The sequence below is a fragment of the Callithrix jacchus genome, chromosome 9, assembly GCF_049354715.1.
Source record: "Callithrix jacchus isolate 240 chromosome 9, calJac240_pri, whole genome shotgun sequence".
Classification (NCBI taxonomy): Eukaryota; Metazoa; Chordata; class Mammalia; order Primates; family Cebidae; genus Callithrix; species Callithrix jacchus.
The window spans coordinates 21,183,771-21,321,595 of NC_133510.1; the positions used below are offsets into that span (position 1 = coordinate 21,183,771).

The 137,825-nt window shown below is 48.2% G+C and overlaps 7 protein-coding genes, 1 long non-coding RNA gene, 2 other non-coding genes and 2 pseudogenes across 23 annotated transcripts in view; 9 read left to right on the forward strand and 3 right to left on the reverse strand.

Annotated features, from left to right (window-relative positions):
• Window positions 1–6,082, forward strand: part of ENO2 (enolase 2) — an 8,687-nt gene extending 2,605 nt beyond the window's left edge. For both annotated transcript variants that reach the window (XM_009003497.5, XM_009003496.5), the window contains exons 6-12: window positions 297–430; window positions 657–879; window positions 1,704–1,901; window positions 4,016–4,217; window positions 4,488–4,596; window positions 4,774–4,832; window positions 5,146–6,082. In XM_009003497.5, coding sequence (XP_009001745.1) covers window positions 297–430; window positions 657–879; window positions 1,704–1,901; window positions 4,016–4,217; window positions 4,488–4,596; window positions 4,774–4,832; window positions 5,146–5,215 — 995 coding nt within the window. In that variant the 3' untranslated portion in view covers window positions 5,216–6,082. The remainder of the gene's footprint in view (window positions 1–296; window positions 431–656; window positions 880–1,703; window positions 1,902–4,015; window positions 4,218–4,487; window positions 4,597–4,773; window positions 4,833–5,145) is intronic.
• Window positions 6,083–8,625: 2,543 nt separating this feature from the next.
• Window positions 8,626–55,053, reverse strand: PHB2 (prohibitin 2). 3 transcript variants are annotated; one of them, XR_008473741.2, is made up of 10 exons: window positions 54,802–55,053; window positions 54,572–54,656; window positions 53,875–53,954; window positions 53,047–53,231; window positions 52,360–52,489; window positions 52,145–52,248; window positions 51,644–51,721; window positions 50,580–50,656; window positions 50,068–50,322; window positions 49,513–49,867 (listed from the first exon to the last, which is right to left on the reverse strand). XR_008473741.2 is itself a non-coding variant. In XM_054238076.2 (9 exons), the coding sequence occupies exons 1-9, from the start codon at window positions 54,926–54,928 to the stop codon at window positions 8,641–8,643; spliced, it is 1,005 nt and encodes a 334-aa protein (XP_054094051.1). In that variant the 5' UTR covers window positions 54,929–55,053; the 3' UTR covers window positions 8,626–8,640. The 3 variants fall into 3 exon arrangements, 2 of the variants coding, with proteins under 2 accessions (XP_054094051.1, XP_078194850.1); XM_054238076.2 differs by lacking the exons at window positions 49,513–49,867; window positions 50,068–50,322 and adding an exon at window positions 8,626–8,779; XM_078338724.1 differs by lacking the exon at window positions 50,068–50,322.
• ATN1 (atrophin 1) lies at window positions 10,739–23,827 on the forward strand. Of its 2 annotated transcripts, none has more exons than XM_035255578.3 (10): window positions 10,739–10,850; window positions 15,665–15,847; window positions 15,994–16,131; window positions 16,281–16,394; window positions 17,377–19,370; window positions 19,615–19,837; window positions 20,246–20,942; window positions 22,353–22,496; window positions 22,848–23,028; window positions 23,222–23,827. In XM_035255578.3, exons 2-10 carry the CDS (start codon window positions 15,821–15,823, stop codon window positions 23,253–23,255), a joined length of 3,552 nt encoding a protein of 1,183 aa, XP_035111469.1. In that variant the 5' UTR covers window positions 10,739–10,850; window positions 15,665–15,820; the 3' UTR covers window positions 23,256–23,827. The 2 variants fall into 2 exon arrangements, with proteins under 2 accessions (XP_035111469.1, XP_078194846.1); XM_078338720.1 differs by having other exon boundaries at window positions 17,380–19,370.
• On the forward strand, window positions 25,028–25,089 carry LOC118144656 (U7 small nuclear RNA). The gene has a single exon (XR_004729409.2). It is a non-coding gene; the product is annotated as a U7 small nuclear RNA (small nuclear RNA).
• Window positions 25,245–27,587, forward strand: C9H12orf57 (chromosome 9 C12orf57 homolog). Its single transcript, XM_002752270.6, has 3 exons — window positions 25,245–25,394; window positions 25,671–25,847; window positions 27,356–27,587. Exons 1-3 carry the CDS (start codon window positions 25,343–25,345, stop codon window positions 27,505–27,507), a joined length of 381 nt encoding a protein of 126 aa, XP_002752316.1. The 5' UTR covers window positions 25,245–25,342; the 3' UTR covers window positions 27,508–27,587.
• LOC118144603 (U6 spliceosomal RNA) lies at window positions 26,319–26,412 on the forward strand (annotated as a pseudogene).
• Window positions 28,405–45,568, forward strand: PTPN6 (protein tyrosine phosphatase non-receptor type 6). 6 transcript variants are annotated; one of them, XM_078338723.1, is made up of 16 exons: window positions 28,405–28,578; window positions 35,712–35,834; window positions 35,999–36,264; window positions 38,826–39,015; window positions 39,171–39,287; window positions 39,391–39,504; window positions 39,680–39,776; window positions 40,170–40,249; window positions 40,450–40,599; window positions 41,635–41,766; window positions 41,907–42,061; window positions 44,198–44,265; window positions 44,356–44,507; window positions 44,604–44,695; window positions 45,058–45,168; window positions 45,378–45,568. In XM_078338723.1, the coding sequence occupies exons 4-16, from the start codon at window positions 38,842–38,844 to the stop codon at window positions 45,460–45,462; spliced, it is 1,527 nt and encodes a 508-aa protein (XP_078194849.1). In that variant the 5' UTR covers window positions 28,405–28,578; window positions 35,712–35,834; window positions 35,999–36,264; window positions 38,826–38,841; the 3' UTR covers window positions 45,463–45,568. The 6 variants fall into 6 exon arrangements, with proteins under 6 accessions (XP_078194849.1, XP_035111473.1, XP_017831399.1 ...); XM_035255582.3 differs by having other exon boundaries at window positions 36,070–36,264; window positions 45,058–45,189; XM_017975910.4 differs by having other exon boundaries at window positions 36,070–36,264.
• Window positions 51,810–52,075, reverse strand: LOC118144728 (small nucleolar RNA U89). The gene has a single exon (XR_004729467.1). It is a non-coding gene; the product is annotated as a small nucleolar RNA U89 (small nucleolar RNA).
• EMG1 (EMG1 N1-specific pseudouridine methyltransferase) lies at window positions 54,564–59,982 on the forward strand. Of its 4 annotated transcripts, none has more exons than XM_054238077.2 (6): window positions 54,564–54,699; window positions 57,023–57,124; window positions 57,217–57,358; window positions 58,057–58,115; window positions 58,194–58,343; window positions 58,658–59,982. In XM_054238077.2, the coding sequence occupies exons 3-6, from the start codon at window positions 57,226–57,228 to the stop codon at window positions 58,769–58,771; spliced, it is 456 nt and encodes a 151-aa protein (XP_054094052.1). In that variant the 5' UTR covers window positions 54,564–54,699; window positions 57,023–57,124; window positions 57,217–57,225; the 3' UTR covers window positions 58,772–59,982. The 4 variants fall into 4 exon arrangements, with proteins under 4 accessions (XP_054094052.1, XP_009001751.1, XP_002752320.1 ...); XM_009003503.5 differs by lacking the exon at window positions 54,564–54,699 and adding an exon at window positions 55,295–55,537; XM_002752274.7 differs by lacking the exon at window positions 54,564–54,699 and adding an exon at window positions 55,295–55,476.
• On the reverse strand, window positions 59,162–104,442 carry LPCAT3 (lysophosphatidylcholine acyltransferase 3). 2 transcript variants are annotated; one of them, XM_017975911.4, is made up of 14 exons: window positions 104,208–104,442; window positions 98,859–98,940; window positions 66,920–67,027; window positions 66,155–66,261; window positions 64,998–65,091; window positions 64,793–64,830; window positions 64,192–64,370; window positions 62,395–62,503; window positions 61,549–61,635; window positions 61,287–61,453; window positions 60,566–60,713; window positions 60,335–60,493; window positions 60,104–60,232; window positions 59,162–59,871 (listed from the first exon to the last, which is right to left on the reverse strand). In XM_017975911.4, the coding sequence occupies exons 2-13, from the start codon at window positions 98,863–98,865 to the stop codon at window positions 60,116–60,118; spliced, it is 1,320 nt and encodes a 439-aa protein (XP_017831400.1). In that variant the 5' UTR covers window positions 98,866–98,940; window positions 104,208–104,442; the 3' UTR covers window positions 59,162–59,871; window positions 60,104–60,115. The 2 variants fall into 2 exon arrangements, with proteins under 2 accessions (XP_017831400.1, XP_009001752.1); XM_009003504.5 differs by lacking the exon at window positions 98,859–98,940.
• On the forward strand, window positions 69,547–72,476 carry LOC144577865 (uncharacterized). Its single transcript, XR_013522642.1, has 3 exons — window positions 69,547–69,681; window positions 71,141–71,197; window positions 72,353–72,476. It is a non-coding gene; the product is annotated as an uncharacterized LOC144577865 (long non-coding RNA).
• Window positions 104,443–109,017: 4,575 nt separating the features above from the next.
• Window positions 109,018–109,445, forward strand: LOC144577864 (ATP synthase F(0) complex subunit f, mitochondrial pseudogene; annotated as a pseudogene).
• Window positions 109,446–137,825: the final 28,380 nt, after the last annotated feature.

The following is a 137,825-nucleotide window of genomic DNA, read 5'->3' on the forward strand; positions in this document are numbered from 1 at the left end:
AGTTTAGCTGCAGAGGAGAGACCCACATTAGGCAGAAGGAAGACCTCTCTAGCATACAGAGGAGGGGGCTGGCCTGAGAGAGTCTGTGGTCTCAGGGATGTTTCCGATCTCCTCCTCCCCACCCATTCTTCTCCCCTGCTGTTTTCCGGAGAGCATGGATGAGGTGTTGCTGGGGCAGGGGTGGGGAGGGAGGAGGGGGTCTCCTTTACTGGCTCCTTTTGGAGACTACAGATGGAGGCAGGAGCTAGAAGGAGAAGGGGACGTTGTGCTCAGTGCCTTCCTCTATAATCTCCCAGCCAAGTTTGGGGCCAATGCCATCCTGGGTGTGTCTCTGGCCGTGTGTAAGGCAGGGGCAGCCGAGCGGGAGCTGCCCCTATATCGCCACATTGCTCAGCTAGCCGGGAACTCAGACCTCATCCTCCCTGTGCCGGTGAGCACTGAGCCATGCCTGTGACTCTCCCAGGGGTGGGTGAGGGAGGGAGCATGCAACTCATGAGGAATCATGGGAGGAAGGTGAATTGGGGCAGGTAAAGAGGAAGGATGGGGATGTGAGACTTAGTCCAGGAAGCTGGGGAAAGTTTGGGATCTTGAGTTAACACTCCTAGGGCGGGCAGGGAGGAGCTCTTTGACCCTTCTGTCTTTCTGTGGTTCCCCAGGCCTTCAACGTGATCAATGGTGGCTCTCATGCTGGGAACAAACTGGCCATGCAGGAGTTCATGATCCTCCCAGTGGGAGCCGAGAGCTTTCGGGATGCCATGAGACTGGGTGCAGAGGTCTACCATACACTCAAGGGAGTCATCAAGGACAAATATGGCAAGGATGCCACCAACGTGGGAGATGAAGGTGGCTTTGCCCCCAATATCCTGGAGAACAGTGAAGGTGAGGCCAAGAGTTCCACTCCCAGCTCTAAGCTACAATAGGGTAAGCTACCACACACTTCACCAAGTCCTGAGGAGGCGTGGAGGGTCCTCAGACTCTGCAAACTCCAGAAGGTACCAGTTCTTAGAGTGGCTTGCAGAGGGCCTGCCAAATTCACATGTGGACCTAGGGGGACAGTCTTTTACTTGCATTTCCACATGTGTTAGCATCTGTTGTCACTGGAGCCCCTGGGAATACTGGGAGATGGTCTGGGTGACCTGTTGGACTCATCCCATCATTCAACCCTGTAGGCATCTCAGTTTGATGAGAAACCATAGTCCAGGGAATCCATTAGAAATCTATTCTGTCCCCACCCCAACCTCCTAGGCCTCTAGAATCCTTAATTTTTTTGTGCCTTGGGAGAAACTGTGTAAGAAATGGAAACAGTATACATAGTGTTTAAGAGTTAAGGTTCTGGGGCCAAATTACCTGGATTTATTTGAACCTTGTCTTGTAGAGTTATTAGCTGGCGATCTTTCTTACTTAATTTATCTCTGGGAACAATGACAATCTAGCTAATCAGCGTGTGGATTAAATGAGATCATATGTGTAAAATGCTTAGGTGACATGATGCCAACGAAAAGATAATAAATCTTAGTAACAGAATTCCACCCTGTGTTCCTACTAGATGGCCTCTCCTCCCAGACCTGGGGATAACCCCAACAGCAGCCCCCGACACACTTTTCTCAGGAACGGCTCCAACTCTGCCCTCACTGTCTTGTCTTACCCTCCTCCTCGCCCATCCCTCCTGCTTGTACAATAATCTTACTGTATTCCGTCCCCAGCCTTGGAGCTGGTGAAGGAAGCCATCGACAAGGCTGGCTACACAGAAAAGATCGTCATTGGCATGGATGTTGCTGCCTCAGAGTTCTATCGTGATGGCAAATATGACTTGGACTTCAAGTCTCCGGCTGATCCTTCCCGATACATCACTGGGGACCAGCTGGGGGCACTCTACCAGGACTTTGTCAGGGACTATCCTGGTGAGAGGAAGCGGTATGAGGGGGAGGTCTGGGGGCAGGCAGGGACTTGTCCCAGCAACTCTGACCATTATGGTGTGCTGACTCAGGCTCCAGGTGGAGGTGTCCTAAGAAGAAACTGAGAACCAGGGAGAGGGTGCAGGAGCCACCTGCAAAGACTGGGCTTTGTATGTAGGGTGAAAGTGCAGGTACCTGGGGCTAACCTGTTCTGCCTCAGATCCTGAGGCACCATTGTCATGGGTTCTGAAAGCTACTGGGGTTATGGGGTAGGCTCTGGAAGGAAGGAGGGATGGTGAGAGGGTGACTGGATCTAGAACATTTCCGTATCTTTGACTGATGAAATTGTGGATGCTGAATGGAGCTGGGACTGACGTATGAGTAGAAAGAAGGCTGAAGGGGAACTGAAATGTTTTCTGCAAGTCTTCCCAGGGCCTTTAGCCCAGGATGGAGGCAGTTGGTCTCCATCTTCCTGAAACAGAGCGAAAGAAAATAAACATAATTGCAGAATGAAGGATTTGGATTAGCACTGAGGAAGGGCTTCCTGGCAGTGAGAACAGGAAAATGCAAAAGCTAGGTTGTGAAGAAGTTTGTGAACCCTTGTTACTACTGGAAGGTTTGTTGGTTTGTTTTTAATTTTTTTTATTTTTGTAGAGGTGGGGTTTAGCCATGTTGCTCATGGCTGGTCTTGAATTCCTGAGCTCAAGTGATCCACGTGCATCAGCCTCCCAGAGTGCTGGGATTACAGGAGTGAGCTGTACCCAGCTCATGGAAGTGGTGTAATTCCTGCTCGCTGCAACCTCCACCTCCCAGGTTCAGGGGATTCTCTCAGCCTCCTAAGTAGCTGGAATTACAGGTGTGCACCACAACGCCTGGCTAATTTTTGTATTATTAGTAGAGATGGGGTTTCGCCATGTTGTCCAGGCTGGTCTCAAATCCTGACCTCAGGTGATCTGCTTGCTTCGGCCTTCCAAAGTGCTGGGATTTCAGGTGTGAGCCTGGCCTGTTTTTATCTTTTTTCAGACAGTCTCGCTCTGTCGCCCAGGCTGGTGTGCAGTGGTGCAGTCTGTGCTTCCCAGATTCAAGTGATTCTCCTGCCTCAGCCTCCCCAGTGGCTGGGATTACAGGTGTGCACCACCATGCCAAGCTTATTTTTGTATTTTTAGTGGAGATGGGGTTTTACTATGTTGGCCAGGGAACTACTGTCCTCAAGTAATCTGTCCACCTCAGTCTCCCGAAGTGCTGGGATTACAGGCATGAGCCACCATGCCTGGCCTCTCCATGTAAGGTTTTGTGAAGTAAGAATCAGGGCCAGACGCGGTAGCTCACGCCTGTAATCCCAACACTTTGGGAGGCCAAGGCAGGTGGATCACAAAGTCAGGATTTTGAGACCAGGCTGGCCAACATGGAGAAACCCCGTCTCTACTAAAAATACAAAAATTAGCCAGGCACAGTGGCAGGCGCCTGTAATCTCAGTTCTTGGGAGGCTGGGCAGGAGAATTGCTTAAACCCGGGAGGCAGAGGTTGCAGTGAGCCAAGATCACGCCACTGTACTCTATCTAGCCTGGGTGACAGAGCAAGACTCCTCCATCTCAAAAAATAAAATAAAATTAAATTAAAAAATCAGGAGCCAGGCGTGGTGGCCCATGCCTGTAATCCCATCACTTTGGGAAGCAGAAGCAGGAGGACTGCTTGAACCCAGGAGTTTGGGACCAGCCTGAGCAATACAGTGAGACTTCATCTCTATAATAATTTTAAAAAATAGTTATCGTGCCACACAGCTATAGTTCCAGCTACTCAGGAGGTTGAGGTGGCAGGATCACTTGAGTGGGGGAGGTAGAGGTTACAGTGAGCCAAGATTGTGCCACTGCACTCCAGCCTGGATGACAGGGTGAGACTCTGTATCAAAAACAAACAATAAAAAAACAACTTAAGAATCAGATCAGTAAGTAAGTAGAATGTAAGCCTACTGGGCAGGCTTATATTCAGGGGATTTGTCTCAGCAAGGATGAACAGGTGTAGTTAACCAAGGGCCTGTTCATTTCAGGGGGTAAAGGGGTGTGTTCCTGACTGATGTAGAGACCAAGGGAGGATGAACACCCCCTCTGTGCTCTCTGCAGTGGTCTCCATTGAGGACCCATTTGACCAGGATGATTGGGCTGCCTGGTCCAAGTTCACAGCCAATGTAGGGATCCAGATTGTGGGTGATGACCTGACAGTGACCAACCCAAAGCGTATCGAGCGGGCAGTGGAAGAAAAGGCCTGCAACTGTCTGCTGCTCAAGGTCAACCAGATCGGCTCAGTCACTGAAGCCATCCAAGCGTGAGTGACTTCTGGCCTTCTGAGTGGGCCCCATTTCTATAAGACTCCTCTTGCAAGTGCTCCAGCCTAATTCTACCCAGGGATGCCAAAGAGAACAGGGAACTGGGAATCATCATCACAGTTCTCTTACCTCTGCCCCTCTATACCTGAGTCTCTGCTCCCCTCCCACATAGCTTTCCCCGAGATGTTTCTTGACATAGACCAAGGCTGGGGCTGGGAAGAGAGTGCCCAGTGCGAGGGCTGCAGAATCAGTGCTGTGTGTGGATACAGGTGCAAGCTGGCCCAGGAGAATGGCTGGGGGGTCATGGTGAGTCATCGCTCAGGAGAGACTGAGGACACATTCATTGCCGACCTGGTGGTGGGGCTGTGCACAGGCCAGGTGAGTGGGGCAGCCTGGGGAGTGAAGGGAACTCTGTGGGACTGGTGGTTCTAGCTCACCCACCTGGTCTCTCCTTCCAGGTATTTGAGGGTATCAGGGGAGTTTCAGGAGAGCAGAAGTCTCCTTTCAGGGGTGAGAGGGCAGCCACTGAGCTGCAAATCCTTTTAAATGTTTCAGATCAAGACTGGTGCCCCGTGCCGTTCTGAACGTCTGGCTAAGTACAACCAGCTCATGAGGTGAGAGTCCCTGGGGAATGGGAACTCCTGGCCCAGAGGGCTAAAGGCCCCATTTACCTGCTGGACCATCTCTAGCACCCAGGGCCTGGATAACAGTCCATTTCCAGTTAATATTGGTTTTTGCTTTCTGGGTTTACTGATGGCCTGATTCACGGATCCCAGAGATCACATGGGAAAGCCAGGGAATGCTCATCCTTGGGGCAGGACACAAAAGCAGGTGGTGGGGGGTGACTGGAGTCTGGGGCACCCCTAGAGAGAGAAGTAGGATCCTCCTGCATCCCTGACCACTTCCTTTGTGGTTCATCTCTCTCAGAATTGAGGAAGAGCTGGGGGATGAAGCTCGTTTTGCCGGACATAACTTCCGTAATCCCAGTGTGCTGTGATTCTTCTGCTTGCCTGGAGACGTGGAACCTGTCTCATTCTCCTGGAACCTTGCTGTCCTGATCTGTGATAGTTCACCCTCTGAGATCCCCTGAGCCCCAGGGGGTCCAGAACTTCCCTGATTGACCTGCTCCAGCTGCTCCTTGGCTTACCCGACCTCTTGCTGTCTCTGCTCGCCCTCCTTTCTGGGCCCTACTCACTGGGGTTCCGCACTTTCCACTTTCTCTCTTCCCTCAAAAATGAGAAATGTGAATGAGGATTCTAAAGGGGGTCCATGGAAGAATGCTTAGCGTCTGCGATGGGAGCATCAGGGTTGCTGTCTTGAGGTGTTAGTGAGGGACCACGTGTCCCTCGTGCTTTGCTTTTGTCCCATGTGTTTTCCATGTTGCATATGAGCCATGAACTGTGTGCAGTGCTGGGGTGGAGGGGGGTGCTGGATGTGATCATGCCTGGCTAAGGCTTTCATGTATTTATTTATTGTATTTATTTTTCGTTCATCCCATTAATTCATCATTTCCCCATAACTCTATGGCCTAAAATTGGCTTGACTTGAGGGAACGATGTGTCTGTATTTCATGTGGCTGTAGATCCCAAGATGACTGGGGTGGGAGGTCTTGCTAGAATGGGAAGGGTCATAGAAAGGGCCTGGACATCAGTTCCTTTGTGTGTACTCACCGAAGCCTGCGTTGGTCCAGAGCGGAGGCTGTGCCTGGGGGAGTTTTCCTCTATACATCTCTCCCAACCCCGGTTTCCCTGTTCTTCCTCCAGCTGCACCAGAGCAACCTCTCACTCCCCATGCCACGTTCCACAGTTGCCACCATCTCTGTGGCATTGAAATGAACACCACCATTAAAGTCTGAATCCGTGCACTGTTGTGTCTGAGGAGTCTTACTGTAGGCCATATGAGGGGAGAGGAGATGGAAACTGGTAAAACTGGATAGCAGAGCTGGGGAGGACACAAAAAGAGGAAGACAAGCTGAACAAATAGGGCCAAGATGATGGCACTGCCTACCCTATTCTGGCTAGGTGGGGTACATGTGGCCCCTGCTTTCTTAGCAGTAGGCTTGGCTCCGAGGGCCAGGTGAATTAAGGGGTTCAGGAGCCCCTAAAAGCATAAAATAGTATGTGTGCATGTGCATATGCGTGTGTGTGCATGTGTGTGTGTGCGTGCGTGTGTGTGTGTGCACGCGCATTTTGGGGGAAAGGGGGTCTGAGGTGTTTTCATATCCAACGGGCCTGTGGACTGGACCAGCTCCTGTACTGGGCCTCTGCCAACAAAATCCTGGCTGGTTGGGGAATGGAACAGGACTTCATGGCCATTGACCACTGCAAGACGGGAAAATGGGAGGGAAGAATGATTCTGGAGGTACCATAGAGAAGGACCTGAGGAAACAGAGTCCTCCAATAAACTGAAGATTCAGGAACAAAAGTGCTTCACAGACCCGTGACTAGGCCAGACTAATAGTGGGGTTCCAGTATGGGGCTCGAGACATATTACTCCTTAGCCATAACTCGTTAACTCTTGTGAGGCCTCAGCGTTGAGATGCTCAGCCTAGGTACCAGCTATGGGAACAAATCCCTTCCTAGTGGCTTGGATGCAAGGTTGCATCCCACAGGTAGGGTCTGCACATGGGAGATCTGGCCACTAGAGGGAGCGAGAGTTTTGCAGGACGCCATACTGGATGCTAAGCAGGAGGAATTTCAAGGCTGTCTCCTGTGGGCCTCCCACTCTGCTTCTGCTATGGTTTGGTCCTGGCTCCCTCTGCCATCCTGCGCAGCTCGAGGGCTAAAAGAGGATTCTAGTTCTGTATGGACAGGGCCCACTTCTTGCCCTTCTTGCTGGGTCCCTGATACCTCAGCCATTTTCAGTTCAAAGAGCTTCATGCCCCCTTTCCGTTTCTGTGCCTTTTAATTTCAGTGTGAGCATCTCATCTTTCCCTTTTCTCCTATCTCCTGGTGTCCCTTTCTGCCTCCCTTGGGGGTTCCTGTACTTTTGTCTGTGCCTTTCAGTTTTCTCTGGGGTCCATGATAACCCATCCTACCTAAGTAACTCCTGGACTGACCAGGACTACTCCAGTTTGAGGCTAGTTCTTAACCTCTGTCCTTACGTTCCTCCCTCCTCCCCAGCTTGGTTCTCCGACAGTCTGGGCCCCCACCCCCAAAGTACTGGGGTTGGGTTACAGCTAGCTCTGCCTGGGCCTCCCAGGCCCTTCTCTCCACTCTCCCTTTGTGCCGTTGCCTGGAGACCAGTGGGTTGTGGGGGGCTGAGCCAGAGAGAGAGCTGGGGTGAGGGATGGCAGGGGGTGTGCCTGTGTGATGTTTCCTGCAGCCGGCCGACAGGTAGGGGAGGAATGGGAGACAGTAGACACTGGTTTCTTTTGTGACTCTCACCATGGCCTATCCCCACACATCCCTAAATTTTTCTTTGAGTCTCCATCGTAGCCCATTCCTTAGTGATTAAAAAACAAGGGAGAAGAGCTCAGCCTGGAAGGGATTTGGAAAGGGCTTGGGCCAAGGCCCAGTGGGAGACTGAACTGAGCAGTGCAGAAAGGAAATGAAATGGGGAGAGAATGTGAGGGGAAGGGGGAGTCCTGGAACAAAGCCGAGGGTGGGAAAAGGAATGGGAGCTATCCTAGAGCAAGAGGAAAGGAGTTGGGGCACCCAGGGAGACCAGGAGCTGGCCTAGTCTCAGGGAGGCCCTGGGAGGGGCAGGGAAGGTGTGCACGGAGTGGTAAAGTGAGTGCCAACCAATTCAAGGCGCTTCAGAGTGATGACTCATTCCCAGGCCAAGGAAGTGTTCCCGCTCCTGTGCCCAGTTCCCCAGTGCTCTGGAATCTGTTTAGAGCTTTTGAGTATTCCCAGAACTTAGTTGAATCTGGCCCAAGGAATTGTGAGACAAAGCCTCCTGAGCTGCTCCAGAGCCAACCTCCTTCCTTCCCTGAAGGCAGGTGGGATCTTGTCAGTTCAGGGCCCACCCTTAGCCTTCAGCAAGACTGGCCCCACAAGTACCTGACCCCCACCCCAAATCTGGAGCGCTACTGAGGGCTCCGAATCCACACTCCAGCTCCAGCTCTTCCTGTTTGCCAGTCTGCCTCCCTCCCATTCTCTGGCCTTCCCAATTTCTGCTGCCAAAAATCACCCTGTGTCCTTTGTCCTGGGAGATGTTGCTGCTTGGTGTAGGGCCAGGAGGGAGCCCAGGAGAAGGAACTGGTGGTGGACTGGCAGAGGTGCTGGCGGCAGACTGACTGCCAGAGGCTACCTGGAGAGCAGGGGAGGGAGAGGGAAGGGTTGGGAGGAGCCTGCAGTCTATAGTGGGGACTGTCTCCACCTTAGAACAAGCGGGATTGAGGAACAAGGACACCTGGGGATTTGGGTCCATATTAAGCCCAGTCCTCACCTGACTGCTTCCCTGTGACCCAGGGGATCTTCAGTGATGACTTTCAACAGATTTGAGAAGGAAAATGGAGGTGCCACTAGATGGACGGCCTGAGGATGGCGTCTCCTCCAAGCTGTGTCCCTTACCTACCCATGGGCTTGTCAGCGCTCCCCGCCTTCTGTCACTTCCTTCAACTGCCCTCCTTTCCCATCTCCATTTTCTTGTTGTTTTGAGATGGAGTCTTGCTATGTCATGCAGGCTGGAGTGCAGTGACAAGATCTCTGCTCACTGAAACCTCTGCCTCCCAGGTTCAAGGATTCTCCTGCCTCAGCCTCCCGAGTAGCTGGGATTAGAGGCATGTGCTACCACACCCGGCTAATTTTGTATTTTTAGTAGAGACTAGGTTTCACCATGTTGGCCAGGCTGGTCTCGAACTCCTGACAAGTGATCTGCCCACCTCAGCCTCCCAGAGTGCTGGGATTACAGGTGTCAGCCACTGCATCTGGCCCTATCTCTATTTTCTTTTCCAATCCAGGATCTTTCCTCTTCCACATTGTGCCACCAAAGGCCTTGTTCAGCTACCATTTCCATCCAATCTTCTTATCCCTGCTCTCCCATTCCGTCTGCCCAAGGAAACCCTCCTCACCCCACCTCCAGAATCCAGCTAGCCCCATGTCTCCCACCCTCCTTTCCTGTCCAGAGCCCTCCTTTCTAACCCAGAACCCATTTCCCCTAGAATTGGCACGTGGGCCAACTCCTTCATGCCTTTTTAAGGTTCCTCGAGTTTCTTCCTCTCTCCTCACTGACATTTCCTCTGGACTTCTCTCTCTCCAGCTTTCTTTCAGGCTCCCACCCCCAATTCTTACATTTCTGATTCTTTTCCCAACATGAACTGCCCCCAAACGCCTTACTGTCTTCCAGAAGCCCCATCTTCCATATATGTCTTCATCTTTGCAATTTTGCTCCCTCTTTATGACTCCAAACTTCCATCTCATTCTCTCTGGTAACAGGCCCCAAACCCATCTGGCTCCATCTCTGCCAGAAACCCCTTCACCCCAAGCTTCTCTCACTTCTCGCCAGGCACCCACAAAGCCCCCAGGCAGCTCCATCTTTCCAATCCAATCCCATTATCCCAATCTCTACCCCAGGATCCCCCAAACTCCTCCCACTTCACCTCTGCCACAGACCCGGTCGCCCCCAAACTTCAGCCTCCCCTCATCTGCCCTCACCACCCACAGCCCCTCCTACCTAGCCCTCTCCCGCGCCCGGCCCGCGGGCTCCCCACATTCCGCCGCGGCGAGCCCTCCCCGCGCCCCGGCCCCCTCGGCCTCGGCCTCGGCCAACTCGCGCGGCGCCTCCCCTCTCCGGCTCCCCCTCCCCCCACTCGCGGCTTGCCTCGCGCTCCCTCCCTCGCGTCTCCCTCCTGGCCCCTCTCTCCTCCGTTCCTCCGCGCTCCCTCCTTCTCCCTCTTCCTCGCTTCTCCCATCCCCCTCTCCCAGGCTCCCTCCCTTCGCCGTCCGCTTTCCTGTGCTAGTCGCCGGACGCGTCGCCCAGCCCGTCTGCAGCCCCGGGCCGGGCCGGGGCCTCCGGCCGGGCCATTTCGGAGAGACCGCGGCCTCGGGGAGGGGCCAGAGGGGGGCGAGGGGGCCGGCCGCCCGGGAAGGGGCGGGGGCCGCGGGCGAGGCGGCCGAGGGGCCCGGGATCGCGCGGGTGCGGGCTGCGCGCGGCGGGCGGGGGCGGGCGGGGGCGGGCGGCGCGGCCCGGGGCATTCCGGGCGGCCGGGGGGAGGAGGCAGCCCGGGGAGGTGGGGAGCAGAGCGGGGATCCGGGTTTGCTCCGGGGGCCGGGCGAGGGAAAGGGGGGATGGGGGCCGCCCTCCGGGGGTGTCGAGGCCGCAGCCGTCGTCTTCGCGGCTGCGACTGAAGCCCAGGAGAGGAGAGGGGGGCGGGGGAGTCGCCGCCGCCGCCCCCCGGAGGCGCCGGAGCCCGGAATCCCGCTCGCAGCCCGCCAGCCGTCCCGAGCTAGCAGCAGGTAAGGTCTGCGGCCGCCTGGGCCCCGGGCCCGCGGGTTCTGTCCCGCTCGGGCTCGGGCCTGCGGCTCCCCACCCCCACCCCTCCCAGTTCCCCCTCCCGCCGCCGCCGCCTCCGTTTGTTATTTTCCCAATCCCGTCCCCCCACTGCGGGCTCTGCCTGGCCCAACGCTGGGGGCTCAGGGGGTGGGGCCCGCCGAGGAGGGACCGGGGCCAGGGCTTCGGAAGGATCGGTAAGGTGGGAAGGCGGGAGGGTCTCTGGAGGAGGGCTGTGGGGGCACAGGGTAGCCGGGACCTGCGGACCCAAAAGAGGAGGAACATCTAGGAGGGGGTTGGCGGAGGAAAACGGGGGATGCTGTGAGTGGGGTTTGGGGCGAAGGCAGAATGGATAGGAGAGATGGCAGCGAGGTGGGGCATTGAAGGCTCCAGGAAAAAGCTCCAAAGGCCCAGAACACGGGTTCTGGAGCCCGGGGTTGGGGGTGTTAGAATAGACGGTAAGTGGGAAACGGGAAAGGGGTGTGGTAGGTGGAAAGAGAGGGATTGTGGCTGATAAACCTGGGGAAACGGAGGCTTGGGCAAAGAGAGGTCCATCTTTGGGAAGAGCCGGAGGTTTTCCAGCGTGGAAGTGGAAAGGCCATGTCTTTGTGACTCAGTTTTCATTCCCCTACTCCATGTCACCTCTGACCCTGTTTTCCCGATCAGACATAGTTACTTCTTGGAGAGGGGCACGGGGGCCCAGTAGTGTGGGTTATCCCAAAACTAACGAGAGGGAAAACAGGAACACAGAAGGGGGAGTTGGTAAGAAAGGGTTTCTGGGAGGATGGAAACGAGAGAATTGAGCAACCTTATAGGCACTCCAAGCAAGTTGCAACCTCCACCTTCAAATTGCCTAGCATCTGTGGCCCCTGGAACTGTCATCTGTATAGGGAGGCCTTGGTTACTGCTTTGAGCTCAAAGATCTCCTTTTGTGCTTGAGCTTATTTCGACTAGGGCAGGTACCCTTAGGCTCCCCCGGAGGTGCTATAGGAGGATAGGAGTTGCATTGGCAACTGGGAGGGGTGGCTGCCAGATGGACCCCTGGAATGGTCTCTTGAGGGGCACCTTTTGCCACTGTGTTGCTATGGCAGTGATCCAGTGGGATGTCCAGTTTGTGGGGTGGGGGTGGGGCTTCAGAATGTTGATTGGACCTCAGCTTGTGGCTATGTCCTTGGGACTCTGGGCTGGGTTCTGTAAGATGTTTCTGGATCTGTTGGTGAATGGGAGTTTCTCCACGGTGTGCACCCTTTCATGTTGCAGTCTGTTGGAACAGGTAGATATGTTCCTTGCAGATCACAGGTGTTTCTCGGAGTTTGTCCACCTAGGCATGGTGGGAGGATGAAATGCTCCTGTTCAAATTACACCATCTTTTGGCAGTTGGTTGTGACCTCTCCCTCCCTTACATTATTTTTTGTAGAGTTGTATTTTTGCGTCTTTGCACTTTTCTTTCATTTTCTAAAACTTGAATTCCACTTTGAGCCTCCCTTCTTGAGTAAACCCTTTTCTTCCTTCCCTCAACTAACCTTTGGCCTTGTAGAAATGGCTGAGCTCTCAGGCCCATCCCAGGTGAGGGTGGCCCAGGGCAGAGCACTGTGAAACAGCCCATGCAGGGGAAATACTATAGAACAGGAGCCAGGAGACCTGGGTCTAGACTTGACTGTCTCTCTGTGACCTTGGGCAAGTCACTTCTCTTTGAATGTTGGGGCTTCATTTTTAAGAGGAAGGGGTTATAGATGAGAAGATCTCTGAGGCCCCTCTGAAGGTCCTGGATCCTCAGAAGGCTTAGGCCAGTGCATTGTTATCTGGTGGTCTGGGCTTCATTGTTATCTAGGAGTTAACTTCGGACTGTTTTGTGAGTCTGGCAGGTCCGGAATGATGATGGGGGCTGGGCCAATAATCCTGAAATATAGCCTGCGAGCCCTTCCCAGAGAGCTTGTGACTCCACTGTATTCCTTCTGACATCCTTCCCATATTTCTCTCTTAATTTCTTTTCCTGTTCTTACTTAGGGGCTCTTTTTCTACTTCTCATTTCCCCCCCAACCCAGTCTGGTCTTAATCATTTTCTTTTTGAAGGTAATGAAGGTGAAGGTGCCTAGTGTGTGGTCAGGTACAGAGTAGGTGCTCTGTAATATTAGTTACAAGGATTGCTTGCTAGGAGTGTAGACTGGTGCTAAAACATGACCCAGGTCTAGAAACACACACCGTCCAACCCTAACTCCTTCCCTCCTCTGCCACTCCTTGTCCCCAGGATTACTTGCTCTTTTATGACTGCTTTTCTCCTTCAAAGCTACTCATTGCTAGTTTTATCAGATTTCAGATGATTAAAAAAGAAGGGCATACTATGATTGCTGTGTTCCACAGGTACATTCTGTGTTTCTCTGACCTTTTGGATCCCCTAGCCTAACTGACTTGGTGAACAGGTTCTGTGATGGGGAAGGGAGAGCCTCAGCCTTCTCTGGGAAGGCTGGCAAAGATACACCAAGTCATCTTTTTTATGCTTTTTAAGATTGTTTTCCTCTTTTGCTATGGTGGGTGTTGTTCTTTTGAAATTTTTTTTTTTTTTGGTTGATTGTATTTTAAAACCAGTCTATACAACAACTAAAAAATGTGGGAAAATAGCTGTAGTTGAAGAAAAAAAAAAGGCTGTGCTGGTGGCTGACGCCTATAATCCCAGCACTTTTAGGAGGTAGAGGTGGGTGGATCATCTGAGGTCAAGAGTTCCAGACCAACCTTGCCAACAAGGTGAAACACTGTCTCTACTAATAATACAAAAATTGGCCGGGCGCGGTGGTTTATGCCTGTAATCCCAGCACTTTGGGAGGCGGAGGTAGGTGGGTCAGGAGATAGAGATCATCCTGGCTAACACGGTGAAACCCCATCTCTCCTAAAAATACAAAAAATTAGCCGGGCATGGTGGCATGCATCTGTAATCCCAGCACTTTGGGAGGCTGAGGCTGGCAGATTATCTGAGGTCAGGAGTTTGAGACCAGCCTAGCCAACATGGTGAAACCCTGTCTCTACTAAAAATACAAAAAGTTAGCTGGGGGTGGTGGCGTATGCCTGTAATCCCAGTAACTCGGGAGGCTGAGGCAGGAGAATTGCTTGAACCCGGGAGGCGGAGGTTGCAGTGAACTGAGATCGAACTCCAGCCTGGGCAACAAGAGTGAAACTCTTGTCTCAAAAAAAAAAAAAAAAAAAAATACTAATCTTTTGGGTAGAACATCAGTTGAAAGTTCAGAAGACATACTCTGTCCCAGCAATTTTGTGATTCTAAGTAAATTGTGACGTTTCCTGGAAAGATTAGACTCACCCCTTACTGCCTGCAGCAGTATGGTTTCTGTGGAGGTGAGTGAGAATTACTGTGTTCCTTGGGAAAATATACTATATAATGCGGACGTGCTGTTTACCCAGCAGGCTTCCAACTCAGAATAGAATAGATGGGTAAGCTTAGTCTGTTCCCACTGGAGCTGGCAGCACTTAATTCAGGAAGAAAGCCCTACTGAAGTTAGTGGGTTTAAAGGTCATTCACAAGAAAAGCACACGCATATACATACATGACATCAGCGGAACGGAAGAAAACAGTAAAAAAACTATTTTTGCTCTCAAAAGATCTTACAGTCAGTAATTTGGAGGGACTTGACAAACATGTAAATGAAAAGAGCTGGCTGTAGGGATATGGATAAAGAGATACCTGCCTACCTGCTGATAAATATGGATGGATTGACTGTGAGGAGCTGTGTAACCCTGTCTAGACCAAGTAGGAGGACAGACTTCAGAACTGGTAAATCTGTATTGTGTGCTCATGGATATTTTCAGTCTTTAATCGTTCCTGTCAAAGCCCTGACTTTTCCTCTAGCCTTAGGGATTTCAAGTACTAGAAAATGGGTCCTTTATGGGGCTCTAAAAAATGAAGTTCTACAATTTGGGGCTACCTAGGTTTAGTCTTGGGATTGGTAGGGCTGTATTCCTTTGTATTATAGAATGGGACATTCTTCTTCTACCTACTCTGATGTGAGAAAAGATTCTTTTCATATCCCTGTGACTGATCCAGGCCCTCTGAGAATTCTCCCTACCAACTTCTGAGGAGAATATAGCAAAGTGTAGAAGAAAGAGCATGGGCTTTGAAGTCACAGACATGGGTTTGATTCTCGTTGTCACTGGTTCCTCACTGTGTGAGGTTGGACTAGTCACAATCACAATCTTTGAGCCTCAGTTCCCTCATTTATATAATGAGGGTAATAATGTTTACCTTTCAGGGTTGGTTGTAAATATTAAATGAAATCATGTATGTGAAGGGCTTGATATAAAGTACTCAGTAAATTAATACTTCAATGTCTTTTTTTTTTTTTTTGAGACGGAGTCTCACTGTTTCCCAGACTGGAGTGCAATGGCATGATCTTGGCTCACTGCAACCTCTGTCTCCCAGGTTCAAGTGATTTGCTTGCCTCAGCCTCCTGAGTAGCTGGCATTAACAGGCATATGGCACCATGCCTGGCTGGGTTTCACCATGTTGGCTTCACTGCTCTTTAACTTCTGACCTCAAGTGATCTGGCCACCTGGGCCTCCCAAAGCTCTGGGATTACAGGTGTGAGCCACTGCGCCTGGCTTCATTTCTTTATGTTCCTGAGTCGCTGGGATTATAGGCATACGCCCCCATGCCCAGCTAATTTTTATATTTTTGTAAGGCTCCGTGGAATGTGTATGTTCACAAATATCCTTTAGGGATCATGAAAGGTGAAACAGTGTGATCTCCTGGATTGAGGCTTGTAGGTACATCTGAATTGTCTGCCCTCTACAGAGATGAAAGAGATTTTACTTCGAGCAGAATCTCCCTCCCTCTTAGGGAGCTAAGGTAGCCCATGGGGTAGGCCAGCAATGTCTTGTGGTATCTGTACCTCTTGGCCTAAAGGCTTAGCGCTGGGCCACTTGCTCAGTTCTCTGACAAGCACAATAGTATTCCCTTGTCACTCTGTTCTCCCAGTTGGAGACTGTGATGGTTTCCTTCTAACAGGTTTCAGCGAAGACAGATCCTGTTCCAGGTGCCTACACTGGAAACTTGGAGATCCTGCTTCCCAGACCACAGCTGTGGGGAACTTGGGGCAGAGCAGAGAAGTTTCTGTATTCAGCTGCCCAGGCAGAGGAGAATGGGGTCTCCACAGCCTGAAGAATGAAGACACGACAGAATAAAGACTCGGTAAGAGCTAAAATGAGAGACGGGAAAGATGAGGGGCGGGGCAGGCAAGCTAGTAGGAAGGGTCTAGAGAAGAACAAATAATGTGCACCATACAGTTAGGTGCAATGTAAAGAACAGTGTTACCTGCCTCCTTCCTCCTCCCGCAGATGTCAATGAGGAGTGGACGGAAGAAAGAGGCCCCTGGGCCCCGGGAAGAACTGAGATCGAGGGGCCGGGCCTCCCCTGGAGGGGTCAGCACATCCAGCAGTGATGGCAAAGCTGAGAAGTCCAGGCAGACAGCCAAGGTATTCTGTCCTCAGATCTTCCCACAGGATGCCCAGGCACTGGGGCTAAGGGTGTGTGTGCTGTAGGGAAAACTTCCTGTTTGGCAGAGGGTAATGGTGGAGCTTGGGAGGTAGAGAAGAGACAGGAATTTTCTCTTTCTCTCTCACAGAAGGCCCGAGTAGAGGAAGCCTCCACCCCAAAGGTCAACAAGCAGGGCCGGAGTGAGGAGATCTCAGAGAGTGAAAGTGAGGAGACCAGCGCACCAAAAAAGACCAAAACTGAGGTGGGAGACCCTTGCAGCCATTCTCACTCATCTTGTGACCATTCTTTTCTCAGACCTCCTTATCTTCACTATTCCTACCTTGATCTCTCCTGGGGTAGAAGAGAAAGGCCAGACCCTAGTGCTTGTTAGAGCAGTTCTATCTATAATATGCCAGACAGATCCTTAGAGCTTTTACAGACCACCAGATGACCAGGCAGGGCCAAAGGGGACCAGAAGAGTTGGGAGATTCTAGCCTCTGGGTGAGAAGTCTCAGTGGGAGGAACAAATAAATCTTAAGGAAAATGCAGAAGTGATCTTTCTTTTTTGTTGTTGTTTTTTTTTGTTTGTTTGTTTGTTTTTGAGACAGAGTTTTGCTCTGTTGCCCAGGGTGGAGTACAGTGGCACAGTCTCAGCTCACTGCAACCTCTACCTCCCCGGTTCAAGCAATTGTTGTGCCTCAGCCTCCTGAATAGTGGGGATTATAGGCATAAGCCACCATGCCCAGCTAATTTTTATATTTTTAGTAGAGACAGGTTTTGCCATGTTGGCCAGGCTGGTCTGGAACTCGTGGCCTCAGGTGATCTGCCTGCCTTGGCCTCCCGAAGTGCTGGGATTACAGGTGTGAACCTCTGCCTGACCAGAAGTGGTCTTTCTAAGAACCAAGGGCTTAGGGGATGGAGGATGTTTGGTTAAAGAGGTGGTTATGAGATAGTGGAAGACATATTTGGAGTCCGACGTGGGTAGAGACAAGGTGCTTAAGATGGACCCTAGAGGAAGGAATAGGGTTTTACAGGAAGGAAACAAGACTGGCTGCTAGGGAGCAGTCAAGAATGTGGGGAGAGTGGGAAATCCCCAGGTGGCAAGAGGTGGGCTTGAGCAAGAGTACTCACCACATCACAGTACAACAGTGTGCTGTGAGGGGAAGTGATTTTATGCAAGAAAGGCCCCAAATCTCAGGGATGCAGGAAAGGGAAAGAAAAATGAGCTCCCCCCTTTTCTGCAGCAGGAGCTTCCTCGGCCACAGTCTCCCTCTGATCTGGATAGCTTGGATGGGCGGAGCCTCAATGATGATGGCAGCAGTGACCCTAGGGATATTGACCAGGACAACCGAAGCACATCCCCCAGCATCTACAGCCCTGGAAGTGTGGAGAATGACTCCGACTCATCTTCTGGCCTGTCCCAGGGCCCAGCCCGCCCCTACCACCCACCTCCACTCTTTCCTCCTTCCCCTCCACCGCCAGACAGCACCCCTCGACAGCCAGAGGCTGGCTTTGAACCCCATCCTTCTGTGACACCCACGGGATATCATGCTCCCATGGAGCCCCCCACATCTCGAATGTTCCAGGCTCCTCCTGGGGCCCCTCCCCCTCACCCACAGCTCTATCCTGGGGGCACTGGTGGAGGAGTTTTGTCTGGACCCCCAATGGGTCCCAAGGGGGGTGGTACTGCTTCATCAGTGGGGGGCCCTAATGGGGGTAAGCAGCACCCCCCACCCACTACTCCCATTTCAGTATCAAGCTCTGGGGCTAGTGGTGCTCCCCCAACAAAGCCACCTAACACTCCAGTGGGTGGTGGGAACCTGCCTTCTGCTCCACCACCAGCCAGCTTCCCCCATGTGACACCAAACCTGCCTCCCCCACCTGCCCTGAGACCCCTCAACAATGCATCAGCCTCTCCCCCTGGCCTGGGAGCCCAACCACTACCTGGGCATCTGCCCTCTCCCCATGCCATGGGGCAGGGTATGGGTGGACTTCCTCCTGGCCCGGAGAAGGGCCCAACTCTGGCTCCTTCACCCCATTCTCTGCCCCCTGCTTCCTCTTCTTCTGCCCCAGCACCCCCTATGAGGTTTCCTTATTCGTCCTCTAGTAGTAGCTCTGCAGCAGCCTCCTCTTCCAGTTCTTCCTCCTCTTCCTCTGCCTCCCCATACCCAGCTTCCCAGGCATTGCCCAGTTACCCCCACTCTTTTCCTCCCCCAACAAGCCTCTCTGTCTCCAATCAGCCCCCCAAGTATACTCAGCCTTCTCTCCCATCCCAGGCTGTGTGGAGCCAGGGTCCCCCACCCCCTCCTCCCTATGGCCGTCTCTTAGCCAACAGCAGTGCCCATCCAGGCCCCTTCCCTCCCTCTACTGGGGCCCAGTCCACTGCCCACCCACCAGCCTCAACCCATCACCATCACCACCAGCAGCAACAGCAGCAGCAACAGCAGCACCATCATGGAAGCTCTGGGCCCCCTCCACCTGGAGCATTTCCCCACCCGCTGGAGGGCGGTAGCTCCCATCACGCGCACCCTTATGCCATGTCTCCCTCCCTGGGATCTCTGAGGCCCTACCCACCAGGGCCAGCACACCTGCCCCCACCTCACAGCCAGGTGTCCTACAGCCAAGCAGGCCCCAATGGCCCTCCAGTCTCTTCCTCTTCCAACTCTTCCTCTTCCACTTCTCAAGGGTCCTACCCATGTTCCCACCCCTCCCCTTCCCAGGGCCCTCAAGGGGCGCCCTACCCCTTCCCACCGGTGCCTACGGTCACCACCTCTTCGGCTACCCTTTCCACGGTCATTGCCACCGTGGCTTCCTCGCCAGCAGGCTATAAAACAGCCTCCCCACCCGGGCCCCCACCGTACGGAAAGAGAGCCCCTTCCCCGGGGACCTACAAGACAAACACCCCACCGGGATACAAGCCTGGGTCGCCTCCCTCCTTCCGAACGGGGACCCCACCGGGCTATCGAGGCACCTCGCCACCTGCAGGCCCAGGGACCTTCAAGCCGGGCTCGCCCACCGTGGGACCTGGGGCCCTGCCACCGGCGGGGCCCTCAGGCGTGCCATCTCTGCCACCACCACCTGCGGCCCCTGCCTCTGGGCCGCCCCTGAGCGCCACACAGATCAAACAGGAGCCGGCTGAAGAGTATGAGACACCCGATAGCCCGGTGCCCCCAGCCCGCAGCCCCTCGCCCCCTCCCAAGGTGGTAGATGTGCCCAGCCATGCCAGTCAGTCTGCCAGGTGAGCGGCCAGCTGGGGCGGAGGTGGGCCTGGAAAGGGGACGACAATGCAGTGATGGAGTAGCAGGGAGGGGCCTTGCGCTGGTGTAGTGTTTTACAAAACGCGGCTTGTGAGGCCGGCGACAGCTCAGTCTGCCGGGGTGATTTTGAGGCGGGGGCTGCAAGCGCTTGCTGGGTCCGGGGCGCCGCGGGCTCAACTGAGCATCTCGCACCGGCTGAGCGCGCGCTGCTTCCACGCCCGGCAGGTTCAACAAACACCTGGATCGCGGCTTCAACTCGTGCGCGCGCAGCGACCTGTACTTCGTGCCGCTGGAGGGCTCCAAGCTGGCCAAGAAACGGGCAGACCTGGTGGAGAAGGTGCGGCGCGAGGCCGAGCAGCGCGCGCGCGAAGAAAAGGAGCGCGAGCGCGAGCGGGAACGCGAGAAGGAGCGCGAGCGCGAGAAGGAGCGCGAGCTTGAACGCAGCGTGGTGAGTACGTCGCGGCCTGCGCCACCGCCTTCTTTCCCTCCGCTGCGCAGCGGGGCTGGGGCTGGGGCTGGGGCTGGGGCTGGGGCTGGGGCTGGGTGGGTGGCCAGTTGTGTCGCCACCTGTCGGAGGGGAGGTACCACTGCAGCCAGGGAAATGGAGCCTCAAAGGATTTCAGCGAGAGCACTCCACATTCCTGGGATGCGGGGGAGGCATGCACAGGTGGGACTACCTGTGAGTCCCAAGAAGGGCAAATGTCCGGGAGGAGGGTCGCAGTTAAGTTCCAGGTAGGCAGAGATTTAGTGAGGTGAGGCATTTTGGCATTCAGCTGTCAGACAAATGAGCAGCTTGAAACCAGACACTTCTTTCCTTAACTGCGGCTTTGACTCCACTTTTCCCTCTACCCCACAGAAATTGGCTCAGGAGGGCCGTGCTCCGGTGGAATGCCCATCTCTGGGCCCAGTGCCCCATCGCCCTCCATTTGAACCGGGCAGTGCAGTGGCTACAGTGCCCCCCTACCTGGGTCCAGACACTCCAGCCCTGCGCACTCTCAGTGAATATGCCCGGCCTCATGTCATGTCTCCTGGCAATCGCAACCATCCATTCTACGTGCCCCTGGGGGCAGTGGACCCGGGGCTACTGGGTTACAACGTCCCGGCCCTGTACAGCAGTGATCCAGCTGCCAGGGAGAGGGAACGGGAAGCCCGTGAACGAGACCTCCGCGACCGTCTCAAGCCTGGCTTCGAGGTGAAGCCTAGTGAGCTGGAACCCCTACACGGGGTCCCTGGGCCAGGCTTGGATCCCTTTCCCCGACATGGGGGCCTAGCTCTGCAGCCTGGCCCACCCGGCCTGCACCCTTTCCCTTTTCATCCAAGCCTGGGGCCCCTGGAGCGAGAGCGTCTAGCTCTGGCAGCTGGGCCAGCCCTGCGGCCTGACATGTCCTATGCTGAGCGGCTGGCAGCTGAGAGGCAGCATGCAGAAAGGGTGGCGGCCCTGGGCAATGACCCACTGGCCCGACTGCAGATGCTCAATGTGACTCCCCATCACCACCAGCACTCCCACATCCACTCGCACCTGCACCTGCACCAGCAAGATGCTATCCATGCAGGTGAGACCCCTCATTCCTTGCCCTGCCCTGTGGGGCCACCTTCCATGCTGTCATGACTGGGCTCTTCTGTTCTTCTGGCCAAGACTTCCCTCCTCTATCCTGACATGAATCTTTCCTGAGATCGCTGCACTGATACTTGCCTTCCTGACATTCTCTCAGCCTTCTCTCCTGGTGGCATCACCTGGCCACAGAGTCTGTATTCCCCATGCCCCAGTCTTCTCCGTAGTCTAATATCCTACCTGTGACAGGCCCAGGTGTGGGAGCCTTTGAAGGACACACCTTTCTGTCCTCACAGCCCCATTACCCCAAGCCCTTCACAAACTTACTTTTTTTGAGACATGATCTCACTCTGGCTGGAGTGCAATGGCACAATCACAGCTCACTGCAGCCTCGACTTGCAGGCTAAAGTGATCCTCCTACCTCAGCCTCTGGAGTAGCTGGGACCACAGGCGCGTGCCACCAAGCCTGGCTAGTTTTTGTATATTTATTTATTTATTTTTGTTTTATTTTTTTTAGAGACAGGGTTTCACCATGTTGACCAGACTGGTCTCGAACTTTGGACCTCAGGTGATCCGCCCGCCTCGGCCTCCCAAAGTGCTGGGATTACAGGCGTGAGCCACCGCCCCCAGCCTAGTTTTTGTATTTTTGGTAGAGATGGGGTTTTGTCATCTCGGCCAGGCTGGTCTCAAATTCTTGAGCTCAAAGTGATCTACCCACATCAGTCTCCCAAAGTCCTAGGATTACAGACGTGAGCCACCGCGCCAGACCCACAGACCTATTTTCTCATTTCTCTGGATTCAATTTTTTTTTTTTTTTGAGACGGAGTTTTGCACTAGTTACCCAGGCTGGAGTGCAATGGTGTGATCTCAGCTCATGGCAATCTCCGCCTCCTGGGTTCAGGCAATTCTCCTGCCTCAGCCTCCCGAGTAGCTGGGATTACAGGCACGTGCCACCGTGCCCAGCTAATTTTTTGTATTTTTAGTAGAGACGGGGTTTCACCATGTTGGCCAGGCTGGTCTCGAACTCCTGACCTCAGGGGATCCACCTGCCTCAACCTCCCAAAGTGCTGGGATTACAGGCCTGAGCCACTGCACCTGGCTTCTTCCTGTCTTATTTCCTAAAATTCTATCATCTTCCACCTCCTTTAAGCAGTCTGTCTCTCCCTTTCTCTCTCCTCATACTCTTCTAGTGACTGTAATCTCCTGTCCTCTGTCATCCATATGCCCTTACTCCAGTAGGACTCATCCTGTCCTCCCCCCAGGCCTCTAGTTCTTCCACTCTGCCTTTGTTCCACTTTGGAGCTCCTTGTGTTTGTCCGTCTCACTTCCCAGGCTTGGATCCCTTCACCCAAATGCATGGTTTTCCCTAAACCTGCCTTCTGGTGACACCTTCCTTTTCTCTGCCCTCCAGCCTCTGCCTCGGTGCACCCTCTCATTGACCCCCTGGCCTCAGGGTCTCACCTTACCCGGATCCCCTATCCAGCTGGGACTCTCCCTAACCCCCTTCTTCCTCACCCTCTGCACGAGAACGAAGTTCTTCGTCACCAGCTTTTTGGTAAGGATGGAGGTTTGGGTAGGGAAGCTCTAATGAGAAAAGGATAGAAAGGAGGTCTTTGGGTAGGGGGATGGGCCTAGTTGGGCTTGGGGAAGGGTGAGGAGGTGCCTAGAGGAGCTGGGCATGAGACTAGGAAAGCTGAAGCACTGCCCAAGAGAAGCGCAAGTTTTAGTGTCAGGCTAAGAGGTTCGAATCCCAGTTCTACTCTGCCACTGGCAACTTACAGAACTGGTTGTGTTACCTAACTTCTTAGTTCATTACCTTTGTATGTAAAGGGGCTGGCTATCCCCTGGTCCAGAGCAGGTACTTGGTATCCAACGGTCATGTGCCCCTTGCCCTTCCTGCTCACAGCTGCCCCTTACCGGGACCTGCCGGCCTCCCTTTCTGCCCCGATGTCAGCAGCTCATCAGCTGCAGGCCATGCACGCACAGTCCGCTGAGCTGCAGCGCTTGGCGCTGGAACAGCAGCAGTGGCTGCATGCCCATCACCCACTGCACAGTGTGCCGCTGCCTGCCCAGGAAGACTACTACAGGTAATCCAGGGTGCCCCAGCCCAGGGGACATGAGCTCAGTGAGCCTGGGAGGGGCTGTGGGCATGGTGCAGCTGGGCACTGTGCTCCTGCGGGGAGGGAACCCCTCCTCTCCCAACCCCTTGGGTAAGAGGGGGCAAGGTCAGGGTTGGTCTCAAGTCTCTTACCTCTCTGCTGTGCACCGCCCCTTCTCTAGTCACCTGAAGAAGGAAAGCGACAAGCCACTGTAGAAGCTGCGATCAAGAGAGCACCATGGCTCCTACATCGAACCTTGGAGCACTTCCCACCCTCCCCCCCACCCCGCCCTTGGCCTGCCACCAAGAGCCAAGAGGGTGCTGCTCAGTTGCTGGACAGAGGGAGGGAGGGACGGAGGGACGGACAGACAGACAGAAGGCCAAGGCCAGGCCTGGTGTGGTGGGTGTGGTGTGCAGAGGTGGAGAGGTGGTGAAGGTGGGGACAGAAAGTGCACAGAATCTTGGACCAGGTCTCTCTTCCTTGTCCCCCCTGCTTTTCTCCTCCCCCACGCCCAACCCCCACCCCCACCCCCCCCCCCCCGTGGCCGCCACCCCTCCCCCGCCCCGTTGGTGTGATGATTTCATCTGTTAGATGTGGCTGTTTTGCGTAGCATCGTGTGCCACCCGTGCCCCTCCCCAATCCCTGTGTGCGCGCCCCCTCTGCAATGTATGCCCCTTGCCCTTTCCCCACATTAATAATTTATATATATAAATATCTATATGACGCTCTTAAAAAAACATCCCAACCAAAACCAACCAAACAAAACATCCTCACAACGCCCCAGGAACATGGCTGTGACTGGTTCTTTGCGGGATGTGGGGGTGAGGCTGGATTTCAGTGCAGTGGTACCTAAAGAGAACTGTGTAGCCGGGATCTGGCAGGAAAGTGGGAAGGGACCAGACCTCCTTAGGGAACTTGGTGTGGGGGCCGGAAAGAATTGGAGAGAGGATCCCTGAAGAGCCCAGAGCCTTGACTCAGCTGGAGGTGGTACACCACGGGTGCTCGTGCTCCCTCCTGCCCCAAGGCTGGGAAGTCAAGATACTGGAGGCCTCAGCCGGGACTGTGGTTCATGCCTGTGATCCCAGCACGTTGGGAGGCTGAGGCCGGTGGATTGCTTGACCCCAGGAGTTGGAAACCAGTTTGGGCAACATAGAGAACCCCCATCTTAAAAAAAACAAGTCAGCCAGGTGTTGTGGCGCCCATGTGGTCCCAGCTACCCAGGAGACTGAGGTGGGAGCATCACCTGCCGGTCGAGGCTGCAGTGAATCATGGTCGCACCACAGTACTCCAGCCTGGGCGATAGAGCAAGGCCCTATCTCAAAAGAAACCCCAACCAGCCAAACCCTGGAGGCCGGAGACAGGCCCACCTCTAACGTGGTCAGGTCTGGGAATTTATTCAGACGTTCCCGTTACGGGTCTTACTGCTAGGAGCCACCGGACTCCTCTGGAACAAAGGTTTCAGAGTCCTGAATCCTTTCCGTGGAATACTTTACGAAACGGCTATAAAGCGCGGTGTGGGGTTGGCTGGTTTTAATAGGTCCAGGCGATTAGTACCTGGCAACCTTAACCGCCCTACAGTTTGAGAGGGGAGTGGGTGATAATCTCAAAAGCCTGGAAGAGGGGAAATCGGGCCGGGCGTTATGCTCTGTCGCCCGTCAGTAGGCAAGGCCATTTTGGGAAAGCGCGAGAACGCCTTTTGCTCTGGGCTTTTGCAGCCGAATCCAAGTCTCCGGCTTTAAAAACGAAGGGGCTGTGACTGCCTCTTCTCAACCAATCAGCATTGACTTCATTTGCATAGGCGGCTAGCAAATGTTCGGGAATCTAGATAATTTAAGTAAGTTCCTTAGAATATTACTTTTTCCTACTGAAAGTTACAACATGCATCATTGTTTATACAGTCCAGGAACAAGAAAAACGCCACCTGAGCTCACCCTCACCAATTGTGGAGTTCTTGCATATCCCATCTTCTCTCCCGGCGCATGCCTACCAGTGTTACAGCTCTTTTGGAATTTGTCTAGCAGGCTTTCCGGTTTTCGCCGGAAAGCCCCTCTCCCCAAGTTCGTTTTTAACAATAGAGTGTGTTGTGTATGATAAAATTGTCATTGCGTTTCAACGCTCATAGTTATGCCCGGCCCGAAAGCTTGTTGTAGTTTTTGAGTGCGGGGGTTCGGGCTGCCTTGAGGCTTCCGGCTGCTCCTGATGCTGCTTCCTTTCCGCTCTTACTCGCCTTGGGGACTGCTAGGACGTGGCTCCTTCCTGAGCTTTCCATTACTTCCGCTGCACTTGCAGCTTCTGCCGCCCTATGGCGTCCGCCTCGGCCCAGCCTGCGGCCCTGAGCGCTGAGCAGGCGAAGGGTGAGGAACAGCCTAGTCGAGGCGTGGGCTGCAGGTCCGGGGAGGAAGCGGGCGGAGGATGTGGGGCGACAAACCTGGCCATATTCGCCGGGGAGACGGGGTAGGGGACGCCGGGTACCGTTCCTCTCTTCTAAGTGGGGCGCCTGCCCCCAACTCGGGATCTTACTAGGTTACCTATAGCCTCAATCCACTAATTCCCTGCGTTCTCCGCTGGGCCCGCTGCCGGTGCTCCCATGCATACCCGGGACGCCTCCCTGGGATGCTTCTGGCGCGCAGTGGTCCTGGCGGAGGTGATCCAGGCGTTCTCCGCCCCGGAGAATGCAGTGCGTATGGACGAGGCTCGGGATAACGCATGCAACGACATGGGTAAGATGCTGCAATTCGTGCTGCCAGTGGCCACGCAGATCCAGCAGGAGGTTATCAAAGCCTATGGCTTCAGCTGCGACGGGGAAGGTGGGTCAGACGCGGGCAGGAGGTAGGTTGGGTCGGGAGAGGGCGCCGGATCTGTGGACCCCTGAGCGGTTTTCCCCTTTGTCGCCACACGGCGGCAGCCATAATCTGACTAACCGTGTTGGCATTCAGAGCCCGGGCTCTACCCTGAGGTCGTGCCTCCGAGTTGCATTTTGTACTGTAGAAGTTCCGTATCCCTTATCCGAAATGCTGGGGACCAGAAGTGTTTCGGGTTTTTTCAGATTTCTGATATTTACATATACATGAGCTGTCTTGGGGGATGGGACCCATATCTGGACACGAAATTGTTTTGTTTCATATACACACACCTTAAGCACATAGCCTGTAGGTAATTTTATGTAATAGTCTGAATAGTGGCTCACGCCTGTAATCCCAACACTTTGGGAGGCCCAGGTGGGCGGATCACCTGAGGTCGGGAGTTCAAGACCGGCTCTACTAAAGTTACGGTCTTGGGTGCTCGCTTCGGCAGCACATATACTAAAATTGGAACGATACAGAGAAGATTAGCATGGCCCCTGCGCAAATTCGTGAAGCGTTCTATATTAAAAAAAAAAAAAATACAGTCTTGGAGAAACCCCGTCTCTACTAAAAATGCATAAATTAGCCGGCTATGGTGGCTCATGCCTGTAATCCCAGCTACTCGGGGGCCTAAGGCAGGAGAATCACTTGAACCCGGGAGGCAGAGGTTGCAGTGAACCAAGATCGTGCCATTGCCCTCCCGCCTGGGCAGCAAGAGGGAAACTCCGTCTCAAAAAAAAAAAAAAAAAGTCTGAATAATTTTGTTCATGAAACAAAGTTTTGACCGCGTTTTACTACAGTCAACTCCACCCCCACCATGAAGTCAGGTGTGTAATTTTCCATTTGTGGCACTCAAATGATTTCAGACTTTGGATTTTCTAATTAAGGATCATCAACCTGTGCTATTAATCACATCATCATTCCATTTTGTGATGAGGGGGCAAACTCCAATGGTGCAGACTCTAGTAGTAGCAGAGCTGGACTTAGATGCTGTTATGCCACCTTTTAGTGAGATGTCTGCATGACAGGAGTAGCTGCAGTCCCTCCAGGGTGTTTCAGGTAACTTCTGTTTAGGGGTTAGTGGTTAAATTTTTGGTGAGATCCTTGTGTTCCCCAAAGGTGTTGACAGGCAGCTCTGCTGCCCCATAGCACTCCTGCATTCCAGCTACAGACCTGGGGTCTTGTGGGTGTTCACACTTGGGGTTCTTGTGACTAAACTGCTAAAATGGTTCACTTGAGGGCAAGAAGCGCACTGCTTTGGGACATCTTCATTCATGCACCCCATCCAGTTGTGCCCAACGTAGAATAAGAAGTTGATCCAAACTGCATGGGGCAGAGTCCTGCATGTGCTGTTCTGCCAACAGCTGCCCTGCCAGTGGGGGAACAGCTCAAGCTCAGACTACCACCCCCTCCACCTGTCTTAGGCACGCTGGTCCTTAGGAGAAGCATTGACCCTCCACTCCCTCTTGCAGGTGTCCTCAAGTTTGCCCGCTTGGTCAAATCCTACGAAGCCCAGGATCCCGAGATTGCCAGCCTGTCAGGCAAGCTGAAGGCACTGTTCCTGCCACCCATGACGCTGCCACCTCATGGACCTGCTGCTGGTGGCAGCGTGGCTGCTTCCTGAGAGTTAGCCCTCCCTTGTGCCACTAACAGGGGAGGAAAGGCCTTGATGTTCCAGTCAATAATAAATGTGTCTGCGACTTAGCCTTCTTGTCAGTTTTCTTGTCACTCTGCCACCCAGGCTGGAGTGCAATGGCGTGATCTCAGCTCACTGCAACCTCCGCCTCCCAGGTTCAAGTGATTCTCCTGCCTCAGCCTCCTGAGTAGCTGGGACTACAGGCGCATACCACCGCGTCCAGCTAATTTTTGTATTTTTAGTAGGGACGGGGTGTCAACATCTTGGCCAGGCTGGTCTCGAACTCCTGACCTTGTGATCCACCCACCTTGGGTTACAGGTGTGAGCCACCGTGCCCCGTGTCAGTCTTTGTGGACCTGACAACCTCCCTCTCTCCTCCCCAGATTCTCTCTTCCTTTCCAGGCCGCATCCTCCTGAATAGCTCTTTCCTATACTCCTGGCTGGGCCTAACCCTGCTCCAGTGAGGGCTGAGGCTCCTCCCCTTTCCCCAGGGCAGGGTAAGAGGTTGGACTGGGCTCCTCAGCGCCCTGGGTGGGTGGGCGTGCACAGGGCGCACCTCCTTCTCTGAGGAATTGGGCTGTTAGGGCTTTTCCTTAGGCCCTTTGGTTTGCGCCTACTGAGAGATTTCCCCCATTGGTTGCTCTTCCCTCAGCCAGGGTTACTTCCTGGTCTTTGCCCCTACCCAACCTCCCGCCGCTCTGTCAGCTTGAGCTCCAGGTGGAGCTCCAGGTGGCTCCTCCTCTCCCGAGGGAAGGCAGCCCTGGACCGGCGGGAGGGCCTGCTGGACTCCCGCACTGGGGCTGCAGGGAAGCTGGCTGCTGTGGGCGGTCTCAGGCCAGCCCCGCCCCACCTGTCCTTTTCCTGGAGACTATTAGTCCAGGGTTTGTCCCTGCGGGGCCATTGGCCTGGCAGGCTGGATTGAGGAGGAAGTGACTGATTTCTGAGAGGTTCGTCCTCACCTGGCTTGGGCCACGGTGCACAGCTGTGCCACTGGCTCAGCCCCGCCCCCTGAGGCCCTCTGCCGTGACTTCATCCCTCCAGAGAGATGCTGTCCCGTGGGTAAGTTCGTGCACCACCTGGGTCCCAGTCTCCTGTTAGTTTTGGAGGGAGGGAGGCCTTGTTCATGCTCACTGCAACATGTGTGTGAGCCTGAGTGCGATCTGCCGCTGCCCTGCCCTGCGCCTGCTTCCTGTCCCTATGAACCTTCCCTTCCCGCAAGGTGTGAGGACCCCCGGGCTCATTCATGCCCCTCTGGCCCCTCTTTAACATTTTCCCCTGACAAGTGTATATCTCTTCTCTCCATTGCATTTCTACCTCCAGCCTCTGGGCTCCTGCTTCTGCCTCCTGCTTGGGACCTGTCCCTTGGGTAGTTCACATCACCTCAAACATAGCAGCAGTTAGAGGCCACCCGTGAAGGCCTCTCCTGCCCAGCCAACTTCCCTGCTCTTCCCATTATCTGACTTTGGTCCCATCTTCTTTCCGGTTCCTTTCACTTCCCTTTCCCTTGCATCATTCATTCATCAGATACGTGCTGAGCATCTATTGCACACAGGGTGCTGTTTAAGATGCTGGTAATACTGGAGTGAACAAGACAGACATGGTCCCTGCTTTCACGGAGCTTATGTTCCCATGGGAGGTCACAGACTGAACAAACAACCCAATAAATTGGATCATTGCAGATTCTCAAAAGTGTTATGCAGAAAATGAAACAGCCTCGGCTGGGCATGGTGGTCCACACCTGTGATCCCAGCACTTTGGGAGGCTGAAGCGAGAGGATTGCTTGAGCCCAGGAATTTGAGACCAGCCTGGCCAATATAGTGAGACCCTGTCTATACAAAAAATAAGCTGGGTATGGTGGCACACATCTGTGGTTCCAGCTATGGAGAGGCTGAGGTGTGAGGCTTGAGCCCAGGAGGTCAAGGCCACAGGGAGTGGTGATTGCACCACTGCACACCAGCCTGGGCAACAGAGTGAGACCCTGTCTCGAAAAAAGAAAATGAACCAGCTTCATGTGCTAGCAAGTGACTGGGTGTGCAGGTGACATTACTAGCTGGAGGGATCAGGGAGGGCTTCCTGAGGAGGTGACATTTGAGCTGAGACCTGGATGAGGAGGAAGAGGAGTTAGGCGTGGTGGAGAAAGAAAGAAAGAGAGAGAGGGAGGGAGAAAGGAAGGAAGGAAACAGAGAAAAAGAAGGAAGGAAGAAGATAAAAAAGAAAAGAATGATGTGGTGATCAAGAGTCAAGCATCCTTAGGCCGGGTGTGGTGGCTCACGCCTGTAATCCAAGCACTTTGGAGGCCAGGGCAAGCGGATCACCTGAGGTCGGGAGTTCAAGACCAGCCTGACCAACATGGTGAAACCCCGTCTTTATTAAAAAAAAAAAAGAGTCAAGCATCCCTGGGCAGAGGAGATGGAGCGCACAAAGCTCTAACGTGGGAACAAACAAAAAAAGGACAGTCTGCCTGTGATGCAGTGACAGAGGACCCTAGAGGAGCGGAGGCAGGGCCAGGGCAGGTTAGACTCTGTTGGACCTGGGATGGTGAAAGTGAAAACCTGGCCGGCCGAGGTAGCACACACATGTGATCCCAATTTGGGAGGCTGAGGTGGGAGGATCGTTGGAGCTCAGGAGTTTGAAACCAGCCTGGGCAACATAGCAGTTTGGGAGGTGGGAGGATCACTTGAGCTCAGGAGTTTAAGAGCACTCTGGGAAGCACAGGGAGACCTCATTACTACTGCTACTACTAATAATAAATAGCTGGGCATGGTGGCACACACCTGTGGTCTCAGCTCCTTGGGAGGGTGAGGCAGGAGGATCACCGGAGCCCAGGAGGTCAAGGCTGAAGTGAGCTGTGATTGTGACACTGCACTCCAGCCTGGATGACAGAGCAAAATTCTGTCTCAAAAAAAGAGAGAGAGAATGGAGAGAAAGGAAAAAGAAAGGAAAAAAGAAGAAAGAAAGAAAAAGAAAGAAAAGAAAAGAAGGAAGGAAGAAGGGAAGAAAGGAAGGGAGGGAGGGAGGGGCCAGGCGCAGTGGCTCAAGCCTGTAATTCCAGCACTTTGGGAGGCCGAGGCAGGTGGATCACTAGGTCAAGAGATCGAGACCATCCTGGTCAACATGGTGAAACCCCGTCTCTACTAAAAATACAAAAAATTAGCTGGGCGTGGTGGCACGTGCCTGTAGTCCCAGCTACTCTGGAGGCTGAGGCAGGAGAATTGCTTGAACCAGGGAGGCAGAGGTTTTGGTGAGCCAAGATTGCACCACTGCACTCCAGCCTGGTGACAGAGCGAGACTGTCTCAAAAGAAAAAAAAGAAAAAGAAAAAGTGACAACCTGCTTACAGAGTACTGGCGAGTTTGTGGGTGTGTGGCTCCCCAGCCCTACTGATTCTTGCTTCTCACACTCATCTCTGCTCCTGCCCCAGTGCTCACCTCATCACTGTCTGCCCCACCGACGGGGTTCCTACTGAGTCTTCTAGTCCTGAATCCCTTCCACGGCCATTTTCCTCCCAGGTAGCTTGGCCAGGCCTCCCCTTGTGCAGATTCCATCCTCAGTTTCTCAGCCTGGCCTTGAATGACCCTCTGCAGCAGGGTCCCAACCTCTCAGAGCAACTTTGCTCCAGCCACATAGCTCTGCTCACAGCCAGGCACTGCGCACATGAACTCTGTGCATGCCACCTCTTTGCCTTGACACATGCTGTCTCTGGGGGAGCACTTCTCCCTCCACCTTCCATCATGGGCTGTGGCAGTGCCCATCCCATCTGCCCCCTGATGCCGTCTGCAGCGGTGTAGTTGGTGGTGAAAAGGGCACCAGGCTCTGGCATCTCACAGCCTTGTTTTACCCACCTTCCCACTCACTAGCTTGTGACCTTGGCCAGTTACTTAACATCTCTGAGTCTTAGTTTCTGTTTCTAAAATTGGGTAAATAACACTTACCAAGTAGGGTTGGCCTGAGGATTAATAGTATAATGTAAAAGCTGGTGGCACTGAAACCATGCCACTTACAAGGTTTTCACGTGAATGGGTATTTGGGAAATACCATTAAGCTCATTTGTCAGGCAGGGATACTGAGGCTCAGAGAAGTTCAAAAACTTTCTATAGATTATTTTGCCTTGTTTGCTCTTCCAGATCACATATCTTCTTTTTATTTTTATTTATTTATTTATTTATTTTTGAGGCAGAGTTTTGCTCTTGTTACCCAGGCTGGAGCGCAATGGTGCGATCTCGGCTCACCACAACCTCCGCCTCCTGGGTTCAGGCAATTATCCTGCCTCAGTCTCCTGAGTAGCCGGGATTACAGGCACGCGCCACCATGCCCAGCTAATTTTTTGTATTTTTAGTAGAGATGGGGTTTCACCATGTTGACCAGGATGGTCTCGATCTCTTGACCTCGTGATCCACCCGCCTCCGCCTCCCAAAGTACTGGGATTACAGGCTTGAGCCACCACGCCTGGCCCTTCTTTTTATTTTTTATTTTATTTTATTTAAAACAATGCTTTTTTTAAAAAAACGGAGTTTCGCCATGTTGGTCAGGCTGGTCTTGAACTCCCGACCTCAGGTGATCCGCCCTCCTTGACCCAAAGTGCTTGGATTACAGGCGTGAGCCACCACACCCGGCCCCACATATCTTCTTATATCATGGTTGATCTTGATCTTTATGATTCTTTTTTTTTTTTTTTTTTTACAGATGGGGTTTCATTATGTTAGCTAGGCTGGTCTTGAACTCCTGACTTCAGGTGATCCCACCCACCTTAGCCTCCCAAAGTGCTGGGATTATAGGCATGAGCCACCGTGCCCAGCCCAATCTCTACGATTCTTAATTTTAAAAAAATATTTAATTAATCTATTGTTATTATTATATTTTGAGAAGTCTTTCTCTGTTGCCCAGGTTGGAGTGCAGCAGTAAAATCTCAGCTTACTGCAACTTCTCCTGCCTCTGCCTCCCGAGTAGCTAGGATTACAGGCACCCACCACCACGCCTGGCTAATTTTGTTTTTTGTTTTTTTTTCAAAATGGAATTTCACTCTTGTTATCAAGGCTAGAGTGCAATGGTGTGATCTCGGCTCACTGCAACCTTTGCCTCCTGGATTCTCCTGCCTCAGCCTCCTGAGTAGCTGGGACTACAGGCCTGTGCCACCATGCTTGGCTAACTTTTTGTATTTTTAGTAGAGATGGAGTTTCACCGTGCTGGCCAGGCTGGTTTCGAACTCCTGACCTTGTGATTCGCCTGCCTTAGCCTCCCAAAGTGCTGTGATTACAGGCGTGAGCCACTGAGCCCAGCCAGCCTAGTTAGTTTCTTCTGGGTGCTTAGTTAGTTCCTTCCCACTGAGTGGGTTTAAACCCTGGAAGGAGATTGTCTTGGGGCCAGGGTGCAGTGGGCATTTGGTGCTGAGCATGGACCTGAAACTTCATGTGTGGTTAAAACTGCGTGTCCATGCATGGGGATGTGCACCAGACCAGGTAGGTGTGTCGGTGGACACGGATGAAGTGCGTGTGGTGTGACTGTGTGTGCATAAGTGGTATGCCTGTGTGTGTGCACCCTGGCCTGTGTATCACAAGCAGGCTGTGTATGTAGGACCAGGAAGCTGTACTGTGCCCATGTATGTGCCTGTGGACTGACGAGTTTGTTTGTTGGACACTGCTCAGTGCCGGGCATCATGCTGGACTCTGAACACTCAGAGATGAGCGAGAGCACCAGCGGGTGCCCCCGCTGTAGACGGCTTTGCATGTGCTCTTCCTGCTGCTTGGCATGGGGTGGGGGTTCAGTGGAGTTCTAGGTCTCCAGGGGTAGTCAAAGCAGGACCAGGTAATAAACCCACCAGGCAGATTCCCCAGGGCAGCAGTGAGAGAAGAAAACCAGAAACTAACAGAACAACCACCAAAAAAAAAAAAAAAAAAAAGAAGAAGAAGAAAAAGTGGCAATGCCTCTTATTGGGGAAAAAATTGCATGTTTTATGTTTCTAAAAATGAAGTAGTTATGGGAAAATCAGACTTTTGTTGGGACCTAAAATTTTGTTTATTAATTTTTTTAGACAGAGTCTAACTCTGTCGCCCAGGCTGGAGTGCAGTGGCGTGATCTCGGCTCACTGCAACCTCTGCCTCCTGGGTACAAGCGATTCTCCTACCTCAGCCTCTTGAGTAACTGGGATAACAGACGCTCTCCACCATGCCCGGCTAATTTTTGCATTTTTAGTAGAGATGGGGTTTCACCATGTTGGCCAGGCTGGTCTTGAACTCCTGACCTCATGTGATCTGCCCACCTCAGGCTCCCAAAGTGCTGGGATTACAGGTTGAGCCACCGTGCCTGGCTATTTTTTCTTCTTTTAACTGAAGCATAATATGCATAATGTTCATAAATATTAAGCATACAACCCGACTGACTTCATGTTTATACACAGCCATGCAAAAGCATCCAGGTGGAGACAAAGAGCCCTCCCTGCACCCTAAAATTTCCTCAGAAATTGCTCCCAGTTAGCATATTTATTTTTATAAAGGTAATGCATGCCCATCATATAACATTGAAAAAGATGGCCAGGCGTGGTGGCTCATGCCTGTAATCCCAGCACTTTGGGAGGCCGAGGCAGTCAGATCACGAGATCAGGAGTTTGAGATCATCCTGGCCAACATGGTGAAACCCCATCTCTACTAACAATACAAAAATTAGCTGGGCGTGGTGGTGCGTGCCTGTAGTCCCAGCTACTCAGGAGGCTGAGGCAGGAGAATAGCTTGAACTCAGGAGATGGAGGTTGCAGTGAGCTTAGATCGTACCACTGCACTCCAGCCTGGTGACAGAGTGAGACTTGAAAGAAAGAAAGAGAGAGAGAAGAAAGAAAAAGAAAGAGAAAGAAAAAGAAAGAGAAAGAAAGAAAGAGAAGGAAGGAAGGAAGGAAAGAGAAAGAAGAAAGAAAGGAAAAGAAAGAAAGAAAGAAAAAAGAAGGAAAGTTTTATTTGGAATTACAGGCAGGGAGCATCATATGCCTTAGTGTTTAGGGCCTCTCAGGTCAGCCAGCCCTGAGAAAATCAGCCATGGCGAGGACCTTGGCACCCAGCCCCCAGTCCCCAGCCCCTAGGAGACAGGCCCCCTGGTCAGACTCCCGGGGCAGGGCAGAGGCCTAGGGACAAGATTTAGAAAGGACCCAAGTTTGACAAGGCTGCTCAGGGTCATTTTGCCCATGCCTCTGCCACAGTGGCATGGACAAACCGCTTATGTTGCTTAGAGGAGGGCACCCTTCTCTCTTGCAAGTGTTGACAAGGTCTTAACTATCAATCTCCTGCTCTCATGGCAGCCCCTTTGGACAAGGAGGCTCTTAATCTCTGTTCTTTGAAGCCCTAAGGACTGGTGTATAGGAGTTAAAAGCATCGGCTTTGGAACCAGACTGTCTGGGTTTGAATCCTGGCGCTGCAGCTGACTCACTGATGGACTTGGGCAATGCCTTGAACTCCCTGGGCCTCAGGTTTCTTGTCTGTCAAATGAGGATAAACAGACCCCCTGTTTCATAGGGCTGTGGTGAGAAACTATTCAGACGAGGCATATGAGCACCATTATAGCACAGCGCCTGGCATCCAGCAGGACTCACTCGATGACAGCTGTCACTGCCATCATTGTTATTAGTGTGGGCCAGGGAGGACTGTGTAAAAGCAGCAGGTGGAGGAGGAAGAGGTGCCGTGTGACCGTGTAGGTTCACATACGTGAAGTATGAGCTGGGCTTTTAGTGTGCAAGGCACATATGTGTCCTTACTGCATGTGGTGTCACATACGTGCATGGCCATGCTCCTGAGCCTTTGATTGCAGACATGTGGGAAGTGGGCCCCGTCCCCACCCCCAGTGCCACCATACTCTGCTTCTCTTCCCTTGCTCTACTCTAAAATGAGAAGTACAAGTGAGTTCCCCCAAGGGGTCGGCCGCGCCTCTTCCTGTCCCCGCCCTGCCGGCTGCCCTAGGCCAGTGGAGTGGCAGCTCCAGAACTGGGACCACCGGGGCTGGTGAGGCAGCTTGGCACTGGGAGCCACGTTTGAGGCTTAGTCCACGAGTTCTCTGCCTGCCCAGACTAGCTGCGTCGCCTCATTCCCTGCGCCCCCTCCCTCTCCGGAAGCCCCCAGGATGGTGAGGTAAGAGCCTGCCATCCTCAGTAGGCAGGAGGCAAGGGTGCCCAGTGCCCACAGGACCCCTCCTCACTGCCCTGCTTGGGCCACTCAGGTGGTTTCACCGAGACCTCAGTGGGCTGGATGCAGAGACCCTGCTCAAGGGCCGAGGTGTCCATGGCAGCTTCCTGGCTCGGCCCAGTCGCAAGAACCAGGGTGACTTCTCGCTCTCTGTCAGGTTGGTGGCCCTCCCTAGCATTTGGCCGCTCTCGTGCCGTCCAGGCCCTGAACCACACATTCCTGGTTCTCCGCGGCAATGCCAACTCCCCAGCCCCCACGCCTGGTCTGTGTCCTCATCCCCCAACCCCCGTGCTCCCCATCCCTGTCTGTGCCCCCACCCAGGACCTCTGCCGATCCCTGCCCTCCTGCCTCTACTCCTGCACCTACTGGCCTCACCACCTGGTGCCCTGCAGGGTGGGGGATCAGGTGACCCATATTCGGATCCAGAACTCAGGGGATTTCTACGACCTGTATGGAGGGGAGAAGTTCGCCACGCTGACGGAGCTGGTGGAGTACTACACTCAGCAGCAGGGCGTCCTGCAGGATCGTGACGGCACCATCATCCACCTCAAGTACCCGCTGAACTGCTCCGACCCCACTAGTGAGAGGTGAGGGTTCCGCACCCTGCCTCTCCCAAGCTGGGGCAAGCCGGCTCCCAACCCCAATGGCCCGGGAGGCAGGGAGCCTGGCACCCAGCACTGCCTGCCCTCCCTCCCCTTCCCTTCCTGCACCAGCTGGGGCTCTCAGCGTCCTTCCTCCTGCAGCCTGGTGTCTCAGAGCTTAACCTACCACCCTTTCCACCTAACCCCGAGGAAGCCAGAGAAGGCTGCCTTGCCCTACTCCAGGGGCCCTGGCCACTGCAACCCAGGTCCCACTAGAGACAGGGAGGCTACCGCTGGCGGCTGGCATGTCATGTGGGCCAGCTCTGTTGTTAGAAAGTTCTTCCTCCTGTGGAAGTGAGAGTGCCCTCCTCCGTCTTCCCCTCACCCATGGCCAGCACGCGTTAGGAGTTGACACTAGGAATGAGGATGGGGACGAACGCTTGCCAGGACACTTGACGCCTTATCTCAGCCACCCAGCAGCCGTGGAGTGTTCACATGTGGAAAGGGGCTCACACTGTCCTGAGCACAAACACTCCAGGCATTTCCTTCCTGTCCCCTCTGCTCAAAGGTGTGGTCCCCAGAGCTGGGCTGGCCACTGTCCCTGTGGGCTCCCAAAGGCATGGGCAGGGGCCAGGGGGCTCTGAAATCTCCTCAGGACACCCTGGCTCCTTTCAGTGCCAGATCCTCTTAGAGTAAAGGGCAGTGGAATAACACAAGGGGTTTTCACATGGACCCCTGGGGCCAAGCCCACCTGCCCTTGCCCTGTGCTGGAGGATGGGTTGTTAAAGCGCCAGCTTGCAGCCTTTCTGGGGTTCTGGCCTCCAAACTGCCATCAGTATTTTTGGTGAAGTCACTGACTGAATCTTAGAGCTGAATGAGGTTGCAGAATTGCTCTGTGGCCTGCCTGGGAGACCTCTTTCCCTGGTCAGCTTCCTTCACGGCCTTCTTCCTCTCCATGAGCCTCATGTGGCTGGCTCCGTGTCTGCCCCCTGCCCTTCCTCTTCCCCACCGTGACACTTGGGGGGCCTCTGAAGCTCATGTCCTTTCTCCTTGCCTCAGGCCAGGAGGAAGAGGATGGGCTGACCAGTGCCTAGAGGGGACGAGAGGAGCAGGGCCCCAGGAGGCCCCTGCAGAGGAGGCTGAGACCCGCTTTCAAAGAGAAGAGAGAAGAGAGACAAGGAAGGGAGGGCAGTGCTGGGGTGGGAAGTTAAGAGGTTAAGACCAGGGAAGCCATACTGGAGGCCTTTTCAGGTAACCCATCCCAGGAGCCAGTGTCACCCCTGAGCCTGGAGTGTGAGAGGTTCTTTCTCTGAGGTTCTGCCTTGTCCCTGCCTTGTCCCCTGCTGTGTCTGTGCTGCCTCCTTCTCTGTGGGAATTTGCATCTATCCCTCGGTGGCTCTGTGCTTCCTGTGGTCAGCCTGACATTTGCATGGAGACTTCCTCATCCTGGGGCCTAAGGAAAGGGGCTCAGCCTCCTACCCGCTGCCTGGGGTCCTAGCCTGTCCCCAAGTGGTGGGCTGAAGCAGCCCAGTAAGATCTGGAGGTTCTGCGGGGGGTGGGGGGGTGTCTGTTGGCTGGAGTCACCTCTGGGCAGGGATAAGATGGGTTGGGACAGACTGGTCCTCCCCTCCTTCCCCCGATCCCTGCGGTTGGAAAATTTGCCCCTCCGCCACCCCTGGGCTGAGGAAACCTCACAACCTCACTTCTCACTCTCTCCCCAGAAGGAGTTTTGTGTTTTTTCCATCACGTGGTTTCCTGTGGGGCTGGGCATTGTGGGGCTACAGTTTCCTCCTGGGAAAGGGGTGCGCTTCAGGGAAAGGGCTCAGTTCTGCTTTCTGCCCCGACAGCCCCTTTGCATCCCTTTGAACCCCTTTGAACCCTGGGCTCCCCTTCAGTGACATCATCCAGGGCACCCCCAGAGCCCCCACACCACTTTTTCCCCAGTGGGGTCGTTTTTCCCTGCCTCCCTGGCGGCGTGCACCCCATCCGCCTTCCTTGTGACTTGGGTCTCTCTGTCCGTCTCCCGCCTGAGATGTGGCCTCGATCTGCGTTTCTTTGTCTCAGGTCTCTGCCTGGCACAGCCCTAAGCATCACGGAGACTCTTCCTTAGTTTCTCTCCTTTAAATATTTTTGTATTGACAAAACATTTAAAGTATTGACAGCCTTTCTGCCTTTCAGAGGTGGGCTCTGGGTTCAAAGCCTGGTTAGAACTCTGGAGGCGAGGACAGCTTAAGCCTGGGAGGTCAGGGCTGCAGGGAGCTGTGACTGTACCACTGCATTCTGGCCTGGGCAACAGAGCTCTGGAGTCAGTCAAGGGCCCTAGGCCAGTGCGCAACAGCTCAGCATGAGTTTCCTCCTTTATAAAAGGGTGATAATATCATCTCCCAAACCTCTCAGCTTGTTTGGGAGAGAGTAATGGACCTAAATATGGTGGTGGATTTGGAAGCATCTAGGACAGTGCCTTGCTCCCAGTAGGTGCTGGATTTCCTGCCTCCTCTGTGAATGTCTCTGCTCAGCACCTTCCCCTGTGGCCCGGGTCTCACCTGCCCTGCCACTGCCTTCTCTAGGTGGTACCATGGCCACATGTCTGGAGGACAGGCAGAGACACTGCTTCAGGCCAAGGGCGAGCCTTGGACGTTTCTTGTGCGTGAGAGTCTCAGCCAGCCTGGAGACTTTGTGCTGTCCGTGCTCAGTGACCAGCCCAAGGCTGGCCCAGGCTCCCCACTCAGGGTCACCCACATCAAGGTCATGTGTGAGGTAAGGCAGCCAGGCGGTGTGGGAGCCTCTGTGGAGGCTGCTGTTTGTGCCCACAGTGTGGGTGGTGGGGAGGATCTGCCTGGGCTTGAATTCAAGGCTGGGGCCCAGGGAGGGAGACTTGGGCCCTGTGAGTGGCCTTATTTGGCACCCCCCAGGGTGGACGCTACACGGTGGGTGGTTCAGAGACCTTTGATAGCCTCACGGACCTGGTGGAGCATTTCAAGAAGACGGGGATTGAGGAGGCCTCAGGCGCCTTCGTCTACCTGCGGCAGGTGAGGGGTGGGCCCAGCTGCTTCCTCCCTTCCCCTGAGCCACCCCTAGACATGAGCTTCTTGGATCTCTGAGTTGCTGACTTCTCTCCATCCCCCACCCCAGCCGTACTACGCCACGAGGGTGAATGCGGCCGACATTGAGAACCGAGTCTTGGAACTGAACAAGAAGCAGGAGTCCGAGGACACAGCCAAGGCTGGCTTCTGGGAGGAGTTTGAGGTGCTCGGTGGGGACCCGCAGGACTGGGGCAGTTGAGGCCGTGACAGGAGGCATGGGGCCCCAAGCGGATACTTTCCCCTCCTAGTTCACCTCTGCTCCTGACCCACCTCACGTGAGCTCCCCTGATGGATGCCATCTCCGGAAGCTGATGCTCATTTCCCCGCCCATATTTCAGAGTCTGCAGAAGCAGGAGGTGAAGAACTTGCACCAGCGCCTGGAAGGGCAGCGGCCAGAGAACAAGGGCAAGAATCGCTACAAGAACATTCTTCCCTGTGAGCACCCAGGCTGCCCCCTTCACCCAGGAGACCGCCCCTGCCCCAGCTGCCTCCCCTCATCTCACAGGTCTCCACCCTCCACTCTAGGGGAGCCCTTTTCCCCACACCTCCCAACAGAGCCTCCCCCTTCTCAAAAGGCCTCTACTCCTCGCAGAGGGGCCTCCCGCCACCAGCAGGCAGGTTCCCCTGCTCCCAACCTCCTTCTCACGAACCCCCTCCCTCCCTCCATACAGATGATCCCCCAGCCCTGCTGTCCGCAGTCCCCCACAGGCCTCCCCAACAAGCCTCTGAGACCAGAACGGCCTGTTAGCTCAGGAGGGTGGTCTGACCCAGGCGTGGGGAGTCCCTGGCTGACCCAGGCCGTCTCACCTCCTCTCCACCCACTCCCAGTTGACCACAGCCGAGTGATCCTGCAGGGACGTGACAGTAGCATCCCTGGGTCTGACTACATCAATGCAAACTACATCAAGGTCAGTGGTGTGGGTCACGTGGGAGGAGAGGCCGGGCCCTGGGAATTCCCTGTCTTGTGAGGACCCCAAATGCAGAGACACCTGGGCAAAGCCGGAGCTGGCTTCCTGGATGGATGGAGGCAGCAGGGATTCAGGGCTCGTGCCGGGCTGGGCCAAGGAGCTCACTCTCTTGGGGTGCATCTCTTCACGCTTGCGTCCAGAACCAGCTGCTAGGACCTGATGAGAACACTAAGACCTATATCGCCAGCCAGGGCTGTCTGGAGGCCACGGTCAATGACTTCTGGCAGATGGTGTGGCAGGAGAACACCCGCGTCATCGTCATGACCACCCGAGAGGTGGAGAAAGGCCGGGTAGGGCACCCCGCCCCGCCCCCACATCCCTCCCCAGTGCATGTGGTCACACCATTAAGTCAAGGAACTGTCAGATACCAGGGCGCAAAGGGGTCTTGGGGCTGAGGGTCCAGCCCTTTCTGGGACACCGAGGCGTAGTGACAAAGTCTCGACTGCACAGTGCGACCCCTGGATCCCTGCATCTATCCCTGGGTTCTCCTGAGCTCCAGACCCAGGTTTTAGGCTGTCCTCCTTCCTCCTGCCCCTTCCTCACCTGTCTGCATCCAGGCCCCTCCTGTCATCCTTGCCCCTTACCCTGCGGGATCCTCTGCACAGCACCCTCTGCGCTGCCGTTGAAGTGATCCCATTGGTGACACAAACTGAGTCAAGTTCCTTCCTCTCTGAAATCCCTTCCATGGCTCCTGGTCACCTTTGGATAAAGTCGCACTGTAAGGCCTGGTGTTGAAGGCCTGCTGGCTTCCCTCTGACCCCCACGATTCCCTTTAAGGCTCACCGCCCCAGCAGCCCCGGCTCTTTCGGGTTCCCAGCCTTTCTCTGCACAAGCTCCTTTTCTGCTGGGAAATGACTCTCTCCACACTGTCTCTGCCGGGCAGGTGCCTTGTTCTGAAGACACAGCCCGAGTGCTACCTGCCCCCTCTGGGAATCCATGTCTCATTTCCTCCATGGCCAAGAGGGAGAATTAGCCTCTTTCACAGCCACGCTCCTCAGTGCGTCTCACCCGGTCACCTGTCTCTGAGCTGCTCAAGGCACAGGGCACAGAGGGCGCCTTATATGTGTCTGTGACTGCAGCCTGGTTTGCACAGCTTCAGGAACCACGCCTGCCCCGGTGACGTTTGTTGAATGTCAAATGGATGTCCCGGTAAAGTGCTGGCCAGGCCTCATCACCTGTTGGTGGCTGCTCCGAGAGGAGAGCACAGGTCTCCTGCCTCTCAGCCAGCTCATCTGTCCATCTGACGAACGTTTGGGCTGGTGCCAGGCACTAGAGCAGGGCCTGGGATGGGTCACGGTCATCCCCACCCAACGGTCTCTTTCCAGAACAAATGTGTCCCATACTGGCCCGAGGTGGGCACTCAGCGCGTTTATGGGCCCTACTCTGTGACCAACTGCAGGGAGCACGACACGCCCGAATACAAACTCCGCAGCTTGCAGGTCTCCCCACTGGACAATGTGAGCATCCCCCACTCCCTGCCCTGCTGTGGGAGTCCCCCACTGGACCTGTTCTCCTGTCTGGTTGAGTGGTTGGGTGGGGTGAGGCAGGTGGGGTGTTCCGAGGGAGCAGGGGGAATTGACCCTATGTCCTTGGTCAGGGGGACCTGGTTCGGGAGATCTGGCACTACCAGTACCTGAGCTGGCCTGACCATGGGGTCCCCAGTGAGCCCGGGGGCGTCCTCAGCTTCCTGGACCAGATCAACCAGCGGCAGGAAAGTCTGCCTCGCGCAGGCCCCATCATCGTGCACTGCAGGTGAGAATGAGAGTCCTCATGGTAGCAGTGACTGCTGAGGAGTAAATATTGCTAAGCGCCATGAGCTGTTATAAGCAACATACATGTTAGTGCACACGTCTATTGCCTTCCGCTCACCCCCGGCTTCTTCTGGGTTCCCTCATGGCTCCAGAGCCTGGGGTGGAACATGGCTGGACCTGGTCCCACTTTGGCCCCCTGCCTGTGGGTGTCTTCCTCAGAGCCTTCCCCAGATGTACCATCTCGCCCAACCCAAATACAGAGGAGGAACCCAGGACTCAGCTGCTGGCCAGGCCCCAGCTAGTCAGGGCGAGGCCGGGCTGGCACCCACAGTAGGCCTGAGTCCCGGCTGCCCTGCTGTCTCTCAAGGTCCCACTCTGCTGGTTTCTTCTGGCCTCCCAGGAATATCCATCGTGCCTGTGCTCCCCATTCCTCCTCTTTTTCCATCTGTAGCCCCAGGGTTTAGGCTTCTTCCTGACTCCGCCGTCTCTCCCCCTTTCCCTGGCAGTTCCCCATCCTGGCCCCCAGGGTTGTATGGGGATGGGCGATGCCTTTCTGGGGGGTACACATAGCTCCTCTATCTACCCTCGTGTTTGTGATCAGGAGACCCCTGTAGGGTGCAGAGGTGGGGCTGCGAGGAGCAGGGGTCCCACTGAAGAGCCCACCATGCCGGCCTGGCCTAAATGGAAGAGAGGCAGCGGGTGGAGGGCCCCTCTGCTCACCAGCTGTGTGATCTTGGACAAATTGCTTAACTTTTCTGACCCTCAGCTTCCTCATCTGTAAAACCAGGATCTCAGGGTTGTCGTGAGACCCTATTGCTGTGGCTGGAATTCCATCAGCCCTCAAACACTGGCAGTTACTGGTTTAGTACTCATGCCAGACAGAGAATGGGGGAAACAGGGACCTGCCTTGCCCGGTCCCTTCACACTCCCTCTGTGGACCCCAGGTCTTTGATGGCCTCTGGCCTCCTCCTCTTCCCCCCAGCAGCTGTTTGTCCATGGGACAGGGCCAGTTGGCTGAATCTAGAGGTGCCCCGATGGGCTGTCTTGGGGCCGCAGCTCTGTCCTCTGCTCTCTCAGGGACAGGTCTATCCCTGAGAGCCACCCTCCTGCTCACCCACCGCACGTATAGTCACACACTTCTTGAAAGCCCCATGGCCTTTATTTAGACGTTACAGGAAGGAAGTGGGTGAAGGGGGGTTATTTTTGACAATCTGTGTTTGAAATTAGACAGTGCGACTCAGGGCACCAGCCTGATGGGCCCAGCTGAGGGTGGGCCTGGGGTCTCCCTAGGGTCTGCTTGCCCAGGGGTGGGAAGGAGAGAAACTTCCTATTGCACTGCTCCCCCGAGTCCCTGACCCGGCACCCCTGAACCCTGTTGTCTCTGGGCTGTCCTTTCCCAGCTGTCAGGGTTTGAAGAAAAAGGGAAATAAACCTCTGCAGAGAGAAGCTCCATGAATTTTTTTTTTTTTTGAGACAGTCTCACTCTTGTTGCCCAGGCTGGAGTGCAGTGGCGTGATCTCAGCTCACTGCAACCTCTGCCTCCCAGGTTCAAGTGATTCTCCTGCCTCAGCCTCCTGAGTAGCTGGGATTACAGGTGCACGCCACTACGCCCAGCTAAGTTTTGTATTTTCAGGAGAGACGGGGGTTTCACCATGTTGGTCAGGCTGGTATTTGAACTCCTGACCTCTTGATCTATCTGCCTCAGCCTCCCAAAGTGCTGGGATTACAGGTGTGAGCCACTGCACCCAGCTGGAGCTCCCTAACTCTTGGAGAGGTGGGAAGGGTTCAGGGTGCCTAGGAACCAGCAGGACAGTAGTGGGATTTGGGGGTCCCATGTCTTTCGGGGTGGGGACAGCTGCTCTCCAGGAGTGAGGATTCGGTGCAGGGAGTGGAGTAGGGAAGGATGGTGGCATCTGGGAAGCTGGCATCAGCACCACAGAGCCAGAAGTGGAGTGCTCCCATGCAGAGTCGGGCAAATTGTCATTGTCACTTGCCCAATGATGCTGGGTACATTCCCTTCTATTACTGGAGGCTCAGGCTGCTCCTGCAGTGCCTGGGGGTGGAGCTGAGCACTGGTCAACCCCCCTTCCCAGGAAGGGCTTGACTGGCCTCTGACGGCATCCCCGTCTCTCCTCAGCGCGGGCATTGGCCGCACAGGTACCATCATTGTCATCGACATGCTCATGGAGAACATCTCCACCAAGGGTGAGGGGCACCTGGGGGCTTGGGGGCGGGGTGAGCAACCCCTTGGTGTCTACCTGTGCCTAGGCCTGAGGTTTGACTGCCCCCACCCAGGCCTGGACTGTGACATTGACATCCAGAAGACTATCCAGATGGTGCGGGCGCAGCGCTCGGGCATGGTGCAGACGGAGGCGCAGTACAAGTTCATCTACGTGGCCATTGCCCAGTACATTGAAACCACCAAGAAGAAGCTGGAGGTCCTGCAGGTGCGTGCAGAGCAGGGCCTAGGGGGCTGCAGCGGGGGATGGGTGCCACCTGGCCCTGCTGGGACCACCACCCTCCTGCTATCCCTCTGCCCACAGTCGCAGAAGGGCCAGGAGTCGGAGTATGGGAACATCACCTACCCCCCAGCCATGAAGAACGCCCATGCCAAGGCCTCCCGCACCTCATCCAAGTGAGTGGCCCTGACTGCCACCTCCCGGCATCCACCCCTTTGTCCTGACCAGCCCGATCCTTGATTTCTGGAGAGGACAAGTGTTGCTTCAAGTTCAAGCTTGGTTCTCACGCCTTCTGTTAATAAGCATTTCCAGAGTGCCCCCCCACCGCCGCCACGTGTGGGCCTGTGCTAGGTAGCAGCAGTGCACTTGTGTATGAGATGTTGCCTCTAACCTCAAAGAACTTGGAGTTTAGTGCAGGGACAGTGGCTGGGCCACCTGTGAGATGGGGCAGCCAGAGAGGGTTGCCACTGCTGGGTCCCCCGTGCTGTCTCCTGACCTGTGCCTCCGGCCTGTGTTTGCCCCCTGCACCCTGCTGCAGACACAAGGAGGATGTGTATGAGAACCTGCACAGTAAGAACAAGCGGGAGGAGAAAGTGAAGAAGCAGCGGTCAGCAGACAAGGAGAAGAGCAAGGGTTCCCTCAAGAGGAAGTGAGCGGGCGCTGTGCTCAGGTGGCGGTGCTACAACTCTTCTGCCTGGCTGTCCTCCCTGTCCTGCCCTGTGTCCTTGGCTCCACTGCCTTCCCTGGGTGGATGGGGTGGTTGCAGCCTCACTCTGCCCTTCCCAGCTGCCCCAGACCTCCTTGTTCGCCCTCCAGGTTCCAGCCACCCTCTCACTCCCTAACTCCTTCTCTTGGCAGCCTCAGCCCAGACCCTGCGGAAGCCTCCCACAGTGGACAGACCCACAACCTGAACCTAGGAGTGCCCCATTCTATTGTAATTTAAATGGCTCCATCCCTCATACCTCTCCCTGATCCTGTATATAGCCCAGCCAGGCCCCAGTCAGGGCCAGCCCTTCTCCTCTTGTAAATAAAGGCCTGGGATTACTGTGTGTCGCCTCTAACTGAGCACTTTGCTTGCCCAGTGAGTGGGCTCCGCCTCCCGTCAGACCGCTGTGGGTCTGGACTCCGCCTCACACGTGGGAGGGTGACTGTGGGCGAAGCTCCCCAGTCTCCTCCTTTAAAATGGAGAGCGATCATAACAGGGCGGTTGTGAAAAGCACACGATGACGGCTGGTGATAAGACGGGCACAGTGACTCACCACACGCTTGCCCTGTGCCCAGGCACTGAGAGGCTACACATGTTACATCAGTCTAGGCACTTTTGTTATTCTCATTTTACAGTGCAGGAAACTGAGGCACAGAGAGACTAAGTAACTTGGTCACTTGCCCAAGGTCACAGGACTATGGAGCAGTGGAGCTGGGATTTGAACCCAGGCCTTCTGAGCCCAGAGCCCAGACTCCTTACCCTGGAGTTGCAGCTGCCGCCCTTGGGGCAGTTAGAGTCACACTCCCCTGATGCTGACTTCCAGATCCGAACTAAGAAGAGTAGTTAACCCGAGGCCAGCCCCACTCATCCCCTCAGGCAGGAACGGGGACTGGGGACTGGCTCTTAGTGCACCCGGGAGCACCCAGCTTCTCCCCTCACCCAGGCTGCGGCTGCCCGTGTCCTCCGGGGCAGAGTTTGAAGAGCTGGCAGACTTGAAGATTGCTTTGTTTTTGGTCCCCTCTTCCTCCCCCCGTGTTGTGTCGGGAGTGGGGTTTCTTCTTCATTTGTAACTCGTCTCCTGGGGAGTGGAGCCGGTGCAGGTCATCCCTCAGGAAGGGCTGGCATCCACTCTTGGAAAGGCTGAGGCCGCACAGGCCCGGAAGCCCAGAGGCTGGGCAAGCATTATTCAGCAAATCCTTCTTAGAGAGCCCCTGGCACCACCGCCATTCACAGTCACCTGGCCTCCTGGAACTTAGGGGGCTGGTCAGGGAGACAGACTGACAAACCCATCACCTGCATCAAATAATTGCAGGCCAGTATTAAGAAGGAAGCAAACAAAGACCAGGAGAGAGAAGAGCTAGGGACCCAGCAACACAATAGCTCCCTGGGGCTGTGGCCCTCAGGGGCGTGGGTGGGGCAATCACCTGTCGGGCTCAGGGCCCCTCTCCCAGCAACGCCCTTTCCAACCCGGCGCACAAAGGCAAGTCCCACCTCCTCTAACCGCCCTTGGGCTACCTGCCCTTGGGGTGGGACTTGGACTCCAGTTTGGCTGTGCCGTGAGGTGGGTCAGGGAGCAGTTTGGTCGGGAGAGGAGCGAGATCTTTCCCTCTGCAGGCCTCCACTGAGGGGCAGGGCTGAGGCTCCTGGACGGCTGGGGTTTCTGGATAGCGGTGGGTACCTCCACACTAGGGGCACCCTGCTGGGACCCACCTGCCCTTCACAGGCCTGGCAGGGCCTCCTCCCTCCCCTGTCCCTCAGGGGATCCTAGCACAGGCTGGGCATTGGGGCAGCACAGGCCAACTCCTGCCCGGCTGACCCCTCGCTGACCCCTCGCTGACCCCAGGGATCTCTCCGGCCTTCCAGCTCCACTGTGGGCAGGGTCTGAGGTCGCAGAGGAGGGGGCTAGGCCTGAAGGCAGCAGCTGCTGTGGGGAGGGGACCTGAGGACAGCCCCTCCTTTTGTTCCTCTGGAGACAGGGGTGAGAATAGGCAGGTAGGAAAAAAGAGGCTCTGGGAGAGGGTGGGAGGCCTATCGGGATGGCGAGGCCTTAGAGGAGGTGCCTGTGACTGATGCTGGGAGGGAAGGGGTTAAGGCGGTGGGGGGGCAGCCTATGGCAGGAGGACACACCTGTGCGCAGGGCGGCGGGCGGGGCCCAGGTAAGGAGCCTGCGCTGCCGGGCAGGCGGAGAAGGAAGGAGGAAGAGTGGAGGCCGGGGCGGGCTCTAGGCCGTTGAATCTGGGGCTTCAAAGCCCCTTCGTCTCCCTGGCACCCACTCTCTGGGGGCAGGCGGGCCCGGTGACAGGTAAAGGCCACCAGGGGAGGGGTCCTGGGCTGAGCTAGGGACTGCAGAGGGTGGATGAGGGTGGGTGAGTCGGTGTGTGTTGCGGGCAGGGGCAGGCTTCGGAGGTGGAGGAAGGTGGCTCGGGGCGGGGAGTGCCGATGGTTGAGGGGCTGCAGAAGGCCTGCTTGGGCCGCAGCCTGGGCCTAGCGACGAGCGACCCAGGGTGGGGCTGGTGGCAGGCAGCAGGCTCACCCGGAAGTGTCCCCAGGGACTCGGGTGGTGGTGGGGGGATGGGAGTCAGGGATCTGCAGCTTCTCCGCAGGGCACCTGGGCCTGAAGCTTCCTGACCCAAGGTGGGCAGGCTGGGTGGGGGCCCTCGTCTTACCCAGCAGTGTTTGGGTGCGGTTGGGAGTCTCTAATACTGCCGGGTAATGATGGAGGCCCCTGCCCCTGTGTCAGCGACATCCATGGAGTCAGGTCCCCAAGACTTAGCTGGCTGCAGCCCTCTCCCCACTTCCCACGCCCCTCAGAAGCCCTAGTCTTGAGCTGAGAGTGCGGCACCAGGGGTGGCTCTCGTTGGCTGGCTGCCACTCAGGGACACAATGGGCCCCGGCCCCTCCTCCCACCCAGTGCGGTTTGTCACCTAGTGGATCCAGAACCCACAGTCGACCTTGAGCTTGGGATCGGCTCGCCCCGTCAGGAGACCTCACCTGGCCTGTGGCCAGGGTCCCTGTAGCAGCTGGAGCGTTCTCGCCGTAGCTCTCCATTGGCCCGCCCTGGGTCCATCTTCCAGTACAGTGTTGGATGGTCTAATTGTGAAGCTCCTAACACTGTCTGGTAAAGATGGCCCCCGGGTCGGTTCTTTCGGCTGTAACTTTCAGGGAGCCCTGAAGACCATGGAGGCCTACTGACCAACGACCTCTGATCTTTACCCCTCCGGATGGGGGACGGATCACTAGGCAAAGGGGAACAATGGGAAGGAGACAAAATGGCTGCCTCTACAGCTGCAGCAAGATTTGGAAACACTGGTTCCCCAGGCACCTCCATTGTCTTCCCCTTGGAAACATGAAATAAATAAAGTGTGACTAGGAACATGAGGAAGATTGATCCAGGTCACTTGACCTGTCTTTTGTCCCACTGTTGATCTCATCTTAGCTGCACGGTAACTCGGGATTGGGGCTGCGGTATCTGCTTCGTCTTTCATGATACTCAACCCTAAGCAGAGAAAAACATCCTAAAAATCGAAGCAGATTAACTCAGTCCCTCTGTTCAGATCCACTGCTGCCCTATCTGCATTTGGTAGTTCCTGCACATACTTTATCCCCAGGTTTCGCCTTAGAGTTCTAAACTTTCCTTGTCTCCCTGTAGGGATGGGAAATGGGCCGTAGTGGGAGATTCAGGTATAAACGGTGACTTGGTTTCTCTGTTGCTTGAGATTCAGGAAGGGCTGTCTTGGGAAGAAGTGTCAGCTTATCTGTGGACTCAACAGGCACCTGTTCTGTTGGCCCCAGAGCTGAGGGAGTGACAAGCCCACCTTCACAGAGAGCCCTGCTAGTGAGTAGCTCCTCACGCCTGGTGACTGAGAAATGGAATCTGGTGGCCCACATCAGGCCATGGGATCCACTGGGCTTCTAGGCACAGAAGCCCCTCCACAGGCACAGGCAGGCTCCCCAGAACCACATGGAACTCTGCTACCAAGAAAGCAGCTCCTGTTGGGGTCATCAGATTTTTAATCTGGCTCAGCAAAGCCACAGCTGCTCCAGCTCTAAAAAAAAAGGGTGATGTGGGAGAAATGGAGGGTGGGGTGAAGAGTGCAGCTGGGCCTCTAGACCCCAGGGCCAGCCTTTCCAGCTTAGGTCGTTTTGGAGCCCAGGCCCTGCTTCCCCTTAGCTGCCCCAGTCAGAGTCTTTTGCGCCCTCTGCTGGCAGACACAAAGACGGCCCCAGGAGTGCCTATGTGACTGCGCATGCGTGCTGCTCATGACCATGTGAAGCACTGACTTCAGCTTAGGTAATAAAAATTTATTGAGAATTCCTGGGTTGGTGGTTATCTCCTCCCAGCCTTGAGGGAGGGAACAACACTGTAGGAAATCACTGAGAAATCACACACTGTCCCAACATCCCCGGCCGACACAGGGAGGAGGAAAGTAATTCCCCAGAAAAGGGGCTGGTCTTCAGTCTTCCTTAATCCAAGAGGGGTTCGGGGAACGGGTACAGGGGACCATCGCATGATACTGGGGTGGGGGTAGGGCTGTGCTGGACCCCAGGCTGGCTCCTCAAAAACAGGAGAAGCAGATCCACTTCCTCTGGGGATGGAGTTCTCGGTGACTAGGCTCACTTCTTACCCTTGATGAGGCTGTCACTGTAGGAAAGACAGATGATGACATTATTAGGGGACATAAATGTGACAGGCAAGACACTAGGCCATTCCCTCAACGACCCTCCTGCCCCATTGAGGGTTTGTCTGTGGGGAGGTAGGAAAAGGCAGTGGGGTAGAAGGCAGGTATTGGGAGAAGGTGGCCTGCAGGACCCCACAGGAACAAGGATGCAGCAACAACTTACCTTCCTCTGTGGTGCCAGATCACCAGATGAACAGGAAACAGAGAAGAGAAATGCACATGTTAACTGACAGCTTCAGGCCCCACTCAGCTTTGAACCCTCCTTTGCTCCCAGGACAACAGAGGAACAGGGCCGGCAGCCAGGAATCTCAGGCCCATGAGAGGAGGCGGCGTTTCTCATGGCCACTGCTATCTCTGGTCTCCTTCCCTAGCATCCTTCCATGCACCTGAGCAGTTCTAGGGCTCCTGAGTAAGGAAACTGAGTACCATCTTTCATCACTTCGCGGTTAGATAAAGACTTTACAATTAAAGTGCTTTTTATGTGAATAATCCTATTGATCTCATAAAATCAATCCTATGAGATGCAGGATAAAAACTGCCAACCACTCCCTTTTCTAATTTTGGTTCAGTGTCTCTCTGAGCCATATGAACAGCTGTAGCAGGCTCCAGAGCCCAAGCAACCAGACTCAAGTCCCACGTTCTTGTGATGCCCCACTGTGTGGTCACATCTCTCACCGAGTGAAACTTTCATCCTGTAGGTTCAGCACAAGGTTGTCAGCAGTGAGATAGATGCGATTCTGTGATGTGGCGATCTACAGGGGAGGAAATAAGACAGATGCTTACATTGAGCAAAGACCTCAATTCCAACCCCTGCAATTCAGTAGCCACTTAATGGAACACAGCAATGAATAAGATGTGGTTTCTGCTCTTATTCAGGGATCCAGAGCAGTGAGCAGCAGCTATGATTATTGGCACCATAAAGAGGCAAGAACAAAAGGTTAGGGAACCCAGAGGAATAATTTTTTTTTTTTTTTTTTGAGATGGAGTTTCGCTCTTGTTACCCAGGCTGGAGTGCAATGGCGCTATCTCGGCTCACCGCAACCTCTGTCTCCTGGGCTCAAGCAATTCTCCTGCCTCAGCCTCCCGAGTAGCTGGGACTATAGGCGTGTGCCATCATGCCAAGCTAATTTTTGTATTTTTAGTAGAGACGGGGTTTCACCACATTGACCAGGATGGTCTCGATCTCTTGACCTCGTGATCCACCCGTCTCGGCCTCCCAAAGTGCTGAGATTACAGGCGTGAGCCACCATGCCCGGCCCCAGAGGAATCATTCTTGATGAGGGGAAAAGATGCAGAGAAGCCAATTTTTTTTTTTTTTTTTTTTTTTTTTTTGAGACAGTCTTGCTCTGTTGCCAAGGCCGGAGTATAGTGGCACCATCTCAGCTCACTATAACCTCTGCCTCCCAGGTTCAAGTGATTCTCTTGCCACAGCCTCCTGAGTAGCTAACTGGGATTACAGCTGCATGCCACCATGCCTGGCTCTTTTTTTTTTGTACTTTTAGTAGAAATGAGGTTTCACCATGTTGGCCAGAGTGGTCTTGCACTCCTGACCTCAGGTGATCTGCCGGCCTTGGCTTCCCAAAGCGCTGGGATTACAGACATGAGCCACTGCACCCGGCTAGAGAAGCCAATCTGAGTAGAAACCCGAACAAGCAAGATTCGAATTCCCTCACTTCAGTGTGCTGAAAGCACTTTCTCACAAGACAGCCACATCAGAGATGCCAGGCTGACACGCTCACCGTCTTGGAGATATTCTGGGCTGCCCGGATCTTGCGAAGTTTGATGTAGCCAGGGTTCTTGCTCAGAGCTTCTCCAAGGTGAGTAGAGTTAAGGTTCACACAAGGGCAGGCCTCAATCCCTGGCCCCATCCTTACCACACTCCCTTGCTGCAGTCCTCCTCTGGGCTGTCAGATCCAAGGTTGCGCTCAGGTGACTTGGCCCAGCCCTACCTTGGACCCCACCTGTGGGCCTCCCTGTAGGCTGCTGCCAGGAACTGAGGGCAGCAGCAGAAATGAAGGCGAGGCCAGCAATGCTATTGATCTGGCCTTACAGTGGGGAGTCAGGCCTTGGCTACCCCCACCAAGATTTCAGATCTCATCTGTAGTCCCCACCCCCAAGGAGCCAAGGGCCGGAGGGCACGGAGTCGCATTCGCCTTAGTCTCATCAGCCTGCCCATTAAGGAGGATGGGGAACACAGGTGCCCTATGGGTTGGGCTGAGATCTCTCCAGCAGAAAGATATCATCTTGGCAGCCTCGGCCTCACCCTCGGCCTGCACGATCTTCTGCCGCTGTTCCTGCTTTGCTTTTTCTACCAAGAACTGGGCCCGCTGGGCCTCCTGTTGGGCTGTGGTGGGAGAGAGTCAGGTAGACCCGGTCCTGGGTCAGGAGCCCCTTCATGGAGTCTTTCCTCCTCCTGCACCTCGGAAGCCCTCGCCCCACTGCTCTTGCGACTCACCCACTTGTTTGGCTTCTACAGCAGCTGTGTACTCTCGGCTAAAGCTCAGCTCTGTGATGGCTACATCATCCAGGATGAGGCTGAAGTCCTTGGCCCTCTCTGTCAGTTCCCGGCGGATCAACAGGGATACCTGGGTGGGGGGTGAGGAGGGAAAGGGCAGGGTGGTTTGAGGGGACTGGAGAACTGAAAGGAAAGTTGTGTTGTGTGACCATCTTAACAACAGATCTCCTGAGAATGGCAGAAAAATCATCAACCCTTCCTCAGTGCCTCACCACAATATCTGAGTTGGAAGGGACTTGATTCAATCTTTTCATGTGACAGATGAGACACCTTAGAGAGATGACAGGACCGCTCCAGCTCACAGTGACCCCTAATCCTTCACTCTCCCCAATACAATACGAATTGCATTAGCTTCCTGTTGGGCAAACCTGTAACATATGCCTATCTGCTGAAAGAGGTGCAGGAAAAGCCAAGACTGGGACATTTCCCTCCATGCTTCCTAACGCCAAGTGCTATCGAGTTCTAACACTGGCTCTCCTTATTTCACAGGGGCAATTAGCACAGCTTTTAGGTGGAAATGGCAGTAGGGTGACAATCCTTTTCTAATAAGCTGCCTTTCCTAGTTCCCAATACCCCGGACCTAGGAGGGAAAGGCTGACACCATGCAGACGGTGGTGGAAGTCAGACCTGGGCGCGCTGGGTGATCAGCTGTGAGGCATTGAACTTGGCCACCACACTCTTGAGCACCTCGTTGACAATGGACGGCAACACTCGTTCCTCGTAGTCTAGCCCTAGGCGCTGGTACATGCTAGGAAGCTCCTGAGCATTGGGTCGAGACAGCACTCGCAGGGAGATATTCACCATCTGCAGGTCTGAGATTGAGGTCAGCAGTGGCTGTTCAAGGCCAAACACCCTTTCCCAAGCACTTTGTCCTTCATGTGCCTCCCTCTATGCCCTGAGCAATGATGTACAGCATGGCACTACCCTAGGGGGAGGAGAGTTAATCAGGCTGACAAGGAAGACGTGACACAGCACAGGTGAAATGCATCTTCACCTACTGTGAATTGAACTGCAACCCTGTCACTAGCAGAGCTGACCCCTCTTTTCCCCTCTGTACTCTGTGCAACTGCTAAAGTGGGTGCTTTTATGCTGTACCATAATCATGTTTCCTGTAAGGATTTGGGGACAAGAGTGTGTTCTATGAATCCTTTATTCCCAGTGCCCAGTCAAGTAAATGAATAAGTGACCCGTACTAGGTATAGTACAAAGAAGTACATTACAGATTACTGGTGAGCTACCTAACTCAGTGTGTGAGTGTGTGTGTGTGTGTGTGTGTAGGAGGAAGAGGTCTGGGGAACTCAAAGCACAGCTTCTATGTATGGTCTAGAAGAACAGGTGACCTAGTCAAGAATGGAGACGAACTTCTCCAGAACAGAGTGTACTAGTGCATGTAACAGCAGATACAATTCTTTGATTATCCTACCTGCCATGGGATTACCAAGTGCTCAGACCTACCTTTGGAGCCTGTAGGGGAGGAGATTTTTCGAGGTCTGGCCCGAATGTCATAGATAATGGGGTACTGGAACCAGGGGATCCTGGAGGGGACAGGGATACGTATTAAGAGGCTGCAGTGGCTCACGCCTACAATCCCAATATTTTAGGAGGCTGAGGCCGGCAGATCATTTGAGGTCAGAAGTTCGAGACCAACTTGACCTACATAGTGAAACCCCGTCTCTACTAAAATACAAAAATTAGCCGGGTGTGGTGGTGGGCACCTGTAATCCCACCTACTCGTGAGGCTGAGGCAGGAGAATCACTTGAACCCAGGGGGCGGAGGTTGCAGTGAGCAGAGATCGCACCACTGCACTCCAGCCTGGGCGATGGAGCAAGACTCCCTACTCCCTCTCAAGAGGGGGGCGGGGAGAGAAAAAAAAGAGAGACCGCAGTTTCACTAGCTTTGCCTGGTTTCCCCTCACCACGTGTTTTTTGGCCTGCTCCTCCCCATGACCACAGACAAGGAGAGATTCTCTTGTCCGTCTGGAAAGCAACAGTTTATGTACTGCTGGAGGTTCGCGCAGCACCCACTGTCCTGGGAGTGGGGATGAGGAGGGAAAAGAGCAGCGCTGAATCCTGTTGCACGTCCGACTACAGCCACTGCTGGGTCGGCGTCAAGGGTGAAAGGTCAGGGTCAGTTGGCTCTGGCCGCCATTACCTGAAGTGAAGGCCCTCGGCCAGGATAGTGTCCTGCTGCACTCCACCGATCCGATTGAAGAAGATTGCTCTGTGCCCGCCTTCCACTGTGGGGAGAGGGGTGGTGATCAGGCCAGGCCGCTGCTCAGAGTAAGTGCTAGACTCCGGTGGGGCGCGGGGACCGGGTAAAACACGGCAAGGGGTTTGCGGGAGGGACTGGAAGGGTCCGGCGAGCGGGCGAAGGTTGCTCACCGGTGAACACGGATTCCCGGACACCATAGGCCACGGCGCCAGCCCCCAGCAGCAGCTTCAGCGCGGTGCCCATGCCCCGGGGCCCGGCGGGCAGCCGTCCCGCCAAGTCCTTCAAGTTCTGGGCCATGTCTAATCTTGAGGCTGGCGGCACCAGAAGTGAGAAGGGGGTGCCGGCCCTCCTCTACCCGACTCCAGCTTAGGTACTGCACCCTTCACACGAGGGTTCGGACCCTTAATGCTGGGGAAAGAAAGGGCACCGGAAGTGCGCTCCCTTCGAAACCCTCCCCCTGAGCCCTCTACGGACCCGAACTTCGCGCACAGGAATCGCGTATCCGGAAGTCCCGCCCCTTTCTGGAAGGCTGCCCTCTCAGGGAGGGCAGCGCAAGACAGTAAGTCATCGCCATTTCCAAGCCCACTTTCAAAATGGCAGCCGGAAGGAAATTTGTGATTAAAAGCCGCGGGGTTCTCCTTTAAGAGCGTTAGCGCAACTTCCGGTCTGGTTGCAAGATGGCCGCGCCCAGTGGTGGATTCAAGCCTCGTGAGCGAAGCTGTGGGGAGCAGTTGGAGGACTGGGATGCTGTGGCCCCCAAGCGGCCCCGAGTCGGGGCAGGAAACAAGATCGGAGGCCGTAGGCTTATTGTGGTGCTGGAAGGGGCCAGTCTGGAGACAGTCAAGGTAGTTTAGGAAAGGAAGTGGAGAACTGGTAAATCGCAAGTTGGGACTCCGTGGAATGAGGGTGAGGGGCTCGGAGTGGATAGAGAAAGCAGAAAGGGGTGAAAAATGTTTTTGGAGAAAGGTGGCTTGGCTGTCTGTCTGTTGATTTGATATCCTGGGATGGTAGTACTCATTTTTTTTTCGAGACGGAGTCTCGCTCTGTCGCCTAGGCTGGAGTGCAGTGGCGCGATCTCGGCTAACTGCAACCTCCACCTTCCCGGTTCAAGCGATTCTCCTGCCTTAACCTCCTGAGTAGCTGAGAGTATAGGCGCACACCACCATCACACCAGGCTAACTTTTTTGTGTTTTTAGTAGAGACGTGGTTTCACTATGTTGGCCACTCTGGTCTCTAATGATGCAAGAGGCAATTTAATAAAAAAGTAAAGTAAAATGAAGAGGGGTTACTCCCAGTTTTAAGATTGGCATGAGGGTGGGACATGGTGACTCACACCTGTAATACCAGCACTTTAGGAGGCTGACGCAGGCAGATCACTTAAGGTCAGGAGTTCAAGACCAGCCTGGGCAACATGGTGAAACCCCGTCTACTAAAAATACAAAAACTAGCTGGGCATGGTGGCACACACCTGTAGTCTCAGCTACTTGGGAGCTGATCTCGTGATCTGTCCGCCTCGGCCTCCCAGAGTGCGGGTATTTTTTTTTTTTTTGAGGCAGGGTCTTGCTCTGTCACCCAGGCTGGAGTGCAGTCGTGCAGTCTCCTCCATCTCCTGGGCTCAAGCCATCCTTCTACCTCAGCCTCCCAAGTAGCTGAGACTACAGGTGTGTGCCACCATGCGCAGCTAGTTTTTGTATTTTTAGTAGACGGGGTTTCACCATGTTGCCCAGGCTGGTCTTGAACTCCTGACCTTAAGTGATCTGCCTGCATCAGCCTCCTAAAGTGCTGGTATTACAGGTGTGAGCCACCATGTCTCACCCTCATGCCAATCTTAAAACTGGGAGTAACCCCTCTTCATTTTACTTCTGAGAGTTTTTTTTTATTAAATTGCCTCTTGCATCATTAGAATTTTCACACTTCTTCCTCAGATTTGCAGCTCTTCACTTAGTGCATGTTTGATGTAAGCAAACTGAGGGTAGTGACTATATTTTGGACAGTATATACATACTGCTCCTGTGATAAACACAGCATTCAGCCTTGCTCACTAACTGCTAAGTCCTGCTTGGTTCCAGGATGTCTCATTAGCTTTGCCTAACAGCCACAGGTTTTAAAAGTAAATCCAGTATATTGGTAGATAATGTGAAGTCACAGGTTGGGCCCTTCCTCCTGTTTCCCTCTAAGACCATTTACTGGGGAGTGCACAGTTATCTCCTGAAGAACTTGCTGGGCCCCACCTCCAGTGTTTCTGGTTTAGTAGGTCTAGAGTGGGCCTGAGAATTTGCCTAACAAGTTTCCAGGTGCAACTGCTGCTGGTGGTTTGGGTACCACATTTCAAGAATCATGGGGTTAGGTAACAGAAGCTTATGCTGTTCTTTGGTCATGTTCCCTGTTCAGGTAGGGAAGACGTATGAGCTACTCAACTGTGACAAGCACAAGTCTATATTGTTGAAAAATGGACGGGACCCCGGGGAAGTGCGGCCAGACATAGCCCACCAGGTAACTCCAGGGACAACGCTCACAACCGTTTGAGTCTCTGTATGGAAGGGTCTCTTCAGCCTTAACCATGCCTTGGTTTCTGCTTTGGTCAGAGCTTGCTAATGCTGATGGATAGTCCCCTGAACCGAGCTGGCTTGCTGCAGGTTTATATCCACACACAGAAGAATGTTCTGATTGAAGTGAACCCCCAGACCCGAATTCCTAGAACCTTTGACCGCTTTTGTGGCCTCATGGGTAAGAAGCCTTAGAACAAAGTTCGGAATGAACTTGGACGTAGGGAAGAAGGGAGGAAAAGGGAGAACTAAGTGTGGGATTTTTTTTTTTTTTTTTTTGAGACAGAGTTTCGCTCTTGTTACCCAGGCTGGAGTGCAATGGCACAATCTCGGCTCACCGCAACCTCCGCCTCCTGGGTTCAAGCGATTCTCCTGCCGCAGCCTCCTGAGTAGCTGGAACTACAGGCGCGCACCACCATGCCCAGCTAATTTTCGTATATTTAGTAGAGACGGGGTTTCACCATGTTGACCAGGATGGTCTCGATCTCTTGACATCGTGATCCACCCGCCTCGGCCTCCCAAAGTGCTGGGATTACAGGCCTGAGCCACCGCGCCCGGCCAAATACGGGATTTTTTTTAAGGGAGGAGATGGGAGGACATGATTAGTCTAGGACAAGGACTCCTATTATTTTTGTTTGTCGAAACTCCACTCTCCTGTTCTTGCAGTAGCTTCCCTGCTGAGTGAGAATGGGAGTCTGAACCTATCATTGTACAGCTAGCCATATGCTTGGCAGCTGTTTGTTCCTGACATTTCAGGAGTCCAGTCTGGATATAAAGCACACAGGGAACCCATCTTACCGATGAGATTTTCCTTGTTCAATGACTGGACAGAAGGACTGTGGTCTTCATCTAGCTCTGAACTCTTTTTCCCCTTTCTAGTTCAGCTTTTACACAAGCTCAGTGTTCGAGCCGCTGATGGCCCCCAGAAGCTTTTGAAGGTGAGGTATTGAAATCTACTAGTTCAAGGTTGGTTCTGGGAATGTTTCTGTGGCTGAATTTTCTCTTTTTCACTTTAGGTAATTAAGAATCCAGTATCAGATCACTTTCCAGTTGGATGTATGAAAGTTGGCACTTCTTTTTCCATCCCGGTTGTCAGTGATCTGCGTGAGCTAGTGCCCAGCAGTGATCCTATTGTTTTTGTGGTGGGGGCCTTTGCCCATGGTAAGGTAAGGTCTGGGCTCAACCCTGAGATTCTTGGTAGAGCTGAACTTAAGAATTCCCAGAGCAATAGGCATTTTAACAATGCTTACAGTGAGCTAGTAGACACACAATGGTTCCATACCCTGCCCCAGGGTGCATCCTTTGAGGACTGCTGCCATATTTGTGATAGTCACAGTTAGGACCTTCTTCATCCTTTGTAGGAATCGGATATTACACAGCACAGCTGAAATATTAGGTTAGCTGTAGTTTTCCTGCCCTAAGGAAGGGTTGAACAGCTGCTGACGGACAGAGTTGGCTGACAAAACTGTTCTCTCCTCAGGTCAGTGTGGAGTATACAGAGAAGATGGTGTCCATCAGCAACTATCCTCTTTCTGCTGCCCTCACCTGTGCAAAACTTACCACAGCCTTTGAGGAAGTATGGGGGGTCATTTGACAGTAGTAGAACCCGTTCTGAAACCAGAAACTGTTGATGTCACATCCTTTGACCCTGGTCTGAGCTGACTGCTGGAAGATGATCTTTCTGCACTGAGACTGTGGAGTTTGGGGCGCCAAGGCTGTACATTTGCTATTTGTTTATCCTATGAATACTGCTCTTGCAAACCTGGTTGTTTCGGGGGTTCTTAAAGTATCTAATGGTGTAAAACTGTTTGTTCTCCTGGGACTTCAGGGACAGACATGAGGTTACACAGTTAGCAGTTTGGTTCCATGCTTTGAAGGCAGTCTTTAGCTCCTAGATTGCTGTGCTCTGAAGGAGAGAACCCTGATTATCAGCCATGGCAGGGATGGAGAAGAACTGTGAAAGAGCAGTCAGGAATGCTGGTGGTGAAAAACGGAACAAACAGAAGTGATTTTATCTAATACAGTTTCAAGGTAGAAAAAGTGGAGCAGGCAGGGCCTTGCACCCCTCTCCACCCCCCCATGGGGGGGGTTGGTGGTAGCGGCACATATACAATCATAGTAAATTGACAGAAGAAAAACACAACAGATTCCTGGCTAGAGGGGGAGAGATAAGGCAACCGTGCATGGGGGAGCCAGAGGGGAGATGTGGGTCCCTCTGCTCCTCCCACAAGTTTCCCCTTTGGGCCAGGCGCCGTGGTTCACGCCTGTAATCCCAGCACTTTGAGAGGCTGAGGTGGGCAGATCACTTGAGGTCAGGAGTTCGAGAGCAGCCTGGCCAACATGGTGAAACCCCGTTTCTACTGAAAATACGAAAAGTAGCTGGGCATGGTGGTGCGCCTGTATTCCCAGCTACTCGGGAGGCTGAGGCAGGAAAATCGCTTGAACCCGGGAGGTGGAGGTTGCGGTGAGCTGAGATCATGCCACTGCACTCCAGCCTGGGCGAAAGAGCGAGACTCTGTCTCCAAAAAAATAGTTTCCCCTTTGGCCCCAAATGAAGACTTGGCTGGCAGCAGAGGCACAGCTGGAAGCATCAGATCTTCCACCTCCCTGGCTTTTCCATTCTCTGTGCTCGGGGGCAAAGGAGTGCTATGAAAGGGAGACAAGTAGTTTCTGCACCAGTCCTGCATAGGCCACCTGCAAGACAAGATGTGATTGGAAGGCTGGTTAGTTACTCCCCTAGTTCCTGGTCTGTAGCCTTTCCAGATGTTTCCTACCATGCTTCAATAAATCACAGTAGTCAGTCCCTGTACTGTGTCCCTTAGTAGCCAGGCTAATCCTTGTCATGCACCCAGATGTCTAATACTATTTTTTTCCAGTCTGTTGCTCTATTCTGTAACCTGGTAGTAGCTTAGCTGTATTTACTTACCAGGGAAATGGATTATTCCATCTTCTTTAACTTCTCTTTCCTTGGCACCATTGCTTTGTGAACATAAGGCAATATGAATAGTAGGCTTAAGAAGAAGATGTGACCAAGGAAATAGATGGATTTATACACCTGTGGAGAGAGAGGCCACTGAGGTAGACAGGCCTGGAGCATCCCTCGCTGCCCCAGGTTGCAGTCAGACCCTCCCATCCTCACAAACAGGCCTTCACTTGCCTTAAGCCATTTGTCCCATGTGAAGAGGCAGAAGGCAGTCATGGAGTAGCCCATAAAAAGCCAGTGGATGGTCTGTTGCACCAAATAGTAGAAGGGCTGGAGGACAGTAATGGCAGCCAGGTTGCTCAGGGTGGGGCTCTCTTGAATGAGCTTGGCAGCCTGGGGAGGGAAGAGAAGCTCATCAGCTTCTTGTCCTTCATATTCCCCTTCACCCCCACCCTGGAGGCCTACCTGTCTTTCCACAATAACAATGAGGAATTCCATCTGGAAGCAGACCAGGTATCCTGAGTGCAGGCCGTGCCAGAGGGCCAGGAATAGCAACGAGAGACCCTGAGAGAGTTCTTTATTTCCAAGGAACTTGAGTCGTTTGAAGAAGTAGCTGGAGGAAAGGGTGGGTGGGGTGACCCTCAAACTGACTGGTTCTTGCATTCTGCCACCTGCCTCTGGGTCCTCACACCATGAGGATCAGAGTGGAGTGCTGGGGGCTCCCACGTGTAGCCCCCCAGGGGTACAGGAGGCAGTGCTGACTGACTAATTTTAGAGATGGGAGACCCAAGACAAAGCTGGAAGCAGGAGCCACTTGGTTCAGCAGCAGTGACTGAGTGCTGATGTTCAGCTCAGTGGCGAACCAGACTCTCCTCAAGCTGCCCACACTCTAGTGGTGGGGACAAACAAGTAAAGCTGTTTATAAACAGGGCAGTGGAGGATGCAAGTCCAGTGGCAGAGCTGGAATAACACTCAGGGCACAAGGCACTTATATCTTGCCTTTTGTTCAAATAAGACAGGAACAGTTTGGGGGAGGGGAGCACGGGTGGGGGTCAGTCAATGTGAGTGATGGGGTTCTGCCCAGGTGGGAAAGATGCATAGGGGTGACATGTACACCTCTGCCCTTCAATCTGGGAAGACAGTGGGAGGAAGGAACCAGGGTCCAGGCTCCCCTCCAGCAGCTCACCGGGATACCCAGGCGTTGGTGTTGATGTTGAACGAGGCAATGGTGCCAGTGAAGCGGGGGTTTGTTTCGAAGAGCCACACCTTCATGTTGGCACAGGCATCCCACTTTGCCTTGTCCTTTTCTTCAAAGCCATTGAAGCCCAGCCCCGTCAAAATACATACTCCTTCCTGAGAGGGAATAGGTCAGTTAGGGCTCCTGCCATTCCCCACACTGGCCCCCACAGCTTGTCTAAATAGGACCCTGTTTCAACTTTTCTACTTACTGTGACCAGCCAACAGGTGACGTATTTGTACAGCACAAACTTGCCCCAGATCAGCATGTACATGCAGCGGAACCAGAAGGGGTGGTTCTTGGGAGAGGAAAGCACAGTGCATTAGGGATACCACAGGACAAGGCTGTTTTTCTCAGCACTTCCTTTTCACGCTTGTGGCTACTTCATGTCTGCCTAAGTCCTGCTGCCAGACGCCCCCAATAGTCTGGCCTGATTGCCTTCACAACAGGCAGAGAGGAATAAGCGGAGGGCCTGGAGAATATTCATTCACCTTTCCCTTGGAGAGTCCCAAGGGCAGCACTGTGTTTAACTTCTCTACTGTTTGCCTTTGTTGGCAAAGTTTTTGGAATGAGCATTTGGAATGTTAAGTATGGAGGGGCCCACACTGGATTTTAATTTAAGGAGAGAAGCCTGTCCAGAATTACTGATCTCTTTCAAGCCTTTCCAGAACTTCCCCTCTTCCCTTGGTTTCTCTGAATTCCCTAGAAATGCCCAAATTTATCAGTCAAGAAAAGAAAATAGGCTGGAGAATCAGAAGCTGCTGTGCTCTGAGGGGTCACATGGATGTGATAAGGCAAGCTAGGAGTGGCTCCTAGAGAAGGCAAGGGGTGCTAAATGTGCACCTGGCACAGCCCTGTGCCCGTGAAGGTTCGTTAAGTGCTGGCTGATGAACGTGTCCCGGCCCAGCTGGCATTGAACCAACTCACCGATCTAGAGCAAAACCAATATGCATTTGTAGACGATATTTCCTACTTCTCTGCTATCTATAGGGATCCTTGCCTGTCCATTTTCTAGCTCTGGTGCAGTCATGCTGCTGCTACTTTAGGAGACACTCACGTCATAGTCTTCGGTGAGGAGATAGTCTTCTGTTATGTGGGGGCTGAGCAGAGTGTAACCCACCAAGTAGACAAGGCCCAGACTCAGGCGCTTGAGAGCAGGAATGGTGCTGGAAAGAAAGGAGTAGAGTTCCTGGTCACAGAGAGCAGAGACTATTCCCTTCACCCTCTGACCTTCAGTTATGGAGAGGAGGGTTTGGGGGTATGGTTGTCTACCTGGAATGGGATGAGAAGCTCTGCTGTCCAAAGTGTTTCCTGTTTCAGGGAAAGATTTCTGGCTGGCTATAAGGAATGGGGACTGCAAACCTCTTAAGAGTTGGCCGGACATGGTGGCTCATGCCTATAATCCCAGCACTTTGGGAGGCTGAGGTGGGTGGATCACAAGGTCAAGAGATCGAGACCATCCTGGTCAACATGGTGAAACCCCATCTCTACTAAACATACAAAAAATTAGCCAAGCATAGTGGCGCGTGCCTGTAATCCCAGCTACTTGGGAGGCTGAGGCAGGAGAATTGCTTGAACCCAGGAGGTGGAGCTTGCGGTGAGCTGAGATCGCGCCATTGCACTCCAGCCTGGGTAACGAGAGCGAAACTCCCATCTCAAAAATTAAAAAAAAAAAAAAAAAGGGGTTGTGGGCAGGTCAGGGCAGCAGACAGTGGACCAGTTTTGTGTTTCCCCCTCAGGAATGCTACTGATCTCAAGATCTTACCAGGTTTCACAATCTCTATTGGGACTAAAACCCAGTGGATGTAAGATAATAAAAATAACCACTTTGAATCTGCTCCTTCATTTCTTGGTTGAATTGATGCTGAAACACAGGATGGACAAGTTCTCAGTGAAGGAATTTTGGCAATTAAACACTTTTTTTCCCTTTATCCTTTTTTATTTTCTAGAGACGGTCTTGCTCTGCCACTCAGGCTGCAGTACAGAGGCACAGTCATTGCTCACTGCGGCCCTGAACTCCTGGGCTCAAGCAATCTTCCTGTCTCACCTTCCTGAGTAGCTGGGACTATAGGCATGTACCACCTTGCCTGTATAATTTTTTAATTTTGATTTTTTGTAGAGATGGGGGTCTCACTATGTTGCTCAGGCTGGTCTTGAACTCCTGGCCTCAAGTGATTCTCCTGCCTTGGCCTCCCAGAATGTTGGGATTACAGGTATGAGCCACTGTGCCCTCCTATATTTCCTACTGATAAATATTTTGGAGACAGGATTTTGCTGTGTCCCAGAAGGGAGTGCAGTGGCATGATCAAAGCGGCCTTGACCCACTTTCCCTGGGCTCAAGCAATCCTCCCACTTCAGCCTCCTAAGGAGCTGGGACTACAGATAAATGCCACTATGCCTGCTGATTTTCTATTTTTCGTAGAGACAGGGTCTCTCTATGTTGCCTAAGCTTGTCTAGAACTCCTGGCTCAAGCAATCCTCCTACCTTAACCTCCCAAAGCGCTGGGATTATAGAGGTGAGACCACTGTGCCTAGCCTCTATTTCTATCTAGCTTACATATATTTCATATATATGTGAAAATGGGCTTTAAAGGCAGAAATGTGACTGGTTCAGGCAAACCCTTGTGGCATAAACATGGATTTTTAAGTTTGTAATTGTATCAGGATAGCTGGAAGAACCCTAAGCTAAAAAGGGCCTACTCCTGGCACAGAGTGCCTGTAACAGCAGTCCAGGGCCTGCGTGACACAGGTCTCTATGCCAGGGCCATGCTGGAGAATGCGGCTTTCAGATGAGTCCCTTCAGAGTGAGTGAGAGGTATCCTACATGGACATCTGGGCCAAGAGGGGCAATTACCTGTTTGGTATCTTTCCCGGTATGTCAGTCAGCTGTCCCTGCACCAGCTTCATGTAGTGGTTCATTGAGAACTGGGGCCCTACCAAGAAGGCTCCATAGAAGTAGGAGAAGCCAGCAACTTCCAGCAGGGAAGGGACGCCCCGTATGGCGTATTTCTGTTGCTCAGAGGACAAGGAATTCTATGCCAAGAAGAGAATGCATGGTTCAGGATAGCCTTGAATCTCCCCCGAGAGCCAGTGTGAGTGTTCCCCACCCTGGTGCCCCACTGGCTGGGGTTCTTCAAATAGCCTTCTCTTTGGGGGATGACAAATAGTTGCTTCTTGTGGAAATGGGTATGTGTGTGCGTAGCCTAACAACAGCTGGTTGTTGCTGCTTCAGCAAACACCTTGCTGGCATTGATCTCTGGACTTTGTGCAAGAGCTGGATTCTGGGCAAATCAGACTTGTTGATCCTTGCTCAGTGCTATCTGAAAGGGAGATCACACAGGCTGGGGAATGAGGGAGAGGCTCTGCTCTGGAATTTGGGTTCAGTCTTTTGTTAACAGCCTTTTTCTTTCCTTTCATTAAGTCTTGAACCTCTCTGCAGATGAACGGGTACTTACCTGATCTTTCCCTCCGTCAAAGTAGTCAACAGCCAAACCTGAGCAGAGAGAGAACGGGTGGGTAGGGTGGTGGGAGAGGACACTGAGGACGTGGCCTGTGGACTGAGTGCAGCCAGAAGTGTATGGCGGGGGGTGCCGAGGAAGTTTTTGGCAAGACTGGGGAGGGACCTGTACGTAAGGAAGGAAGGCAGTGACCATCACTCACCAATCAGCTTCAAAGTGAGAACACAGTGTGGCATTGTCCACTTGATATCGTAGTTGTCTGTGGCTGTGTAATAATATCCAGCCAGAAGGTAGACCTAGGAGAGGTGGAAGTTTTTATTCTACCATCACTACTGTTTCTTTTCCCTGCTCTGAAATTCAATGTTCTCTTTTTCCTTTCTCCTCATCCCATCATTAAAAGCCTTAATAAATTCCTACAAATGGAGGTGCTGAGAACCTATAATGGGAAGAGAGTTGCTCAAAGCTTCTTGGCAAAATGAGGACTAAACTGAGATGAGAATTTGGATGCTGGGACCACAGGTACATGCCACCTCACCTGGCCAATTTTTATTTTTTGTTTGTTTCACCATGTTGCCCAGGCTGGAGGGCTAATTTTTTTTTTTTTTTTTTTTGTAGAGATGGGTTGCCCAGTCTAGTCTCAAACTCCTGGGCTCAAGCAATCTGCCTGCCTTATCTTCCCAAGGTGCTGGGATTACAGGTGTGAGCCACTGTGCCTGGCCTATGCTTAGCTTCTTTAACTCATTCTGTTGCTTTTCTGTCTTGCTTTGAAGTGACTCTCCTCCTGGATAGTGGGCTAAATCAAAGAGTCTAATGACACAGTATGCAAAGGGTTAGCTGGTAGCCCTTTCTTGAGGCAGGCAAAGAGTTACCATTATAATCTATGGATGGAACACTTGGGGCTGATGATAAGCCTGAAGTCATACTGCTGGGTGCTGGGAGAGGGGTTAGAAATTAGGTCTGCTAATTTCTTTCTTTTTTAAATTTGAGATGGAGTTTTGCTCTCTTGCCCAGGCTGGAGTGCAGTGGTGCCATCTCAGCTTACTGCAGCCTCTGCCTCCTGGGTTCAAGCGATTCTCCTGCCTCAGCCTCCCGAGTAGCTGGGATTATAGGCATGGGCCACTACACCCAGCTAATTTTTGTATTTTTAGTAGAGATGGGGTTTCACCATGTTGGTCAGGCTGGTCTCGAACTCCTGACCTCGTGATCCTCCCAAAGGTATCCCAAAGTGCTGGGATTACAGGCGTGAGCCACTGCGCCCGGCCTTAGGTCTGCTAATTTCTATACCACAGTCCCCTGCCTACCCCTGTCCCCTGAACTGCTGTCAGCTATAGCCTGAACTGCTAAGGGAAAGAAGTTTACCATCTGGAAGCAAAAGGTAGTGAGGACGGCAGTGATGGTGCGGCCCATTAGTCGAAGGATGAGGAACTGAAGCACAATACATAGCAGGGAGTGGTAGAGCTGGTTTCCTGGATGCAAGAAGAGAGGATTTAGCCTGGTTTTTACACTCTCACCCATCCTGAGACTTCCAATCACAACATAGCATATAAAGGAAAGCACTGGCATCAGGATCTTATTTTCAGAATAACATCATGTTTTGGAGGAGAAGATGGAAATTAATTGTATAAATATAAGAGATTATTAGGGTGGTATTATATTTCTTTTATTTCCTTCTTTCTTTTTTTTTAGAGAAGAGACTTGCTCTGTCATCCAGGCTTGAGTCCAGTAGCTCAATCATAGCTTACTACAGCCTTGAAATTCTGGGCAAGTACCACCACACCCAGCTTGTTACTGTGTTTTTGAATGTCTGAAGTGAAGAATGAATCTAAGTGGGAATTGCTTGGATTGGTCATTCAGTTACATCCATATCAGAGAGAAACTGAGGATTCTTTGTTGATGGTGTCTGGCAAGGGTAACCACCCTCAAAATGTTTTTATCTGACAGAAGACTGTACATGAAAGGGAAAAAGGAAAAATTAAGCTGTGTTTCTGTCCATACAACCCTCTTTGCAAGCAGGAACATTATAACTTCCCTACCCATCAGATTCTCTCAAGGAAATTTTGTTCAAGTCTGTTCTTTCCCAGGTTCCCTCTAATTGCAGGGTCACTGGTAACTTAGTTTACTCACCAAAGTTAAAATAAGCAATTGAGAGGCCTGTAAAGGTATGGAAGAGGTGGATGAGGTAGCTCTCCTTGTAGAAAAGGTAATGCCGATAAAACAAAGCAAAGGGGTAACCTAGATGAGGAGAAAGATAAGAAGAGGGTTATTTGTGTCTGATGCTGTCCCAATTTGGCTTGGAAGTTTATCTGGCATGAAACACGGCCCAGAGAGAGAACACACACACACACACACACACACACACACACACACACACACACGATGGCAACAGAGAAGACAATAACAGTATCCCCAAGAACCAAAAGTTTCTTTGTAAATACAAATTTTGAACTGAAGATATTAATATTTGATTGAGGCAATATAACGCTGGGTCCTAAGACTAGGTTTCATTTATAGCCTATGAACTATTGCCAGCAATGTTCTCTTATGTGAGTTAAAAAAAAAAATGATACAAGGAAGCCAGGCATGGTGGCTCCCATGTATAATCCCAGTACTCTGGGAGGCTGGGGCAAGAGGATTGCTTGAGTCGAGGAGTTTGACACCAGCCTGAGCAACATAGCAAGACCTCGTCCTTTTTAAAAAACAAGATATGAAGATTTGAGGGTGCCCATCTATGCTCCAGAAACACTAATTTATATTTTGTGATCTATCTTGCTAGCACAGGATTATCAGATGAGGACAAATGTAAATTAGTATCAGGCTAAACCCTGGGATTGCTGACTGCATATGTAGCAGTTACAAGATGTGTGGAGATACTCCTCACAGTCTGTGATCTGGGCATCAGCCAAGCTATAAAATCCGTTTAAGCATACTGGAAAAATGTCTTCTATAAAGCCATGATTCAGAGTATAGTCCAAAGGCCATGAGTGAACCACAGAGGATCTCCTGATGGGTCATGAAGTGATTATACACGGCCAGGGGTTATTACTGAATTAAAAACGGTCAATAACATTTGGTATTCCTAAACTGAAATTAGCATATTCCACGGTTTTACTGCAGACTCACCTTCAGTGTTCTGTCTAGAGGTCTGGCTGCCATGCCTGGCAACATTCCTACAGCACCAGTGCATATGTGGAGGATGGGAATCTCCCAACTGCTTTTTGGAAAGACACTCTGCCTATTCTTTTATTGATTATTCTCTTGAGTTGGTCACAGTTTATACTTTCTGCAATTCTTGCTTTTATTTTTGTTTATTTTGAGACAGGGTCTTGCTCTGTCACCCAGGCTGGAGTGCAGTAGCATGCTCATAGCTCACTACAGCCTTTATCTCCTGGGCTCAAGCAATCTTTCCACCTCAGCCTCCTGAGTAGTTGGGACCACAAGTGCCTGCCACCATGCCTGGCTAACTAGTTTGTAATTTTTGTGGACGTGGGGTCTCACTATGTTGCCCAGGCTTGTCCTGAACTCCTGGGGTCAAGCATTCCTCCTGCCTTGGCCTCCCAAAGTGTTGGGATTACAGGTGTGAGCCACTGTGCCTAATGAGTTGCTGTGATTCTTGCTTTCAAATTATGTAAGTGCAGTGTTTATCACTGGCAATATGGTTTACTGTGAGTTTGGTTAACTAAAAAATGCTTAGAATAGTATCATACAGAAATAAATTGCTCAATGATTTGTTAAATAAGTAAATGCATAATTATGTTATATCTTGGTTTATGTCCTTCTAGTAATTTTCCTCCCATACATTTAAAAAAAAAAAAAAAAAACTGGCTGGGCGCCATGGCTCATGCCTGTAATCCTAGCACTTTGGGAGGCCAAGGCAGGCAGATCACGAGGAGTTCAAGACCAGCCTGGTGAAACCCTGTTTCTACTAAAAATAAAACAAAACAAAACAAAACAAAACAAAACTGTACTAGTTGGGTACGATGGCTCACACCTGTAAACCCAGCACTTTGGGAGGCTGAGGCAGGGGAATCATTTGAGGTCAGGAGTTTGAGACCAGCCTGGCCAACATGATGAAACCTGTCTCTACCAAAAATATAAAAATTAGCTCAATGTGGTTGCGGGCGCCTGTAATCCCAGCTACTCAGGAGGCTGAAGCAGGAAAATTGCTTGAATCTGGGAGGCTGAGGTTGCAGTGAGCTGAGATCATGCCTGGGTGACAGAGTGAGACTGTGTCTCAAAAAAAAAAAAAATCAACCAAACAAAAAAACTGTACTGATGTGTGTCCTACTTTTCCCACATGACAGTATATCTACCATTTGATCTTCTTGTGCAAGGATCAGTTGGTGGATTTTTTTTTTCTGAGAAGGAGTTTTGTTCTTTTTGCCCAGGCTGGAATGCAATGGCACGATCTCGGCTCACCGCAACCTCCACCCCTGGGGTTCAAGGGATTTTCCTGCCTCAGCCTCTGGAGTAGCTGGGATTATAGGCGCCCACCACCATCCCTGGCTAATTTTTGTATTTTTAGTAGAGATGGGGTTTCACCATGTTGGACAGGCTGGTCTCGAACTCCTGATCTCAGGTGGTCCATCTATCTTGGCGTCCCAAAGCGCTAGGATTACAGGTGTGAGCTACCACGCCCGGGCAACTGGTGTTTTTTTAAATTACTGTTCCGTAATGGACTAGGCTCTTAATTAAATTTATAGCTTCATATAAGTACAGTTGAACCTTGACCAACATGGTTTTGAACAGCATGGGTCCTCTTCGACTTCCTTCTGCCTCTGCCACTGCTGAGATGGCAACCTTTTCCCTTTCTCCTCCTCCTTGTCTGCTCAACCTGAAGATGATGAGGAGTTAGACTTCTATGCTGATCTACTTCCACTGAATGAAGAGTAAATATATTTTCTCTTCTTTATAATTTTAATAGCATTTATTTTCTCTAGTTTACTTTATGGTAAGAAATACAGTATATAATACATACAACATAAAAAATATATGTTAATCAACTTGTTTATGCTATTGGTAAGTCTTCTATTAGTAGCTAAGTTTTTGGAGAGTCAAAAGTTACATGTGAGGGCCAGGTGTGGTGGCTCACACTTGTAATTCCTCAGTTTGGGAGGCTGAGGCAGGTAGATCACCTGAGGTCAGGAGTTCGAGACAAGCCTGGCCAACATAGTGAAACCCCGTCTCTACTAAAAATACAAAAATTAGCCAGGCATGGTGACGGGTGCCTGTAATCCCAGCTACTCGGGAGGTTGAGGTAGGAGAATTGCTTGAACCCAGGAGGTGGAGGTTGCAGTGAGCCGAGCTCACACCATTGCACTGCATCCTGGGCAGCGACAACGACTCAAAAAAAAAAAAAAAAGTTATATAGTTATATAAGGATTTTTGACTGTACAAGGGGTGGGCTCCCCTAGGCCCTGCGCTGTTCAAGGGTCAACTGCAGTTTATTTTACAGATATCTTGTGGATTACTGGCTCATGTATTCATTCACCAAGTGTTTAGTAAATGCTGCTATATGCCAAGTATTCTGTTTATGGAGCATGTAATTGTGGAGGAGGTTACATATGATAGTTCATTTTCTTTTCTTTTTTTTTTTTTTTGAGACAGAGTCTCACTCCGTCTGCAGGCGCCAGGCTGGAGTGCAGTGGCGTGACCTCAGCTCACTGCAACCTCCGCCTCCTGGGTTCAAGCAATTCTCCTACCTCAGCCTCCTGAGTAGCTGGGATTACAGGCACCCGCCACCATGCCTGGCTAATTTTTGTATTTTTAGTAGAGATGGGGTTTCACCAAGTTGGCCAGGATGGTCTCGATCTCTTGACCTCGTGATCCGCCCGCCTTGGCCTTCCAAAGTGCTGGGATTACAGGCTTGAGCCACTGCTCCCGGCCTGATGGCTCATTTTCTAGCTGGCTGAGATCATGGGATATTGGATCACTAGATCAAGGGAGGGGGAGACATCTATGACCCTTTCAGGCAGATGAATGAGCAAATAAATAGGAGCAAGTCTCGTACATTTCACGTGGGGAGAAATTTGGCAGAGACAGAATACCAGGTTAGCAGCAAATATTGCTAAGAACCAGAGCCAGGAACTAGAAAATATATAGACTAAAAGCCGATGCCTTCAATCTTTTGCTTTATTTTTATTTTTTTTTTAGTAACGGGGTATAAATGAATAAAACTATAAGACAGACTAGATCCTAATTATCTAGAGCACTCATAAATAAGTTCTAGATAGCGAAGTTTGCCTCTTTAAGCATGAAAACCCTTAACCATTTGGAATGTTTGAAATTAAAAAACACCACACATATTATTCTGCCTCCTTATGTTGACTCTAATTTATCATTTTCTAGGTGTCTGGATGATAGGTATTCTACAGTAAAGTCATGACGGCTTTATGACGTTCTGAGGTATGTGAAATTGTCTGCCTGACTCTAATAAGGCCTAGACTATCCTGAGTTCTTGTGCCCATTTCTTCTAGCCTGCCTGTCCCTTTCCTAGCTACTCTGGGATAAACAGTCACCTCTTCAGCTTTTGGGGTGCCTGCCAATAATTCCTCTCCCTATTCCTAATTCACTGCAGGCCTTAGAAACCATAACCTTATTTTGAAGGTGTAAAAAAAAGATTTAAGACAAAAGCAAGGGGCTTGGGTGCTTTCCTTATGGACTTAGTGCATAGGCCTAGTCACATCTGTTCCAGCCACTTAGAGGCCTGTGTGCTATTTCTTGTTTCCAGCTGTGTTTTGGGTGAGGGGAGGCTATTGAGTTCCAAACAGGTGAAGTATTGCACATTAGCAAACACATGATAAGAAGGTGGAGGAATTGGGAGAAAAATAAAAAGAATGCAGCAGGCTAGGTTACCAGGAACATTAAGACAGTAACAGACAACAGCAAAAACCTGGAAGGAAGCCGCTGTGAAGAAGGAGGAACTGAGCTGGGGTGAGTTGCTGTGACAACCCAGGCTGATTTTGAGTATGTAAACACCAAACCTTGCTCTTGGCTGCCACTCAGCTCAGCGGGCTTTGGAGCCTGGCTGCCCAGCCACCTCTTCAGGGATGTGCTGTTTTTAGGGAGGGTGTGGCCACACAAGATGTTTCTAAGTCTGAATGCATTTTGTGGGAGCCAATGCTTACTTAGTATGGTGGCTACAGTTACCTGAAGAAACTATAAAAAAAGACAGAGCCCCTCCTGCTCACCCTCCCACTCATCAGAGTCGGCTTCTGTGGATCTGAGTGGGAAGGACCTCCACTTTTAACAGCATGACACACGGTTCTGACAGCCCCACTAACATCTGAATGTAGGCCGCTGTACTCAGTCCTGAGGATAAAATTCTGAGCTTGGAGACTGAGGGTTGATGCCTTCCCTTTGTCAGCACCAGACCAGTTTGTGAGAACGCAGAGGTTTGTAAGAATTTACTAGCAGATGAAGGATGGTGACCTTTGATACATTCCAAACCTGAGGATCTCCTACTAGAATGGGGGCTCTATAAGCCCTAATGCTGGGGTATTCAAAACGCTGTGGTCTTTCAAGCAGCTGCTGAGATACACTTCATTTGGCCCTCTTCAGGGGTTGCAGTCAAGCACCTGGAGTGGACAGAACTGTATTCTTCAGTCTCCGGACTTCACTCAAGTGCTGTCTGTGTCAGGGACCAGATCTATCACAACCTGCATTGCTAGCAGGAACTTTTTTTAATTTCCTGTACAATAGTTGTGAAATTACTTATTAATCCTAAAATTGTGACTTTGGTTTCATCTGAAGAAACAGAAATGGGCTATTTCCAGTAAGTCTGGTAAATTCTGGCTAAGAGTGGTGGCTCACGCTGGTAATCTCAGTGCTTTGGGAGGCTAAGCGCTTGAACCCAGGAGTTTGAGACCAGCCTGACTATGTCTCTACAAAAATAAAAATAAAAAAATAGCTGGGTGGGGTGGCATGTGCCTGTAGTCCCAGCTACTTGAGAGGCTGAGACAGGAGGATCACCTGAGCCTGGGGGACAGAAGCTACAATGAGCTATGATGCACTCCAGCCTGGGCAGCAAAGTGAGACCTTGTCTCAAAAAAAAAAAAAATTGAACATCCCAAACAACTTTTATTAATGTTCAATGTCTACTATGTTAGAAAATAAGACTAGCCAGGCGCGGTGGCGTGTGCCTGTAGTCCCAGCTATGCGGGAGGCTGAGGCTGGAGGATCTCTTGAGCCCAGGAGTTCTGGGCTGTAGTGTGCTATGCCGATCAGGTGTCCGCACTAAGTTTGGCATCATATGGTGACATCCTGGGAGTGGGGGACCACCAGGGTGCCTAAGGAGGGGTGCACCAGCTTAGGTTGGAAATGGAGCAGGTCAAAACTCCCATGCTGATCAGTAGCGGGATTGTGCCTGTGAATAGCCACTGCACTCCAGCCTGGACAATGTAGTGAGACCCTCTCTCTTAAAAAAAAAAGAAAAAAAAGAAAGAAAATAAGACTAAAGAGGCCGGGTGCGGTGGCTCATGCCTATAATCCCAGAACTTTGGGAGGCCAAGGTGGGTGGATCACCTGAGGTCAGGAGTTTGAGGCCAGCCTGGCCAAGATGGTGAAACCCTGTCTTTACTAAAAATACAAAAATTAGCCAGATATGGTGGCAGGTACCTGTGATTCCAGCTACTTGGGAGTTTGACACATGAGAATCTCTTGAACCTGGGAGGCAGGGGTTGCAGTGAGCTAAGATCATGCCACTGCACTCCAGCCTAGGCAACAGAGAAAGACTCTGTATCACACACACACAAAAAGAAAATAAAACTAAAAAGTAAATTAAAATATATGATGAATTCAGTAAAAATATTAATAGTAAAACTACTATACATTAATATAACTTACTTTAAACGAAAACCACTATATTTTCCAAAACAATCAAAGAAAGCCATCTAATGAGAAGAATGGCATTTTTTAACATTTTCATAAATTGATGGCCTCTGTCTGACTTAATAGAAGATGGCTGGATTCTCAAATCTGCTCTGCATTTAATCCGTTGTAACATGTTAGTTTGGTTAAAATATACAAAGAAAATCTGACTTTATGCAGATACTTAGAGAAAATATCAGCATTTTCACATAATTTTGGACATTCTTTTTAGTACTACATCAAAATTCAAGTAGTAGTTTCTTAACAGTTAGAAACTTTTGTTATAATAAAATCCATTGGTCTCTCTTGGGCTTTGAATGGATATTTTACCATGCATGACTTTGCAACATCACACGTGGGTCATTTGGAAAATATTCGTTCACTGTTGTTAGGCAGATCTTCCAAATAACAACATATTTCATTGGCATACATATCAACAAATCATATTCCTTAAATTTCACCATTGATTTTAGCAGAAAAGTCTTTATATATTGGGAAACCGTCAAGCTAATGGAGTGGATACAAGTTTTCCAGAATTCTAATTTTCACTTGAAAGTGTGTTATCACTGGCTACAAATATTGTCACTTGTTTACCTTGAAGTGACAGCCTCACTTCATCCATTTTCAAGAGACTGTCTGCCAGATGCCTAAGTCTAAATAACCTTAGTTTGTCCATCATTCTTTCAAGTAAAAATGGTGGCTGGTAGGAAAAGGAAGCTGCTAAATCAACATGCAACTCAATTATCGCATAAAGCCCAATGCTTTTCCTCATGACAACCATTGTACTCCACCAGTGTGCAGCAGAAGTGGCTTATGCGTATTTCCCATTTCTTCAAACAAGGTTAAAAAGATGTACTTAGGACCAGGAATGCTGGCTCACACCTCCTAGTACTTTGAGAGGCTGAGACAGAGGGATCACTTGAGATCAGGAGTTCCAGACCAGGCTGGCCAGACATGGCAAAAACCCGTCTCTACTAAAAACACAAAAATTAACCTGGTGTGGTGGTGTACACTAGTTTAAAAAGAAAAAGATTTATTCAATGACTGACATTTGATAAAATTAATATTATTTAGCTTAGGCAACAGGGTAAACCCCCATCTCTAAAAACAAAACAAAACAAAAACAACCACCAAAAATTAGCTAGGTGTGCTGGTGCACGCCTGTAGCCTCAGCTACTTGGGAGGCTGAGGTAGGATCATCTGAGCCCAGGAAGTCGAGGCGGCAGTGAGCTGTGATGGCCCCACTGCACTCCAGCCTGGGCAAAGCCCTGACTCAAAAAAATTACCACTTCATCAAGGATCCTTAAGTGAAACTGGCTTTTTTTTTTTTTCTTTTGAGACTCAGTCTCACTCTTATCACCCAGGCTGGAGTACAATGGCACAATCTTGGCTCACTGCAACCTCCACCTCCTGGGTTCAGGCAATTCTCCTGCCTCAGCCTCCCAAGCACCTGGGATTACAGGTGTGCACCACCACACCCAACTAATTTTTGTATTTTTAGTAGAGACGGGGTTTCACCATGTTGGCCAGGCTGGTCTCAAACTCCTGACCTCAGGTGATCCGCCCTCCTCGGCCTCCCAAAGTGCTGGAATTACAGGTGTGAGCCACTGCACCTGGCCCGGCTCTTTGTTTTGACTGAGAGTGCGTGGCAGTGAAGAATGCAGTGGCCGCTAGTACAGTTTGGTGCCACTGTCTTAATTTGTGCTGAGGCCAGCAGTTTTACCACCACTGCTTTTACAACATTAGTGTAAATGTCAACACAGTGAAAAAGCAAATACATCTCAGAAGTATCATGAAAATAATTTGTACCCCAAAGAGATTCCTTAAAGAGGTCTAAGGAACTTCTAGGAGTAGTTTGTGGACTACATGCTGATATGGTATGATGTTTTAATCTTTCATCTTCTAATGCCCAAATCCAGTAGTCTTTTTTCCTTCTCTAATTTCCTTGACTGCCCTGCTGTTTTCATTCTTTTTGAAACTGCTCTTTCACTGGTTTCATTGGTTTTGAATAGTTATCTCTTGGTGTCCGTGAAGGACTGGTTCTAGTACTCCCAGCAGATACCACAGATGCTCAAGTCTCTTATATGATATGGTGTAGTACTGCATGTAATCTATGCACATCTTTACATATACTTTAAATCATCTATGGATTATTCATAATACCTAATATACTATAAATTATGCTATGCAAATAGCTGCTATATGGCATGTTATTTATTTTTATTATTGTATTATTATTTGGTTTAGAATCCATGGATGTGGAACCCACAAATATGGAGGGCTGACTATATACAGTTGGCTGGATTTTTTTCTACAATTCACCAAAAAATTCACCCTTTAAAGTGGAAAATGTAATTTTTTTAGTATGTTCAAAAGGTTGTGCAACCATCCCCAATATCTATCTAATTTCAGAATATTCTCATCACCTCAAGTAGAACCCCACACACGTTAGCAATCATTTCCCATTCTCTCTTAACTCCCAGAGCTTAGCAACCATTAATCTGTATAGATTTACCTATTTTAGGTGTTTCATGTAACTGGAGTCATGTAATATGTAGACTTTTGTGTCTGGCTTATTTCACTTAGCATGTTTTCAAGTTCATCCATGTTGTAGCATGTATTGGTACTTCATTCCTTTTTATGGCTGAATCATATTCCTTTGTATGGATACTCTGTATTTTCTTTTACCATTTAGAAAATTTTTTATGGACACGGTCTCAAGATGTTGTCCAGGCTGGTCTTGAGTTCCTGAACTCAAGTGATCCATTCACCTCAGCCTCCCAAAATGCTGGGATTACAGGCATGAGCATCACACCCAGCCTGGATACTCTGCACACAATCTATCCATTCATCAGTTGATAAACAATTGGGTTGTTTTTGGGCATTATGAAGAATAGTGCTACAAACATTCATGTAGTTTTGTAGACACAGGGTCTCACTATGTTGCCTAGGCTGGTCTTGAACTCCTGGCCTCAATCGATCCTCCTGCTTTGGCCTCCCAGAGTGCTGGAATTAAAGGTATGAGCCCATGTACAAGTTTTTGTGCAAACATAAGTTTCCGGTTCTCTTGGGTATATACCTAGGAATGGATCTCCTGGATCTTTTTTTTCTTTCCCCTTTGAGATAGAGTCTCGTTCTGTTGTCCAGTATAAAGTGCGGTGGCACAATCTCGGCTCTGCTTCCAGAATTCAAGTGATTCTCCTGCCTCAGTCTCCCAAGTAGCTGTTTTACAGGTGTGCACCACCATGCCCAGCTAATTTTTATATTTTCAGTAGAGATGGGGTTCTTCATGTTGGCCAGGCTAGTCTCAAACTCCTGACCTCAAGTGATCCACCTGCCTTGGTCTCCCAAAGTGCTAGGATTATATGCATGAGCCATGGGTCTGTTGCTCATGCTGGAGGGCAGTTGCATGCTCACAGCTCACTGCATTTTCAACTTTCTAGGTTCAGGCAATCCTCCCACCTTAGCCTCCCTAGTGGCTGGGACTACAGGTATGGACAGGACCAGCTAATTTCTTTGCAGAGTGGAATTTTACCATGTTGCCCAGGCTAGTCTTTAACTCCTGAGCTCAAGCAATCTGCCTGCCTTGGCCTCCCAAAGTGTTGGGAGTATAGGCATCAGCCACTGTCCTTGGCCAATGTTCCCTCTTACTCTCTGTGCTTACTTTTGGCATGAGTTGGCTGACTACAATTTGAATAGACCCATCTTTCTGTCTCTTTCACCAAAAGCATTTTTTCTGGCTCCTACATATTGCTGACCTCAAGGATCCAGTTTTGGCCCTCCACTATTCTTGCTACACTGCTTCTTTGGAAACTCCATCTACTTTCATGTAACTTAATATGAGCTTTATGCCAAAGACAGATCCACGTCTTAGCTGGGCGCGGTGGCTCAAGCCTGTAATTCCAGCACTTTGGGAGGCCGAGGCGGGTGGATCACGAGGTCAAGAGACCGAGACCATCTTGGTCAACATGGTGAAACCCCGTCTCTACTAAAAATACAAAAAATTAGCTGGGCATGGTGGCACGTGCCTGTAGTCCCAGCTACTCAGGAGGCTGAGGCAGGAGAATTGCCTGAACCCAGGAGGCAGAGGTTGCGGTGAGCTGAGATTGCGCCATTGCACTCCAACCTGGGTAACAAGAGCGAAACTCCGTCTCAGAAAAAAAAAAAAAAAAAACAAAAACCGATCCATGTCTTTAGTTCTAACCTCTTTAAGTTTCAGTTCCACATTTCCTACTTCCTTGCTGGACAGTTGTAATTTGATATTTCATTACCATCTCCAACTCTGTATAACTAAGGCATAAATTTCTCCCTATAATCAGCCTTCTCTGGGCTTTTTTTTTTTTTTTTTTTTTTTTAAATTAACAGTGGTACCATTCTCCAGGTCACACAACATTCAAAAATGTGTTTTCCTGGCCAGGAGTGGTAGCTCACATCTGTAATCCCAGAGCTTTGAGAGGCCAAGGTGGGTGGATCACGAGGTCAGGAGATAGAGACCAGCCTGACCAACATGGGGAAGCCCCTTCTCTACTAAAAATACAAAAATTAGCTGTGCATGGTGGCGCATGCCTGTAATCCAGCTACTTAGGAGGCTGAGGGAGGAGAAATGCTTGAACCCAGGAGATGGAGGTTGCAGTGAGCCAAGATTGTGACACAGCACTCTAGCCTGGGCGACAGAACGAGACTGTCTCAAAGAAAAAATCTGTTCCATCCTGGCTAACATAGTGAAACCTTGTCTCTACTAAAAATACAAAAACTAGCTGGGCATGGTGGTGTGTCCCTGTAATCCCAGCTACTCAGAAGGCTGAGGCAGGAGAATCACTTGAACCGGGGAGGTGGAGGTTGCAGTGACCTGAGATCACACCATTGCATGCCAGTCTGGTGACAAAGCAAGACTCCGTCTCAAAAAAAACAACAAAAAAAGGAAAAATAAAGTGTTTTCCTTCTTCATATTGGTTCTCTATATCTGGTCATCAAATCCCGTTGATTCCTCCTTTCTAGTCTCGCTCACCATTGCCATCACCATTGCCATCACCATGGCCATCACCACTCTTTTTTTCTGTGCTGATGTGCAGTGAAGACCCTTATGGATCTCACCCTTAAATCCTTGCAGTGGCCTCCTACCTGATCTTCACCTGTACCATATCTTCCCAGCCGTCCTGTACTGAGGTAATCTTCCTTTAGCTCCTGCTCAGTAACCATCAATAGCTCCCAGGCGACTTCAATTCTACCCTCAAAATAAATCCAAAAACTGACCACTTCTCTTCACCTCTACTGCTTCCCTTGGTCTGAGTTGCCACCATCTCTGGATTATTATTATTAATATATCATCATTACCCATAGGTGGTTTTATTTTATATACATACTTGCCTCCTGACCCTTCTCACCCTTTCTGTCTTTTCCTCCCTTCAGTCTAGCCTTAATGAAGCATCTACAGAGTTCTGTTCAACTTAAGTCAGCAGGTTACTCCTCTGCTCAAAGTTCTCTCAAGGCCTCCATTCTCACTCAGAGCAAAAGCCTGAGCGCAGCAGCACCCATAGGTTCTGTCCCTTTGCCTGGGCCCCAAGGTCCTCTGACACATCTCTCAATCTGGTCGCCACCATTCTGCTCTAGCCCCAAAGCTCTCCCTTCCTGGAATGTTAGGCAGGTCCAGCCTTGGTGCCTTCACCTGATGGGTTCCACAGATAAGCTCAAGTCCTTCCTACACCTCAGGTCTTTTGTAAAATGTCACCTTATCATTGAGGACTTCCCTAATTATCTTACCTAGAACTGCATAGAACACTACCCCTCTCCCCCATCACACACTCTTGTTCGTCTTTCCTGCTTTTTCTATTTTTCCTCTCAGTACTTACTACCATTTGACATCCTATATATTTTACTTTTCAGTCTTTGAAAGCAGGGATTGTCATCTACTTTAGTCCCTACCGTAACCCAGTGCCTTGTACAGTTCCTGGTACACAAAATTTCTCAAAAAGTATTAGTTGAATGGCTGAAAGAATGAAAGAATTTGAGAACAAGTGCTCTGTACTCTAGGCAGCCAATATAATATTTAATAAGCACCCACTATGTGGTTAGCATTGCTTTAGGCATTAGAAAGAATATGGTAGAATTTTAAGAAGTGCTTGCTTTCTTTTTTTTTTTTTTTTTTTTAAAGACGGGGTTTCACCATGTTGGTCAGGCTGGTCTTGAACTCCTGACCTCAGGTCATCCGCCTGCCTTGGCCTCCCAGAGTGCTGGGATTACAGGCGTGAGCCACCGCACCCAGCCAAGAGATGCTTTCTAAAGGAGCAAAATCAAACGATGATGTTCTATGCTAAGGGCTAACTGTATGAAATAGCCAATGTTGTAGAGGTTAGAGAAAAGAGAAATCAATCTCGACCACAGTAGTCGGGAGGGAGGAGCAGTTCTTGAACAGAGAAGAGAAGATGGCATTCCTAGGGAGGATAATGTTGTAAAGACACAGGTAGGTAAGAGCATGGAGCATTCACTCTAAAAGACTGGGCTAATTTTGAGAGGGCAAAAATACTGTGACAAAATGGATGGGAAAGTGAAAAACCAGGCAGAGTCTGAAATTGATAAAGGGGGGGGAATCAATCGACCAGATGTAGGAGAAGGAAAAGGACAAATTAAAGATGTTTATGCCACTGATAAAATGGTCTTCAGGTCTTCGAACCTTTTTTGCTGGCATAGCTCCTAAAAGAATTTGGAAAACTATATATCCTCCTTTCACATTTTAAAGTTGCTATCTAACCTTATGTTTTTCTTTCCTTACTTTTTAATTTTCTTGAGACAGTATCTCGCTCTGTTGCCCAGGCTGGCATGCAGTGGCGCAATCACAGCTCACTTTCTGTCTCAACTTACTGGGCTCAAGTGATCCTCCTGCCTTAGCCTCTCAAGTAGCTAGGACTATAGGTATGTGCCACCATGCCCCCAAAATGACAGCAGATTGTGTGTGTGTGTGTGTGTGTGTGTGTGTGTGTGTGTGTGTTTCAAGACACAGTCTCACTCTGACACCCAGGCTGGAATGCAGTGGTGCAATCTTGGCTCATTGCAACCTCTGCCTCCCAGGTTCAAGCAATTCTCCTGCCTCAGCCTCCCAAATAGCAGGGATTACAGCTGTGTGTCACCATGCAGGGCTGATTTTTGTATTTTTAGTAGAGACAGGGTTTCACCACGTTGGCCAGGCTGGTCTTGAACTCCTGACCTCAAGTGATCCACCTGCCTCAGCCTCCTAAAGTGCTGGGCACGAGACACCATGCCCAACCAGTGTATGTGTTTTGAGACAGGGTCTTGCTCTGTTGCACAGGCTGGAGTGTGGTGGCGCAGTCATGGCTCACTGCAGCCTTGACCTCCTGGGCTCAAGTGATCTTCCCACCTCAGACTTCTGAGTAGCTGAGACCACAGGAGCATGCCACCATGCCCAGATAATTTTTAAATTTTTTGTAAAAATGGGGTCTTGCCATATTGCCTAGGCTGGTCTTTAACTCCTGGGCTCAAGCAGTCCTCCCACCTCAGCCTGGCAAAGTGTTGGGATTACAGGTGTGAGCCATTGTGTTTGGCCGTGTGTGCTTTTTCATGTCTATTGAAGGTGTGTTTTAAGTGCATACAGCAGATGTCTGCCATGCAATCCAAACGGCAAACCAATCAGCTGGATCAGTCTTACTTACAACACACCTGGCCTCTCACTCAATTTTTCTATTCTTTCACCAATATGGAAATTCCTTATGTTAGAGAACTTACAGAGAAAAGGAAGACAAAGAAAAATAGGAAAAAGAGTTAAGCCCTGCCTGACATTTTCTACTTAAGTAATGGGTAACTGATTAGGCTCAGTGCTTAGAATTTCATTACTGACCCACCCGGCCAGCTGGAAGAGCGCGTGGAGATCACGCACATTTAGGTGGGGATGTAGCCAAGTTGGTCCTTTCTGTTCACTAGATTAAGCCTGGTTGCCAGTAAGGGCAGGAGCCAATATACCTTCCACACTCCAGCAATCCTGTACACCTTGAGCTGAGTCACATGCTGAACAGTTATTCATGAATGCAGATTCTTACAACTGAAGAATCACCTACTCCAAACCCTTCATTAGGTAGACAAGAAACTAAGGCCCAAAGGACATAGCCAGCATGCCCAAGGTTAACAGGGCAGAGCTCAAATTAGAATTCACATCACCTGATTTCCGTTCTACTGTTCTTGCCACATGCCTTGGCACCTGGCAGTGACCTGGGAGTGAATCACTAATAACCAGCTGTGGCCTCTTTTAAAGGTACAGCTCTATTATTCTTTGATTTCCAGATAACAATCCATGCTCCAGCACCTGTTTATAGACGCAAGCACACCCATTTTTAGGTTTGCTTATCTTCCTATTGAAAAATATTTTAAAAGTTCATTTTAATGCTAAATTTAGGTGTACCTTCTTTGTTAATCTAATTCTTGAGCACTCTGTCCCCTTCAGCAGTTCATGTCTGAAAGTTACCTCCACCTGAATAGCTCAAGCATTTTGACAGCTGTGATACAGGACTCAAGGAAACTGGGACAAGTGATCAAAAATGTCCTGGGAAGAATAGAGGGCGCATTTTAATGGCAAGCTAGTGGGTGGTTGTTACTTGTGAGAAAGAAAGAAAAAGGGTTAAGAAATGTTAGTTTTTTACTCTCTCAACCCAACTTAAACTCAAACTGTCCCAAAGGCCTACCAAAAGTAATTCTTTAGTTTCTCCATTAAGCTGAGAAGTAAGCTGAGAAGTGGTCTTACTAAGTGGTCTTAGTAAGCAAGACTTCTAACATACAGTGCTAGTGATTAATGTTACACACACATGTTGGCTGACTGGTGAAACCTGCTGCAAAAACTAAAATTTATTCTATAAAAAGGTATAGACAGAAAGAATGTTAAAGCTAAAAGAGGCCACTGACTGTCATTTCTTTGTTTTAGCAGAACAGGGGCAACAGATGTTTAGACTGACTTTGAGGCACCTTAAGATATCTAAATGTCTTTACAAGCATTAAAGATGAGATAAAATCACACTCCAGTTGCCCATACTCAGGGCATCTTATCACATTTTAATTCTTTGTAAATCAGTAAATCCCCTGGCGGCAACTTCTAGCCAGATTATCTGGGCTTTTGAGACAGCATCTTATCTCGATCTGTTGCTCAGGCTGGAGTGCAGTGGTGAGATCTTTGCTTACTAAAACCTCTGCCTCCCAGATTCAAGCGATTCTCCTGCCTCGGCTTCCCAAGTAGCTGGGACTACAGGTGTGTACCACTATGCGTGGCTAATTTTCATATTTTTAGTAGAGACAGGGTTTTACTATGTTGGCCAGGCTGGTCTTGAGCCACTGACCTCAGGTGATCCGCCCAACCTCAGCCTCCCAAAGTGCTGGGATTATAGGCATGAGCCACCATGCCTGGCCCACTTACACTCTTTAAACCTCAATTTCTTCATCTGTGAAATTGGGAAAATACCAGCCATCTTGCAGGGTTGCAGTGCAGCTTAAAATAAATGAAAATATTTGCAAAAGCAGCATACATGTACTTCCTTCAGGCCACTTAAAATACTTAGGCATGTCCAAATATTTTATATAAGCATACCTACACCTAACTTCTTAAAAATTGAGTATTCTTTTAATGGATTTTTAAGATATAAAATCTCAGGCTCAGAAATTTGAGGCACCTAGGGGTGAGAAATTTTGGCCTTTGCCTGCTTCAAACTGACTTTTAAAATCTATAGAAAGTCAAAAATAAAGGTCTGTAAATGTACCCAATACTCCCAGGAAGAGGCATATTTACCACGAAGCTAAAAAAGCTTCAGTTTCACTACCCTTCCAAGGCTCTGGGGGGTGGGGTGGGGGCGGGAGCTAGCAACGTGCTCACATGGTCATATATTTTTGTAAAACTTACAGAAGATATTTTTGTATTCTTTTTCTTAAAGAAGGTATCCAAGATTGTATAAGCTTCAGGTCCCCAAAATCCTAGATTATTTAAAACAGTAATCAACCTACCCCAACAAAATTAGGCATTTGCCTGAAAAGTCTGCTGCTACTCCCACAATTCCTCGGGTAGGGGTTTCATCCAAGGTGTTCCTAATAATAGGCAGAGTCCCCAGATTAGTTCCGGTGGGGTTTGGGGGAGGGGTGGTTTGGTGCAGCGTTGGTGTCGGCAGGATCCTGGCTGTCAGAGGCTGAGGCAGGCCTGAAGAGGGCTGGGATGTGAGGTGCAAGGGGTGATACTTCAGAAACAAATTCTGAAGAGGAGAAGGGGCAGCAAGACTGTGAGTCTGGGCTTTGTGAAACATTCAGTGTGCGTGGTTAGGGAGAATCGTAGAGCACAGAACCCCTCTTCCTGTCTCAGTAACATTTTTCTGTACAGTGGTTGAAACCTAGTGTTCTCACGCCTGTAATCCCAGCACTTTGGGAGGCCGAGGCGGGTGGATCACGAGGTCAAGAGATCGAGACCATCCTGGTCAACATGGTGAAACCCCGTCTCTACTAAAAATACAAAAAAAAAAATTAGCTGGGCATGGTGGCACGTGCCTGTAATCCCAGCTACTCGGGAGGCTGAGGCAGGAGAATTGCCTGAACCCAGGAGGCGGAGGTTGCCGTGAGCCGAGATCGCGCCATTGCACTCCAGCCTGGGTAACAAGAGCGAAACTCCGTCTCAAAAAAAAAAAAAAAAAAAAAAGAAACCTAGTGTTCGAGAGACTGCATGATATTGGAAGGGAAGGGGAGGAGAAAAAGAGCCCAGGAGGCAACAACAGAATGCGGCCAGAATTAGGGCAGGCATGGAAAGGAAGGGAGTGAGATGTGGGAGTCGGGGGTAGTTGAGGTAACCCGCATTTTATATGTTAGAGCTGCTATGTATTTTAGATGCAGGGGCAACTGTTTCGGTCCAGGAGCTAGAAGCAATCTAGCACAACTGTTTCTCACTTGGGAAAACTGAAGCCCCTCAGAGGCACAGAGGGAGGAGTGGGGAGCAGCGGGCCAGGACTCAGCCCCCAGCCCCTCTTTCTCAGGCTGTCCGATTGCTTCTGATCTTTCTCTCCTGCCCTGCTACTGTTTCCTCCTGCTCTTACCCTTATATACACTCGAAGTTTTATCCCCATTTTTTATGCTTATGGGATTGTACACTTTCTGGTTCTCTCTCAAATAAATCCAACCAGTACGTGGTACGCTGTCTCCTCCCACCTCATTTGTGGCACTGGTTTGCAGCGGACAAAAAGTCCTCGGCTCCTCTTCTAACCTAATCTGGACTGGGTTGCTCAAAGCTTGCCCTGCCACACTGCCAAGTGACTAATCAGCATCATGATAATTTCTCTCTTGTCTTTAGAGTTACCAAATCTAATCTCTGTAAATACAAACACGGTGAGACTTTTTCTCAGGTGTTTCAGCAAATGAAACAATAAACTCTTTCTTACCCTGCTAAGATTCTAAAAATAACCATGAGAACACTCCTAATTGTCCTTATGAATTTGAATAGGTGTAGTTGTTGGGCTCTCTCGCCCTTTTTCTATCTATCCCTTCAAAAGAAAACAGAAGTTTGAATTCTATGAAGATATTTTTCTGGCTCATGCCTATAATCCCAGCACTTTGGAAGGCAGAGGTGGGTGGATCACAAGATCAGGAGTTTGAGACCAGCCTGGCCAACATGGTGAAACTTCATCTCTACTAAAAATACAAAAATTAGCTGGTTGTGGTGGCGGGTGCCTGTAATCCCAGCTACACGGGAGGCTGAAGCAGGAGAATCGCTTGAAACCAGAAGGCGGAGGTTGCAGTGAGCCGAGATTGCACCACTGCACTCCAGCCTGGGCAACATAGCGAGACTCCGTCTCAAAACAAACAAACAAAAAACCACAAAATTTTCTGTGGCTTTTTATGCAACGCACTCTATTACATACCAACATATATTTGTAGCATTTTGTTTCCTTCAGCGTATAAAGAAATAAGTAAAAATGGACAAAGCACAAATGACAAATACTGGATTTTGTTAAGCCCTATGTGTCACTTTAAGAACTTAAAACTAGCTCAAATAAAAACCATTTTATTTGGTTATTAAAATGAGACTTAAAAACTTAAAACAAGATTTTAAGTTATCTACAGTATCTTATCCTACAGAAGATTTTAGAGACAATGTAGTACAGAAAGCTTTTCCTTCTCTCTGAAGAATATTATTGAGTGCTTTGGGTGTAGGGTGGTTTTTTTTTTTAAAAACTTATGTTTGACTCAATTAAGCAAAAATATTGTTTCATGTCTCCTTGAACTGAATACATTCTACTATCCATTGTTTTTCAATGTTCACTTAATTATTTTAGTATAGCTTGGGTCTCACTGTGTTGTCTAGGTTGGGTTTTCAATTTTTATGTCCAATACAGTATGCTAAATACGACTGAGTCTCTCACAAGTCATTTTTCCTGCTTCTGTACATTGTAGTGAACTCAACCTGTATCATGCATAAGAATTACCTAGGATGCTTATTAAAAATGCAGATTCCTAATTCCTGAAGGGAGGTCATGCCTTGGCGTTTTACTTAGAGAATTAGTGCTATATAGAAAGTATGAGAGACTGGTTCATATCAAAGAATATTGTCAAATTCATTACTATATTTGTTAACATATACAAAAATTATTTTGTGGCTAAAAAAATCATTTTACTACTACTAAGCTTCATTATTAGTAGATGGAGTTTTTTTTAAGGGGCCATTTTTCACAAAGAAAAATTTGTTTCGTCTTTTAACACTTTAGAACTGTTACTTCGTATGTTCTCCAGGGCAGAGAACAACAGCTGGCTTCTCTCACACCTGTTCTGGAGTCTCAGACTAGCAGCTGACAATTTTGGGTAACTTTCTTTAAGCCTGACATTGTAAACACTTTGTATATATTAACTCACTTAAACAACCTCATGAGTAGGTATCCTTATCTTACAGAAGAGGAAGGTGAAGCACAGACAGGGTTAGTGACTTACCTAAGGTCACAATGCTGGAAGGTAGCCAAGCTGGAATTTGAACCCGAGACAGTGTGTGGGTTCAGAGTATTTTCTTTTTTTAACTACTCTGCTCTTTTACCTCTCTCGTTTTCAGTATTCATATTAGCACCTTAGCCTACCCCAGATTACCATAAATCCCATACATATGTGTACACACACATCCCAGGGTCATTCAAGAAACCTGAAACTATGGGTGTCCAATTTGACTTTACAGAACCTTCTACCTCTCCTGCTGATAGTATCTCTTTCTCATTTCACAAATCAAACTTCCTATAATACTGCCTTAAACATGCCACCCTCTGCTCAAAATACTCTGGTGGCTTCCTATGAACTATAAGATGAAAGCCAACTTCCTTAGCTTGCCATTCAAGGCCCTTCACAGTCTGTCTTTCCAGTCTTACTGTTAATTCTATCCCTACTTGAATCCAAAGCATTTATTTCTTTGATCATGCATAGTATTGCTTTCTTTTTTTTTATGATGTTTTGTATTTATTGATATTGTTATATATATATTACATTATATTAATTTATTTTTACATCCTGTTCAATATATTTTTTTTAATTGTCCTTTAGGTTCTGGGGTACTTGTGCAGATCATACACAATTGTTGCATAGGTACACACCTGGCAATGTGGTTTGCTGCCTCCATCCCCCCCGTCACCTATATCTGGCATTTCTCCCCATGTTATCCCTCCCCAACTTTCTTCTTTTTTTTAAGTGGATTTTCTAGTATATTCAGTGTTATGCAACCGTCTCCACTATCTAATGCTAGAACATTTTCATCTCTGCTATCTAATGCCAGAACATTAGAAGCCCTGTACCTCATAGAGGTCATTCCCAATTCACCCTTCCTCTTATCCCCTAGCAACCACTGATCTATTTCCTGTCTTTATGAATTAACTTATTCTGGGTACTTCATATAAATGAATATGTGGCCATTTGTGTCTGGCTTGTTTCATGTAATGAGTTTTCAAGGTTCATCTGTGTTGCAGCATGTATCAGGATTTCATTCTTTTTTATGGTTGAATAACATTCCATTGTATGGATATAACATTTTGTTTATTCATTCAATTTGTCCCAATTGGTGGACAACTGGGTTGTTTCCACTTTTTGGCTATTATAATAAAGCTATGAACATTTGTGTACAAGTTCCTGTGTGAATGTATACTTTCAGTTCCCTTGGGTATAACCCTAGGTGTGGAATTGCTGGGTCATATGGTAACTGTGAACTTTTTCTTTTTTCTTTTTTTCTACTACTGTCATGAAATTTTTCTTGGCAAACTGTGAACTTTTTGACTGCCAAACTGTTTTCCACAAGTGGCTGTACCATTTTACATTCCCACCAGCAACATATGAGGGTTCTAATTTCTCCACATCTTCACCAACACCTGTTTGTGTGTATGTTTTTGAGTACTGCCATCCTAGTAGGTGTGAAATTGATATGTCACTGTAGTTTTGATTTGCATTTCCCTAATGACTGAAGACGTAGAACAGCTTTTCACCTACTTATTGGCCATGTATATGTCTTTTTTTTTTTTTTTTAAGAGAACTGTCTATTCATATCCTTTGCCCATTTTAAAAATGGGTTGTCTTTTTATTGTTGAGTTCTAAGAGTTTTTTAAACATCTGACTACCAGACTCACATGATTTACAAATGTTTTCTCCTATTCTGTGGGATAGTTTTTCACTTTCTTTATAGTGTCCCTGATGCACAAAAGCTTTTGATTTTGGTGAAGTCTGTTTTATCACTGACCATACCAGCTGGAAATCGACTTTTTTGTACATCAGCATCTCATTATTACTTGATGATCTGGGGAGAAATTTGGAAAATATAAAAATACCATATATGGCTAACGCCCTTTTCTGCCTTAGCCCTCCTGCACCCAGGTGAAGGAAAAAAAACCCCATATATTTTAGAATACAATAAAAATATACATAAAAACTTTGATATACAAGAGGGCCAAGACTTGAAGAAATCTGGAGCTTCTGCTGAGATGATGACCAAGGTCCCAACGATTACTGTTAGGATCTTAATGTACTTAGTGGAAAGGTTGAGAGGTGCTGGCCTACGGCAGGCACTCCTACAGTAAGACTGAACCTACATTGGTCAGTTTACTTGGGAAGTTGACCATATGTGTTTTTGTTTGTTTTCTCTCAGGCTATATACTACAGTGGCATGATCTTGGCTCCCTGGAACCTGCCTCCCAGGTTCAAGCAATTCTCCTGCCTCAGCCTCCCAAGTACCTGGGATTACAGGTGTGCACTACCACACCCAACTAATTTTTGTATTTTTAGTAGAGACGGGGTTTCACCATGTTGCCCAGGCTGGTCTCAAACTGCTGACCTCAAATGATCCACCCACCTCGGCCTCCCAAAGTGCTGGGATTACAGGTGTGAGCCATGGTGCCTGGCCAATGGTATATGTTTTAAAAACAAATGTATGCTATCTAGGAGTCTCCATATTTTGCTGTTATTTCCTGTTCTTTCAGAGCATCAGTGGTCAAGGAAGAATAAAAAATGAAGTCAAATTATCCTTTAGCTGAAGAATGGGGATTTCCAGTAGCTCTTATGGTTCTGTATTTTTGCTTAGGGCCCCATATGTTTGTACTCCAACTTTATTCAACCTTTTCCACTTCTCTCTGAGGGATATGATGTAGGAACTTTATGGGCACTATTCCTGTTGGCCTCTGCTGGCTTATAAACAGTAGTTTGATATTTAGGGACAGTAATCCAGAGTGGTGTCCAAGTCTATCTGAGTTTAGAATTGCCACCACAGCAGAAATTGGAAACCTCAGGAGTTATAAGCCACTTACCACATCTAATGTGGCACTCTTCTTAAAGCATATACAAATATATAGAGACTAGAACTTTAACCTTCTGGGATCTAACATCTTCCTAAGATTTGCATACAATATGTACACATAAATCTTCTATTTTTTTATAGCAAATTCTTAATTGCCTGCAAAATTACCATCTCACTATATATTATTTTAGGTAGCAGATATGACCATTTAGAGTTTTCTTATAAAAATGCCATAGCAACATGAATACTCAGTACTGAAAAACATCTTTAATTGACAAAAGCTTTTTTTTTTTGAGACAGTCTTGCTTTGTCACCCAGGCTGAGTGCAATGGCTTGATTTTGGCTCGCTGCAGCTCTGCCTCCCAGGTTCAAGTGATTCTCCTCCTCAGCCTCCCGAGTAGCTGGGATTACAGGCATCTGCCACCACACCCAGCTAATTTTTGTATTTTTAGTAGAGACAGTATTTCACCCTGTTGGTCAGGCCGGTCTTGAATTCCTGACCTTAGGTGATCTGCCTGCCTCAGCCTCCTAAGGTGCTGGGATTACAGGCATGAGCCACTGTGCCCAGCTGTGACAAAAGCTTTTTATTTTTATTATTTTATTTTGTTTGAAAAATTTTTAATTTTAAAATTAAAAAAAAATTTTTTAAATCAATTTACATTAATTAACTTTTTAAAATAAAGATGGGGTTTCACCGTGTTGGCCAGGCTGGTCTTGAACTCCCGACCTCAGGTGATCCACCCGCCTTGGCCTCCAAAGTGCTTGGATTACAGCCATGAGCCACCATGCCCGGCCTATTTTATTTTTTTTTGAGATGGGGGTTTCACCATGTTGGTCAGGCTGGTCTTGAACTCCTGACCTTGTGATCCACCCGCCTCGGCCTCCCAAAATGCTGGGATTACAGCTGTAAGCCACCACACCCAGCCCACAAAAGCTTTTTATTTTTAATTTAAACTTAGCCTATAGGTTAAAGTGAGGCATTTAAATAGCCTATTTGATGATTTCATGTCAGCCAAGAACAAAACCCGGGTCTGATAATCTACCTACTCTCTGACAAACTGTCCCTACAATTATAATGCAATTACATTTCTATGAGAAGCCTCTATCACTAACAATTTTTTTTAAAAATTTTTATTTATTTATTTTTTTAAGATGGTGTTTCACCATGATGGCCAGGCTGGTCTTGAACTCCTGACCTCAGGTGATCCACCCACCTTGGCCTCCCAAAATGTTAGGATTACAGGTGTGAGCCACCGTGCCCAGCGCTCACTAACAATTATTATATACTTGGTTCTTATATAGAATACTTCATTCAAGATGTCCAGAGCTCAGCCGGGCACTGTGGCTCATGCCTGTAATCTCAACACTTTGGGAGGCTGAGGCAGGCAGATCATGAGGTCAAGAGATCAAGACCATCCCTGAGCAACATGGTGAAATCCCATCTCTACCAAAAAAAAAAAAGATGTCCAGAGCTTCATGTATCTCACTTATCTTCAAAGCTTCTGCTTGAAAAGGGAGGAATTTACAGAACCAGTTCATTTTAAGCCAAAACTCTTATCCAGAAATTAATTACTTATCCTTTTTTTAGTGTGTTACTCTTCACACCCCCTTCCTGTTTTGAAAGCAGGGAGAAATAAAGATGCATACTGTATCTCTTGAACTATACAAATTATAGATAAGCTTTAAAGGTCCCGGCCAGGCGCGGTGGCTCACACCTGTAATCCAAACACTTTGGAGGCCAAGGCGGGCCGATCACCAGAGGTCACGAGTTCAAGACCAGCCTGACCAACATGGTGAAACCCTGTCTTAAAAAAAAAAAAAAAGGAAGAACGATCCAAGATGGCCGATCGCTAACATCCCGGGATTGCAGCTCTCAGGGAAGGCGCGGAGAACTAGAGGACGCCACACTTTCAGACAAAGTCTGGTCGCTCACGGAGCAGAAGATACCCCAGTGGTGGAAACACACGGGTCGCCAGCGCGACTCTCGTGGTCGGCGCAGCGGTTCCGCTGGCACCTCGGCGCGGCAGCTCTCGGAGCAGAGTAAACGGGACGGGTTCCCCTTCTGACCGAGGTTTGGAGCCCCGGGAAGGCAGAGTCGCCTACTACGGAAACAAGAAGGAAGCCCGACAGGAGAATCCTGGGCGGAAAAGCACCATCAGTTTTAACGCCGCTGCTCTGGCCCTGGGAACTAACAACCTGGACGTCCACTCAAGAGACCTAATCTGAAAGTTGGTAACTTCAAAGACGAGAGGAGGATAAATTTACAATGACGGGAAGAAACCAGCGTAAAAAAGCTGAGAATACTCAAAGTCAGAACGCCTCTCCCTCTAAAGATGATCACAGTTCCACATCAACAATGGAACAAGGCTTGATGGAGAACGAGCGCCTCCTGATGACAGAATCACTCTTCAAGGAATGGATAATAACAAACTTCGGTGAGTTAAAAGACCATGTTGTAGCCCAACGTAAAGAAACTAGGAACTTTGACAAAAGGCTTGATGAAATCCTATTGAGAATAGACAACTTAGAGAGGAGTATGAGTGAATTAATGGAACTGAAGAATACAATACAGGAACTCCGAGAAGTATGCACAGGTTTAAACACTCGAATTGTTCAAGCAGAAGAAGGGATATTAGAGGTCAAAGTCCAACTTAATGAAATAAAACGTGAAGAAAAGATTAGAGAAAAAAGGATAAAAAGGAATGAGCAAAGTCTCCAAGAAATGTGGGACTATGTGAAAAGACCAAATTTACGTTTGATAGGTGTACCTGAATGCAACGGAGAGAATGAATCCAAGCTGGAAAATACCCTTCAGGATATTATTCAGGAAAATTTTCCTAAACTAGCAAAGCAGGTCAACATTCAACCCCAGGTAATACAGAGAACACCACAAAGATATTCCTCAAGAAGACCAACCCCAAGGCACATAATCGTTAGATTCACCAGGGTTGAAACGAAGGAGAGGATACTAAGGGCAGCCAGAGAGAAAGGTCGGATAACCCACAAAGGCAAGCCTATCAGACTTACAGCAGATCTCTCGGCAGAAACTCTACAGGCCAGAAGAGAGTGGGGGCCAATATTCAACATCCTCAAAGAACAGAACCTTCAGCCCAGAATTTCATATCCAGCCAAACTAAGCTTCACAACGGAAGGAAAAATAAAATCTTTTATGAACAAGCAAGAACTCAGAGATTTTATTACCACCAGGCCTGCTTTACAAGAGCTTCTGAAAGAAGCATTACACACAGAAAGAAACAACCAGTATTAGCCTTTCTAAAAATACACCAAAAAGTAAAGAGCACCAACATAAAGAAGAATTTACACCAACACATGGATAAAACAGCCAGTCAACATCAAATGGCAGTAACCCTAAATTTAAATTGACTAAATTCCCAATCAAAAGACACAGCCAAAACCCAACGGCATGTTACATCCAGACCTGTTTCACATGCAAGGATACACAAAGACTCAAAACAAAGGGATGGAGAAAGATTTACCAACCAAATGGAGAGCAAAAATAAATAATAAATAAATAAAAAGCAGGAGTTGCAATTCTTGTATCGGATAAAATAGATTTTAAAGCAACAAAGATATAGTGGTAAAAGGATCAATGCAACAACAAGAGCTAACGATCCTAACACCCAGATAGGAGACTTAGACTCAATGAGACAGAAAATTAATAAGGATATCAAGGACTCGAACTCAGATCCAGAACAAGTAAACTTAATAAATATTTATAGAGCTCTCCACTTCAAATACACAAAATATACATTCTTGTCAATACCACATCACACCTACCCATTAGTTTAAATGAAACATTGATTGGCCATTATTAATACCCAATTTTTTTCAAAATAAAGCAATATTTCCATTTACTCTCCCTCTTTCTCTTCCTCTTTTTTCCTCTCCTTTACTTATTTTTTTTTTTTTCTTTCCTTCTCTCAAAAAAAAAGAAATCAACTTGTAAACCTCTAGATCCAGGTCGGCAATGTCTCTTTCATTGCTTGATTTCCTTTCTTCCCTTCCCTCCCTCCCTCCCTCCCTCCCCGCTTCCTCCCTTCCTTCCTTCCTTCCTTCCTTCATCCCTTCCTTCCTCCCTACCGTCCTTCTTCCCTTCCTTCCTGCCTTCCTCCCCCCCCCAAAAAAAAAAAAAAAAAAAAAAAAAAAGGAAAAAAAAAGGTCTGTAGGAAGCTATTACTGTTTCACCAAAAGAACTCCAAGTGGGCCCTAAATCTCCTGGTCCTTGACTTCAGCAACTGCTAGGAAAATGTCAACACACACAGACATACACAGACACACAGAAACACACACACACACACACACACAGACACACACACACACACACACACACACACACACTCTCCTACCCAAAAACTCTGCTTAAGAAGGATAGTTTGCTTTGATATTAGACCGGCTTTCCCTGGCAGCTGCAACTAGGGCACCTAATTTTTGTTAAAGCTACAAGTCACAGTTTATTACTTATGTTAAGAAATGTAAGGAGATCAATCAGGAGAATGCTATATTGCTCAAGGTGGCTGATGTAACACAAAAAAAGATGGAGCTATTAGTCTAATAACCTTATGAAAAAAACTCCTAGCCGGGTGCGGTGGCTCATGCCTGTCATCCCCGCACTTTGGGAGGCCAGGGTGGGTGAATCATCTAGGGTCAGGAGTTCGAGACTAACCTGGCCAACATGGTGAAACCCCGTCTCTACTAAAAATACAAAAATTAGGCCAGGCGCGGTGGCTCACCCCTGTAATCCCAGCACTTTGGGAGGCCGAGGCGGGTGGATCACGAGGTCAAGAGATCGAGACCATCCTGGTCCACATGGTGAAACCCCGTCTCTACTAAAAATACAAAAAATTAGCTGGGCATGGTGACGTGTGCCTGTAATCCCGGCTACTCAGGAGGCTGAGGCAGGAGAATTGCCTGAACCCAGGAGGCGGAGGTTGTGGTGAGCCAAGATCGTGCCATTGCTCTCCAGCCTGGGTAACAAGAGTGAAACTCCATCCCCGAAAAAAGAAAAAAATACAAAAATTAGCCGGGTATGGTGGTGCATGCCCATAATCCCAGCTACTAGGGAGGCTGAGGCAGAATTGCTTGAACTCGGGAGGCGGAGGTTGCAGTGAGCCGAGACTGTGCCACTGCACTCCAGCCTGGGTAACAGAGCAAGACTCTGTCTCAAAACAAAACAACAAAAAACTCCTTTGTATCTAACCTTCTAATCAAAAGTGTGAAACAGATGGTGTATGCAATGATAATGATCATGGTAATGAACGTAATAACAATGTGATTCAATAATCATATTTGAAGAATAAGGAGATGTCTACAAATGGGAAAAACTAAACCAGAAAGAATCTAAGAGTTTTCTTTATTCCGAAGAATACAGGATACAATATTTCTTTTTCTTTTTTTTTTGGGACAGAGTCTCCTCTGTTGCCCAGGCTGGAGTGCAGTGGTGCGATCTCAGCTCACTGCAACCTCTGCCTCCTCGGTTGAAGTGATTCTCCTATCTCAGCTTCCTGAGTAGCTGGGATTACAGGCATGTGCTACCATGCCAGGCTAATTTTTGTATTTTTAGTAGAGATGGGGTTTCACCATATTGGCCAGGCTGGTCTCAAACTCCTAACCTCAGGTGATCTGCCTGCCTTGGCCTCCCAAAGTGCTGGGATTACAGGCATGAACCACCATGCCTGGCCAATGACATTTCAAAAACGTACTATCAGGACAAGTACTACAAAATAGGTACACTTAGTATATTTCTAGGAAGAAATATACTAAATTAGTAATCCTCAAACTCTAGAGTAGTAAGTATAACCTGAAGGGCTTGCTAAAACAGATTTATTGCGCCCTATCCTCAGAGTTTCTCATTCAGTAGTTTTGGAGTAGACCCAAGAATTCACATTTCTTACAGGCTCCCATGAGATACAGATGCTGTTGGTCACAAGACCATACTTTGCCTCTCCTTGGAAAGGGAGAAAATAAATATTTATTGGGAGGAAAGGGAAGAATAGTTATTTAAGATGATCTTGGATCAGGCATGGTTAAGTGTTTACATAGTTTATCTTATTTAGTCCTCACAGCATCCTAATGAGCAACAGTTCTCAAACTTTTCCAGACCAACGGAGAATGAACACATCACAAAAGAATATGCCTGAGCAAGTCTTCTAGAAATAGAAAACTTCTTTGATGACTGTATTACTTTAAAAATTCATATAAATTTTGTATTCTGGTTTCAACATACTGCAGATGGTAACGAATGAACTATAAATCTAGGCCAGGTGTGGTGGCTCACGCCTGTAATCCCAACACTTTGGAAGGCTGAGGCGGGCGAATCACCTGGAGTCAGGAGTTTGAGACTAGCCTGGCCAACATTGTGAAACTCTGTCTCTACTAAAGATACAAAAATTAAAATTCAGGTACAGACAGGATCTGACTCTTCCTGATCTCCACATTACTCTTTGCAGATGGAAAGCTCCTCTTCTTTCATCTCTACCTGACCAGAATCTTACTATCCCCTTTAAGGCCCAGCTAAAATGCCACTTTCTTTCAGAAGAGTAAATACCATTATTGATTGATTGACTGAGACAAGGTCTCACTCCTGTTGCCCAGGCTGGAGTGCCGTGGTATGATCACTGCTCACTGCAACCTTGACTTGTGGGGCTCTGGTGCATCCCCTCACCTCAGCTTCATGAGTAGCTGGGACTACAGACACATGCTACCATGCCCAGCTAATCCAAATATCATTTTTAAAAGGCGACTAGAATGGACACCTCAAATGAGCTCCCATGGCTGCTCAGACATACTTTCATGTCCGTGATTACATATTTTTTTTGTAAATTAGCTTGTGCAAATAATCTGTGGGCCCTAACCTATACATGCTTCTGCAAAGAAACATGTTTAACAATAAAGTTATACTGGAATTCAAAACATAATGTTTTATGGAATGTAAGACATTGGGGTATAGATAAAAAGTGGTTGGAAAAAAATATATATATTTATTTTTAGAGATGAGGTCTCCTTCTGTCATCTAGGTTGAAATGCAGTGGCATTGTCATAGCTCACTGCAGTCTCAAATTCCTAGGCTCAAATGATCCTCCCACCTTGGTCTCCTGAGTAGCTGGGACTAAAGGTACATGCTATCATGCTCGGCTAATTAAAACAAATTTTTTTTTTTTTTTTTTTTTGAGACAGAATCATGCTCTGTTGCCCAGGCTGGAGTGCAGAGGTGTGATCTTGGCTCACTGCAGCCTCAACTTCCTGAGTATAAGGGAGGACCTAGGCTCTGGTGATCCTTCCACATCAGCCTCCCAAGCAGCAGGACTACAAACACATGCCACCAAGCCCAGCTAATTTTGTTCACTTTTTGTAGAGATGAGGTATCATTATGTTGCCCAGACTGGTCTTGAACTCCTGGACTCAAGTGATCCTCTTGCTTTGGCCTCCCAAAGTGCTGGGGTTACAGGCATGATGTACCTGACATGGAAAATCATATTTAAAGGAAATTCTTGGTCAGGGGCAGTGGCTCATGCCTGTAATCTCAGCACTTTGGGAGGCTGAGATGGGTGGATTGCTTGAGCTCAGGAGTTTGAGACTATCCTGGGCAAGATGGTAGAACCTTGTTTCTACAAAAAAATTGTTTTAAAAATTAGCTACTTAGGAGGCTGAGACCGGAGAATTGCTTGAGTCAGGGAAGCAGAGATTGCAGTGACCTGAGATTGCACCCCTGCACTCCAGCCTGAGCAACAGAGTGAGATCCTGTCAATAAAAAAAAAAAAAAAAAAAAAAAAAAAGAAATTCCCAAACAGGAAAGTTTAGATTATGATGAAATTTGTGTCTATGAACAAGAATAAAGTCTAAAAATATAGAAGTAATGTACCTAGACTTTTGGAATTGGAAGGGTCCTTCAAAGTCATCTAGGGCAATCACCCTATTTTATAGTAGTAGAATTTTTAGACCCTGCTTTGTATTATGGCCAGAAGTCTCTTTGTTTCGTTAATGCTCTTAATTTCCATCTAACTTACCTTTGGTCTCTTTATATTGTGATTCCAGTGATACCTGAAGAAACCTTTTTGCACTGAATAATGGACTTTTTTCTGAAGGGCCAGATCTGACTTTGGTCCAAAGGGAACTAAACTGCAGGACCTCCTTTGATTTTAAAGGTCGCTAACTTTAGTGATGCTAATTCTGAACCTCTGAGGAATGAATTCTTACCCCCAGCTGCAATTTTTGAACAGTCTAAGCCAAGCCACCAAGACGGCCAAGACTAGGGAACACTCACACTAAGCAGGGTGGCCATCTGCTCCATTTGGCCAGCTCTAGCTTTGGACGCTGAGAGGTGGCTCATGTGCTCATTGCATCAGAGAAAAGGACACTGATGGTATTTATCTTTTCCACCCCCACCTGCTCCTCCCAATCTCAGTAGTAAAGAGCAAGAACTCTGGAAGCAGGCAGAACTGAGTGTGACTTTAAGTAAATTTACTCAATGTTTGTGAGCCCGACTTTTCTATCTGTACAGGGAGATCTTAACAGTACTATAATTACCTCATGGATAATTGGCAGGTTTAGGTGGGGAATTGTCTGTTGACCATTTAGGACAATGTCTGGTACACAGAAAATCCTTAAAGGTCGGCTATTACTATTATTGAGGGGTAGCATTGCACTTCAGCATGAACATATCCAATCAATATTAAGAAGATCCTCTTTTCTGTATAAGCTTTTCCCTGGCATTTCATTTCCCCCCACAGTCAGTTATGACACCAACACTGTCTCCTAAAACTCTGTCTTTAGTCCAGCTTCTTTCCTGAGCTCAAGACCAGGGTACGCAACTCCCAAGATACCTGGAAGTGCCCTTGCAACCTAAAGTAAATCCCAAACTAGATCATTTCCTGGCCCTGAGCAATAGCTGATCCTCCTCTTGACCTCTGGCATTGGTCAAAGATACCCTTATCTTTCCAGGTACTCAGGCAGGAGGATGGAGTCTCTTTTAAATTACTACTCCAGTTAATAAGTTGCCAAGTCGTTCATTCATACATTCACCTATTCAACAAATATTTATCAAGCCTTTTCTACAAGTACTGTGTTAAACTCTGGGTACACTGTGGTAAACAAAACTTCCATGGTTTCTGGCCTCATCTACAAATATATAATTACAAAGTGTAATATATACTTGGAAGGAAATTCCAGTCAGTATGAGAATGTGTAAGAGGGGATATAATTTAAAGTGAGAGGCAGGAAAGAACTCTCGGAGGAAGATGAAAAGGAGTTTGTCAGGTGACTAAAGGGCATTCCAGGCAGCAGGTGAGCCTGTGCAAAGGCTCTGAAGTAGGGAAGGCTTCATGCCTTTCCTGAGGAACTGAACGAAGGCCATATGGCTAAAAGGTTGTCAGCTTGCTTGGGACAAGGCTGAGGCTGCAGGCAGGGGCTTACCAGCCATGTATGAAAGCCCCTGAAGGGTTCTGAGCAGGAGAGGCACAGGATCGGATCGCTCTGGCTGCTTTTGGAGAGTGGACTGAGGGGGCAAGAACAGAATTAGAGACCAGTCAGGAGGCTACTCGGGTGGTACTGATGACAGATGGCTGGTGGCTGTGGTGATGGAGAATAGTAGATGGATCTGAGACACAATCTAGGGTCATATTGATAGGACTGGGTGACTAGGATGCGGGAAGTGAGTGAAGAAAGGTGACAAAGCTGATTCTTGGGTTTCAGGCACCAAAAGGTTCGTTATTCCTAGAATATCTCATGGGAGAGTCCTACTTTCTCCACTCAGCGCAGCCACCCTGCCTCCAAGCCATTATAACTTCCTCTCCAGATCACGTCCTTCTCCTTAGTTTCCCTACTACTTCTCTATGCTGACTTCAAATCACCCCAGGCTGTATTATCTTATTAATGACAGCTCCAGTGTATTATTCCCCATTCAAAAATCTCCAGTGTTCTCTATCACCTACCTGAGTACAAGCTCTTTACCCTGGCTTTAAAAGCTCTCCAACCTCCAGTTCCAGCCTGATTTTCCATCACTTCTCTAAAGTCCTGTTTTAGTCAAACTAGACTATTTACTGTTCCTTGGCCAAGTTGCCACATTCACACCTCAGTGCCTCTGCTCATACTATTCCTTAAGTCTTACCAACTCATTCTACTGAAACCTTACTCATTTTCAAGTGAAATATCCCATCTTTATAGCTCATAAAGCTCTGTACCTCTCTTATGGCACTTTAAATATATTAGGGTTATTAGTGTGCTTATCTCATGCCCATTTCTGCACCCTAACAGACCATTATGTGCAGGGCTCCAGGACTCATACTACACCCACTGCTCTTGCCCTTGCAGGGTTAAGAATCCTGCTTTACCTGTAGTAGGTACATGTTACTGAATTTATTTGAACAATTCATGGTATTAGTTACATTAAGGAGTGATGAGATCCAGGTTGTTGAAGGGGAGATGTTTTCTGGTAGTATTTGCCAGCACCAGGGCGCATAGCAAAATTCCTCTTGGGCATCCTTCCATCAAACTCCTTGCAATGGTACACAACACAAACATAAATACACTCCCTTAATACTTTTCTCACTGCTCAAAATATTCCACTGCAGAAATCCACAGAGACCTTTTTTTTTTTTGAGACAGAGTCTTGCTCTGTTGCCCAGGCTGGAGTGCAATGGCACAGTCTAGGCTCACTGCAATCTCCGCCTCCCACGTTTAAGCGATTCTTCTGCCTTTGCCTCCCGAGTAGCTAGGACTACAGGGATGTGCCACCACACCCACATAATTTTTGTATTTTTAGTAGAGACGAGACGGGGTTTTACCATGTTGGCCAGGCTGGTCTCAAACCCCTGACCTTGTGATCCTCCTGCCTCGGCCTCCCAAAGTGCTGGGATTACAGCGTGAGCCACCGTGACCTGCAGTAAACTTACTTTTTCTTTGAAGTATTGAATATTAAAAATTGCAGCCTCTAACTCAAGATCTTTCAAACTGTTGTAACTCATTAATAAGTCCTGAAATCAACTTAGTGGGTTATAATTAAGGGCAAATATTCTTTCCTGAAACTTGTTTCAAATATGTATATACACATAGACATTTGTATGTTCTGGGTCACAATGTAAAATATATTTCTTACCATGGATCTTAGTCAAAAAGGTTTGAAAGCTAGTGCTCAGGCTGGGCGCGGTGGCTCACGCCTATAATCCCAGCACTTTGGGAGGCCAAGGCGGGTGGATCACGAGGTCAAGAGATTGAGACCATCCTGGTCCATATGGTGAAACCCCATCTCTACTAAAAATACAAAAAATTAGCTGGGCATGGTGGCGCCTGCCTGTAATCCTGGCTACTCAGGAGGCTGAGGCAGGAGAATTGCCTGAACCCAGGAGGCGGAGGTGAGCCGAGATCGCGCCATTGCACTCCAGCCTGGGTAACGAGCGAAACTCCGTCTCAAAAAAAAAAGAAAGCTAGTGCTTTCATGCTCTGTGTTCCATCCCAAGATCAGCACACAGAACTGAAGTAGAAAAAAGTTTTAAGATGTTAAATGGTAATTAGACTATCTAATTAAAACATACACTTTAAAATGTGAATGATAGACTTAACTCTTCCCTTGGGGTATTTGCATTTAGGGAGGTGTTTTTAACCTGAATTAATCTAATTAGTAGAAAGTGAATCAGAAATCATTTTGGACTACAGGCTTTCTTGATACCTCCAGCAAGGATTTCCTCCAGTATCCCAGTTTTCTGAGAGAGCTGGGTTCAGGAACCAGGAACCCCACCGCTGAAAGGCTACTGGTTTCTAGGTTACAGTACACGAAGTGGTAATAACCTTTGTAAGGGAAACATATTTACAACCAAAGTACACTCCTACCATGCACACATGAAGTTTATCAATTTATATTTACATGTATGTATGTTATCTATGCCTACTAGAAATATAATCCTACCTGTCCACATGAATGAGCTATACCTGATATGAGACAAATTGAAGCCCCAAGTTGATCTGAAAATGAGAAATACTATGAGTTACTGAAGGCAACAGTGTATGTCAGATAGGAAGGGAAGATGTGGGAAATGGCAGAATGAGCAAGGGGGCTCGGGAGTGTGGTAGATGCATTACACCAAGTGTTTATTACTTTGATGATTGGTGGTTATGAGAGAAGATGAGAGAAGAGGAGTGAAATATGCAGAAAACAATTTCCTAGTCAGCTGTATGCCCTGTGACAGTACACAGCAATAGCCCAGCAGGAGTGTACAGGCAGTATGTGATTATGTCAACGCACAAAAGTTGAAGTCCAAGTCCTAATTCCAGCCCTAACTCCATTTAACAGATTGCCCCTTATAACTGGTTGCTACCTGTGTTACATTCTCAATTTATTGTTGAGAAACCAACAGTTTCCTAACTAATGAATGTAATACTTTTTTTTTTTTTGAGACAGGGTCTTGCTCTATCCTTCAGGCTGGAGTGCAGTGTAGCCTCGAACTCCCAGGCCCCAGTGATCCTCACACAACCTTGGGAGTAGCTGGGACCACAGGCATGGCATGAGCCACCACGTCCAGCTCATTTATTAAATTAAAAACGATTTTTTTTTTCCTGAGACAGGCTTGCTCTGTCACCCAGGCTGGAGTGCAGTGGCACTAACTTGGCTCACTGCAACCTCCACCTCCTGGGTTCAAGTGATTCTCTTGCCTCAGCCTCCCAAGTAGCTGGGATTACAGGTGCCCACCACCACGCCCAGCTAATTTTTATATTTTTAGTAGAGATGGGGTTTCACCATGTTGGCCAGGATGATCTCAAACTCCTGACCTCAAGCAATCTGCCTGCCTTGGCCTCTTGAAATGCTGGGATTACAGGTATGAGCCACAGCGTGCCGGCCTAATTTCTTTCCGTTTTTTGTAGAGACAAATAAAATGTTGCCCAGGCTGGCCTCAAGCGATCCTCCCACCTGGGCCTCCCAAAGTGTTGGGTTTATAAGCATGAGCTGCTGCGCCCCATCAAATGTAAATGCCAATTACAATGCCAACAGATAACTGAGTCCGAAGCAGGATGAAAGAGTAGCAAGTTCAAAGCTGGTGTAGTGCAAATAACCCCAGACTGGGGTGCCGATAAATTTGGATGATGTCTGGGTGACACTGAGCAAATTGCACGACCTCAGTTCCATTCCATCTTTAAATTTTTGCATTTCTACAGAGGAGGAAAAAGGTGATCTTTATTTGGAAGAAAGGAAGATCTTGGTTTGATATGTAACTGGCAAGTAACAATGCTATTAGGCAAGGTTGTTTAAATATGAATTAATGCCTATCCCATTATCTAGATTAGGTTAACACCCTATGGTGATATTATATGTCAGTGTTTCCACCGAATACTGGATAAATGCCAAACTTCTCTCTGGCATTTAAGGCTTTCCATATCTGCCCAACTTTAACTCAAACTTCTTATGGTTCAGACCTCTACCCCTCTGCTCTGGCCCCTGTCCTATTTCCTTATCACCACTTTAGCTTTTGCTTAATCCTTCCCACCCACCCTTTCCTAAAGTTCTATAACCTTCATAAAACCTTCCAACAGGTAGGTGGCGTGGAATTCAACAGAGCGACAAATAAAGATAGGTCGTGGGAGCAAGGATAGAGCCTGGCACGAGAGGGCGGGGCCTGATTGAGGGGGTCAGAGGGCATGACGGGTTGAAGAGAAAGGTAGAGAGGTTTAGAGGGCACAGCACCCCACACTCAAGACAGGACTTCTGTCTTCCCTCAATAGCTGTTGATGTGCTTCAGGATTCACACCCGCACCTGTATGTATATGTATGTGTACATATATGTATATATATACACAGGTATTTCCTGAGCTTGGCCTTCCTACAGGACTTTACAGCAATCCTATGTGGTAGGCACTGTTGTCCTCATTTCATAGATAAGGAAATTAGGCCCAGAGAGTTTACATGGCCTGCCTAGGGTCCTTCAGTTTGTGAGCAGCAGCAAGTCTGGGTCTGATTTGTTTGCCTTCAAAGCCCATACTTTTTTCCATTGTACTATGCGGCCTCCGTGTATTAAACCATGGAGTGAGGATGCGGTTAAAAAAAGCCTATAAACCAGTTGTAATACAGCTTGTTGTGGCATAAATTCAGATACACCACATCCTTTGAACCACGCATGTAATAAATGCTTGGAATAGCATGGATTGCTTTTAAAGAGGTTGTTAGTCCTGTTTCCCAAGTCCAGCATTAAAACGATATTCCAGGGTAAATGACAGGTAGGTGGCTTGGAAAATAAAAATGCAACATGGTGTAAGAAGAAAACAGTAGAAACGGGACAGAAAAGAGACAAAAGTATAATATAAGCTGGCAATAAACAAAACAGACACTCAGAATATTAACTATGAAAAGGCCGAGAGGGCCAAAATTCCTGTTAGGGGCCCTATGACTACCGATGAGATGAGCGCGTGTGCGGGGTGGTTATTAATGACAGATCAGGACACATGGGCAGAGAGTGGAACTCAACAGAGCGACAAATAAAGACAGATCGTGGGAGCAAGGGTAGAGACTGGCACGAGAGGGCGGGGGCCCGACTGAGGGGCCAGAGGGCACGACAGGGGTTGAAGAAAAAGGTAAAGAGGTTTAGAGGGCACAGCGCCCCACACTCGAGACAGGACTTCTGTCTTCCCTCAATAGCTGTTGATGTGCTTCAGGATTCACACCCGCACCCGGCACAGCCCTCCCGGGTGGCTCCGGGAAGAGAGGGAGGTCCTGTCCCCATTCCTCCCCTACTCCCCGAGGACTCTGCGAGGGGCGGAAGGAGGCAGGAGGGTCCTTACCCAGGAAGATGGAGATGATCAGCCGCAGCGCCTGTTCTGACGCGCCCAGGGCCGTCGCCAACTTGCTAAGGCTCAGCTCCTGGAAACCCGCCTGCAGAACCCCCACCAGCGCCACCACAGTCGTCTGGTCCCCCTCGGCTGAGGACGCCATCTTAACTCCGGGCGCCCCACAGGGACCCCCCAGCAAGGCGCGCCCCGAATGCGGGCAAAACGCTATCGCTTCACCCCTAATTCCGGCTCGGGGCCCGCCCACGGCGTGCGCATTGGCTAGAGGCCCGCCCCGCTGCGCCAGCTCACTCTGTTATTGGCCGACCCGCGCGGAGGGCGGGGCCTAGAGCGGCAAGGTAGGAAGAGGGCGGGCCTGAAGGTTTGTAAGGCAAAGGTGACTACTGCTGTGAATGCACATGGGGCAGGCCGAGGGCAGGGCGGGGCTTGGCGTCGGGACCCAGAGCTGCCATTGGAAAGGTCTGAGCCCGTGGCTCGGCGACCGTTCAACTCCGCTCGAAGTGCTCCGGGGAGGAGCCCTCCGGGGCGAGCGTCCGGCCGGCTTGTTCACTGCCTTCCCATTGGCTGAGGAGGGAGCAGGCGAGAGTCTGGACGCGGCTGGGGGCCGCCCGCGCCGGGGTTACTCCCGGTCGCCGGCGCTGGGGTTACTGGGGCATGTAACGGGGAGGCGGGAACGCCGGCGCCGCCCCGCACGCGCCTCCTAACGGCGCCTCCAGTCCCATTCTTAAATTCTTGGGCTGTTAAGACTGGTCGCCTTCACCGCCGGAGGTTCAGAGGAGAGCCCCGTGCCCCAGGAACATTCCATTCCTTGTCTGCTCCTTTTATATCATGGATCCCTTTTCCATACAATTTCCTGTAGTAAAACGTGACCTTCCCCCTGAGAGGCGATGAAATTAAGATATGCCTATTTAACACATTATTTTAATTAAAAATTCAAATAGTTTTGCACAGAGTAATACATGTCTATGATAAAAGTTCTAACAGTAGAAATGTAAAACAGAAGAGTCCTATCTCCTGGCCCTGCTTTCCAGTCTCACTTCCTACAGGTAATCCTGATCAGATTGCGCCAAAGGAAAAAAAAAAAAAAAAAAAAAATGTGTGGAGCACTTAACCATGTGCCAGGTACTGTGCTGGGCTTGGGAATAGAATCAGGAGCTCAGAGCCACGAATAGGGGAGGATGCACAAATAATAGCAACAATGAACGTGTTATTGCAAGTGTAGGTAAGTGCTCTGAAGTAGAGTCAAGGTTTTGTGAGAGTATGTAACAAAGGAATACTAAGAGCTTCTTGCAATTACTCTTATTTGCAGTAATTTGTGGCACATTCTTGTAAAATTACAGTGTATACTTCCTTCCATAGCACTTGCACTTTATAAAGCTCTTTAATCCATATTATTTCTTTCTTTTCTTTTTTGAGACGGAGTTTTGCTCTTGTTACCCAGGCTGGAGTGCAATGGCGTGATCTCAGCTCACCACAACCTCCGCCTCCTGGGTTCAGGCAATTCTCCTGCCTCAGCCTCCTGAGTAGCTGGGATTACAGGCAGGCGCCACCATGCCCAGCTAATTTTTTGTATTTTTAGTAGAGACGGGGTTTCGCCATGTTGACCAAGATAGTCTTGATCTCTTGACCTTGTGATCCACCCGCCTCGGCCTCCCAAAGTGCTGGGATTACAGGTAATCCATATTATTTCACTTGCTTTGGCTGTGCAACAGAATATTTATTGTGATGACGTCCTCTTATACACACAGAGCCTTGGAGAAATTAAGGAACTGGGTAAGCTCCTTTACAAGTAATCTGCAGACAGAATTTAAACCTAGATCTGTCAAATTCCCTACTTCTACTCTCTTTTTGGGCAAAATTAAAAAAAAAATTTTCATTCACACAGAAAAGTAAAGAATAATATAACTTCATCAGGTTATATTATCCTGACGAAACAAACATCACCTATACATTTGAAAAGCTGGTATAGCCCTTCCTGAGGCGTTTCCCCCCTTCCTTTCTCTTTCTCTTCCTTTCCTTTCTCTTTGCTTCTTCCCTACCACTTTGCTGACTTTGGTATTTGTCAATCCCATACCTATTTTAATACTTAAACTTCAGAAAGGAAAATTAGTATAGTTTTGCATGCCTTATGTTGGCTGGGCACAATGACTCACGCCTGTAATCCTAACACTTATGGAGGTTGAGGTGGGAAGATTGCTTGAGCCCAGGAGTTGGAGACCAGCCTGGACAATGTAGAGAGACTCTGTCTTTACAGAAAAATTAAAAATTTAGATGGGCACGGTGGCACATGCCTGTAGGGTCCAGCCCTCCAGGGTTCTGTGAGCCGATCCCAGCTGTTGTGGAGACAAGAAATTGTAGAAATAAAAGATATAAGACAGAGAGAGAGAAAAGAGAGTTTGGGCCCAGGGGTCCACTGCTACCCAGATTGAGACCAGCAGTGGCCTGGAATGCTGGGATGCTCTCACTTTTATTGAGTTGCAAATCTGGAGGCAGGGTACATAGGGCGTGGCAGTGATAGGGTCAAGTACATCATGTGTCATTCAGGTTATAGCTCAGGAATTTCTGGCACCTGAAGTGAGGTAAGGAGCCTAATGCATCAGCGCCTTTTCCGTACTTATCAAGAAAGAACTAAAACATTAAGATTTATATTACTATTACTGATTATCTTTTCTAAGACAAAAGGAGTTAGGTGCAGAAGTAGAACAGAAGAGAAGACATGGAACGTGACCACTGAAGCACAGCATCACCTAGAGACAGTTAAGCCCCCGGATGTCTGTGGGCCTACCTGACAGCTGTCAGGCTTTACCGAAAGAGCTTGGAGAAGCGGAATTTTCTCCAAACTTCCCCAGGAAGGAGACGTCTCAGCCATTTTGGGCATCTCCTTCCCTAGCTGGCTAAACAGCGGGTGCTTTCCCAGCACTGGCGCTGCCGCACAGCCAAGGTGCCTTCCAGCAGCCCTTATGTGGGCATGACAGAGGGCTTAGAGCATCTTGCCTTAGTGTCATTCATTTCACAATGTCCCTAGGTTCACACTTCCAACCTGATAGGCATTAGTAAAGGAATTAACATCACCTATGAATAACTAAGATCACATATGAATAACTTAATTACTACAGTTATATTTCTAATTACTTTCTTTTTCATTATTTATATGGAAATAGGCTAAGGCCTTTTGCTCCTGCCTCGGCACTTATGGGATTTCCCCTCTACATGTGCCTGTAGTCCCAGCTACTCAGGAAGCTCAGGTGGGAGGATCACTTGAGCCTGGGAGGTTGAGGCTGTAGTGAGCCATGATCATGACACTGTGCTCCAACCTGGGAGACAGAGCAAGATTCCGTCTTGTAAAAAAATCAGATTTGTGCATGGCAAAACCCACTTGAACTCATGACCCCACCAGAGGTGGAGTCCGGGCATGAGGATCATTTACCACACCTCTATGATTGCATCCCCAGCAAACCAGTGGCACTTATACCCTAGCCCTCTGCCCACCAAACTGTCTTTGAAAAATCCTAGCCTTTGAAAAATCTCCCTAGCCTAGTCTTCATGAAATTGATTTTGTCTGTGTAGTGTACAGTAACATCCTAGGGCTTCACATTCACTCTCACACTTCACACTCACTGACTCACCCAGAACAACTGTGAGTCCCGCAAGCTTCATTCAGGGTAAATGTCTTCTACAGGTGTACCGTTTTTAAATCTATTATATCATATTTTTACTATACCTTTTATATGTTTAGAGCCACACAAATAGTTATCATTACAATTGAATTATAATTGCCCACAATATTCATTACAATAACATGCTGTGCAAGTTTTTAACCCAGGAGCAATAGGCCATATACCCTTGTAAACTAAAAGTAAAATTGGGAGCCCACACTAACTGACCGAATGGACCCTCCTGGCAAAGGGGACTCCAGAGTAAACTTGAAAACTGAGTTCTTGGTCATGATGGGAAGAGGTCAGGCATGCCTCCCTGTGCTCACCCCTCCCTCCCTAACAGTTTAGGCTTTCTAATCTAAGGGCTAAACAGAAACTACCCTTTTCAAAAGACTCCAGCGATATCAACCAACTACCTGATATTGCCCCTCCTTTTTTTGCCTGAGAAGAGATCCTTGACTGGCCAGTTTACAGAGAATGCACAGTGAGGGTTTTCATGTCCTCTGCTTCACCTTTTGATGCCAGAGGGCCGAAAACTCTACCCTTAGATTATCCTAATGCCACCATTTTTTGAACGAGGGAGAAGCATGAAGCTCAATTGCGCATGAGTGTGTTTCTCCTTTCATAAAACTCATCACTCCTTTAACTTATTAAATATGTATATTTGGCCACCCCACTCAGCATAAATTTCTCTTCCCTTTGCCCCTCCCTTAAAGTGTCTGTTTCTGGCTTCCGACAGGAGGCTATGCTTCCTAGCCTGTCAGAATGGCTGCCCTGTAGGCTACAACCCTTTATGAGAAATAAAGCTCTCTCTTTTTTAGATTTATGAACCTCATCACCCTGCTGTAGCTGGGGACGTTGAGCCCCTAAATTCTGATGGATCTTTGCCAGTTAAAAAGTTCTCTCCATCCCCAGAGAAATCATCCTACCTGAGAGGACTAACCTTGTATTACCTGAGAAACTGTAATGGCCTCCCTGAGGTAGTTGCCAAGCAGGACAAAGCTGGTGCTCCTCAGGACCCTTCCCCACCTGCACTCTTTGCTTCTAGACCTGTAACTATCCCAGCATGCCCCTAAGGTTAGGGACAAAGTGTGACCCATGAGGACATGTGCAACACTCCAAAAGAACAGCTTAAGAGTTCTAATTGACAGCGGTCACCAGTATTCCAAGATGGCGTCAGTCGTACCATTGAAGGACAAGAAACTTCTGGAGGTCACACTAGGAGAGCTGCCAAGCTGGATCTTGATGCAGAGCTTCAGCCCTAGTGGCACTGTCGGAGCGTTTTGAAGAGGTTACTACTGGTACTATAACAAATATATCAACGTGAAGAAGGGGAGCATCGCGGGGCTTACCATGGTGCTGGCATGCTACGTGGTCTTCAACTACACCTTTTCCTACAAGGACTCAAGCACGAGCAGCGACGCAAGTACCACTGAAGAAGACCAGCTCTGCACTCCCCTGCACGACCTTCTTGGCTTGGGCCCCTCCATAAGGAACACAGTCTCCATTATTGCTGAATCCTTTCATATCCTAATGGAATTAACCTCCAAATAAAAGACGACTGGTTAAAAAAAAAGAGTTCTAATTTATACAGACAGAAATCTTGGGAACATGTATGGGAATAGATATTGAAGGTGTGGGATAACGGTGGAAGGAACATAAAACTGGATCTGGCCAAATTTATTTATATGGGCTTACTAAGTAGAGGTTCTACATTTAATGTGGCACCTCAGAGAGTTAGGAAGGGCTCTAAAAATTTGTCTAGCTATTTAGCTGAGACATGGACCCACCTTTGGGTGGGTCATAATGAGTAAATTGGAAATTCCAAACATGCCTTGGTTTAATGTGGAGGAAGATATTCAAAGGCTTAGGAAGATTGGAGACTTAGAGGATTATCATTCAAATACTATTTACCCCCACTGGAAGGATCCAGAAGACCTATCTTTCACCATTATTGTGAGAAATAAATCTGTGGCCAGGCATGATGGGTCATGCCTGTAATCCCAGCACTTTGTGAAGTCCAGGTGGGAGGATAGCTTGAGGCTAGGAGTTCAAGAGCAGCGTGGGCAGCATAGCAAGACCCTCTCTCTACAAAAATTTAAAAAGCAAAACATGGCCAGGCACACTTGTAATCCCAGCACTTTGGGAGGCTGAGGTGGGCGGATCACCTGAGGTCAGGAGTTCAAGACCAGCCTGGCCAACATGGTGAAACCCCTTCTCTACAAAAATACAAAAAAAAAAAAAAAAAATTAGCCGGGCATTATGGTGGGTGCCTGTAATCCCAGCTACTAGGGAGGCTGAGGCAGGAGAATCACTTGAATCTGGGAGCCGGAGGTTGCAGTGAGCCCAGATTGCATCATTGCACTTCAGCCTGGGTGACAGAGTGAACTTTGTCTCAAAAAAACCAAACCAAAACAACAAAAAAAAGTTGGGTATGGCTGTGAACCTCAAATATCTGAGATGGTCTCAGTTAATTGAGAAAGTTTATTTTGCTAAGGTTGAGGACTGCACCTGTGACACAGCCTCAGGAAGTCCTGACGACGTGTGTGCAAGGTGGTCAGGGCGCAGCTTGGTTTTATACATCTTAGGGAGATATGAGAATCAATATATATAAGAAGTACATTGGTTCTGTCCAGAAAGGTGGAGACAGCTCAAAGAAGGGAGAGGGTTTCCAGGTCATCGGTAGGTAAGAGACAAATGGTTGCATTCTTCTTTTTTTTGAGATGGAGTCTCCCTCTTGTCACCTAGGCTGGAGTGCAATGGAGCAGTCTTGGCTCACTGCAATCTCTGCCTCTCAGGTTCAAGTGATTCTGCTGCCTCAGCCTCCCAAGTAGCTGGGACTACAGGTACCTGCCGTCATGCCCAGCAAATTTTTGTATTTTTTTTTTAAGTAAAGATGGGTTTTTACCATATCGGTCAGGCTGGTCTTAAACTCCTGACCTTGTGATCTGCCCGCCTTAGCCTCCCAAATTAATAGGATTACAAGCATGAGCAACAACGCCAGGCCTTTTTTTTTTTTTTTTGAGTTGGAGTCTTGCTCTGTTGCCCAGGCTGAAGTGCAGTGGCACAATCTTGGCTCACTGCAACCTCCGCCTCCCAGGTTCAAGCAATTCTCCTGCCTCAGCCTCCCAAGTAGCTGGGATTACAGGCACCCGCCACCATGCCTAACTAATTTTTGTATTTTTAGTAGAGATGGGTTTTTACTATCTTGGCCATGCTGGTCTCAAACTCCTGATCTCAGGTGATCTACCTTCCTTGGTCTCCCAAGGAATTATATAGAATATAGGCATGGGCTACCACGCCTAGCCAGGATCAGCAATGTTTTAAGCAAAAAGTCAAAAACATTAGTTCATTTCATGCAGTTAATTTCTGTTCTGCTTGATATTCATGAACGTTTTAGCTCCCAATCAGTCCTGAGAGTTTTTCCTCTATTCCAATGTCACAATCTCCAAAGTTATAAAAAATCCACATACAAGGCCGGGCGTGGTGGCTCACGCCTATAATCCCAGCACTTTGGGAGGCTGAGGCGGGCAGATCACAAGGTCAGGAGATCGAGACCATCCTGGCTAACATGGTGAAACCCTGTCTTTAAAAAAAATTTTCTTTATTAAAAAAAATGTGCAGACTAGAGTACCTGTTAGAGTTTTATAGCTGATTATAAAACCACCTTGTAAAGGGGATCAGAACAATATAACAATTGTCCAAGGGTGATCAAAAGTTTTAGGGCAGTCATAGTCAAAGACACATTGACAAGGACATTTGTTACTTCTGTGGCACACAATAATTTTAACATAATAATTTTGATTATTACTGATAATGTACACAAAGTCATATTAGAATTACAGGAGTTTCCCACAATTTTGGAACGCATACCAATAACATATTTAGTCCAAAGAAAACCAAACTCCATTTTATATTTGATGATGCTTTTTATATAATTTTTGTACCAAATAAGCCAAATTATATCATTTTTGGAATTTAGGGAAACTCAGTATCTTAAAGGAATAATTAGGTCAGAAAAAGACAATTTATAATTTTATTTTGGAAAGTTTGTCAAATATCAAAGGTTTACAACAATTGATATCACAAAATAGGATCACAGGTCATTGTAAAATAAGTCACTTATTTACCAAAGCGTTAACTGAAGGATTTCAAAAACAAGATGAAAACCTTCATTCTTTGAGAGAGGAGACAGTTTTCCAAACAATAAGTCTTAATGAAAACAACATGAAGCCAATTAAATTTGTTTTTCAAAATTTTATAAAAGATTATATAATTTTAATCTTTTAAACCAACTCAGTAGGAGGCAGGGCTCCTGCCTGTTCCTAGCCCCCACTGGCTCCACAGAGTGCACAACCCTGGACTCACCTTTCCCACTGCAGCTGGCATTTCTGCAGTGGCTGCTCCAGATGGGCCAGTGCCACCATCACTGCTACATTACATTTGTCTCCCATATTGCCCCTATGACTTCATGGGGAGTTCCCTGTGATCAGTTGACAGAAGAGAAGACTTGAGCCTGGTTCTGCATGAATGTATGCACCACATGAGAGTGCTGCAGCACTACAACCCCTTTCTGTGACATCTCTGAAGGACAGTGATGAAGGAAAATACTCTCAGTGGACAGAACTTGTATTTATAAATTTTTTACTAAGAGACAAGGTCTCCTCCAGTCTCTTTGTTCTAGGCTGCAGAAGTGAGATGATGAAGGGAAAGTCATTGTTTTGAAAGCATTAGGATGAGACACACATGTGGTGTCATTGCTGTGGCTCTAAGGCCTACAACATTCAGAAGTCTACCTGTGAAAATGTGACTACCCGGCCAAGTGCAAGAGAAAGTATAACTGGAGAGCAAAGTCTGCAAGACAAAATATCACTGTGACTGATTGAATGAAGCACCTAAAAATTGAATGAAGCACCAGATTCGAGCATGGATTCCCTGGAGGAACAACATCTAAACCAAAAAGAGCAGCTGTTGCAGCAACCAGTTTATCTTAACAATTTCAATGATCTGTCACTATTATTGTCACCATTACTGTTTATCAATAAATGTTATGGTTTAACAAAATCTAAACAAGAAATAAAAAGAGGTGGGATCTCACTTTGTTACATGACCAACAGGTTCATATGCCTCCTGCACAGTAACAGACCAATTACACTGAGACAGCAGGGATGCAGCAGAGAAAACGTTTAATTATCACGGGCATCCAGACGAGGAGTTGGAAGGAGATCCTCAAATTCACCTCCCCACCGGAGTTCTGAGTTGGAGTTTTTAAGGGGATTGTGGAGGATCAGGGGACTGGAGATTTGGGGTCGTCGATTGGCCAGCACAAGAGAGAGAAAATAATCAGGATGTGGAAACTGCATTCTTCAGTGAGTCAACTCCTCATGGGGTCCTTCAGATCAGCTGAGTCAGTGGGGTCCTTCAGATCAGCTGGTGTTAGTGGGATACTTCAGATCAGCTGGTATCAGCGGGATCCTTCAGATCCACTGGAGTCAGTGGGGTCCTTTAGACCAGCTGAATGAATAGTATTTTTCTTTTTTTTTTTTTTTTAGGGAGGGAAGGAGGACGGGAGGAAGGCAGGAAGGGAGGGAAGGAGGAAGGGACGGAGGAAGGAAGGGATGAAGGAAGGAAGGGAGGAAGGGGGGAAGGGAGGGAGGGAGGGAAGGGAAGGAAGGAATTCAAGCAGTGAGAGAGACATTGCCGACCTGGATCTAGAGGTTTACAAGTTGATTTCTTTTTTTGAGAGAAGGAAAGAAAAAAAAAAAAATAAGTAAAGGAGAGAAAGAAAGAGGAAGAGAGAGAGGGAGGGTGAATGGAAATATTGCTTTATTCTGAAAAAAAAAATGGGTATTAATAATGGCCAATCAATGTTTCATTTAAACCTATGAGTAGGTGTGATGTGGTATTGACAAGAATGTATATTTTATGTATTTGAAGTGGAGAGCTCTATAAATATTTATTAAGTTTACTTGTTCCGGATCTGAGTTCGAGTCCTTGATATCCTTATTAATTTTCTGTCTCATTGAATCTAAGTCTCTATGTATCTGGGTGTTAGAATCGTTAGCTCTTGTTGTATTGATCCTTTTACCACTATATCTTTGTTGCTTTAAAATCTATTTTATCTGCTACGAGAATTGCAACTCCTGCTTTTTATTTATTTCTTTATTTATTTTTGCTCTCCATTTGGTTGGTAAATCTTTCTCCATTCCTTTGTTTTGAGTCTTTGTGTATCCTTGCATGTGAAACAGGTCTGGATATAACATGCCGTTGGGTTTTGGCTGTGTCTTTTGATTGGGGGATTTAGTCAATTTAAATTTAGGGTTACTGCCATTTGATGTTAACTGGCTGTTTGATCCATTCGTTGATGAAAATTCTTCTTTATGTTGGTGCTCTTTACTTTTTGGTATATTTTTAGTAAGGCTAATACTGGTTGTTTCTTTCTGTGTGTAATGTCTCTTTCAGTAGCTCTTGTAAAGCAGGCCTGGTGGTAATAAAATCTCTTTATTTTTCCTTCAGTTGTGAAGCTTAGTTTGGCTGGATATGAAATTCTGGGCTGAAGGTTCTGTTCTTTGAGGATGTTGAATATTGGCCCCCACTCTCTTCTGGCTTGTAGAGTTTCTGCTGAGAGATCTGGTGTAAGTCTGATAGGCTTGCCTTTGTGGGTAACCTGACCTTTCTCTCTGGCTGCCCTTAGTATTTTCTCCTTCGTTTCAACCCTGGTGAATCTAATGATTATGTGCCTTGGGGTTGCTCTTCTTGAGGAATATCTTTGTGGTGTTCTCTGTATTACCTGGGGTTGAATATTGACCTGCTTTGCTAGTTCAGGAAAATTTTCCTGAATAATATCCTGAAGGGTATTTTCCAGCTTGGATTCATTCTCTCCGTCGCATTCAGGTACACCTATCAAATGCAAATTTGGTCTTTTCACATAGTTCCACATTTCTTGGAGACTTTGTTCATTCCTTTTTATCCTTTTATCTCTAATCTTGTCTTCTTGTTTTCTTTCATTAAGTTGGACTTTGACCTCTGTTATCCTTTCTTCTGCTTGAACAATTCGAGTGTTTAAACCTGTGCATACTTCTCAGAGTTCCTGTATTGTATTCTTCAGTTCCATTAATTCACTTATATTCCTCTCTAAGTTGTCTATTTTCTTTCTTTCTTTATTTAATTTATTTTTATTTTTAAGAAGAAAGAGAAAGAAAAATAGGGAAAAAAGAGGGAAAAAGAAATATTACTTCATTTCTAAAATGGGTATCAATAATGGCCAATGAATATTCTGTGTGTTTTAAGTGGATAATATATATTTTGTGTGTTTAAAATGGAGAGCTCTATTGAGTTTATTTGTTCTGGATCTGAGTTCAAGTCCTGGATATCGTTATCAATTTTCTGTCTCGTTGAATCTAAATCTCATTATGGGTCTTATGTATCTGGGTGTTAAGATCTCTTATTATTACATTAATCCTTTTACCCTTGTATCCTTGTAGCTTTGAAATCTATTTTATTAATTGTGAGAATTGCAACTCCTGCTTCTTATTTATTTATTTTTGCCGTCCATTTAATTGGTAAGTTTTTTTCCAACCCTTTATTTTTGAGTCTTTGTATATCTTTAGATATACCATTAGATTTTGTCTGTATCTTTTGATTGGGGGATTTAGTCGATTGAAATTTAGGGTTACTGCCATTTGATATTAACTGGCTATTTTATCCTTTCATTGATGTAAATTCTTCTTTATATTAATGCTCTTTACTTTTTGGTGTATTTTTAGAAAGGCTCATACTGGCTGTTCCTTTCTATGTATAATGCTTCTTTTAGAAGTTCTTGTAAAGCAGGCCTGGTGGTAATAAAATCTCTGAGTACTTGCTTGTTCCTAAAAGATTTTATTTTTCCTTCAATTGTAAAGCTTAAATTGGCAGGATATGAAATTCTGGGCTGAAAGTTCTGTTGATTAAGTATATTGAATATTGGCCCCCACTCTCTTCTAGCTTGTAGGGTTTCCGCTGAGAGATCTGCTGTAAGCCTAATAGGCTTCCCTTTATGGGTAACCTGATCTTTCCCTCTGGCTGCCCTTAATATTTTCTCCTTCGTTTCGATCCTGGTGAATCTAACGATTATGTGCCTTGGGGTTGGTCTTCTTGAGGAATATCTTTGTGGTGTTCTCTGTATTGCCTGGGGTTGAATAGTGTCCTGTTTTGCTAAATTAGGAAAATTTTCCTGGATAATACTCTGAAGAATATTTTCTAGCTTGAATTCATTCTCTCCATCACATTCAGGTACACCAATCAAACGTATATTAAGTCTTTTCACATAGTCCCATATTTCTTGAAGACTTTGCTCATTCCTTTTTATCCTTTTTTCTCTATTCTTGTCTTGTCGTTTTATTTCATTATATTGGTCTTCGACCTCTGATATCCTTTCTTCTGCTTGATCCAGTCGGCTATTTAAGCTTGTACATATTTCACTAAGTTCTCGTGTTGTATTTTTCAACTCCATAAGTTCATTTGTATTCCTCTCTATATTGTCTATTCTTTTCATCATTTCATCAAACCTTTTTTCAAAGTTCTTAGTTTCTTTACATTGGGTTAGAACAAGTTCCTTTAACTCCCAGAAGTTTCTTATCATCCACCTTTTAAAGCCTACTTCAGATAATGGAACACAGTCTTTTTCCATCAGGACTTGTTCTGCTGCTGATGAGTCCTTTTCCATCAGGGCTTGTTCCGTTGCTGATGGGTTCTGATTTTGGGTATACTCGGCCTTCTTAGGCTGTTTTTTTCCCTTCATTGTAGATGAACCACCTTTCTAATTAGGTTTCTTAGTTGACGTCCAATTAATTGATTCCCAGTGCTGGGATCCTAGCAACCGACTGTGGCGGCCTAAATAGCAGCGATAAGACTGATGGTGCTCTTCTGCCCGGGAATCTCTGGTCTGGCTTCCCTCTTGAGTCCGCAACAAGTGGCTCTGACTTCCCGGAGCTCCAAACTCTGGTCAGTATGGGTAGCAGTCCCGTTTGCTCTGCATGAAGAGCTGCTGTGCCGAGGCACCGGCAAAACCGCTGCGGTGGGCACAAGAGTCGTGCTGGCAACCCGTGGGGCTCCTCCACTGGGAATCGGCTGATCCGTGAGTGACGAAAATTTATCTAAAAGTGTGGCGTCATCTCGTTCTCTGAGCTTTCACTGGGAGCTACAATCCCGAGCCGTTAGTGATCGGCCATCTTGGATTGGTCTCTCCTAAGTTGTCTGTTCTCAATAGGATTTTGTCAAACCTTTTTTCAAAGTTCCTCGTTTCTTTACGTTGGGCTACAACATGTTCTTTGAACTCACAGAAGTTTCTTATTATCCATTCCTTGAAGAGTGATTCTGTCATTGGGATGCACTCGTTCTCCGTCAAGCCTTGTTCCATTGTTGATGTGGAACTGTGATCATCTTTAGAGGGAGAGGCGTTCTGATTTTGAGTATTCTCAGCCTTTTTACACTGGTTTCTTCCCATCATTGTAAATTTATCCTCCAGTCGTCTTTGAAATTACCAACTTTCAGATTAGGTCTCTTGATTGGACGTCTAAGTTGTTAGTTCCCAGGGCCAGAACAGCGGTGTTAAGACTGATGGTGCTTTTCTGCTCAGGATTCTCCTGTCTGGCTTCCTTCTTGTGTCTGTAATGGGCGACTCTGCCTTCCCCAGGCTCCAAACCTCGGTCAGAAGGGGAACCAGTCTCGTTTACTCTGCGCAGAGAGCTGCTGTGCTGAGGTGCCATCACAGCCGCTGCGCCAGTCTCAGGAGTCATGCTGGGGACCCGTGTGGGTCCTCCAAACCTCGGTCAGAAGGGGAGCCGGCCCTGTTTACTATGCTCCGCGAGCTGCCGTGCCGAGGTGCCGGCAAAGCTGCTGCACCGGCCACAAGAGTCGCGCTGGCGGCCCTTGTGGGTCCTCCAAGCCTTGGTCAGAAGGGGAGCCAGCCCTGTTTACTCTGCTCCGAGAGCTGCTGCACTGAGGTGCTGGCGAAACCGCTGTGCCAGCCACAAGAGTCGCGCTGGCGACCCGTGTGGTTCCTCCACTGGGGATCTTCTGCTCCGTGAGCGACCAGAATTTGTCTGAAAGTGTGGCGTCCTCTAGTTCTCTGCGCTTTGACTCAGAGCTGCAATCCCGAGCTGTTATTGATCGGCCATCTTGGATCGTTCCCGGAGCTGAATAGTATTTTTCAGACCAGTTGAGTTCTTCAGTGGGTTTCTTCAGACCATTTGAGTTAGCGGGGCCCTTCAGACCAGGTTAGTCAGTGGAATCTTTCAGATCAGTGTTGTCCATGGGGTTCTCAGCTGAGCCAGTAGTTTCCTCATGCAGGATCTGAAGGAATATCTCAAAGGGTTTTTTTTTTTTGAGACAGGGTCTCACTATATTGCCCAGGCTGGTCTTGAATTCCTGGGCTCAAGAAATCCTTCTACCTCAGCCTCCCAAAATTCTAGGATTACAGGCATGAGCTACTACACCCAGCCTCAAAGGGAAATCTTAATGTTTCATAATGTTTAGGTGTTATCTATAGGATAGTTTAGGGGAATAATTTAAGGTCAACATGATTTTAGGACAATAGGCACCAAACAACCATGAAGAAGCAGGTCAGGGAGCAAGCTGACCTAGTGATTAATGCTGAGTGTGCTGCAAGCTGGGTTTATTTTCACTTATCCCCCATCTTCTTCCCTGGTTAATTAAAAAAAAAATTTTAGGGCAGTGTCAGCTATGTTTGTAGGGTGGTGTTGAGCTCCTGGGCTCAAGGAATCCTTTTGCTTTACCATCCTGAGTTGCTGGGATTACAGGCATGCACCATGCACGTGGCCCAGTGGGCAGAAGTTTAAGCAGTGCACCTGTCCATTCACTTTTCTTGAAAGGATAAATGCCAGATGTGCAAGTATATTCTGATTCATGTTCTGTGGTCAATGGTTTGGATGGATGATCAGGGACTTGGAAGAAACATGACTGGATAATTGGTGACAAGGAAATTTGGGGAAGAGGTATGTGGATAGACCTCTTGAGTGGGAAAATTATGAAGGTATTTGTGTCCCATGTGAATGTTTACCAGAGGGTGATCTCAGAAGTTATTTATTAAAATAATAAATTGATTGGATAACCCATTCTGTAGATACCAGTTAGCCTCATTCTCTAGGAACCCCTGCCACTGCCCAGTGGGCTTGTGAATAAAGTGGCCATGGTGGCCAGGATGGACATTATGCATGGACTTAGTAACATGGCCTTCCACACTCACCAAGGCTGCCCTGGCTACAGCCACTGCTGAATGCCCAGTCTGCCAGCAGCCGAGACCAACACAGAGTCCCTGATATGGCCTCATTCCCCAGCATGATCAGCCAGCTACCTGGGGGCAGATTGATTACATTAGACTATTTTCATCTTGGAAAAAGCAGTATTTTGTTCTCATTGGAACAGAAATTTACTCTTGATAACAATTTTCCATGCTTGCACATACTGCTTCTGCCAAAATTACCATTTGTGGGCTTATAGAATGCCTTATCCATTGTCATGATATTCCACTTAGCATTGCTTCTGATTTAGAAACTCATTTCTCAGCAAAAGAAGTATAGCAATGAGCCCATCCTCATGAAATTCACTGGTCTTACCGTGTTCCATGAACCAATAGGCTTGACAAGATGATAGGATTACTTGAAGATGCAGTTACAGCATCAGCTAGATGGTAATATATTGCGGGACTGCAGCAATATGTTCTCCAGGGGACTAAATGTGCTCTGAATGAGCATCCATCATATGGTGCTGTTTCTCCCATAGCCAAGATTCACTGGCCCAGGAATCAAGGGGTAGAAAAGGGAGTCACACCACTCACTATTATCCCTAGTGACCCACTATCAAAATTTTTGCTTCCTGTTTCTGAAACTTTATGCTATGCTGGTCTACTGGTTTTAGTTCCAAAGGGAACAATTCTCCCACCAAGAGACATAACAATAATTCAATTGAACTGGATCTTAAGAGTGCCACCCAGGGCCGGGTGCGGTGGCTCACACTTGTAATCCCAGCACTTTGGGAGGCCCAGGTAGGCAGATCACCTGAGGTCAGGAGTTCGAGACCAGCCTGGCCAACATGGTGAAATCCCACCTCTATTTGAAAAAATAGTTTATTATTTTTAAAAATTAAAAAAAAAGAGTGCCACCCAGTCACTTCAGACTCCTTATATCTCTGAATCAACAGGCAAAGAAGGGAATTACTGTGCTGGTTGGTGATTGATCCTGTCTACCAAGGGTAAACTGGACTTCTACTTCACAATGAAGGTAAGGAGGAGTATGCCTGGAACACAGGAGACACCTGAGAGCATCTCTTAGTATTGTCATGCCTGTGATTAATGTTGATGGAAAACTACAACAGCCCAATCCAGGCAGGACTTCCAATGGCCCAGACCCAGCAGGAATGAAGGTTTGGTTCACTCACCAGCTAAAGAACCACAACCAGCTGAGTGAGGTGCTTGCTGAAGGCAAAGGAAATACAGAAAGGGTAGTGGGAAAAGGTAGCTATAAATATCAGCTGTGACCACATGACCACTTACAGAAATGAAGACTGTAATTATCCTAAGTACTCCTCCTTTTTAAAAAATTTATTTTTAGTTTTAAAATTATTGTTATTAGTAGAGATGGGGTATCACCATTTTGCCCAGGCTGGTCTCAGATGTACTCCTTCTTATTTTGTAATGAATATAGAAAAAATATCCTTGTTTTCTTTCCTCTTTTATTTCCTTTCTTGTAATGTAAAATGTGTTGACTCTATATCAAAGTATTTAACTATTTTAAATTTTACATAATAGTGGTTAAGTTATGAGATATCAAGAAGAGCAATAAACATGATTTAAGGATCTTGCCTTCTCTTCTGGGGAAGAGGTAGTGCATTTTCAGTTGTATGTAGAATGATTGTATCGTGTTGGGTAGAATTATGACCTTGTCACTGGTTTTTATTATTATTATTTTTGAGATGGAGTCTTTCCTTGTTGCCCAGGCTGGAGTGTAATGGCGTGATCTCGGCTCACTGCAACCTCCACCTCACAGGTTCAAGCAATTCTCCTTCCTCAGCCTCCCTAGTAGCTGGGATTATAGGTGCCCGCCACCACACCCAGCTAATTTTTTATTTTTAGTAGAGATGGGGTTTCACCATGTTGACCAGGCTAGTCTTAAACTCCTAACCTCGTGATCTGCTCCCCTTGGCCTCCCAAAGTGCTGGGATTACAGACATGAGCCACCACACTTGGCTGTGATTGTTTTTATCTGGAGAATAAGAATGTTTCAGAAGATACGTGTGGGTGCCAAGTTGACAAGGGGTGGACTGGTGACAGTTAATTTTATGTGCCAACTTGACTGGGCCATGGGATGCCAAGATATTTGGTTAAACATATTCTGAATATAACCGTGAAGGTGTTTCTGGAAGAGATTAGCATCTGAATTGCTAAACTAAGTAAAGCAGATTGTCCTTCCCAGAGTGAGAGGGGCTCATCCAGCGCACTGAAGGGCTTGACTAGAGTAAAAGGCCAACTAAGGAAACATTTACATTCTCTGTCTTTGAGCCAAGATTCTGGTTTTCGATTCAGAATCAGAATAAAACTTACACCATTGGATTTCCTGGTTCTAAGGCTTTCAGACTCATACTAGAGTTCTATATATATGAGGGTCTTAAAAAGTTTATTAAAATGCATATTATGAAAAAAACTGCATGGATTTAAAAAAATTTTGGCCCCAAAATAAATTCTTACTAACTTTATTATAACATGTCGGAACAGGATCTAGTTTGAGACACTAAGAAGGATAAGAAATCAGTTTGAAAAGAGCTCCTTGCTCTGTGGCTGGGGAGTGCTGGAGGTTAGCTTCCTCTAAGCCACTGAGCTCTCAGGTCACCGCAAGTGGCCTTATCTGCAGAGACTTCTGGTGCCAAGCAGGCCAGCCCCTTCAGGGAGAATGGCGGAAAGCCCCATGTGTGTTCTGGGGAGATAGTCAGAGCTGGAGCCACCTTCTAACTGAACCACAATAAATATTCGTAGCTGGGGGTGTAAATGCCCTCCAGAGGCTGCAGCTGTGTACCCAAGGGTCCCAGCTGGTCCCTGTGCAGACTGAGTTGACGGCATTAGGGGAGGACACAGATGGGGGCATAGGCGGTGTGTAGCCCCGACTCAGCTTTCCAGTTGCATCCTAGTCTAGTGTTGATGTTTGAAGTCATGTGGACGTGGCCTGCCCTTCAAGGCTGGTGAGGGCATTTGAGGGCAGTCGTGTGCTCCTGGCCTGGGGCTGTGCCTCTGTGGCCCTGTGCAGTGTGTGTGTGTGTGTGTGTGTTGGTGGGGGAGGGGAGATGCCCTAGTTGTACACTGGGCTCTGCTGCCCAGGCTCTGCAGAGGCTCCTGCAATGCAGCAGCGAGTCTTACACAGACAGAACTGCCCTTCCCCTGCCAGGCTTAGGCTGATCGGCAGGTTTTCTTGGTTATCCTGTGGCAGTCAGGACAGTCAGCTGCACCCCACCCAGGAATCCAGGGCTGCTGGTCAGGAGCTGGGGAGGAGCCCAGCTGGCCTGGGTCTGTTTGCATTTGGGCGTTCTTGGGGTTGGGGGCGGGATTGGGGAGTGTCAGGAAAGGCAGGCTGGAGATGTTCCCCTTGGAGATGCACCTTCCCTAGTGATTGTGTTTGCAGGGTGAGTCTGTGTGCCACGATGATCAAGGACAAAGAATATTTTATAATTCACTTCCTAGTTCTTGTGAGTGTGGCTTCTGACCTTTTCTGTGGCCTGTTGATTATAAGGCGCACCCCGACGTTAGAGATGGTAAATTGAGAGAGTGCACCTCAGCATCAATGAGATAGTGTCACCATCTGATACTCTATGGATGTATTAATAAAACTTGGTGTTGTTCAGAGCCCCAGTGAATGGCAGTAACATTAGTAAGAAATTGTAGACTGCCTGGGCAGAGCCCAAGTCCTCTTCCCTGGAGCGCATCCACCTGGCTATTCAGGGGCCTACCTCCCTCACTCCCCGCCACTCTCTCCATTCCTTCTTCCCAAATTCCATCAGTGCGGCTTCCCACCTGAACCTTTTCCATCTTCTGCAGAAGCAGATGTTGCCACAAGGAACATGGGAGGCGCCCAGTATGGGTCTCCAGCATATGGTCGAGCCTTCTGGCCTCGGGTTGATCCCGGGTGGCCCTGTCAGCTGGAGGCCACGAGACCTGCCTTGGATGTTTGGGCCGGCGTGCAGCAGCCACTCACTCATGGAGCACGGTTGCAGCCGTCACGTCCGCCATTGCTCATTCTCTTAGTCCTGCTCCGAGCTGCACCTTCTGGTTATGTGTTCTAGATGCAAGGCTTTTGTACATGAGCAGTTTCTAAATACTCTGTCCCAGTCCGTAGCTTATGTTTTACATCCTCTTAATAAGGGTTTTGCAGAGAAAAGGTTTTTTTTCTTTTTAATTTTGGTGAAGTCTTGATTTATTGATTTTTTTTTCTTTTTAATTTTAAGGATCTGCTTTTGGGGTCATGGTTAAGAATTCTTCAACGACTCCCAGGTCCCAGAGATTTTCTCCTATGTTTTCTTATTAAAGTTTTATAGTTTTACATTTGACATCTAAATAGATGATCCATTTGAGTTCATTTTTGGTGAGGTTTAGGTTATTTTGCTTTTTGTTTTGAGATGGGGTCTCACTCTGTCATCCAGGTTGGAGTGCAGTGGTAGGATTATGGCTCACTGCAGCCTCGAACTCTCAGGCTCAAGCAATCCTCACCCATCAGCCTCATGAGTAGCTGGGAGTACAGGCATGTGCCACCATACTTGGCTAATTTTTAAAGGTTTTTGCAGAGATGCGGGGGTTCTCACTGTGTTGCTCAGGCTGGTCTCAACTCCTGGTCTCAAGCAATCCTCCCACCTCAGCCTCCCAAGCAGCTGGGAATACAGGTGTCCACCCACCTCGGCCTCCCAAAGTGCTGGGATTATAGGGGTGAGCCACCGCGCCCGGCCCCGTATCCATTTTTGAGGAAAAATTTCATCTTGTTCATGCCCTAATTGAAGAGAACCAATATGCCCAATAGCCAGTACTACAGACATCTCAATTGATTCAGCTTTCACAATGCTAACTGAAAAATAGGTGAGCAATCTCTCCACTTAATGGGTGCCAAACTGTTGCACCCAGATCAGCTGCAGACAACAGCAGAGCTTTCAATGGAAATTTTAAACAAGTGCGATCAATATCCTGAAGCATTTCTTTGAAGAATTGCAACAAGAGATGAAACATGCCTTTACCAGTAAAATCCTGAAGACCAAGCACAGTAAAAGCAATGTCTTTACTTATAATACCTACTACAAAACAAACACACAAACAAAAACAGAAAACAAAAAACCCAATGTCTCCCAAGGAGTGGAAGTGGTTCAAAGTCAAAGTGAACTAGTTAAGAGCAAAGGTCATGGCACCAGGTTTTGGGGATGCTCAGGCCATTTTGCTTGTTGACCTTCTGGAGGGCCAAAGAATGTTACCATCTGCTTATGAGAGTGTTTTGAGAAAATTAGCTAAAACTTTAGCAGAAAAATGCCTGAGAAAGCTTCACCAGGGAGTCCTTCTCTACCACAACAATGCTCCTGCTCCTTCCTCCCATCAATCAAGGGCAATTTTGGGAGCGTTTTGATGAGAATCATTAGGCATCCACCTTACAGTCCTGATTGACTCCTTCTGATTTCTTTTTGCGCCCTAATTTTAAACATCTGTAAAGGGCACCCATTTTTATTCAGTTAATAATGTAAAAAAGACTGCATTGACATGGTTAAATTTCCAGGACTCTTTTTACTTTAGAAATGAACTAAATGGCTGGTCTAATTACTTACAAAAGTGTCTGGACCTTCATGAAGGTTTATTGAGAAATAAGGTTTATTGTTTTTCATTTTTATCTTTTAATGTCATTTTTAAAAACAGACTTGTTGAAGTTCTCTTATATAGTATCTCTAACTTGTTCTGTTTCTCTGGAGAACCCAGAAACTTTAGCATGTTCTTGAACTTTAGCATATTCTAACTATTAGAATAATTTATTTTTCTTTTCTTTTCTTTTTCAGATGGAGTCTTACTCTGTTGCCCAGGCTGGAGTGCAGTGGTGCAATCCCAGCTCACTGCAACCTCCACCTCCTGGAGTCAAGTGATTCTCTTGCCTCAGTCTCCTAAGTAGCTGGGACTGCAGGCACTTACCACCACACCTGGCTAATTTTTGTATTTTTAGTAGAGATGGGGTTTCACCATGTTGGCCAGGCTGGTCTCAAACTCTTGACCTCAGGTGATCCACCCACCTCAGCCTCCCAAAATGCTGGGATTACAGGCACGAGCCACCATGCCCAGCTCTTTTTTCTTTTCATGGCAAAAGCACTGAGTACTATTAGAATAATTAATCACATAAAGTATGTTTTTTTGAGATGGAGTCTTGCACTGTCACCTGGGCTGGAGTGTGGTGGTGTGATCTCGGCTCACTGCAACCTCCGCCTCCCAGGTTCAAGCGATTCTCCTGCCTCAGCCTCATGAGTAGCTAGGATTACAGGCACTTGCCAGAACGCCCAGCTAATTTTTTGTGTTTTTAGTAGAGAGAGAGTTTCACCATGTTGGCCAGGGTGGTCTCGTATGCTTGACCTCGTGAGCCACTGCTCCTGGCCACATAAAGTATTTTTTAAAGCAGACCATTTATAAAAATATTTTTAAAATAAGGAAGGAAGCTTCTAATCAAAATGACAGAACGACTTGCCTCTTGTGCTAAAGATCCCACTAAAATGGTAAAGGGTGGGTGTGGAAGGTATAAATCTATAGGGGCAAAGGGAATGGAAGAAGAGATGCCAGCAGATGAATCATGTCAACACATTGTAGGAAAATGGAGAGGCAATGAGGGGGTCATGATGATACAGTAGAAGGGAATTGTTTAATTATGAAGTAAGTGAGTGAGGAGCCAAAATCCCAGGACTGCCTTAAAAGCATACACTCAAAAAGTGGGACTCTCAAGTCTCCTTCTTCACCTAGCACAACCAAATAAATACCCCCAACTGGGCCAAAACTCATATATACATGAGTTTTAAAGACGGGGTTTCTCCATGTTGATCAAGCTGGTCTCAAGCTCCCAACCTCAGGTGATTTGCCTGCCTTGGCCTCCCAAAATGCTGGGACTATAGGTGTGAGCCACTGTGCCTGGCCTGGGGTACTTGTTAAAAAAGTAGGTTACAGGGCTGGGCACGGTGGCTCACACCTGTAATCCCAGCACTTTGGGAGGCCGAGGTGGGCAGATTATGAGGTCAGGAGATCGAGACTATCCTGGCCAACATGGTGAAACCCTGTCTTTACTGAAAATACAAAAAAATTAGCTGGGCATGGTGGTGCATGCCTGTAATCTCAGCTACTCAGGAGGCTGAGTCAGGAGAATTGCTTGAACACAGGAGGTGGAGATTGCAGTGAACTGAGATTGTGCCACTGTACTACAGCCTGGGTGACAGTTCAAGACTCCATCTCAAAAAAAAAAAAAAGTAGGTTGCATTCTGTTTAAACATCCAGTTAGGCTACAGTTCACTACGTGTGGAGAAACCTTTAGGCTAAAATTAAAATACGCAAGAAGGTGGCTTTAGGTTAAACAGAGTGTTGCACAGTTCCTCATGGGTCACACTTTTCCTGCACCTCAGGGGCCTGCTGACTTGAGTCTCATTACAGGTCTAGAAGCAAAGAGGGCAGGTGGGGAAGGGTCCTGATGAGCATCATCTTTGTCCTGCATGGCAACTGCCTTGGGGAGACCATTACGGTTTCTTGGGCAATGTAGGGTTAGTCCTCTGGGATGCTTCCACTGGAGATGGGGAGGCCTCTTTCACTGGCAAAGAAGATTCATCAGAATTTAGGGACTCAAGGCCCCCGGCTTCATCAGCGTCATCCCACATGTCCCTAATCCAAAGAACAAGGATCACATTTTTTTTTTTTCAATCAGTGTCCTCATGTTAACAGCAGAGCCTGTGAGGATAAGGCTTAAAACTGTTTGTAATTCAGCCATCCCTTGAGCTTATCATTTAACCATTTTGGTGACAGTAGGAACAACCCATCAACCTCCTTGTGAAGGCTAAAGTATCTCCACCATGGATGCTAATCTTCCATGTTAATTTCTGATTAACTCCAGTTCCAGGAATGCCTCTATGATTTTGATTTTATCTATACATTTTTTTTTCTTTTTTTTAGATGGAGTCTCACTTTGTCACCCAGGCTGGACTGCAATGGTGTGATCTCAGCTCACTGTAACCTCTATCTCCTGGGTTCAAGCGATTCTCCTGCCTCAGCCTCCCAAGCACCTGGGATTACAGGCACACACCACCATGCCCAGCTAATTTTTTGTATTTTTTTTAGTAGAGGCAGGGTTTCACCATGTTGGCCAGGCTGGTCTTGAACTCCTGGCCTCAGGTGATCTGCCTGTTTTGGCTTCCCAAAGTGTTGGGATTACAGGGGTGAGCTGCTGCGCTCAGCCGACTTTATCTATACTGTTGCTATAAATTATGTTTTTGGATCAAAACAACCCTGACCACAAATCTTGCCTTTAAGCAGATTCATGTAGCATTCTTGCCTTTCCCTGAGTGGTGAACTTCAATTGTCCTACATATTCCTTCCTTATGGTTTACAAGCCCTGGGGCTGAGAAGCAATGGCACAGAAATCAATGGAAGCCATCTGAGACTATGCTTCTGTTCAGATGTCCCTTTTATTTTATTTTGAGATGGAGTCTCCCTCTGTCACCCAGGGTGGAGTACAGTGGTGCAATCTTGGCTTACTGCAACCTCTGCCTCCAGGGTTTGAGCAATTCTCCTGCCTCAGCCTCTCGAGTAGCTGGGATTATAGGTGCCCACCACCACACCTGACTAATTTTTGAATTTTTAGTACAGATGGGGTTCCACCATGTTGGCCAGGCTTGAACTCCTGACCTCAAGTCATCCTCCTGCCTCAGCCTCCCAAAGTGCTGAGATTACAGGCGTGAGCTACTGTGCCTGGCCAGATGTCCCATTTAAATGTTCCTCTCTGAGAAACTGGATTTGTCAGTTTTATTTATTTATTTTTTTTGCTTCTCAGCTTTCTTCTTGGCCTTTGGTGATAGGTTTGCGTAGATCTGGTCACCATGGGACATTCATAAAGGTTTGCAGACTGCAGGATGACGATTCTGACACTGGGAAGCATAGACTCCAGCCAGAATTCAGAAACAGACACCTTGAGGGATGGACAAAGGGAACAGAAACTTATGCTGAGTAGGGAGGTGAAATATATGTACTCAAACTACAGGAAGAGTATGAATAGTTATGAAAGGAGAAACGTGCATGTGCAATTGAGCTTCATGCTTCTACATGGGAGCCATGTTCAAAAAAATGGCAGGGTTAGTATAATCCAGGGGTGGAGTTTTCAGCTCTCTCATATCAAAAGATGAAGCAGAGGAAGTGAAAGCCCTCACTGTGCACTCTCCATGGAATGGCCAGAGCTACTTTGTGGTCAGTGGACTCTTATCAGGCAAAGAAGCAAGGGGTTGGTTGATATGTGTCTGGCTTTCCTTCCCTCTTTCCTTCCTTTTCTTTTTTTTTTGTACAGAATCTCACTCTGTTGCCCAGCCTAGGTGCAGTGGCGCGATTTCTGCTCACTGCAACCTCTGCCTCTCAAGTTCAAGTGATTCTCCTGCTTCAGCCTCCCGAGTAGCTGGGACTACAGGAGTGTGCCACCACACCCGCTAATTTTTTATTTTTAGTAGAGAGAGGGTTTCACCATGTTGGCCAGGTTGGTCTCAAACTCCTGACCTCAGGTGATCTGCCTGCCTTGGCCTTCCAAAATGCTGGCATTACAGGCATGAGCCACCCGTGGGGCAGATTTTTTTTTTTTTTAGTGGGGAGTGGGGCTCCCTCCTCTCCCCTACTCTTTTTCTTTATTATTATTATTTGAGACAGAGTCTTGCTCTGTTACCCAGGCTGGAGTGCAGTGGCATGATTTCAGCTCAGTGCAACCTCTGCCTCCTGGGCTTAAGTGATTCTCTTTCTCCTGCTTTAGCCTCCTGAATAGCTGGGATTACATATGTGCGCCACCACGCCCAGCTAATTTTTGTATTTCTAGTAGAGACGGGGTTTTACCATGTTGGTCAGGCTGGTCTTGAACTCCTGACCTTGTGATCTATGCCTCAACCTCCCAAAGTGCTGGAATTACAGGTGTGAGCCATCGTGTCTGGGTGTTTTCTTTTCTTTTCTTTTTGAGACATGGTCTTGCTCTGTCACACAGTCTGGAGTGCAGTGGGGTGCTCATAGCTTACTACAGCCCCAAACTCTTAGGCTCAAGTGCTTCTACAACTTCAGTCTCCTCAGTAGTTGGGACTACAGGTGTGTGCCATCATGCATGGCTAATTAAAACAATTTTTTAAATGTGGGAGTAGATGCTGGGTATTGCTATGTTGCATACGCTGGTCTTGACCTTGTGGCCTCAAGTAATCCTCCTGCTGCAGCCTCCCAAACTGCTGGGATTACAGGCATGAGCCACACTGCCTGGCCCTGAGAACTCAGTTTTCGAGGTTACTTTGGAGTCCTTTTGGCCAACAGATGGTCCCTTCAGTCAGTTGGAGGGCTTATAATTTTATTTTTAATTAACAATGTTTTTGTACTGAATAGGCAATTGTAACACAATTATAATGGTAAGTATTTGTACATCTAAACATAGAAAAACAGTAAAAATATAGTATGAAACAGCTGGTTGAGGTGGCTTGCTCCTGTAATCTCAGCCCTTTAGGAAGCTGAGGCGGGAGAATAGCTTGAGGCCTAAAAAACGGTAAAAAATGATACACCTGTGTAGGACACTTACCCTGAATGGAGTTTTCAGTACTGGAAGTTGCTCTGGGTGAGTCAGTAAGTGGAGAGTGAACGTGAAGGCCCAGGACATTACTGAATAGTACAGTAAACTTTATAAACACTGCATACTTAGGCTACACTAAATTTATACAAAGCATTTTTCTTTACATAATAATGACAGCATACATAAACTACTGTAACTTTTTTATTTTATACACTTTTAATTTTTTTCAACTTTTTGCCTCTTTTGTAATAATAGCTTAAAACATAAACATTGAATGGCTGTACAAAAATATATTCTTTCTTTATGTCCTTGTCCCATTTATTTTAACTTTTAGAATTTTTTTCTTTTTAAGTTTTTTGTTTTTGGTTAAAATCTGAGATACAAACACATTAGCCTAGGGTCAAGATCATCAATATTGGCTGGCACGGTGGCTCACGCCTGTAATCCTAACACTTTGGGAGGCCGAGGTGGTTGGATAACCTGAGGTCAGGAGTTCAAGACCAGCCTGGCCATCTTGGTGAAACCCCATCTTTATTTAAAAAAAAAGAAAAAAAGAAAAAAAAAACCAATATCACTGTCTTCTTTCTACCACCACGTCTTGTCCCACTGGGAGGTCTTTGGGAGCAATAACATGTATAGAGTTGTCATCTCCTTATGATAACAATACTTTCTTAGGAAATACTTCCTGAAGGACCTGCCTGAGGCTGTTTTACAGTTAACTTAAAAAACTATATGGCCAGGTGCAGTGGCTCATGCCTGTAATCCCAGCACTTTGGGAGGCCGAGGTGGGTGGATCACCTGAGGTCGGGAGTTCGAGACCATCCTGACCAACATGGAGAAACCCTGTCTCTACTAAAAATAATTTAATTAAATTAGCTGGGTGTGGTGGTGCATGCCTGTAATCCCGGCTACTTGGGAGGCTGAGGCAGGAGAATCGCTTGAACCAGGGAGGCAGAGGTTACGGCGAGTTGAGATTGTGCCACTGCACTCCAGCCTGGGCAACAGAGTGAGACTATATCTCAATGAATAAAATAATAAAAGATAGTATAGTAAATACATAAACCAGTAATATTGTTATTTATCATCATCAAGGATTGTGTACTATACCTACATAATTATATGTGCTAGACTTCTATACAACTGGAAGCACAGTAGGTTTATTTCTACCAGCATCAACATAACCACAGGAGTTATGCATTACTTTATGACATTAGGATGGCTAAGGTGTCACTAGGTGATAAGAATTTTTCAGCTCCATCATAACCTTATGGAACTACCGCTGTGTATGTGGTCTTTCATTGACCAGCATGTAATTATGCAGTGTATAATCATATGTATAATAATAAATTGGGGCAGGACATGGTGGCTCATATCTGTAATCCTGGTGCTTAGGGAGGCTGAGACAGGAGGATTGCTGCTTGGGACCAGGAGTGTGGGAGCAGCCTGGGCAAGACAGTGAGACCTTGTCTCTAAGGAAAAAAAAGGAGAAATTAGGCAGGCTTGGTGGTACATGCCTGTAGTCTAGCTACTTTGGAGGCTGAGAGGCAGCAGGATCACTTGAGTCCAGCAGTTTGAGGTTACAATGAGTCACTGCACTCTAGCTTGGGCAACAGAGTGAGACCCTATCTTTAAAAAAAAGTAAGAAAGGAAAAAAAAGAAATTGGCTCACGAAATCATGGAACTATAGGGGCCAAGAAGTCCCAAGATTTGCAGTCAAAAAACTGGAGAACAGGGAAAGCTGATGGTGTAAGTTCTAGTTCAAGTCCAGGTCCAAAGGCAGGCGAATACTGATGTTCCAGTATGAAGATAGGCAGAGATAAATTCTCCTTCACTTAACCTTTTGCTCTATTCATGTCTTTGCTGGATTGGATGAACCTCACGCACACTGGAGAGGGCAATCTGCTTTACTCAGTCTACTGATTCAAATGTGAATCTCACCCAGAAACACTCTCATAGACCCACTGAGAATAGTGTTTGGCCAAATATCTGAGCACCCCATGGCCCAGTCAAGCTGTAAAGTTAACCATTTTAGTTTATTTTTTCTGATTTGTCAATTTTGCAAACTAAGAGTTGACATTGCCAGAGGAAGATGAGGAAATTAACCCTTTTTTTTTTCTGAGACAGAGTCTCACTCTGCCACCCAGGCTGGAGTGCAATAGTGTGATCTCGGCTCACTGCAACCTCTGCCTCCCAGGATCAAGCCATTCTCCTGCCTCAGCCTCCTGAGTAGCTGGGATTACAGGTGCCTACCACCAAGCCTGGCTAATTTTTTGTATTTTTAGTAGAGACAGGGTTTTGCCATGTTGGCCAGACTGTCTCAAACTCCTGACCTCAGGTGATCTACCTGCCTTGGCCTCCCAAAGTGCTGGGATTATAGGTGTGAACCACATGCCCCCCAAGTGTTATATTCCCATACATTTTGAGAATTCAATTGGGAATGTTTTCTGTTACCTTTTAAATGAGCAACACTTTGCCTAATTCTTGGGGTTTTTTTTTCCCCACTTACTCAGAACTCTGCAAACATTCCCCCTTTGCCTTTTAGAGCTCTGAATGTTGCTGTAAGTCTGACATCTGATTTTTTTTTTTTTTTTTTGAGATGGGGTCTCACTCCCATTGTGCAGACTGGAGTGCATTGGCACAGTCTTGGCTCACTGTACCCTTACCTCCTGGGTTCAAGTGATCAAGCGATTCTCATTCCTCAGCCTTCTGAGTAGCTGAGATTACAGGCAAGCACTACCATGCCCAGCTAATTTTTTTTTGAGACCGAGTTTCGCTCTTGTTGCCCATGCTGGAGCACCCGCCACCATGCCTGGCTAATTTTTGTATTTTTAGTAGAGACAGGGTTTCATCATGTTGGCCAGGCTGATCTCGAGCTCCTGACCTCAGGTGCTTTGGCCTCCCAAAGTGCTGGGATTACCTGTAGGTGTGAGCCACCACGCCTGACTCAGCCATATCTTGGAATACTTTCCATTCCAGTTGTTATATTCTTTTTTTCTTTCTTTTATTTTTTATTTTCACTGCCTTGGCCAGGCTGTCTTGAACTCCTGACCTTGTGATCTACACGTCTCAGCCTCCCAAAATGCTGGGATTACAGGCATGAGCCACCGCACCCGGCCTATATCCTTTTTTTCAGAACACCAATTATGTATCTGTTGTATCTCTTTGGTCCATTTTTGTCATGGTTTCTGCAATCACTTTTATCTCTTTGCACTTTTCCATTTTGTTTTGGGTGATTCTTTTCAAGACTGGCCTCCATGTACTATCTATGTTTTCGTAGTATGTATTTGACTTCTGGCTGTTTCTATGATGAAGTTTTCATTTTTATGGTGGCTTTTCTGTTATTTCCAATTTCTCAGTTAAGTTTCTACCACATCACTTTTTTCTGTCTTTTTAAAAATATGTATCTGTTATTTTCCCTTGTATCTTTTTTTGGAAAAAGTCCATGCTTTCTTTAACTTTTGCAAGTATAGAAACAATATGTCTGACATCTTTCTTCTGCTTGCTGGAATAGCTTTCTATAAATAGACTTTGTTTTTATAGGACAGTTTTAGATTTACAGAAAAATTGAGCATACAGTACAGAGTATTCCCATATAGCTCCTACACAGTTTCCCATTATTAATGCCTACACTTGGATGGAACATTTGTTACAATCATGGAAGTGATAATGATACATTGTTATTAACTAAAGTCCATAATTAATTCAGATTTCCTTAGTTTTCACCTAATGTCATTTTTCTGTTCTAGGGCCTCATCCAGAACACCACACTGCATTTAGTTTCGTGTCTCCTAGGCTCCTCTTGGCTGTTATAGTTTCTCAGACTTCCCTCGATTTTGATGACTTTGACGTTCTTGAGGAGTACTGGTCAAGAATATTATAGGATGCCCCCTGCTGGTATTTGTCACATGCTTTTCTCATGATTATATGAGAATTATGGGTTTTGGGGAGAAAGATCACAGAGGTAAATGCCATTCTCATCAAATCGTATTAGCATGATTTATGACTGTTGATGCTGACCTTTGATCACCTGTCCGAGGTAGTATTTATCAGATTTCCCCACTAGTAAGTTTGCTCCCCCTCCCTTCCATACTGCAGTCTTAGGAAGGAAGTCATTATATGCAGCCCATGCTTAAGGAGTGGAGAGTTATGCTCCCTGTCCTTTACGGTGGGACAGCTACATAATTTATTTGGAATTCTCCAGAGAATGCTGGGGTAACTTTTCTGAAGTGTTTTTTGATCATCTGTCTTTTGTTTGCTATTGTTTCTCCCTTTTTGTTGGGGAATGTTTTTTGTTCATAGTATTATTTCAGATTTGTTTGTTTAATTTGCAAATTAGCTTTCAAATAATTTGGGGGAAGGAATGGGGGATTTTTTTAGAGGGAATTGGCAGTTCTGACTCAATCATGTTGTATCTAACCAAGAACCTAGTTGACATTTCCTCTACTGGATTATTATTTCTCTCTCCCTCTTTTTTTGCATCCCCTTTCTTCCATGACACTTTTGGAAAAGCACCTCAGCTCCCTGTGGCTGTCAGGGCTTCTAGAGAGATTTCATTTAGATATTGCTGTTTAATTACCTGTATTCTGGCCAGGCACGGTGGCACACCTGTAATCTCAGCACTTTGGGAGGCCGAGGTGGGTGGATCACGAGGTCAAGAGATCCAGACCATTCTGGCCAACATGGTGAAACCCTGTTTCTACTAAAAATAAAAAAATTAGCTGGTTTGTGTTGGCAAGCACCTGTAATCCCAGCTACTCAAGAGGCTGAGGCAGAAGAATCGCTTGAACTCAGGAGGCGGAGGTTGCAGTGAGCCGAGATCACACCACTGCCCTCCAGCCTGGGTGACAGAGCAAGACTCCATCTCAAAAAAAAAAAAAAAATTATCTGTATTCAAGTATTCAACTGACTCAGCAGTGATAAAATTAGTTGCATGGGCCCCCCCCTCCTCCCTTTGCCTCCTTCCAGCAATTTTCTCCAGTCTGGAATGGGGAAAATAAAGGAGGCATCCACACTGCCCTGTCATCAGCCCTGCTGTGCACACTGGGGCCTCGTTGAGGGGTGTTCTCTGCTTCTTCCATGACCCTCCCAAGCTCCCAGTTTTCATTGTGCTAGTAAAGGATTCTTAATTCCTTTTACTAGGTCACCCGGAACAGAGCAGGGATCGACTCCACGTGACCTCCCCTGTTTTGGTTCCAATTTTCATTACATTTGGCAGATATTTCTTATGGTCAATGCTCTGGGCTGTAGCTGTTTTCTATTTTCATTGCAGATAAAGTCTTCTTTTCTACTACTCATTTTACTGTTAATTTTGGTGTATTCGAGAAAGGAATCAATAAACATACCTTTACTGTACCATTTTTTTTTTTTGAGACAGAGTTTCACTTTTGTCACCCAGGCTGGCGTGCAATGGCACGATCTCCGCTCACTGGAACCTCCACTTCCTGGGTTCAAGCAATTCTGCTGCTTCGGTCTCCTGAGTAGCTGGGATTATAGGCGTCTTCCACCATGCCCAGCTAATTTTTGTATTTTTAGTAGATATAGGGTTTTACCATGTTGACCAGGCTGATCTCGAACTCCTGACCTCGTGATCTGCCCGCCCTGGCCTCCCAAAGGGCTGGGATTACAGGTGCGAGCCGCTGCGCCCGACCTACTGTAACATCTTTTATGGGAACTGCTTATGCTTAATCTCTGTTTTCTCCAGCTTTGCTAGTGTGATTTACTCTTGATTTTCCTCTTATTCTTGTTCTGTTTCTCAGGCTCCTTTTCCAGCTCCTCCACCTGCCTGTACATTCTGACATTTGCCAGGACTCTCTCACTGGCCCCTCTCCCCACCCACCCCACCCCATTCTATATCAAGCCCCAATTCGACTTTGGGGCCTACAGAGGGCAGGCAGGTAGAGTGATTAACTGAAGTGAAATATCATTTGTTTTTTCTTCTCGCTATTAACCTTGGCAGAGTCATTTATTTTTTCGTATAGTGTCTTCAATAGAAGCTTTTTTCCTAACAATCTTGTAGGAATAGTCTTTATTTCCGTAAACATATAGGTTCTCTTCAACTTTTTAATCTTGTTTTTGGTTTTTCACTTTTGACAGATGCAGGCCATAAACATAATTCTCTTTACTCTTTTGCTGCAAAAAGCACAGTGACAAATGATAACTGTTGACCTCAGAGTCAGGGATTATAGGGAGTGGTGGAGAGTATGGAAAACTTTATGGAGCATGCTCTGTGTAGAACTGTGCACTAGATACTGTTTTCTTCAAAAGAAAATGGAAATTGGAGGGGGTATGTGTGTGTATAACTTTCTGTTTTTAATTTTGGCAACTAATTATACCATGTTGCAAAAGTAAAGATGTGGACTCAACCCAGGTGCCCATCAAGAGTGAACTGGATAAAGAAAATGTGATACATATATACAATGGAATACTATGCAGTCATGAAAAAAATGAAATCATGTCCTTTGCAGCAGTGTGGATGCAGCTGGAGGCCATAATCCTAAGTGATTAACACAGAAACTGAAAACCAAATACTGCACGTTCTCACTTATAAGTGGGAGCTAAACAATGGGTAAACATGGACATAAAGATGGCAACAATAGACACTGGGGGTGCATTAGGCCATTATTATTATTTTTTCTTTCTTTTTGAGACAGAGTCTCACTCTGTCACCCAGGCTGCAGTGCAGTGGTGTGATCTTGGCTCATTGCAACCTCCTCCTCCCACGTTCAAGCAATTCTTCTGCCTCAGCCTCCTGAGTAGCTGAGATTACAGGTGCCTGCCATCATGCCTGGCTAATTTTTGTATTTTTAGTAGAGATGGGGTTTCACCATGTTGGCCAGGCTGGTCTCAAATTCCTGGCCTCAGCCTCCCAAAGTGCTGTGATCACAGGCATGAGCCACCACACCTGGCCATGTTAGGCCATTCTTGGATTGCTATGAAGTAATACCTGAGACTGGATAATTTATAAAGAAAAGAGGTTTAATTGGCTCATGGCTCTACAGGTTGTACAGGCATGGTGCTGGTATCTGCCCAGCTTCTGGGGAGGCCTTAGGGAACTTTTACTCATGGCAGAAGATGAAGCAGGAGCAGGCATGTCACATGACCAGAACAGGAGCCAGAGAGTGAGAGTGGGAGGTGCCACACACTTTTCAAAAACCAGAGCTTGCCTTTCGCTCCATTTGTCATGTAGGGCCACAGTTGCAAGAGCCTGAAGTCTGCGACCCGGTTCTTAGGCCCACCATGGAGACTGTGCAAACCCGAGAGGACAGGATTGCATACCCATTGCAGGGTGCTGATGTTCACCTCAACCCTGAAGAATTCATGTCTGGATCCAGGCCATATGTAAAAATGCAGGAATTGTGTCCCTGAAAACTCAGAAAGGCATTGGGAGCACTTTCACACTGCCTTGGTGCTCCCTAAAAAGAGTGACCAAAAATAAAAGGAAGTGTTTTCCTCTTCTACATTCTTTCATCACTCTACACTGCTGTGCAGTTTTAGTCCTCGTGGGCTTCTGTGTAATGTTCCACCAGGGGATGGCACTGCTGGGGTGTTCTGGTCCTCACCGTAGGGTGTGTAAGGTGCTGGGTACTAGCAGACGGATGTGTTTATGGACATGAGCCTGGAGATCCTAAGTGAGTAGAAGAAGAGAGCCAGAGAAATGTTAACAGAACCCCATGTGCACCCACCGGCTGGGAAAATATGCATTACACTTGGGGTTTGTGGAAGAGGCCACTAGCTGCTCATCAAATCCTAATTTTCTCATGTTTCTGGGAACTCTCCCTGTGGTTAGGTGTGGCCTGTGGTTGAGTTCCAACCAAGAGAATATGAGTAGAAGTTATGTGTGCCACATGTAGGCCTGGCCCAGACAAACCTCCTTCTCTGTGACTGTCCATGTTCTTTTCTTACCATGACCCTGGGAGGAATTCATTTTTAAGAATTATCTCTTGGGCCGGGCGCGGTGGCTCAAGCTTATAATACCAGCACTTTGGGAGGCCGAGGCGGGTGGATCACGAGGTCAAGAGATCGAGACCATCCTGATCAACATGGTGAAACCCCATCTCTACTAAAAATACAAAAATTAGCTGGGCATGGTAGCACGCACTAATGGGAGAATTGGGAGGCTGAGGCAGGAGAATTTC

Excerpts from the sequence above, each read along its gene's own strand:
- ATN1 (XM_035255578.3), top strand. The coding sequence starts at position 15,821 with ATGAAGACACGACAGAATAAAGACTCG. Across the intron at positions 19,838-20,245 it reads GCGAGCTTGAACGCAGCGTG|AAATTGGCTCAGGAGGGCCG; the intron begins GTGAGTACGTCG and ends TCTACCCCACAG. Across the intron at positions 23,029-23,221 it reads GCCCAGGAAGACTACTACAG|TCACCTGAAGAAGGAAAGCG; the intron begins GTAATCCAGGGT and ends CCCCTTCTCTAG.
- C9H12orf57 (XM_002752270.6), top strand. The coding sequence starts at position 25,343 with ATGGCGTCCGCCTCGGCCCAGCCTGCGGCCCTGAGCGCTGAGCAGGCG. Across the intron at positions 25,395-25,670 it reads GAGCGCTGAGCAGGCGAAGG|TGGTCCTGGCGGAGGTGATC; the intron begins GTGAGGAACAGC and ends TCTGGCGCGCAG. Across the intron at positions 25,848-27,355 it reads CTTCAGCTGCGACGGGGAAG|GTGTCCTCAAGTTTGCCCGC; the intron begins GTGGGTCAGACG and ends TCCCTCTTGCAG.
- PTPN6 (XM_017975910.4), top strand. Across the intron at positions 42,062-44,197 it reads CCCATCATCGTGCACTGCAG|CGCGGGCATTGGCCGCACAG; the intron begins GTGAGAATGAGA and ends GTCTCTCCTCAG. Across the intron at positions 45,169-45,377 it reads AAGGGTTCCCTCAAGAGGAA|CCTCAGCCCAGACCCTGCGG; the intron begins GTGAGCGGGCGC and ends TTCTCTTGGCAG.
- PHB2 (XM_054238076.2), bottom strand. The coding sequence starts at position 54,928 with ATGGCCCAGAACTTGAAGGACTTGGCGGGACGGCTGCCCGCCGGGCCC. Across the intron at positions 54,657-54,801 it reads CCGGGAATCCGTGTTCACCG|TGGAAGGCGGGCACAGAGCA; the intron begins GTGAGCAACCTT and ends CTCTCCCCACAG. Across the intron at positions 51,722-52,144 it reads AGGCCGAGGCTGCCAAGATG|CTTGGAGAAGCTCTGAGCAA; the intron begins ATATCTTTCTGC and ends AACTCTACTCAC.
- EMG1 (XM_002752274.7), top strand. The coding sequence starts at position 55,309 with ATGGCCGCGCCCAGTGGTGGATTCAAGCCTCGTGAGCGAAGCTGTGGG. Across the intron at positions 57,125-57,216 it reads GGCCAGACATAGCCCACCAG|AGCTTGCTAATGCTGATGGA; the intron begins GTAACTCCAGGG and ends TGCTTTGGTCAG. Across the intron at positions 58,344-58,657 it reads GGGCCTTTGCCCATGGTAAG|GTCAGTGTGGAGTATACAGA; the intron begins GTAAGGTCTGGG and ends TTCTCTCCTCAG.
- LPCAT3 (XM_009003504.5), bottom strand. The coding sequence starts at position 104,358 with ATGGCGTCCTCAGCCGAGGGGGACCAGACGACTGTGGTGGCGCTGGTG. Across the intron at positions 64,831-64,997 it reads TCTCACTTTGAAGCTGATTG|GTTTGGCTGTTGACTACTTT; the intron begins GTGAGTGATGGT and ends CTCTCTGCTCAG. Across the intron at positions 60,714-61,286 it reads ACCAACGCCTGGGTATCCCG|CTACTTCTTCAAACGACTCA; the intron begins GTGAGCTGCTGG and ends CCTTTCCTCCAG.